The sequence below is a fragment of the Engraulis encrasicolus genome, chromosome 11 (genome assembly GCF_034702125.1).
Source record: "Engraulis encrasicolus isolate BLACKSEA-1 chromosome 11, IST_EnEncr_1.0, whole genome shotgun sequence".
NCBI classification, from domain to species: Eukaryota; Metazoa; Chordata; class Actinopteri; order Clupeiformes; family Engraulidae; genus Engraulis; species Engraulis encrasicolus.
The window spans coordinates 14,846,098-14,983,597 of NC_085867.1; the positions used below are offsets into that span (position 1 = coordinate 14,846,098).

General features: G+C 44.3%; 8 protein-coding genes across 8 annotated transcripts in view; 4 read left to right on the forward strand and 4 right to left on the reverse strand.

Moving 5' to 3' along the window:
* Positions 1–5,476, forward strand: part of LOC134457939 (substance-P receptor-like) — a 16,709-nt gene extending 11,233 nt beyond the window's left edge. Inside the window, exons 4-5 of the mRNA XM_063209984.1 lie at positions 1–135; positions 4,376–5,476. The exon at positions 1–135 is cut by the window's left edge and continues 62 nt beyond it. Coding sequence (XP_063066054.1) covers positions 1–135; positions 4,376–4,775 — 535 coding nt within the window. The 3' untranslated portion in view covers positions 4,776–5,476. The remainder of the gene's footprint in view (positions 136–4,375) is intronic.
* Positions 5,477–23,325: 17,849 nt separating this feature from the next.
* si:ch211-222n4.2 (uncharacterized protein LOC101885505 homolog) lies at positions 23,326–29,190 on the forward strand. Its single transcript, XM_063209992.1, has 6 exons — positions 23,326–24,635; positions 24,955–25,066; positions 26,476–26,737; positions 27,432–27,532; positions 27,628–27,684; positions 28,355–29,190. Exons 1-6 carry the CDS (start codon positions 24,608–24,610, stop codon positions 28,551–28,553), a joined length of 759 nt encoding a protein of 252 aa, XP_063066062.1. The 5' UTR covers positions 23,326–24,607; the 3' UTR covers positions 28,554–29,190.
* Positions 29,191–29,267: 77 nt separating this feature from the next.
* med15 (mediator complex subunit 15) lies at positions 29,268–45,671 on the reverse strand. Its single transcript, XM_063209991.1, has 18 exons — positions 45,537–45,671; positions 44,680–44,767; positions 44,527–44,578; positions 44,394–44,417; positions 43,910–44,059; positions 42,977–43,275; positions 42,269–42,649; positions 40,306–40,374; positions 39,094–39,198; positions 36,293–36,414; positions 35,760–35,893; positions 34,794–34,928; positions 34,220–34,283; positions 32,861–32,927; positions 32,256–32,416; positions 31,179–31,345; positions 30,898–30,996; positions 29,268–30,507 (listed from the first exon to the last, which is right to left on the reverse strand). Exons 1-18 carry the CDS (start codon positions 45,602–45,604, stop codon positions 30,371–30,373), a joined length of 2,322 nt encoding a protein of 773 aa, XP_063066061.1. The 5' UTR covers positions 45,605–45,671; the 3' UTR covers positions 29,268–30,370.
* Positions 45,672–47,401: 1,730 nt separating this feature from the next.
* Positions 47,402–58,237, forward strand: crkl (v-crk avian sarcoma virus CT10 oncogene homolog-like). The gene is made up of 3 exons (XM_063209993.1): positions 47,402–48,527; positions 50,023–50,503; positions 57,845–58,237. The coding sequence occupies exons 1-3, from the start codon at positions 48,217–48,219 to the stop codon at positions 57,977–57,979; spliced, it is 927 nt and encodes a 308-aa protein (XP_063066063.1). The 5' UTR covers positions 47,402–48,216; the 3' UTR covers positions 57,980–58,237.
* Positions 58,238–77,387: 19,150 nt separating this feature from the next.
* Positions 77,388–83,878, reverse strand: LOC134458683 (T-box-containing protein TBX6L-like). The gene is made up of 10 exons (XM_063211113.1): positions 83,863–83,878; positions 83,126–83,282; positions 82,495–82,597; positions 81,394–81,558; positions 80,305–80,451; positions 79,816–79,886; positions 79,607–79,698; positions 79,119–79,326; positions 77,780–77,895; positions 77,388–77,668 (listed from the first exon to the last, which is right to left on the reverse strand). Exons 1-10 carry the CDS (start codon positions 83,876–83,878, stop codon positions 77,388–77,390), a joined length of 1,356 nt encoding a protein of 451 aa, XP_063067183.1.
* Positions 83,879–94,630: 10,752 nt separating this feature from the next.
* pgam2 (phosphoglycerate mutase 2 (muscle)) lies at positions 94,631–102,834 on the reverse strand. Its single transcript, XM_063209994.1, has 3 exons — positions 102,296–102,834; positions 100,917–101,097; positions 94,631–95,331 (listed from the first exon to the last, which is right to left on the reverse strand). The coding sequence occupies exons 1-3, from the start codon at positions 102,710–102,712 to the stop codon at positions 95,162–95,164; spliced, it is 768 nt and encodes a 255-aa protein (XP_063066064.1). The 5' UTR covers positions 102,713–102,834; the 3' UTR covers positions 94,631–95,161.
* A 6,994-nt stretch (positions 102,835–109,828) lies between these two features.
* On the forward strand, positions 109,829–113,714 carry nefla (neurofilament light chain a). The gene is made up of 4 exons (XM_063209996.1): positions 109,829–111,076; positions 111,644–111,768; positions 112,034–112,497; positions 112,794–113,714. The coding sequence occupies exons 1-4, from the start codon at positions 110,021–110,023 to the stop codon at positions 113,333–113,335; spliced, it is 2,187 nt and encodes a 728-aa protein (XP_063066066.1). The 5' UTR covers positions 109,829–110,020; the 3' UTR covers positions 113,336–113,714.
* Positions 113,715–120,007: 6,293 nt separating this feature from the next.
* Positions 120,008–125,555, reverse strand: nefma (neurofilament medium chain a). Its single transcript, XM_063209995.1, has 3 exons — positions 124,420–125,555; positions 123,046–123,170; positions 120,008–122,731 (listed from the first exon to the last, which is right to left on the reverse strand). The coding sequence occupies exons 1-3, from the start codon at positions 125,455–125,457 to the stop codon at positions 121,120–121,122; spliced, it is 2,775 nt and encodes a 924-aa protein (XP_063066065.1). The 5' UTR covers positions 125,458–125,555; the 3' UTR covers positions 120,008–121,119.
* Between the last annotated feature and the right edge of the window lie 11,945 nt (positions 125,556–137,500).

The window sequence follows — 137,500 nt, forward strand, 5'->3', positions numbered from 1 at the left end:
CTACTTCCTGCTCTACCACCTGTATCCACAGGTGTTGGAGGAGCCCTACATCCAGCAGGTCTACCTGGCCATCATGTGGCTAGCCATGAGCTCCACCATGTACAACCCCATCATCTACTGCCTGCTCAACGACAGGTACAGTATGCACATATTACGGATGTCAACTAGCCATGGCCTACTGGTTAGGGAGGTGGTCTTAAGATCAGAGGGTTGCTGGTTTGAATCCCAACCTTACCTCTCCCTAGACCTCCATCCAAGGCTGAAGTGCCCTTGAACAAGGCAGCTAAACCTACTTCAGGGACTGTAACCAATACCCTGTTAGTCACTTTGGATAAAAGCGTCAGCTACTGTAAGTGTAACATAATATAATATTAAGGATGCTAACTAGCAGAGCTTTGCGGTAAAACGTTGGTAAACCTCCCTTCTGAAGCCTCATACAGATGCTCTAGTGCTGATCTACGAGCCTAGATCAACACTGATCCAGTGCTTTTCGTATTTAAATAGTTTCCTTGGAAGTAATGGACTTCAAACAGTGCATATGCAAGTCGGTCTGTTGACAGGACACCGTTTTGGTGTTTGGAGTGTTAGCATGTGTCTATTGGCCTTGTTAGTACAGTTGTAGGATTATTTTAACGTGGTTCAGTCACAGCAACTCGACACAGCACAGACTGGAGTTCTATTTCTAAGTTGCAGTGTGGATTTTAAGAGGGCTCCTCGCACAGACCCTGTGCACACAAATCTTCTGCTGCTTCCTGGGTGTAGAATCTCTTTCAGTCTGAACTGAATTGAAGGTATTGTAGCAATTTGGAAAATGTCATGAAACACATGCGGTAGTCGTCCCTCATATGTGCCTTATCCTGAGCGCACATTGTGAAAACCTCTTTTAATTACAGCTATTAATTAAAATCCCTGCAGATATTTAATTAAAAATCACCTGGTTTGGAGAATATACAATACACACACACTGTAGGACCTTCCCTCTACGTACATACTGTAGGACCTTCCCTCTGTGAAGCCCTTTGTTGTTGTCCTCTGACTAAATGAGGTTGAACTTTGGTGCAGAGAGGTGGACTGTACTGAGAATGACTAGGCATATACGTAGGTGAGCAAAATAACAATGCCTGGATCACACTAGAACAGAAAAAGGACGTTTGTTATGTCTAATTAACCTAGTGTTGCAAGGGCCTATCCACATTGAAGGTTTCTTTGTCAGTAAGTACAGCCTTTCTGGGTATTATTGTTGTCAGAGCAGAGGAAGAGCGCAATGCTGCTACTTTACGGTTTCACCACCTGTTTTTTAGCGTGCTGACGTTGCAGCACTAGGCCTTCATGAGAGGCTCTGATAATGCCTGAGTGCCGAAACGTCAGCACGCCAAAAAATAAAGTGGTAAAACTGTCAAGTAGTAGTGTTGCGCTTTTCTTCTCACAACTGAAGAGTATGTTTATTTAACCCGACAGTGTGTTCAATATGGACATATTTAAGCAAGAGGCTGAGCATGTTTTTTTGTTGCAACACAAAATCATGTTGTATAGGTGGTTATATTGAATGGCCATGTGGGTGTAGCATTTTATATCATTATGTAACATTTGTGGTGTTTTTTTTCTCTTATTGTTTATAAAAAAAAATGTTTCATATAAACAACAAATATGAGCCATCATATTAACACATTCCAGCTCTGGTAAATTTCAAGAAAGGACCACTAGATGAAAGAAATCCTACATTTTCATCCTTCAATAGAATGTAAGGAGTAGCATAGAGAGTAGTCCAGTGGCGCATACTGAAATATTTTATATTATACTATATTGAAGTCTGTCTGGTCCTTGCTGATGCAGTGCAGATATGGACGATCCTGTATTTTTCTTTGTGCATATTTCTTTGGGCCCAAGGCCATAACCATTGCCTCATAGTAGTGCACAAGAATAATAATGAGAACATTGTATCATTAATTAAACATAAATATTTGCACGATGCCATTAATACACAAGATCAGCCATGCAGAAAATAATCTCTAAATAAACAACTACAATAAATTAGTTGAATAAAGAAACTAAACGAGTTTGTTTCACACCAGAAACTGTGTGTGTGTGTGTGTGTGTGTGTGTGCGTGTGCGCGTGTGTGTACCATCTAACACCCTTTTTTATCACTGTAAAGTATGATTTGTGTTAGTGGGTGTGTAAATGGGGTAGCTGGGCGTGTCAGTGTATATACATCTATTTTACAAATTGAATTTCGTAAAATGATCGTGTGTGTGTGCGTCCCTGCGTGTGTGTATGCGTGTGTGTTGTAAACCATCTGTTGGCGTTTGGCTGACCCCTGCTCTGACCTGGCTTGTAATATTGATTGTCTGTAATTGGTTGGCGGTGATGATTAATATGCGGGGGCCTGGTGAGGTTGTGGGCCCATCAAAGACGTTGGGGACCTCATTTGGCTTCACATTAATAATGCAGTGGACACTGCCATTGCACAGCAAATGGGCCCATCTGTACGCAGGTGTGTGTGTGTGTGCGTGTGTATGTGTGCATATGTGTGTGTGTGTGTACGTGCAGGGAAACAGGGATGACTATTCATACCAGACACCGATCCAATGCTGCTTAGGTATAAAACGTATGAAAGTGTCTGATTGCCACTTAGTCTGACTTATGACAGTAATGGATGCTGAGTGACTGCTGAATTCATTAAAGGACAAGTGCACTGTTTTGAACAGTAAGCCCCTTTTCTGAGTTGTCTGTAATGTTCGGGAGTCCCCCTCACCATTTTTTGATGTTTGCTGCGGTCTCCATTATTTGGCTAATTTGGATTTTGCTTTAGAATGGCCGTCTATGAGCATGTCCAGATATGTTCTTAAAATGTACGTTTTGTTAAAAAACAAAGTTTGGTAGAAGCGTAATGAAATTTGGCATGCTTAATTTAACACCTGCATTCTATTCTCCGCTCAACTGTCATTCGTCTGAATTCAGCGCGAAAAGATAGGCACGCCTATTTAAACAACTGCATCTCATTCTCCACTCTGCTGTCACTGAAATTTGGAATGCCCCTTAATTAACTATACAGCATTTATTCTCTGCTCACCTGTCTCCAGTCAGAAATGTTCTCGCTCACACCCACCACCTCCCTGTTCGCCTCCCTTCTACCACTGTTCGGTCGATTCGTCAGGCGTCTTGTCTTATCCTCTCCAGTTTACCTTGCTCCATTGCTCTCTGACCATCATCGGCAGGGAGTGTTGGCTCAGACCTCACACATACAGTATCTGTGAGCGCAGATATTGCCTGAGCTCTCAGTGGCGCACCGTACTCCCAAGCTCGAGAATGTTTACTGCATAGACATTTCTCAGCCGCAGAAGTACATCAGCACCACGGCCAGCGATCTTGCCCAATATGGCACGTAATTTATCTCAGCTTTTCAAGTGCAATGGTCCACGCAGACCCCGTGAAGCACTTTGATGATCAGTCCACAGCGTGGAAAGCCGCTCTCCTGCGAGAGCCGGACGATCATGAGAAGTCCGTCCTCCAGCGAGAACAAAGATGTATGCATACATGTTTTATCCAAATTTCAGATAGTGAACTAATGAAATCACCCTAAACATTTCTTTTCAAAAGTATGCCTCTCACCAAATAGTTAGGGGTGTTCACTGGCATTCCCTAACAAGTTTGAAAGCTAAATAATGCAGTTATGTTTTATTTGACATTTTGTGAATGAAAAAAGAGCAACATGCTACATAAAACGTGTACAAAATGTGTTATGGAATACTAGTGAATACCCATACACTTGCTGAGTTGCTCGTTCCTGAAAACTAATGTTTAGGGTGGTTTTAAGAACAGATGTGGACATGCCCATAGACAGCCATTCTAAAGCCAGTTGATACAAAATCCAAATTTGCCAAATAACAGAGACAGACAGAAAACCTCTTAACTCTACCCTTTAACATTCATTTGCCAGTAGCTTTGTAAGCTTTTAAAAAAATGAATATTCTGTACAGCTGTCTTTATTTTCGTGTCCAGCTGTAGCCTAATGTTTGGGAATTGGCAGATTTAAATCCCACTGCCTCATGCATGGCTGCAGTGCCCTTGACAAAGGCATGTACAGTAATTACACATTTCTCCATGCGCCAATCAATACCCTATACCTAAACTAACTTATTTTATGTTAATTATTTTGGATAAATGCATCATCTACCTGTATTGTATGTAATAATTTAATACATGGTCTATCCAAAAAAGTCGCCACCTAAAAAAGATCACACACACTCATATAATTGATTTTGGCATACATTTGCTGTGTCATTGTTTTGATAAGCCTCAGAAATTTCACAAGATTTATTTCCATCCAGTGTACCTTTGACCATCTTACGTAACACCCTCCCTCCCTCCCACCAGGTTCCGTGCAGGGTTCCAGCAGGCGTTCTACTGGTGCCCCTTCGTTCCGGAAGGCTCCTACAAGAGCCTGGAACTCAAGACCACCCGCTTCCTGCAGACCCAGGTCAGCATGTATCGCGTCAGTCGCATGGACACCACCGTCTCCACCGTGCTGCCCTGCGGGAGCCCAGACAGCGCCGGCCCGGATCCGTACCAGGCCAGGGACGTGGAGGACGAGGAGGAGGAACTGGGTTCCATGGACCAGCACACCACATTTGACTTCACCCCCAACGGGTCTACTCACGACAGCCATCACAAGAACAGCCCACCTCCTTCCCCCACCACCACCACCTGGACCAGAGAAGACTTCCTTTCAGGCCCCAAAGAGGACCATGCTGGTGCCGGCGGTTACCATATCTGATTTTAACTGGCATGTTGGAATGGTGGATGATTAGAGCGCACCAGAACGAAACAGTTGGTAAACCGAGTAATTGATTTCTTTCCTAAATGTGAACCCTGACAACATACATAGAGACGTCAACAGGTTAATCTGGGGTGACATGCAGTAAAATACAAAACAATACCACACATGAATGGTCGGTCACTGGTAAGCAATTTGGTGGCCAGCTTAACTGCTGCGGGAACCGTCACTTGGCACCGTTCTGGACGGCCAGAAAACAGCTTGAGAGACCCAGAGGAAGAATATAAGTAATGTGTGGGCAGAGCAGATGGAAAGGGGGACTTCTGCTGTATACACAGGAACAAACACATGAAGCCTGCTAGAGAGCTATTGTTTTGGACTCTTCCTCCAGAGATTTTACAGGTTGCCAAAACTCTCATTCACTTTGCCATTCAGACTTGAAGACGTGGGAGATGGCATTGACCAAGTACATGTGAGGGGGAAGCTTTGGGAAATGAGCCTAATCTGAGTTCTGGTGTTTGGGCTTAGGTTTGTAGATACAGTAGTCAACTGCATAGCATTGGCAAGCAATGATGGCCTTTCCCCCAAATGACTGAAGACAGTGTCAGCAATGCAGGCCATCTCTGTGTTTGCTGATGAGTCGTCCTCTTAGGACAAGTTCCAGTGAACAACTACACTCCCAGGGAAGCCATCAGGGGAGGGGGACAAAGGGGTCGGTTGTCCCAGGCCCAGGGAGACGGGACCCAAAATTGTGTTTTTATTACATTGTATGTATTAGAAGGGGGGCCCGTTCAGATGACTGTCCTGAGCACAGCAAAAGCTGTCAGCGGCCACCCTGACCACCCCCACCACTACTTTCACCCATGGGCGTAATTTTAGGGGGGGATGGTGGGGACATGTCCATACCACTTTTGAGATAAAACTAGCTTGTCCCCACCACCTTTTCACAAATATAATGCAAAAACAGCAATTTGCCATTGAAATGTCCCCACCACTTTTCGAGTCAAACCTACACCTTTGCTTTCACCCACCCCAATCCCGCACCCTCAGACTGGGCGCTTACAGCCAGGGACACACAGGGCGCCAACTGGTGCCCTCGTCCATCAAGGGGAACTGGCCGCCCCTTTGTTTGGTTTGGAAGTCCGATCTTGCCCGCACCCATAGCAACAGAGCTCATCTGTCCATCAAAGCTGTCGGCAGGGGCGACGGAACGCTGTGGCGCGGACAGTCCCACCTGTTGCCGCAGATTAGCCCAAATCACAGGGGACCCGGGGGGCGGGAGACGTAGGGGGACGCGGGAGGGGATGTGGAGGAACAGGAGGTGGGATTGACCCACACAGTGTTGTCACTACCAGGCGCCTCCGGACCACGCACACACAGACACGTAGACACATATGTAACGCACTCACACACACACTCAAACCAACGGACAGACAAATGCAAAGACATACAAAAGACACACATGCATAGTCATACACACACACATACGCACACACACACACACACACACACACACACACACACACACAAAGACACACAAAGACATACAAAGAATCACACAGACACAGCCCCAGATTGTCCAGTCACAGCATTCAAAGCACAGATGCTGTATGCACACACCAAGAAACATACTGTACCTATGGGCAGGCACACGCATTCAAATACAGACAGGAACAGACACAGGGCACACAAACATACACAAGCACATTTGTGTGTCTGCATGCACGCGCACACACACACACACACAGACACACACATGCGCACGCACACACACACACGCACGCACGCACGGACACACACACACACACACACTGGTCGGCGTGTCTGTTGTCTCCTGAAACATAAACAGACACTCTATCCCCGGTACAGTGGGGCCAAGGTCTCCACCAAAATAACCTCTCCTCTAATCCAGCTTGCATAAGCATGCTCGCCTTCTCTCCACCAACTCCACCACTCTCTATGGATGGAGTTAGTTGGGCAACAGTGGACTTTTTCATTTGTTTTTAATGACCTTTTGTGTAAATACTGTAAAGATCTTCACTTTGTCTGCTTGTTGGGCATGTATACCTCTGTGTGTGTGTGTGTGTGTGTGTGTGTGTGTGTGTGTGTGTGTGTGTGTGTGTGTGTGTGTGTGTGTGTGTGTGTGTGTGCGTGCGTGCGTGCACGTGCGTGCATTTTCTTCTCTGAGAGAGAGATTGAGAGAGAGATATACAGTATCTTTGTATGAAACAACATGGACCATGGAGACATACTGTATAGTATGACTGCTTGCATTGGACTCCATTATTGCATGTTTGAGTGCACTGGATATTTGCATTTGTGTAAATGTCTCCCTGTGTTTGTATTTGCCTTCCTCTTGTGCTCTGGTATTGACAAGTCCCCAACACGCAGGAACACGCAGACACACACACAAGCGCGCGTGCACACACACACACACACACACACACACGCACACACACACGCACACACACACACTTTCCCGGCAGCCGATGATACAATAGTACCCTGTGTGGCAGTCATCCAGCAAACTCCAAAAACCTTGCACACACACGCACACACTCGGAAGAATGCACGCTATCCAATCCCCTAATACCACAGAGTGTTCCTTCCCTTAGCACCAAGTGATGTTGCGCACACGTTTGACGCACAGAAGACACTTAGAGAAAGGGGGGTGGGGGGCGTAGTGATGTAAGTATTAACAAGTGCAAACATGGTAAAGATGACCTGAGTTGGGATGTACAGTATAATTGAGAGCCAACTGTGTGTGTGTGGGTGTGTGTGTGTGTGTGTGGGTGTGTGTGTGTGTGCGCGCGCGCGTGTGTGTGAGAGACAGAAACAGAGAGAGAGAGAGAGAGAGAGTAAATATGCAGAGCTGACAGTAGACTTTTTGGTGCTAAATAAATAACCTGTAGCGTGTAGTATTTAATTCCCCATTACTCGTCATGTGAGCGTTCCAATGCATTGGCAATGTTTTCTCAATTTCTACATCATTCAGGATTTTTGCAAGTCGATACTGTAGCTATGCAATTTACATCATAAAGTAGTAGTCTGTGCATCTACTTCAAAAAGCATTTGGTTTCCTCTTGCTGATGCATATTTCAGAGAATATAAATACTACATCTTGCTTCTATGACTTCCCTTGTATTGGGCCTGCATAGTTTATTGCACTTTCAGACACTTTTGCCAGTTATAGGCCCTTAGCTGTAGGCGCTTTTGGTGAATTATCTTGTCAGGGCATACCTGTACTGTATATTCTTACCCTGTTCTGTGGAAAAAAGAAGAAACCAGAAATCCTGAAATAACATCATGTCAGTTTGGCTGTCACATGTCTGACAATAAGGCAAATCACATCACCAGGCATTGACAAGGGACCGTGAAAGATAGCTTTCAGGTCATTGTGGCCAAATGGCCAATCATTCATCGCAGAGTTGAATTGCAAGAACTAAAGCATTATTGTCACTTTCAGAGATTCATTTCTCCATCTGTTGAAGGAAATGTAACAGCAACAGGAGCCACACCTGCTACACCTGACAGGTTTAAATTAGATTACTGTAGAAAGCCCTTGTTTCCACAACCCATCAAACGCGAGCAAATAGAGCATAACATGAAAGCATGCAGACACAGGGCAGGATAACCCGGAGGCCTGGGACAATCTAAAGAAAACATATATTTTTAAGTATGAATACAGCAAAAGTATGTATCAAGGATCTTGGCCTAAAATCTGGTGGCCTACGTGCCCACCTACAGTAATTGGCTGAGGTGCATGCTTCACTGAGAATGTGACTGTAGAGACAGACAGCAAGACACAGTCAGTGGTGTGTGTGTGTGTGTGTGTGTGTGTGTGTGTGTGTGTACGTGCACGCATGCGTATGAGTGAGGGACACAGAAGGTATTTATAGTCTTTCTCAGCTCAACAACAGCTGTTAGGTAGCCAGCGAATGGCCTCTCCTGGTCTGGCAGACAGCTTTGATGATATTCCCCATGCCACTAGAGCGTCTCTGCCACCACCTATGGCACAGTGTTGCCATCACCACTAGAGCACATAGTAGACTAGATCACGACGCCAGCACAGTGTCAGGTAACACAATATTTTAACAGGGCTTTAATTACAGTGTACTCTAAGGCTGTAACGATATTGCATCGAACCGAGGTATCGCGGTACGCAGACCCACGAACCCCTATCGCGAAACTGCCTCGCAGAATCGCGATGCGCCCTTTAAAAGTTGTTACCAAAGTTCTTCCCTAACAAAATCTCTGTTGTTACCCCTCAGTCTAGAAAACAGCAGCTTAAATGCAAATGTTTGCATATGCGCTTAAAAAAGACAAGTAGAAAAGGGGCGCACATGTGCGAGTAACACTTCCATTCATCCCTCTCTTATAAAATGTTCCGTCCAACCAGCACGTGCATTTGTTATTATCAATTGCCTGAGCAACCTCCGCGAGACGAAACACTTGGAAACGTCGGAAGGTAAAGCACAGAAATAAACAACAGACCCAAGAAGGCTTTATCAAACGTGTGAAGGTGTTAAGATTCATGCATGCGCCGATGCTGTTGAGTGGAGATAGACGTTGAGCAGAGAGAGAGAAAGAGAGCGAGAGAGCGAGATGCTCCGCCTGCCCAAATTCATAAACCACGCGACGCTCTATCAGGGAAGTGTCTGAAGTCGGGCGAACGTTGAGGTCGATGTGGATATTAATAGGCAGCGTTATTCTTCCCCACATTGACCGCCTGCCTAGCGAAAACATGCTCCATTTCAGCCTGCATCCATTCCCGCTCTTGACAAAATGTCAAATCACAAAACCAAACAAAGGACAACGTGCCTGTTGCATGAGGACATAGGCTAACTGAGTTTCGAGTTTTGTTTGTATAAGCGTGCGTGCGCTGCTGCACGATCAAAAAAGTTTAAAAAATATTAAACATCAAAATTAAGTGTTGCATTTTTGTAAGTAACTTTACACAACATGTTTCCTGACGAAATATGACCAGTGTTGTTTCAGTTAATGTTTGGATATTAATTGGATAATGTTTGATAATGTGAGACAGTTGTTAGACTAATAGGCTACCTACCTGTAGGCAGGTAGGCCTAAATGCAAAAAGAAATCATATATATAGCCTATATAGGCCTATAATTTATTTTCTTCTTTTTTTCCTTTAAAAATAAAATAAAATCGTGGGGCATATCGAACCGTGGGTCATATATCGTGATACAAACCGAATCGTGGGTTGGGTGTATCGTTACAGCCTTAGTGTACTCACTCATTAGGTACAGTGGAATAACTAGTGGAATAACATGTCAGTGCAACTGTAGTGCATGTTATTACATCGTACTCACAATGTGCATGTTTGTGTATCTCCATACCAAAGGTGCCTTGGGCAAGGTATTTGCCATTATGGTACGTAGATACATAAAATATATGATGTAATAATAACATCTACTACAGTTGTGCTTACATGTTATTACACCAGTGATGCCATTGTACCTAATGAGTAAGTACACTGTAATGCCATGGAACCTTTAACGCCCCATTACAATGAAGTGTGACCCAGTGTCACCACCACCAGCCACATAACCCAGAAAGATGGGTTAGTTTCTCTAGCCTGGTCCTGACCATCCCATAATACTACCATTTCATTTTGTATTCATGGTCTGGAGGTTGTTTGATCTGACGCTGTAATTTTCGGAAAAATCAGGATAAGTTGTTGAACAAACATCTCTGACGTCTATCTTTGGCGATGTAGGACCGTTTAACAGACATGTCTGACAGAACATCCTACCCTAGGATAAAATTACAACGTAGGACCGTTTGTCAGAACACCGTCCAAATCCTGCCGCTCAACATCGCTCCACAGAAAACAGGTACCAGACGGAGCCAAGTCTCTTGGCGGAAATACAAGGATGGTGTGCGAGGCTATAGTTTCTCCATCTGAGGAAGAAGTAACGCTAGCAATAGCAGAGACATTTGGCTTTCTCTTGACTGAAGGATAAGCCTGCAAATCAATTATTAAGATGTTTACAACTTACTAGGGGTTAGCTTGGCTGAGTTACTGCGTAACCAAACCACCTTTTTTTGGAATACGCCACAGCACAGTCACCATCATTATGGAACATAGACCATCATATTGGCACACAGACCACCACACCATCTGCTGTCTGGCTGCCACATTCATACACAAAACCCATCAGCCAGTTGTACCCACACTGAGCCCCTACAATGTGATATGATTATTCAAGTTGTGTGTGTGTGTTTTGTGTGCATGTGAGTGTGTGCACAGGGTGTAGAGGGGTTGTGTGTCTATGCATGCATGATTGTGTGGGTGCATGTGTGTGTGCGCGCAGGTGTGTTTGTGTCTGTGTGTGCGTGTGGGTGTGTTTGTGTGTTATGTTTGTGTGTATGTGAAGCTTTCAGTACCTGATTCCTTCCCCACCATACAAATCACCTCCAAACCCCCTCCTTATAAATAAAGAACTAGCTCTGTAGAGGCGTGCATGTGTGTGTGAGAGCGAGACGGGGGGATGGTGTCATCAGAAGAAGCCAGAACTTTGGCACATCCACTAAGTATCTTCAAAGCAGAGTTTTCGGTGTAGATCTTGGTGTGTGTATGTGTGCATGTGCGTGTGTGTGTGTTTACATGCTTCATGCATGTTGGGTCTCATATCAAGTAGTTTCTTGAGTTCTTGAGTCTTCTAGTTTAGGTCATCATCAAAGACAGCATTGAACATGATGGATAAACCGCAGATGAAAAATGTATTCTCCTTTTCAGTGTGTGTGCGTGCGTGCGTGCACTTGCAAAGCAAATAGGGATCAAAGACTAAATGTAACATGGGAATGCGAGAATTTTGTTGAAGATATGGGGTCCACACTCTATTTTTTTTATCTTGGAAAATTATTCATTTATTTGATTGATTGGTATTGTTTGTTTTTTGTTTTGACTGAGAAAAGCTGTAATAATTTCACAAATATGTATATAATATAATACATTTATTTTTATTCAATATTTATTTTACATACAGTGTGTGTTGAAGTACAGTACACAATGTGAGTCTCTATGTTCACCTCAATAATGAAACTCAATTAATTACCTTTCGTAGATTACCTACCTATCATAGATTTGATTATGTCAATTATGAAAATATTTGATCAGTAAAAAATACCTTCTCCTATCAGTTAATAAGTTCTCCATTTCATGGTCAAAGTGAATGATACTGTTTATTACCTGAAGTGGATGGTAGATATAACACTGAATAGATTTAAACTCAATAAAATAATATATATGGAGGTCATTGCGCAGTGTCATTCTTATTAGTGCCTTGTGTGAAGAACTGAAATAAAAAATATAACTTAATCATTTGACATCTGCTTTATCACTAACTACCGTTTCAAAGGGGAATTCGTGGTTTTGAAGTGGATGTGTGTGTGTGTGTGTGTGTGTGTGTGTGTGTGTGTGTGTGTGTGTGTGTGTGTGTGTGTGTGTATGGGGGATTGGGGGTGATGTGATGTTGATCTTGGGCTGGACTACGACCAACAAAAAGGCCAGGGCATTTTTGTGTGCCCCCCACCTAAATTGTGTAGCAGTCTCTAAGAAAATACAAAAAACGCAATGGAATCGGACCTTGCAGCCTGTTGGCCTACCAAGAAATGGCCTGTATGATGCCCTGGGACTGGGTGATGGTTGTCGAAAGGATTGGACTCTATAAAGCCTGTTTACAGGCATTGATCAATAGCAAACATATCAGAGTCTAGCCTTCTCAGATCATAGGCCGAAGTGGTGGTCAAGAATAAACACTGAAAAAGTAAAGTAAACAAGAGCTATCTGAGATGGTAATCTGGTCTAGTGTTCAATGCTATATGCAGAATGTTGTGTGCGTATGTTTGCCAAAGAATGTGCAGTATGTATGATTCAGAGTGCCAAAGTGTGTGTATGTTTGTGTGTGTGTATGTTTTCCATAGAGTGTATGTATGACTCATGCCCCCTGCATAAGACTTCTTGTTGCAATTACAGATGAATCGTGACACATCTGTGTGAATGGCACAAGTATGTGAACGACACGTGGATGTCAGTCTCACTAATGGTGAGCAGTAGGCTTAATACAACCTGGAATGTGCAGCTTGTTGTCAGCTTTGAGTTGAGAAACCCCATGCTGGGGGCATGCACATGTTAAGAAAACGGTATGTCAATATTTCCAAGTAAATGTATATATGCTGTAAATACAACGCTGTGGGAGAATTACTCTAACTAGTTAATACATCAAAAAGTAGGTGTAAAATTCTGCAGGTAGCCAGTGCAGTAATTTCAATGACTTATACAAATAGTTACACAATATTCAGCAAAATTAAGTCTAATTAAATGAGAGCAAAATAACACTATTTGTTGGACCAAATGTTATCTAAAAAAGAGTTAATTTTAGAGTTAGCGTTTAGCTTTATTTAATAGTGCAGCAAGGAAAGTACTTTCAATGAAAGTTGTATCAACCCCTGTCAATCAGGACATACTTAACTGCTCAGCAAGATAAGAAACAAGAAAAAAATAAATCAATATCTGAGAACATTTGTGGGAGAACCCTTTTCCAAAAACGCATTACGACACCTTTTTGGCACGGATTATTGCAGACTAGGCATTTTTCCCCTCAAGATAATACAGCATCACTATTCATAACATTCCAACGCCGCCACGGTAACAAAAGAGCCCGGACCCGTATCAGGCCGTGATTTGGCAGATATCCATCCCATAATACCAAAATTGGAGTCCCTCCACGGCAACCCTTTTCCAGCCTGTCGATCTCATGACTGAAAGAGATGAATCTCTGGTTCCAATATATGAGGCCCTATTTAGCGATGCCTCTCTCTTGGCATTCTGTGCCTACAGCTGGGGCGCACATATTTCAGTCATTTCCAAATCCAATTTGCTCAGAGGTAAGAGGGTCAAAGCAGTGACGCCTGGAAGTAGACACCCCAAAGTTTTGCTGAAGCACTGTATATATTCAGTGCAGATATTCGGTGCAGATACATACCTGTACGTATATTGACCTCGAAAACTTCTATTAGAGAAAGGGAGGTAAAAGAAGTCGTTGAGCGACATGTTGTCAAAGCTTCTGTTCTTTTTCATTCCTGACTGATGTTGAAGCTTCACTGGAGCTCTCCTCCCTTAAATACAAATCTGAGCATACACACACTCGCTCTCTCTGTCACTCATTCACTCATTCACTCACTCACGACACACACACACACACACACACAAATGAGATGCATACCACATATATTGGTGTGCAAGCATTCTCAATCCTATAACAACAGCAAAACACACTCTTTGATGGATACCATATACCGACATGCCCAGATATGTACAGTTAGGGCCAGAAATATTTGGACAGCAACACAATTATCATCCTTTTCCACTCTATACCCCCAGTACAATGGATTTGAAATAAAACAAACAAGCTGTGCATTAACTTTAGACTCTCAGCGTTAATGTGAGGGTGTTAAAATCCATATCGCACAAACAGGAATGAAATCGCAACGTTTTTTGTGTGTGTTGCCCACTTTTCAAGGGATCAAAAGTAATTGGACAGTAGGCTTTTCAGCTATTTTCCAGTCAGATGTGTGTTATTCCCTTACTACACCATCACCAAGATGTCAATACAAGGTCTTGGAGTTAATTTGAAGTGTTCCATTTGCATTTCCATATATTTTTACGGAATATCCATGAGATCCAAAGTCCACCTGTCACCATCAGTAATGTAAGCCATCATAAGGTTGAAAAAAACAAACAAAACAAACCCATTTGAGAGATGGGGAAACATTGAATACGACTAATTCAAGAGTTCAGAATGTTGGAAAAAAAGTAACACCAAATTACCTGGCAGACATGGAAGACACATGCTATGGATGACAGACAATATTCTGTATCTGGTGAACAAAAACCCATCTCCCAACAGTCGGCCAGATGTAGAACAGTGTCCAGGTGAAGGGTGGATAGGATAGGATAGGATAGGATGAGCCTTTATTGTCTCTTCTAGAGAGAAATTTGGTATGGGCACAGAGAGTCTAAGCGTTTACACAGAACACATATCAACACATTAGACAAACACAAAAAACACACTTAACATGCAGGACTGAACCACAAAACATGTAAACATGTAGCCTACATCCAAACATGCACATATACACACAATTATATCATACCATGACTCTTTCAAACCCCCCCCCCCCCCCCCCCCACACACACACAGACACACTCACACACACACCCACACACACACTCCCCAATTCAATAGACCTAGAACATTTACACAAAAAATAATCCTGAGTATACAACCTTAGCAGCTTGGAACTAGAAAGACCCAGATCCCCCCCCCCCCNCCACACACACACACATACAAACCTACCTACTATTGAGCAATCTAATAGACCAAGGAACCACTGAAAATTTAAACCTGTTTGTCTTGCAATTAGGTAGCCTATATCTTCTACCTGATGGTAACAGATGATATTCACCATGCAAGATATGCTCCTGGTCCTCTGCGATTGTCTGTCCCTGCCTCATCACTGATTCATCAAATAAAACCTGAAGTGATGTGGGAGGGGGCATGCCCATAATTTTCCCTGCTCTTTTTATGAGGGTTTGTAGTTGGGCCTTCAATTTAACAGACAAGTTCCCAAACCATACTGTGATGCCATATCTAATAATGGATTCAATTGATGCTCTGTAAAAAGCCATCATTATGTCTTTGTCGATCCCAAACACTCTCAGCCTTCTCAAAAAATGAAGACGCTGACTGATCCTTGAACATAAAAACTCAACCTGCTGGCCCCATTTTAGGTCAGAGTCAAATAAAACACCTAGGTATTTGAATGTGGCTACTTGTTCCACCGCCTCCCCATTCAATGTCACTACAGTATGATTTCCTATGGATTTTGGGTCAAAGATTATTTCTTTTGTTTTAGTCGCATTTAAGACCAGTTTATTAGAGTCACACCACCTCACCACCCTGTCTATTTCTTCCTGATAGCCAGAGATATCAGAGTCCTGCATTAAAAGACTCAGAATTGCTGTGTCGTCTGAGAACTTAATTATAAAATTATTTCGATGGTAATTTCTACATTCGTTAGTATACAAAGTAAACAATAACGGGGAACTTACACAACCTTGTGGGACTCCAATATTGATAGTCAAGGAGTCTGATAGTGTGGAGTTAAGCCTTACTTGCTGTGTCCTCCTAGTAAGGAAGGCCTCATACCATTTAATCATTGCTGGGTTTACCTCCATTCGTTTTAATGTGTCTAACAAAAAAGTTGGTATAATGGTATTAAAAGCAGAACTAAAATCCATAAAAAGCAATCTGGCATAGGCCTTGCTGTTTTCCAAGTGCTTCAGAATAAGATGGGATGTCGTGCATAAAGCGTCCCCAGTACTTCTCCTATCTTTGTATGCGAATTGGTAGGGATCAAGTAGATTTTGGACTTGTGGTCTTAATTTACTCAACATTACACGTTCAAAGGATTTCATTATTACTGAAGTTAGCGCTACTGGTCTAAAATCATTGTTTTCTCTTGGGCAGGGTTTTTTAGGGACAGGAATTATTATAGATCTTTTCCACTCAGTGGGTATGGTGTGTGTATCAACAGAGAGCTGAAACACCGGGCACCAAGCTGCCGAAAGTTCCCAAGCAAAATTGTGTAAAATTAGTGGGGGTATCCTGTCTGGTCCACTAGCTTTCCTAATGTGCAAGGCCTTAAAAGCTTTTATTACAGAAGGTGTGTCTATGACAATTCTATCATCAACACCACAGACCACGTTTACTGGCAGGCCCCCGTCCCCCCCAGTGTCAAATCTTTTATAAAAAATATTGGATACATGTCCAAGGCAACAATCAAGAAAAAGATCAAGAACATTGAGGAACACTTCACCATAGGAAATACAGAGGGTTTACTAAAGGATGTAAATTATTGATTGCATCAGAAATAGCAATACCAGATTTGGCTTTGCCAAACAACGTCTTAAAAAGATTGTATAGGTCTTGAGCTACATCCTATGGACAGAGGAGACAAAAATCATCTTGTACAAGGGTAATGGGAAGAAAGGAGTATAGAGAAGGGAAGGAACTGCTCATGATTCAAAGCATACCACCCAATCAGTGAATCATGGTGGTGGTAGTGTCATGGTGTGGGCATGCATATCTGTCAATACTATTTTCCCCTTGTATTTATTGATGATGAGGACTTCCGACAAAAGCCACAGGATGAATTCTGAAGATTTTCAGGCTATATTATCATGTCATATTAATCCTAATGGTTCTGAACTCATTGGACAATGCTTCACGGTGCAGATGGACAATGACCCAAAGCTTCATCTGAAAGCCACTGAGCCATTTCTACCCCAAAAAAGTGGAATATTATTCAATGGCCCAGTCAATCACCTCACCTGAGTACGGTTGAGCAAGCATTTCACTTGCTGGAGGCAAAACTGAAGGGAAAATACCGTAAGAATAAGCAGGAACTGAAGACTGTTGCAATATAGAGCTCACCATAGCATCACCAGAGATGAAACCCAGTGTCTATTGACGTCTATGGATTGCAAATTACAGGCTGTAACTGACTGGAAAGTATTTGCAACCAAATAATTAAAAATTGAAATTTTGATGTCTAAATACTAGACTGTCCAATTACTTTTGGTCCCTTAAAATGGGGTGGCACTGATAGAAAATGTCATAATTCCTTCACAGTTCACTCGATTTGGACGCAAACACCCCCATATTAAAGCTGAAAGTCTGCTGTTAATGCACATCTCGTTTGTTTCATTTCAAATCCATTGGGATGGTGTACAGCACCAAAAAGATGAAAATTGTGCAGATGTCCAAATATTTATGGCCCTAACTGTATTTCTGCAAATCAGTTAGAGTAGAAATCATGATGTGGGTTTAGATTGCTCTTAGTCTAAGAAAAGGTGTATCAGTTATTCACTTTACCAATACAGCTCCAGGCCTTTTTATTAGAATACCATGAAAAAGTTGATATATTTCCATAATTCCTTCCATAATGTTAAACTGTCATGGATTGTAGATTCATGGCCCAGTTTTTTAACTATTCCAATCATTAATTTTTTTCTTTTTATATACGTTGGCCTTCCAGCTCTAAAAACCCATGAATTGGGGAATTCGCATTATTAGAATATTGTTATAAAATCACTTTTTTCTTCATCAAAATTTGGGTCATATTAAATCAGTTGAAATTTGGTACTTTCTACCTAACATGCAATGGTCAATACTTGGTTAGGACATTCTCTGTCTTCATAATGGCCATGATGAGTTTAACATTGAAGTCAATGGCAAAAACAGTGCATGGGAGTTATGGAAGCCCAGATATCCTTGATGCTTTGCTGTCAGCTGTTCTTGTTTGTTGACCTGGTGCCCCACACTTCCCTCTTCAATATACCCGAAGATTTCCGCGCCACGTTTTGGTGTTAACTCACCAGTTTAGTTCTAACTCAACAGAAATAAAACCCCATTCATTTTCAATGGGGTTCCATTTCTGGTTATTTAGAATTAAACTGGTTAGTTAGCGCCAAAACGTGGCATGGAAATCTACAGGGTATATTGAAGAGTGAAGTGTGGGGTACCAGGTCAACAAACAAGAACAGCTGACAGCAAAGCATCAAGGATATCTGGGCTTCCATAACTCCCATGCACTGTTTTTGCCATTGACTTCAATGTTAAACGCATCATGGCCATTATGAAGACAGAGAATGTCCTAACCAAGTATTGACCATTGCATGTTATGTAGAAAGTACCAAATTTCAACTGATTTAATGTGACCCGAATTTTGATGAAGAAAAAAGTGATTTTATAACAATATTCTAATAATGCGAATTCCCCAATTCATGGGTTTTTTGAGCTGGAAGGCCAACGTATATAAAAAGAAAAAAATTAATGATTGGAATAGTTAAAAAACTGGGCCATGAATCTACAATCCATGACAGTTTAACATTATTGATGGAATTATGGAAATAAATCAACTTTTTCATGGTATTCTAATAAAAAGGCCTGGAGCTATATATACATACTTGTGCTTGTGTATATACATAAGTGCTTAAGAATTATTGTTGATAAGACATTACCATTATTTTTAATATACCTATATACAGTGTGTGTATATACTCACTGGCCACTTTATTAGGCACATCTGTCCAACTGCTCTTTGGCGCAAATTTCCAATCAGCCAATTACATGATAGCAACTCACTGCATTTAGGCATGTCGACATGGTGAAGATGATCGGCTGCTGTTCATACTTAGCATCAGAATGGGGAAGAAAGTGGATTTAAGTTACTTTAAAGGTGGCATGGTTGTTACTGCCAGACGAGCTGGTCTGATTATTTCAGAAACTTCTAATCTACTGGGCACAACATGCACAACAATTTCTAGGATTTGAAAAAAAAATTGTGAGTGAAAATGCCTTGTTAATGTCAGTGATCAGAGGAGACTGGCCAGTCGGGATTGAGCTAACAAAAAGGCAACAGTAACTCAAGTAACCACTTGGAAAAATGTCTGTTCTGATGAGCCTCAAATTCTGCTGCAACACTGGGATGGTAGGGTCAGAATTTGTGATCAACAACATGAAAACGTGGATCTATCCTTCCTTGCATCAATGGCAGGCTGATGGTGAAATGGTGTGGTGGATAATTTCTTGGTACCTTAGTACCAATTGAGCATTGTTTCAACGCCACAGCCAGTCAGAGTGTTGTTACAGGCAGTTAAGGCAGTTCTGAAGGCAAAAGGGGGTCAAACTTTACTGTAACTGCACTTTTAAAGGGGCACAAGGTAGGGTGACGTCATTTGCGCGGCGGTGCCCGTGGCATGCCTGTCTCAAAATCTACAGCGTAATGAAAAAATGCTGTTCAAACAAACTCGCTGTGAGACTGCTTTTCATCACCGAATGCCAGCAGTTGATACAAATCTGAGTACAGTATGTAAAGCAATGTTTCAAATGAAAAGTGTTTCTCTCGACACTCGTTCAGTCCGACGCTGTCAAAAGTTGCATGTGGGGTTTTCTGACAGCGGACCGTGGAAGTGGTCGCGATAGCAATCGCTCACTTACTAATGACTCGCATAAGCATAGGCTGACTCGGGACCGTGATTAATTAAACTTTTAATCCTACCTGGAGCCCCTTTAACCCTCGTGAAAAAAACTCCACTGCAGCTACTGTATGTACAGGCCTTATTTTAATGATAAAATTGAATCGACTTACTTAGTTCCCTTGAACATTTCCAAACGCTATATGAATTGATTCAAAGGTTTATCACACTAACACATCTGCAGTACTAATGGGGTCACACTACTAACAGAACAGCACAAGGTACATGCAAATGGACCTGTCCACTTGTAGTGTCTAAATCTTTGGAGTGTGCTGTGCCGTGTCACAGAGAACGCAAGAGAGAGAGAGAGAGAGAGAGAGAGAGAGAGAGAGATACAGTAGCAGTAGCTGTACATACAGTTATAGTGAACAGATATACAGTACGTACTATATACAGATATAGATATACAGGTAGACGTAATAAATATAGAAGGACCGGGGACAAACATAGTATGATTGGGCCATGCACCCATTGACATGAAGGATGGAAAACAACTTGACAGTGTATGCGTGCAGAGGTAAACATTGCCTGCAGCAGCACCAGACCTATTTTTGCACAGCCGGGGAGGGAGCCCTGCAAACGGTACCCACCAACACTACTGTAATGGGCACCGGTACAGATGGAAGTCAAGTAAAGAACATTACTGCACAGATACAAATGTCAAATGTCAAATGTGGACACTTCATGGGACATCTTAGAATTTGGCACAGCTTCACTATAGGCACCAAAACAAATAAAGTGTGGTTAAAAACAAAAATAGACAAATGTGTGTGTGTGTGTGTGTGTGTGTGTGTGTGTGTGTGTGTGTGTGTGTGTGTGTGTGTGTGTGTGTGTGTGTGTGTGTGCACGCCCACATGTGTGTCTGGGTGTGTGAGTGTGTGTGTGTGTGTGTGTGTGTGTGTGTGTGTGTGTGTGTGTGTGTGTGTGTGCACTGCAATAAAACATTGTGCCACTCATAACCACAGAACATTCTTTACATTACATGAGACTTAGCGGATGTTCCTTTCCCAAACTAGTTACGACATTCACTCCATGGGGCCACTATAATTGCTTTGGTACAGTTCCTCCACAGCACAGCAGCCAGGGGTGCTGGCAGTGGTGGAGACAAAGGGACAGTTGTCCCGGGCCTGGGAGAGAGGGGCCCCAGAATTGGATGCTCATTTCATTGGGGGGGCCCTTTCAGACGACTTTATCCTGGGCCCAGCCAAAGCTGTCAGTGGCCCTGACAACAGACGCCATATACAGTGGAAGATAGTGGACAGAGGTGATAAGAAGCTGCCCTTTGATGAGCCTGGCTCTCCCTATATCTCTCTCAGTGTTTCCCTCCGAACATTTGTTGGTCAAGGTGGGTGGGTGTTCGCAAGTATAACCAGAGACATTTGAGTGAAAGGAATGGAAACACTAATATGTTGTTCCCAGTTTCATATGAAATACGCTATGAACCCCCACAAAAAAACCCTACAAAAGCAAATAAATTCACAATCTAACTTTTTTTTTCAGGAGACATAGTGAAGATGATGGGAGAGTTTGATGTCAGGATGGCTGTCTTAAAGGTAGAAGAATATGCCGTTTTGTCTGTTTATTTAAAAACGTATGCTGCCCATTCACAAATATGATCTTTTAAAGAACATTTACTAAGTAATAAACTAATATTTACAGGTCAGAGGATCAGATGCATGTATGAAAACATTTCCAAGTCATACTTAGAAATTGATGGTGGTGATAAATGTGTATAGGCCTACATGAAAAAGGATAACACTTGTAAATGTGCAACATAAATTCTGGAAATAAACTACTAGCTAACAACACACTCCGCCTATATCTCTCTCAGTAAAGGCTTCTTTCTCTGTGTTGTGTGCCAACCCACACACTGGGCCTGCAGTGGACTAGACTAGAGAATATCGTCATGGCAGCACAAGATGAAAGCCTTCCCTTAACACGTTGGCAAGTAAACAAAGACACTTTTGTTCTTTTGTTGTTTCTGGTGGAGGTGGATGTTTTTACCTCCCTCATTTTTTGTGCCATTTACATGATTTCTGAAGCTTTGAAACGGTCCTTTTTTCTCGTGATTGGTGTACCTGCCACAAGCCATGTCTCATCCCTCACTGCTGTCTGGCTACCTTAAGAGGAGCAGTACAGAGGTGCAGAGAAAACAAGAGTATGTGCACTGGCACAAAATGGAAACCTAAATGAAGGGATCCATGGTAACAAAAGACCTGCCATCATCCAGACGCTCAGCATGCTGCACACAGCCTTCAGCTTCAGGGTCTCTGTGTTATTGTCAGAGAGTGGGAACAGGGGTGCACATCCGAGAGAGAGAGAGAGAGAGAGAGAGAGAGAGAGAGAGAGAGAGAGAGAGAGAGAGAGACTACTGTGAATGAGTGAATTAAGTAGGCTGCAGTGCGTAGGATGGGAAGTTGGGACAACTTTAGGGTCGGGCACTGACTACGGACCCTTATAATTTTAATAATTACCAAATCTCTTCAGTTTCAAGGAGGCCAATAATTGAGACTAAATTAAACTTTAGACTTTGAGGAATGAGAGTCTTCACAAATGTGTTTGAATGTCGAGATACTATAGGCTGTATATGGATGATATGCTTAAAGGGACATTTGTGAGATTTTTAGTTGTTTATTTCCAGAATTCATGCTGCCCATTCACTAATGTTACCTTTTTCATGAATACTTACCACCAGCATCAAATTCTAAGTATTCATTATGACTGGGAAAATTGCACTTTTCATACATGAAAAGGGGGATCTACTCCATGGACCGCCATTTTGAATGTCCAAAAATAGCCATTTGTAGCTGCAAAAATTACTGTACTTGGACCATACTAGAAAATATTTGTTTATTACTTAGTAAACTTTCATGTAAAGATCAAATTTGGCAATAGGCAGCCCAGTTTCAATGAGCAGCATAGTTGCAGTACCTTTTTTGACCATTTCCTGCACAGTGTCCCTTTAATTTTATATGTCAATATTGTGTCAATTCACCCAGCAGCCATAGCCACTATACAGTATGTGGCCATGGTGCTCTAATAACTTGGACGTGCGCGCCATCTGCTGGTCGCCCTGTGGTCCTCTCTGGTGCAGGTTGTCATGTCCTATCCTCAGGAAGACTGGCTGTAGTTCACCTGCCAATGAGTAACGTCAAGTTCTAGATTAAAAGTATATCTGCTTATTCTGGGTGTAAATAATGGGGATAATAGGCTTAAATGCATGTCCAGGGGATAGACTGCGATAAAGCTTTTTTTTGTTGAGAGCCACTTACAGTCAATTTGTATAGCCTACGCAAAGTGCGCGTTTGTTTTTGTCTATTGAGCAGTAACAACGATCCAGTTACCTAAATAAACAATGGATGAATGTGTGGACAATGAATGAAAACAATAACGTGGCGGCGGGGTTCACATTGAGGCATGGTCAGCTTGAATGTCAGCCGCCTTGGCAACATCAGAAACTCCCATTGTTGACTTTTCAACTGAACCCACCCAAGGTGACTTGGTAAAATGTAGCCTCTCCCCATGCATGTTGATTGACAAGTCAGACACTTTACTCTGACAAGACGTTTTGGATGCATGCATGGAAAAGACTTGTTCAAGTGATATTTCTGTAACGTGGTATTATTGACCATGATACTCATATGAAGTAGGTGCTTACCGACAGGGAAAGTTCTCTCGAGTGGAGTTCGAGAAATGCGTGCCAAGGTGGGCTTGGAGATGCTACAGCCGGGACCACTGCCCTAGTCACGGGACTGGGCGCGCCGTGCGCTAGAGTTACCATCATCACCCCCAACAGGTCTCAAGGGCAGGTGCCAATTTATATAGCAAAGATTCGGTACTTCAGTCGGATGGATCATTCTCGACTCACGGAAATGAAAGCGGCATCTCTGGAAAGGGACATTCAGTTCTTACATCAACAACATAGGCACACCCTCGACGATCTGCATGTCGAAATTGATAACCTTAAACGTCAAAACAAAGGTACGACACTTTCAATGATTTGTCAAGAAGCGATATGGTGGGCGTAAAGTGAGGAGAAAAAGAACTTAGTTGACTTGCCATGGAAGACGACGATTAAGGCGCGTGCGTCTTTGAAGTCGGTCACGCGCGCTCTCAGCAGCAGCTAGCCATTTAACTGTAATTTGGTGTAAGTGAAAGTTTTGCAATTGATTCATCAACTACTGCTTTAAGTGATTATAAGTAACTGTAAGTAATCTCAATTCCTCTTACATTCTTAATGGCGGTTCCCAATGTCCAATGTGAAGTGAGGATGAGATGGACGTTGATTGAAGTGACACTTTATATTGGCCGGTCAGGAAGGGTTGCCTGGTGACGAGCACTTGTGCTGAAGGAAAGAAACGACGGATGAATGCCGCCAATTGTGTCTCGAGGCCCCCATGTAAAGCACAGTGGGTGGCAAAACTGTGTATCACTTTACAGGACTGACCAGCGCTCCCTCAGTGTAGCGTCTGCTTTCAGATCCATCAGGAGATTTTTTCAATCCAGTTTAAAAGAAGCAAAAGGATTATCTTCCTCTTCCTGATGAAGCATTAATAGGCATACACGACACCGTTGTTCAGCAAGAGTGCTTTTACAAGAGATTAAATGCTGCGTTGCGGTTTTATATACAGCCACAATGAGATAGGCCCCTATCATCTCCCCTGTTACTAACGGCGACCTAGAACTGCACTTCAAGCTGACCATGGAGCCATTGAAGTCATGCAGAAAAGGTAAGTGATGACGCATTCCCCTTGTCAGACTATTATTCCCGGCATTTTAATCGCTGTCTCAGACAGTAGCCTACAGAAGCCTATTTACAGCTCGTCATGAAGAATAATTCATAGCCTATAACTGAGTTGAAGGTCAGTGGAGCGGCCACTTCAACGTGTAGTTCATTGGCACCTTTTACAGTATGTCTCTGTGACATTAGGGGTATGAATTTAATTTTCATTAACTACATAATAATTGACATCCGTTCCAAATTGTAGGCTAGTACTGAACATCTCAGTAATCATAATAATGGGATAGTGTTGGTGATTCCATCCACAGGCTCAAGCTACAGAACTCCAAGGCCTCAGCCAGAGGGCCAGAGATTCCTGCCAGAGAGGGGAGTCATTCTGGAGCATGATCCCAATGTTCCGCAGGACAAGATGGGTCTAAGGTAACAGTATGGAACATGTGTTCACTGCAGACGTGTGAACTGTAGCTTATACGCCCAGTGTTTCACTAATTATTTCCATGGCTCACCTGGTGCAGGTCGGCTCTAAAAGCTACAATACTATTCCCCTATTTGTGGCATTCACCTACTTGATCAGCTGAATACAATGAACACAGGTCTTTAGGAGAGAACCGAGCAGAACAGAATGCATTATATTGTCACTATTCACGAGTACATTTAAATACATCAAAAGCAATACAAAAATACATACTGCCAGGTTGGACGATATTTCTAAGTTTTGGGAAAATCTGGAGCCAGACCCCATGATGAAATAGTCTGACTTTGACCATGAGTTCAGTAGCCTCTTTGTGCAGATGGTCCCGTTCACTCATTGCTGAAAAAAGTCAACTACATCATAACAACACTGCTATGATGACATTACCGAGAGCTTTAAGTAACAGAGTAAGACTTGGTAGTTACAACTTTGGTGCCAGTAAAGTTGTAACATAGGCTCTGCACAAAGGGGTTAATCACATGTAACACTCTGCTGCAGACGCATCTGTTGTTATCCAAGTGTACCAAAAGCAGGGTTTAAATTTGGCCAAAGCCCTTCAAAGCGTCTGCCTCCTCACCTTGAAATCCATCCGGCCGGACCTGGGCCGCCTCTCCTAGAGTATTTATAGCAATACAATGGCGTGAGATATTGATCATTGTGAGTAAGGTAGGCCTACGGCTCCCACTCCTTACAGAAGCCAGTTTCACCACAAGACAGGGATAAAACTACAAGGACGGTGCCATATAGTACAAAATACCACAAGATTGCATCATATAAGGCATTGCAATATACACACACCTTATCTGAAAACAAATTATACAGTTTTTTGAACTATAGTGGTGTGCTCCCTAATTTCATTAAGTCATATTTTAAACATGAAAACGTGCACCAACTGAAGCATGAACTGAACAGTCTGAGTGTATGCAGACAAAATGTTAGGTCTAATAAGAACGCAACGTTTCGACCGTCAGGTCTTCATCAGCAGTTTGCCTGATGAAGACCTGAGGGTCAAAACGTTGCGCTCTTATTATTAAATTCACCACAGAAGTCAAGCAGTGCTGCAGACTTGATTTACTCTACTTGGATTTAAATCCTGCTCAGTGTCTTGTATCCTCCACTACGTAGGGTATATGTATAAGGTTTTTTTTTATTCAGACATCAGGCGGTACAACCACACCTAATGACAATTACTTAATAACGGGTAATTAATGTACTGCAATGAACATGCTTCTTAGATAATACACTAAAAACAAAAAAATATCATTTAATCCATACACTAGTAGTGGCATTAGCTGTGTTTGCACCACCCCTGATGTGTGCTACTACTAAAACTCCATCATCCTTTCCTTACTCTTAGTGGTCCACCAGGGAATCCAGTTGGTCCCAGTGCCGCAAGTGCTGCTGAAGGCCCCAGCCTATCCAAGCAGCAGCAGCAGCAGCAGCAGCCACAGCAGCAGGGCAGTGGGTCTCAGCAGCAGCTGATGGGGGGGCTGATCACCTCGCTGCAGCCCCTGATGATCCACTGCAGCCCCCAGCAGCCGCCTCGGCCCCCCACCCTGCAGGAGTGCGAGGTCATCATACGCCAGCTGTACAACGCCAACAGTCTGCAGTCCCAGGAGGTCGGTGCACTCACTGTCACACTGCTGAAAACACATACCGGTAACCTGGCTCTCGACAGACATTATTCTAACATTATACCCCTGACCTGGGCTACCTTGAGTCATCTGGGCTCAGCATAGTTCAAAATTTGTTGCGCAATTTGTAATTGTAGTGCATATTTACATGAAAGGTCAGATCAAAATTTCATGTTGAATATTCCCTTGTCAGTGGGTGTGAGCTTTTTTTTATTATAGTCTTCTCAAAAATCCCCAGTCTCGCATCTGAATTAATTGGAAAATACACTCAATGCCTCAACTGTCTATAATTACACTTGCAAGGATGATTCTCCTCCGCCCTGACTTTAATTCCATCAACTTTGTGGAACTGCTGCACAATTTGCTGTGTGCATTTTTGAACGAGCACTGTGCAAAACGTATATTCAAATACTACATTTCTTAGTTATTACTGGTAGTTTTCTCTCAAATGTGTTCTAGAATGCACAGGACTCTTTAGTCCGAGATGGTGGGAAGGCAGACACTAGAACATCTGTGCCTTAGTAGTTTTAATCAAAGATTCTAGAGCACCATACACTCTTAGATCTAGAATCTTTGGATTTTAATGTTGCCTTCACTCAGCACTTCCACAGCACAGCTCGTTTTACTGCACGCTCGTAACCCTGTTGTTCACGTTCTTTGGTCTGCGGCCCATCCTTAGATTATGCACATCAAAGCTGTACTGAGGGATATCATCTTCAGTAAGAAGATCTCGCCAGAGAATTACATCATAACCAAGGCCTACCTGGGCAGTGGCGACAGGTATCGTAGCCTAACCACCAACAGCAGTTTCATTACGCTATTCTGTTGTTTCTTTATGAAACGGGCAGGACTCATTTCAACATCTCTTTCAACAGAGCGGTGGACACATCAAGGTTTCCAAATCTACCTCTGCGTCAACTACCAAAGAGAATGTAAGCAATATGTACTACTGACGCTGTATTTTTCCATTGTGTCTAGAATGCCTTGTGCGGATTTTCCAAAGAAACGACTGTTTCATGTAAATGTCATCGTTCGACATAAGACAAAAATGATCCAGCCAGGTTAAGAGGGTCAAAGACGTCCAAAAAGGAACTGTCATTCAGTGTAACAAATACCTTCTGCTGACTGTAACTGTAAGAAACATGTCTCTTTTTATTTTATTTTTTTCCCAGTGAATTCATGAAAGCCTCGGCTGTCATCCATTCACTTGAAACAATTTAAAAATCATGTTTTTTTACAGTCAGCAGAAGGTATCCGTTACACTGAATGACAGTTCCTTTTTGGACGTCTTTGACCCAAGACCACTATATACGGTTCTGCCAGTATAGAGTGATAAGCTGCACAGTAGCTGTAATACCAGCCACAACCAGGTCACACACATTAGAGAAGCAAGCAGTGTACACAACTTCTACACAAGCGTGTACACACAATCAGTGGACACAACATCTTTTGACATTGAAACAGCTGAAGAGCTGAAACAAGTTTGATATTATCTATGTGTAATATGAATGTTGTACCAGCACACACAGTCTCACCCACTCTCATTCTCTGTCTCTCTCACACACGCACACCCTCACTCTCTCTCTCTCACATGCTGGGTAGAGTTTCCCAGGTGAGCCTGGCGAAGAGGGTGATCCTGCCCGCCCTGAGGCAGAGCCAGGGCATGAGCATTGCAGAGCGGCAGCGGCGCGTGCAGGCCACCAGGGCCCATCTAAAGAGGAGCGTCCTCCATAAAGATACCACCCAGAGACAGCCACCTGCGCCTTCAAAGCACCTCTACCACAACTTCAACACTGGCTAAACTCAATAGGCCAACTAGGGGTATCTGGTTCAGTAGTAACATTGACATTGACACAAGTTAACATTGATATAGTGGCAAATCATCTAATATAGTGTGTCTCAACGGGGGCATTCAGTACAGCCCCCCCAGGGAGAGTTGAGAAGGAATCAACTGAGTGGGGGCTGGGCTTATGGGTTACCATTGGAGGGCATTAGTCTATTTTATTTTTCAATACTAAGGGGGGCATTGGCAGGCCTATGATGAGGACAAGGGGGCATTGGGAGGCTTATGATGAGGTCAAGGGGGTGTTTGTTCAAAAAAGGTAGAGAACCACTGATCTAAGAGATAAGCCTGGAGACCTAATTTTCTTAAGTAAATTACACACGTGGGCCACCTACTAGCATGTTTACCACTCTGTGTAGGTTAACATGTTCAGCCACCAGGGCCCATCGGAAGACCATGAGACCACAAGAAAGCACCCAGAAGACACCCACGCCTTCTAAACACTCCTATCACAACTTCAACTCTTGCATTCACCTCATTTCTGAACCGCTTCATCTGTAAATTATTTATTAATCGCGTTTAAGAATTTTGACATTTCAATTATTTATAAATGATACTATTTTCAGTATTCATCATGGTATTCATCATATTAAAATTAATTTATTGCTATTAAAATAACTGTAACCTGTAATGTGATGAACGTGAATAAAGAAGAGAAAAAACAACAACAGCTGTTTAACATAAGCATATTTATTTGCTCAAATAAAAAAAACAGGAAACAAATAAAATATTTTTACACTCTAAACTTTACACAGCAAAAATGGAAGAAAAGAATAATGCACATGTTTCTTATAACTCACAATCCCCTTGTGAATTTCATCTCCAGGTGAATTTCATCTCTCATCTTTCCTATAGGACTGAATAGACAGGGGCAGCTCGTTGTTTATCATCAGTTAGTTAGACCAAGACGATGTGTGTCATAGTTCAGTGTGTTCCCAGTGACACCAAATCCTTGCCAAAAGTGGTATGTGATGCTAAAAAGGTATGCTTGTTCATGATCGGAGACTGAAGCATTTAAGATGAACCAAACTTTGAGTTATTGATGGCACATCTTAAAAGAGATATTTGATTGTTATCCTTGTTATCTTGACGAGATAGGCTTGAGTCAGATTTCAGTGTGATCAGAGTGAAATCAAATCCTATTCCTTAGCAAAGACTAGAACTGAGGCCCAATGTGAAAAAGTAGAACTTTTCTTACAGCCAATGTCAGACAGACAGTGAGTCCTTCCAGATAAGCTTAGCCTTGACATATTGATGGAACGTCTGAGATATTTCACAGGGGAAACTTCTTCCACTTCCACAGCACAGTGTAGATAAGGATTAAGTGATCTTGATGCATCATTATACTGTAATTGATCATAAAATACTGTGAGATGTTTAATGGATGTAGGGCTGCAATGGATGAATGATGTCACTTTCCCGCAGCCACCTGGGGACGTGCTGAGGTGTATGAAGTAGAAGTACTATTAGAAGTACTATTAGAGATGCAGTTACAACATTAGTAGTACGATATTACCAGTTTGCAACTATAATAGCATGCTAGTAATGTTGTAATTACATCTTGTGACAGTATGGTGAATTCAGGTAAATTGGGCCACATAGGGCCATTCGCTTATACTGTATGCAAAAAAAAAGTGGCCCAATTGACCTGAATTCATCATACTTGTACTTTATACACCTCTGGGGTCAGGTGTTGGGGCTTTCTACAGTGCAGAGACACATGCCTAGCCCGTCTGCAGGTGTGTGTCCGGCCGCGTTGGGGTTTGTGGTGTTTCTCAGGCCACAGTTAGACAGGCCTGCCGCACGCTCTGTGCCCACGTGTTGAGCACCTCCGTCACTGAGTGTTTGTCTGGGAGCTGCAGGAGTTTGGAGGTCATGTGCTTGTGGACCTTCTGCAGGAAGTTGTTGGCTCCTGGAAAACAGCACAACAGAAAACAAAACAAACAAGAAGTAAGTGTGAAGAACCTTTCCCATAATGCAGTAATTTCAGGATTTTTTTAGTTTTTGACCATTTAAGGAGTGATCCACGTGGCCTAGCACACTTAATTAATAACAATGCAGTCTGGTTCTAGCCTTTTGTAAATGAGTGGTAAATGTTAAGTTAATATTTTACTTTTGATAAAATCTTGAACATACTACTAGTAGATATATTATGAAGCCTTAATAAAAAAGTGTGTAAATAATAAAAACATTTATTCATCATTAGTTTACAACGATTATTTACTACGTCTTTATAATGCTTTTTTTTTACATCCATTATTATTAAGTGTTAACGAAAGTAACACATCAAGAAAGCGCTTACCATACTGATTTGTGTCCTCTGCCCAGTGTGGGCTCTGATCGGGGTAATCTGCTGGGATGCTGAGCTGCAGTGGGGGTACACTTGGGAGGTTCTTGTCATCTAGGATCACCACAATTTCAAACAGGACATTATTAGCACTTGACTTTATTAGAAAGAAGACTGGTATGACAGAAATACACTACACACACAAAAGAGGAAACATTTGTGAATGGGAAACATGAAATCTGGAAATAAACTACTAAAACGATTACAGAGTGCACCTTTAGACGTAGTAAACTCACCTAGTTTGCAGACCAGATGCACAGTGCCGTTGTTGCTGCAGAAGGCCGGGTCGAGGTTGACCAGGAATTTGGAGTTGAGGCGAGCCACCTCGCCCTGCAGGATGTTGGGAATGGTCTGGCGCTCGTCATCCTCATACTTCCGCTTCCGCGAGGAGATCGCAGGCCCCCTACAAGGGAAAGAGAGGTGGTCTTAATATAAACAAACTTTTAAGAGGTGAATACAGTAAAGTTGTGATAGGCCACCGCTCATCTGTTTATAAGGTGCAGGATTCGGTAGAAATTTCTGTATAAAAAGGAGACAATCCGCGCACTTCAGGTCTTCTTTTGTGCAAAGAAGCTTTACTTGACTTGCAAGTTTTCGGTCCTTACCAACCTTTCTTAAGGACTGAAAGCTTGCAAGTCAAGTAAAGCTTCTTTGCACAAAAAAAGACCTGAAGTAAGAGGTGAATACAAAAAATGTAGAGCGTGTTGAAAAAAGTAAATGGACTGCATTTATATAGCGCTTTTACACTATTTCGAGCACTCAAAGCGCTTTATATGTATGCCTCATATTTACCTACCTCACATTCACACACTGGTGGCCAAGCTTCCACACAAGGTACCACCAGGAGTCAAGTCAAGTGTACTTTATTGTCAAAAATCTATGTAACAGGGTTAGCACAGAAGTTTGAAATTGTGTTTGACCAGTCTCCAATGAAGCAATTAGGGGTTAAGTATCTTGCTGAAGGACACCTTGATGGCGGTCAGGAGTAGTGGGGCTTGAACCTGGAACCTTCATCGCCGCAACATGACATGTCAGATGTTCAAAAAGGCAGGGCTGAACCAAAAAAAGCCTGGGTACTTTTGTACAGCCCTCTCTGAATTGTGGGCCAGTCTATAAGAAAACCATCAACACTGGCTCCAAAGGACGGGTCTGCCCACCGGGAAATGTCCTGTATGCCAGATTGCCAGCCCAGGCCAGGCCAAAGGTGAGTTACATTGTCTCAACACATTCATTTTACATTTTTATTAAAATGAGAGGGAAGAGGTAGCAGTACTTTTTTCCCCAACCATGCGACTGAGATCAACAGTACGTACGTGATTGGTGGCCCATGGATTGCGGTCATGGCTGGGGCGAAGGTGCGATACAGGGAGTGGTTGAAGACGGGGGAGCGGATGTTGGCAAGGACGGCGTCGAGTAGGGGTTGGCAGATGTACTGCTTTTTGGTGCTGGGTACTGGAGGAGGGGGAGGTGTAGGCTGCAAAATAAAGACACACAAAAGAAGAAGGTCATCAGCAGATCAGTCAAACAGTCTCCTACCAACAGGCAGACCAACTTGTCTGATAGACACAGTAGTGTAGTGCATACAACAGAAATCCACACTCTTTTTCTAGTATGAAGTCCGTGTACTTCTCGTTCTCATACAATATTATATTGCATATACACTTTGTTTATGAGGTCCAGTATGCAGCAGAATGGTTGCCTGGTTAACACTAGACATAATCACAAGTGAGATTTTTCAGATCGAAATGATTGTGTAGAACTAAAGGCAGTATGGGAATTCCCAGGCTAGCAGAATGGAGTACCAGCACTTCTCTATTTTAGCCTTGAGAGTACATGGACTTTTTAATGGTGTACCAATGTATAATACTGCATTTTAACTTTATTGTCTTTTAAGGAAAGTACAGACACTTCTCCTTACCACAGCCATGTCATTCTTCAGCTTCTCCAGGGCTATCTCACACTTCTGTAACGTCTTCAGTGGACACCTGGAAAAAAATAAGTGCAAAGTAAACCCACTAAAGAAAAGCACTACTCTATTTTTATTGACACAAATGTAGCCAAGAAGTTGTTGCACTAATTCAGGGGTGTAAAAAGTACAAGTAAAAGTAAATTCATGGTGTAAGTATAACACTAGCATGTGATATTACATAGCTGTTACACCATTTACTCCATTTAACCCATTGTGTCCTGGAAGCACAGATACGCTGCATTCAGGATTTTGAGATTTGAGTTATTAAAAATGTGGGTAAGTTAGAGCTGAATGAACACATTCTTAGGCATAACGAGGGTCCTAGCTTTTAAATGTAACTCATATAATGTTTGTATGTGCTTCGGAGGCTGAGATATGTAGGATTTAATAGGCAGAAAGCACCCTTTCCCAAAAAGGGCTTAGGACAAAATGGGTTAATTGTACCAAATGAGGAGCCCTATCTCTGTCATTTCGTGAAGTATTCACGAAAAAAATAACTAATTTTCGTGGTGCATTCACGTTATTGCCCGTTTTTCGTGGTTGGGCAACGAAACGCTGCCTATTCATTTGAATTGCCCCACTGCTGCTATGGTTATCCAAGCGTCTGCATGGGCGGGGAGGGGGTGCTGACAGAACACTGCTGATACACTCGGGACTCACTAATTCGACGAGCTTTCGGTACTTACGCCGAATGTCATACGACCCTAAACCTAAACCTAACCCTAATCTTAACCCTAACCTTAACCCTTACCCTAAACCTAACCCTAAATTGCTTGTTTGAAATGTTTGATTACCATGTGACGGTACCGAAAGGGCGTCAAACTAGTGGGTCGCTAGGCAGCAGTCGGGCAATTCAAATGAATAGGCAGCGTTTTGTTGCCCAACCACGAAAAACGGGCAATAACGTGAATGCACCACGAAAATTAAAGTTATTTTTTTCGTGAATACTTCACGAAATGAAAGAGATACGGTTGAAATGAGACTGTGTTGTTACTGAAAAACACTAAAAAGCTAACAAGATCCAAGCAATGCTGAGTCAGCTGATCACAAGACAAGTTCAAAGGTCTACTGGTAACTCAGATAAGTTACCTGTGTTGGAAGGAAACCATGTTTCTTTTTTTAATTCTTACTTTTGACACATCTGCACTAATTGTCCTGGTTCAAGCGCCAGTTGTAAATAACATACTCCTTGTGTCCTTCTAGCGAAAGGGCACACACAGAGGCTCCTCAAACAGTGCAGGTTCAAGCATTTGTGTGCGAGAAAACTGCTCAAATTTAACAGTGTAAATAACTTGACAGCAGTTTCACCTGGTGTTGGGGTCTGTCAGGATGTTCAGCAGACTCTTCATCTTGCTCAGGTCCTTCTTACGGTCTGTGGAGACAGGACACAAGCAACGTCACTCACTACACCATTTACAAACACTGCACTCAATTAGTACTAGAATTGAAAATATGAAATATTACAGTATACGTATTAAACATAATTAGACGGTAAATCTAAAAGCACCCAAGCGATAGGATAAGTTCTATGTATGTCTGCTGTTGCCCAGTCTTGCACTTTATATGTCTGTATGGGTATTGTATGGGTATTGTATAGGTACTCTAGGTGGAATGTATGCTTACTCTCTATGTCTAATTGTCTATGTCTAATTGTCTATGTCCACACCTAAATTCTATGTCTATGTCTGCATGGGAAGTAAGAAACGTCATTTCAAATTGTTTGTATGACCAGCAGTACATGTAAAGAAATTGACAATAACGCCGACTTGACTTGACTTGATATTTAGCACACAACATCAACTTGAGGAGGAAAATGTTTGGGCAGGGTTGACTGAACCTATTTTTTTTCCATGGGCCCCCACAATTGTCACTCTGGACTCACCTTCATTCTTGTCGATCTTGTTGATCATTCTGCGTAGTGGCTCGATGTATTTGGAGAGCTGCTTGAGTTTGTCCATGTACAGCTGGTCCTCCGTCTGGTTGGCCCCCGCCGGACTCATGACGGAGTTGGGGTTACCTGGAATGGTCAACGATGATTTATGGATTGTTGACAGTTATTTACCAGTTCAGCAGCTATAGCTATATCATGGCCAATACAGATAAAAAAATATTCATATGACAGTTACAAAACCCACAACCATATAAATAAATTGATTAAATAAGCTTTTTTAACATCAATATTTTGTACATACTAAAAAGTTGCTGCTTTGCCGAGTTGCTGCCTTTTCATTCTCAGTGCAGAGCAAGCTAAAATCTGCTTAATAGATGCTTAAAAGGGGTACCCCAAATGATCAACAACTCAATGAACTTTATTGAACAGGAACAACAACAGGCTTCAGACAACAATCCTGCTAAACCGTGCTCTGATGAAGGCCAGATGCTTAAAACCGGATGGTATCTTAAAGTCTGTATTCCCCAATGTAAAATAGAAGGTTTTCAAATAACTCTACTGCCTTGACTCAGGGGCGAGAGCTTTGGATTCAGTTAATCAGTGTATGAATAGCAAGATGCACCCCTTCTACCTGAAGAACAGACCATTTTTCCTTTTGCCATTGAACCTCCTGCTCTTTTTGTGGAAAAAACAGTATTTAACATAGTTAAGCAATATATTAATCTAACTATTGTTGCGATATTTGTACTGATGTTACACCTAGCCCTGACAGCTTGGCGAAGCTTCACGTATTCAAGCCTGGCCATTGTCTCCAGTCCTGCAGGTGGAGCTGTGGGCTGACTCGAACAGGAAACATCTGTAGGCTAATGGGTTGGGCTATTAAAGAGGCACCTCTGTTCTGTGTTATTGTTACTGTTTGTCAAGAAATTCTCTGAATTCTCTCTAGTGTTCCCTTACCTGGGGTGTTGAGGGTCGGGGATGGCACTTGGCCGGGGTATCCTTGAGGCGTTCTGCCGGGCACGGGGCTTTGGGAGGGCTGTGGAGAGGGGCTGGGCTGGAAACCACCGGGAGACGGCGTTGGACCTTGGCTACTGCAAGGGGGAAAACAAGATTGAATGAAAGAGGATGAGGTTTTTCATTTATTCATTCATTTTACTATTTGCATACAATCTTTTTCTCCTTCAGTCCTGTGCGATTTTGGAGGTGGCATTTGCCATTTCACCAAGTTAAATACTATAGTTTCCTTGAAAGGTTCTTCAATTAACCCACTAAGGCACAGCCCCGGTTATAAATTTGCTGTCACCAGAATGGCCATGACCAAGTTGTACTGTATTACTAAAAGGCCCAGTGTAATGTCGTATTGGTGTAGTGCTATGATTGTCAAGTTTTTCCAAAGACTATTACAGCATTCCACCGGTGGAACGGCGTGCATTATGGGGCTGCAACATGTTGTCATTTATTCATTCAATTCATCCATCCATCCATCGTACCTGACAGAGTTGGGCTGTGATGTGGGGGGCTGTGGCGAGGGCTGGGGCTGAGGGGGTGGTGGCATGGGCTGTGGCGTCGGCACCTGCACCGGGGACGCTGCTGACATCATCTGCGGCTGGGCCTATGGTGGCGTTGGAGAGGACAAGGCCGTTAAGAAATGACTGCTCAACTGCTCAAATGTTAGGTCCAATTGGAATGGACAAAGACGGTGCAGTGCGCTACAGCTGGCGTGTATGACAGGGTTCTAACACAATATGACACGAATAAGACAAGTCAAGGAATCTGAGATGTACTTAGTGCTATGGATAGCAAACACAAGCGATATGGAGTGCTGCCTTGGGCAACGGAAAATGTGCTAAAGGGCACTTCAGCCCCTGGATTGCCCCTGGATACAAGTGACTTATAAGACATGAGTAAAGGGCCCACTAGGACCTTATTACGATTAGATCAATAATGGTGCCTAATTGTCAGTGAACAAGAATTTTGGGCGGAATTCTCCCGTCTCCACTTAAGTCGGTTTTACGCACGCACATTTTACGCGGTCTTATCTTGCGCGTATTCTCCCCTCTGGAACGTCGCCACACCCCTCGCGCTTAACTCAGAAAAACAGTGCGTAGCCCAACATAGGCGTGATATATGCTAAATGGGGGGATGAGTCTCCGCCAAGTTCATCAGTTGTGGCTACAAAGAAACTATGGAGCATGGATTTTCAGAGCAACCATGTGAAAACCTCGGCAGTCCATTGAGATCCAACACTGAACTTTAACTTTGAATTTAAAACCACGTGCCAGAAGTCCTCGTGCAAAAGCATCTCAACATCTAACCTCAGCTCATTTTCACAATCACAAGGCGAGTAGTGGAGGTGAGATAATGAGATGGAAACGCAATGTGTACCTTTGGCGGGAACTCAGCTGAGCGTTTTGGTGCGCAACAGGTTGATTGAAATAATAAACATGATTAAACAGTTTGGCGTGTTGCCTGGACAATTCCGGAAATCAAAAAGTGATTTAAAATGCTGATCATTCCCACAGTTAAACAAACACATAGTATTTGCTGACTTTTAAAAGTGTTTCTTCGCTTCTCTGTACAGCAACGTGACATTAAAATAATTGGAAATATGTGGATCTCAGCTGTCCGTGTGCATACACTTAGGCTACATGCATGCTGAAGAATGAACAAGGAAATCGATCGTCATGAAAAAACGGAGACTTTATATTCTGTCGCAGACATGGGAATTAATTGGACATGGACATGCAATGCCAAGCCAGGACTTAAACGTGCAGCTGATGGGGTGTAATAGAGACCAGAAGCGAAATGCCAAAGACATGCTCTGATATGTAGGCCTACCTTTTTACGTTTAGCTGTAATGACAGTCAGGAAATATTTTCTGCCTTACAAAAACAGATAGGACAACCTGTAGCCTACCTCAGTATGTGGTGGTTTTGTATGTCGGGCATAAGTTCAGAAAGTTTAATAGGTTACATGCACATATGCACGAGTTCCAATAAATCACAAAAGTGGAGGAGTTGCAATAAAAACCCTTTACTTAACGTCGTGGCTACAACATAGTAAAAATGGTGAAGGTTGTTTTTGAATAGGCATACTTTGGGTGGCTGTTAGGACGACTGGAACAGCGGTCTTTAGTCTGACGTGCCTTGTCAATTTAGCCTACTTGTGCATGGTGCAACGAGGTGTTTTTGGTTTTGGTTACCGTCCGTGGAGACAACATGATGATCCTCATACTGATTAATTAATTACCTGCTTTTGTTTGTAAGTTCACCGATATGAGAACATGCTCTGGGCAGCTGGTCATATTTTGTCACAATTAATGTAGGATGTTTATGTAGTGGAACTGTGAATGAATTTCGATTTGAACTCACGCTGACGGTAAGGAACATCAACAAAGCATACCGTGTAACATGTTCAAAATGCGAGCCAAGCGAGCATCAAATGCAATATTACATTTTACCTCATAGTGGCGCTTGACCTTACTACAGCCCTTTGATGCGCGTAAAGGCAAACGCGCGTAAGTGCACGGGAGAATACGCTTAGGATTCATTTACATGCGAAACTCCCTGATTTTGGCCTGGCCCCACCCAAAGTGCGCAACTGGTAAAATCGTGCGTAAACCCCGCTTAATCACAGACTTGAGTAACCGCGGAGGCGATATTGCGCGCTTTTTATTACTTAAGCGGGTGGGAGAATTCCGCCCTAAGTCAATACATGCCTAACAAATGATTTACTTTACTTAACACCTATACAGACAGTTTGGCATGTATTAGAGGCCAACACGTGAACTTTATAATAAAGTGTTATGGCTCGTTCTTCTGTAGCCGGTAAAGTCAAGTTAGTTCTCACAACATCCGCTGTGAATAGCTTCTATTGCAACAGTTGGGGGCAATACAAATGTCTGAGAACATGAATCTTTAATAAACTCACACTACACCGCACTACGTACTCCGAGTTTGTGTTTTGGGACCCCAATATGATTAGCCGTTCTATTGCACTTTCTTGAGGCGGAGGTTGGGATTTTTTTGAGTCCTGACCACAAAAGAATGAGCCAATACCATGTAATGCAATATTGAAGTATTTTTTGAGGGGGGGCTTCGCAGCCTTTATTCGTTTTTATGAGCTAGGACAGTGAAGATGGTGCCAAGAAGCGAGTTGGGAGAGAGAGATGGGGAAGGGTCAGCACAGGACCCGAGCCAGAGTCAAACTCGGGTCGGCCGGGTAGCAGAAGAGTACCCCACAGTTAGTGCCACGGTAGGGCCATGAAATGTAACGTAATGTAATGAGGTACCTGTGGCATCTGCTGAGCTGCTATCTGTGCGGCTGCCGCCGGGGGGATGGCGGGAGCAGGGGCCCGGGGCATCCTCTGCATCTGCATCCCACCACGCGGCATCATCTAACCATGGATGGAGGACAACAGGGGGGCACACACACACCAAAGGCAGTGTCACAAGGCAAATCAAACACAGCAGAAATGAGAAAATGTTCTCATTCGCACATTAACACACACACGCACACAAACACACACACACACAAACAAACAGCTCTGCTGAAATATCACTGCAGACTAATATCCAGCCTGTATACAGAAAACACACTTGGAGAAATGGCATCAAAAGCAAGAAAAAACATATACATGTTTTAGTCCTTTAAGAAACTTGTGAAAATTTGATACAGTGTACAAATGAGAGAAAAAAGTAAGGCGGTTCTCAAAGTTGTTTACGGGTGTCTGTGTAGGCCCTGCTATTCTCAGTTTCGTTCTGACTTAACTGGTGTGCACAGCGACTGAGTGCCTTTTATTTTCTCAGTAGCAACATTACAGTGACAGTAGGGTGTAATGATTAGGTTCTTATGAGTAAGGCCTGTCATGATAGGAATTTCAAGGGAACTGTATCAAATCAACTAGTCCTTTAAAAGCCAGTGACAGGACTTGCAAATGCAAAAAAATTCATTATTATCTCCCATGCAAGGCTGCGTAGTGCAATACCATGCATGACGCCAGCAATGCTCAAATTTACACATATAGCCAGAAAAAACATTGCAGCGTTTCCCAACTTGTTAGGTACAGTACATCTTCCAGGTGTTGGGACTACGGTTGCGACGTACATTCCAAAATGGCTCTTCACTTATTTGCATGACGTTTGTTTTTAAGCTTTCCATCGCGTACGAATGGACGTTTTGTGAATACAAACCTACAGACCATGCCTTCATGCTTCAGATCAAATTATATCGTGAAATTGTTTACATTGGAATTTTGAAGTGCATCCCTGAGTGTCTTGAAGCCAGGGTTTTTTTCACCATCAGAAAGAGAAGAACGGACATCCTCACCCATCCACACCAAGACCAACTGTGGAATTGCACTTTAAGCCACAAGATCCATTGAAGTACACAGAAACCAATGACTGATCGACTGCAATGCTTTGGGCATCCATTATCTTTCTATTGTGGTGTGTGGGTGTGTGTGTGTGTACATTGACCAATGTATTGGCCCATAGGGTCTTACCTGACCAGCTAGCTGTGCCTGCGCTTGAGCTTGCTGGACTTGCTGTGCCTGGGCCAATGCTCTGGCTTGCTGAAGTTCAAAAACAGACATGCAGACAACACAGTCACACAGTCTCACACACACACACACACACACACACACACACACACACACACACACACACACACACACACACACACACACACACACACACACACACACACACACACACACACACACACACACACACACACACACACACACACACACAGGAGCGCACGCACGCACACACACACAAAAGGAGGGTGTAAGCAGCCAAGTGTAAGCAGCCAAGTTTACTTTCCAGGTCATGGTAAAACCGGTGGTTTAGTGGTGAAAAAAGACTTCCTGGAAAACACTTGAGTTTGTAATGACGGTGTAAATTCATGCATACTACAGGTTGTTAACACCCGCCTGTAGTTTTATGTGGTTCAGTCACACAAATAATGTCTATATTTATATATGAACAGCTATGTAGGAGAATTTTCTTGGTACTCACCTAAACATGAATACCAAGAAACTACAGTAGGTTCATACTGTACAATATGCCGTTACTAGGTAAACACCAAATGGAACACATACAGTGTAAGGCACCTGGATCAAAGAAAAGTCAGGTAAAATGTGTATTTAAAAAATCACGTCTTAACCCTACAACACCACACAGAAGCAAACTAAGAAAAGGGATGGCAAAAGCATGCATACGAAGCTTCTTATAGCTATTTTCTCTGTTGAGAGAGACCCAGGCCCGGTTTCGAGTTGAAACCCAGGCCCACGAGGTACCTAAGGTGTGCTCTGACCGAAGCAGTTTCCCATTGGAAACCAACTAAGTTGCTAACTCAGAAACAATTTTGTCAAGAAATGCACTCCTTACTTGTCCATCCTCTACTAACAAGGCCAAAGCACTACAACATTCCCTGTTAACATGCCTGAAGCACACTACGATATTTAAAATGCAAGCAATGGGCGGTCGTCTACTACAAAGCACAAAGCACTCTAAGATGTTTACAACCCCTATTATCGGTCAGTACATCCGACTATTCCAGTGTCCGGCAGCCTGGATTCAGAAGCTACAGTCCATTGTCACAAACTCCAAAGGCCCCTTTCTTGCCTGTCCAAATGACCCTTTTTTGCATGCATACGGAAACTTACAACCCCCGTTTTTTTTTAAATGGTAGTTGTTTTTCCCGCTTCACTTCAAAAATGGAACTTGTCGAACACCACAGTGAAAAAGACTAATAAGGCAATTGGACGTGTAAAGCCAGGTCATTTAGAGTATGTGGCACTGGAATGCACTTTCTGAATCCAGATTGCCAGTCACTGTCCATCCTCTACTAACAAGCAGAATGCACTAGTGATGGTCAAGATGGCAGACTAAACCAGTGATGGGCAGCTTGGATTCTGGAGTTATAATCCAGTGCTACATATTCCAAAATGGTGTGGCTTCACCAGTTGAGAGAAAGCAACTGGACAGGTTAAAAAAAATGGTCATTTGGAAAATATGGTGCTGGATTTTAGTTTCTTAATGCAGGACAGGTAAAATGGAGAGGCAAACCATGTCACATGGAATATGTGACGCTGCATTATGTCATTCTGAAAGCAGATTGCCAATCACGCTCCATCCTCGACTAAGAAGCTTGAAGCACTCTATGGTGTTTACAACCCTAGTGAGGCACTCCGTCATACTCCTCCATCCTCTACCAACAAGCACAAAGCGCTTTCTAATGTCTACAGAGAAGATACTCACATCAGACTACGCCATTCTCTCCTAAAATGCATGAAGCAATTTATAATGTTTACAATGCACATGATGGGCAGTATATCAGACTATCCAAGCCTCTAATAACAAGTTTAAAACCCTAGCAATGATCAGTGCATAACCGTTAGACTATTACCAACTATTACATTACATTATATTACTAACAAGCTCAAAGCACTCTAGTTTTACCTGCAGCCTAAGCTGCTGCTGCTGCTGTTGCTGCTGCTGCTGCTGCAGGCTGAGCGTGTTGATAGGCTGGTGCTGCCCGGGGGGCATCTGGCCTGGCAGAGACTGGGACACCATGGGCTGCTGCTGGGAGTGGGGGGGCATTTGGGTTGGCTGGGGCTGCGGGAGCTGAGCTTGCTGCTGCTGCTGCTGTTGTTGTTGCTGTTGCTGCTGCTGCTGTTGTACCATCTGCTGTATGGACTGGGCCTGAGCTTGGGCTGCCTGGGCCTGGGCTGCCTGAGCCTGGGCTTGGGCTTGCGCTTGGGCTTGAGCCTGTGCCTGGGCCTGCGCCTGGGCCAAGTGGATCTGGAGCTGCTGCTGCTGGAGCCTGGACTGCGACTGCAACTGCAACAGAAAAACGAGATAGTAATGAATTAAAAAATGTTGCCCTTCGAGCCATCAGAAATGCACAAACTTGTAATTGTGTATATGTGTATATTGTATATGGATGTCTGAGGATGTTTATGTGTCCATGTGTGTAAATGGTGTCTACATGTATTGTAAATGAGATGTGTAGCACAAAGATCTAGGTAATGCCGAACCGGATAGAACTGACTGTCTGGTGGGAAAACAAATATATAAAATATCCCTATGGGACAATAAAGAATCTAATCTAATCTGAATTTGCTCCAAAATGGAGGGCCCTCATTTGCCCTCCCCCGATTGTCTTGCCTGGTTTTGCTGTTGCTGCTGCTGGGTCTGTGCCTGCTGCTGCTGGTTTTGATGCTGCTGGAGCTGGTGGTGCTGCTGCTGTTGCTGCTGTTGCTGCTGCTGCTGCTGTTGTTGTTGTTGCAGCTGCTGCAGCTTGAGTTGCTGTTGAACCTGGAACTGCTGCTGCTGCTGCTGCTGTTGCTGTTGCTGCTGCTGCGCTGCCTGGAACTGCTGGAACTGGATGGCCTGCTGCTGTTGCTGCTGTTGTTGCTGCTGAACGGCCATCTGCTGCTGCATCTGCTGGAGCTGCGCAGGCCCTCCTAGTGCCGTAACGCCGGGGACACATGGAGGCCAAACACACGAAGCAAACAAGAGGCAAAAGTCAGTGTTCCATGGGGGGGCATTGATAAGATTACAAGAGAATGGAGGGAGTGTGAGAAGCAGAGAGTGGGCATGACAGAGGGCAGAGGTGGGAAGGGGCAGGGTGGTACAAACTAAGCATACAGAAACTGTGCAATTTTTACATTTGTACATTTGAGTTGGACAAAATGCAATGCAATATTTCTTGTAGAAAACACACATGTGGACCTTCCCTCCATGAATCCAAGTGTGCAGTTTTTCATAATATCAACAGAAAGTGTGCCTAGACAGTGTAGCCATATATGATTGTGACACGACAGCTGTGGGAAATTACGGTAACAATGAATTTCACGGTGTCTTTTTCAGTGTAACTACATGTGCCAACATGTAATACTATAACATGTACTTACAATGTGTATGTGCACACACATAAACCTAACTCCGAGGTACAAGTACGTAATGTTACATGTCATTGCATGCTTTATTACACTGTACCTAACTCATGCAGCAGGAACAGCAAAATTAAGCGCAAACGATATTACACATCTTCAAACTCAAATAATAACATCAATAATAAAGATAGCACAATCTTACGGGGCTGTTGGTTTCCTGCTTGCATGGCATGCTGGCCCATCTGCATCTGACCCATCGCCCCCATCTGCCCCATAGGGGCTCCTGGTGGCCTGGGACCCATGCCAATACCTGGGCCCCCACCGGTAAGGGTCTGAAGAGCATTCATGGGGTCTGAAGGGAAACACATAAAGAGAAATAAATAAATACAAATCACACACCGGCAGAGTATTCCAAGAACCTGTCTCAGTAGTAAACAAGGGAATTTAAGCCTTGAGCCAGTGATAAATCATCCAATAGAAGAGCTTAGAGACGAGTCTCCCTTTTTTCAACTAATTGACACCTGCGGGCTATCTATTACGAGGTATAGGCTACTTAACTTAGCCAGGTTAACTTTGCCAGGTTAAAGACTTAACCATTTTCTTGGAATACTCCCCAGTTGTATGTTAAGCACCAGCATTGCCAAGCTCAATTCCAGAAACTCAATTGGAGAAAGCTTTTCTCTTACCTGGGCCACCTTGTTGCTTCTTATCTACAATTAAAAAAAGAAAGACAAAACATATACAGACATGGGTTTCTAAATCATCTTAAAATCTTAACTACATGGCAATTATTGCACGAGATTTGGAGAAAATACTTACGAAAGTCCCGAAAGTGGATTATGAGTCTTGCTACTAGTGACAAATACTCCTCCTGTTTACAAACAAAAAACAAATTGAATACTGTTGTTACAAAATCCATTATTTCACTGCAAATGCACTGATGCATGTAGAGAAGTATACGTTTCCACTCACTCTTGTTTTTGCCTTCATGTACACATGATTCTCCATTTCTTGGCTGCTCTTGGCATGCGGGGTCCCAGCTTTTCGCATAGCATCCTCACTGCAAACATCACAAAAATAATGCAGAGGTTACACTGGGATTTACAGTTTTGTCAATGCTACTTTAGAGATGGCGATGGCTATGTGGAGTCAATGATAATATATCCGTACAGCCTTATATTAGTTTCTTCACAAAAACTTTACGACTGATCCATACTGACACATCTGTAAGTACAGACAACACACCCCAGACCGCCACTGTGGAACTCCCTTTCATACGTATGTAGCTTTGTTAGGGATGCAGGTAGCACGGAAACTGCCCCCCGAAACCGCTTATGTCGCAATGGCGACCTCTTGGGTTAACGAGACTGTTAATTATTTGCCGTTTTCAACAATCGTGAGGAAGCATAACGTTTACCACGACAGAACAGACCACAAACAAGACTGCGCAGCAAACTAGCTGGCTAGTTAGCTTTGCTAGCGATAGCTCGTTGATCGGTTACAGCCGTTTACTGACACGACTTCTGACTAAACTTTAAACATTGGACACTGAAAACCCGGGGGAAAATGTATACATGTGGATGCAATGAGCATCATTCATGAGACTCCACAGTACCCACAGGCACAACAGTAACCAAACTACCGGTATACCTTCTACGTGTCAACGAACCCGTTGTCGATACCTGCCCCGACATTTGAACCGGGGATCTCCAATAGGCCTGAAGTTGTCTGGGCTGCGATTTGGTAAACTGCCTCTCAAACATACCTGTACTGCGGTTAGCTTCCAGTCAGTCTACATGCTGTCAAATTCAGAAGTTAAAACAACTTACATTTGAGCGACAACTTTCTGGCGGAATCCTTGACTCCTCCAATCACTGTCTGGTCCTGGAACATCCATGCCTGATAAAGAATTATGAACCCGTGCAAACAACTGGCTAGCACGAGCAGCTCAACTAGCACATGAATGTCTGTATTTTGACTGACGTCAGAGGGAACTTCCGGTACGAAGATACATTGTAATCATTGGTTGTCTTCTCTCATTCATTGTCGCATAAAAATACATTGTAGCACAATGTGCATTCTAATTGTAGTCTCTTGTACATTGCATAACAATGAATTGACACAAGTAGATACATCTATTAGCCTACTCAGTTTAGAGAAAAGACTGTGTTTAAGGTAGCAATTATTATTATTATTACATTATGATTATGATGATTATGATGATATTATGATTATAATATTATTATTATTATTATTATTATTATTATTATTTATTTGTTCTTATTCTTTTATTCTTCTTCTTCTTCTTATTCTTCTTCTTCTTATTATTATTATTATCATAACTTACAGGACTCTGTTCATACAGTTATTTGGGTCTAGTTTTTCTTTTCTTTTTACGTTCAGAGGTCCCTCCAGTTCCTCCTTACAATGCTCATTGGAGCATCAGTGGTTAGGTTTTGTTGATTAAACAGAACAGGAACAAAGTAAACGTCTAGTTCAAGTAGCCTATTTGACAGCTCTAACAGAGTGACACCTCTGAGAAGCTTCCTTCCGCCTTGCTCGGAATTGCCTTCACAGATCAATCTGTTTCCTGCTCGAACTAGAAATTACTCAGCACCTAAGGAGACTGGTTTCAACCCATTGCCAATTACACTTGGTTACTGCAGCAGCAAATTCATAGTTACTGCAGTCGAATGCCATGTAGACAGAATGGAGAGAGAAATGTCCATAATACAGTAGGCTATATTTTAATAAAGCAATTTTACAAAATACTTTGTAGACTGAGTCCATTGATTTTGGTGCAACAACATCAAATCAGATGGCAACTGCCTGGCAAGGTTTAGCAAGTGAGACACTGAGATGGATGCAGATATATTAACATTCAAGACAGAAATGCAGTGATGAGGTGAATGGGCACTGTGCCAAGCCCTTCATAGGGCATTGTAAGCACGTCTAATCTCAAAGGAGAAGTAGTTCAATGAAGGTCTTTGTCAATGTTCAACTGCCTCTTTCACAGAGATGTAGACCTATAAGTAGAAGTACTGTTACTGATGTAATTCAAACACTAACTAGTGCAAATATAATATCGAACTACTACTCTTTCAGGGCTTACATGAGTGGTCATTCAGAATCCTCAAATTCATTTCCTCTTGGCAATTTACAAGGAATTTATGATTTTTAAGTAAATACAGGCTATCCTGGTTGTTAAGCTACAATGTGATGTGATTCACTGTACACAATTCTGTAGGCTATGAAAGGCTGTGTAAGTTATGAATTGACCTATAATTGTTCAGAACCATGTTTTTTTTTGTCTGAAATTGGTCTGATATGATATGACAATGATCTTGACAATGACCTTATCTGAATCTGTTTTTATTATTTATTTATTTTTTATTATTATTTTTAGATTTGGTATGTACTAACATGTGCACTTTATACATCACATTCTGCCTGACACAATGAAAACATAAAAAAAGACCAGGTTTCCTCAAAGAAGATATTGATGAGCTATCGATGCAGACCACACAGGCAACTAATGTAATACTAATAACCTAGTTACAGTATATTTGGAACCACGTGATAAAGGAACATTATAATAAAATTGTGGTTTTCCCCAAGTTTGAGCCACTGATGTGAGGTTTGAGCAACACCCTCAAGGCGTCAATGACGTGCAGGCAGACTGGGTGCGCGCAGACCCGCCCTCGGACGCCATTTCTCAGTAACGCACTCGGCTGGAGGATAGGAGCTGAATACTAATAAGAGGAACGGTTAAAAAATATCTAAAGATCTCAAGCAGACACACTGAAGTAAACGACAACTGGAGGTGTGGACACCAAGATTCGGTTCTGGTTAGGATGCCGACCTGAAGCGCATTCACATGATAGTGAATGTATTTTTTGTCTGAAGACGTGTTGCAGGCCGCCATTTTTGTTACTGCCTCAAAAGTCTGTCTGGAGTCAAAAAGGGGTTAGCGCAAATATCACGGATCTCTGCATTGGACGCAGAAAGAAGAAGGTCTGATGAAACAATCTTGTCCGAAAGCGGCAGACTTTATGAGCGTTGCATCGACATGTAGACCAGCTTGCGATTGTAAGTAGCGAGGCGACCTTTTCCGTAGTGAAAACTGACAGACTGAATATAGCTATATTGTTTCATAAGCTAGCTAATGTTACTTTTTCGGAAGAGGGAACGGAAAGGGGAACCTTTATGGGTTATTGTTGCACGAAGCCTCTTTACACTCGGCTGACTAACTGGTGATTCCTACTTCAAGAACAAACCTTGCCCCATTCGCGAGCGCTATAAACCAACACAATGCATCAAAGTTGGCTCATGCTAGTCCCAGCCTGTCTGTGAGACGTCAGGTTGCGATTCCAGTGTTCTGGAGAAAGCAGTCTGTTCGTCTGGATTACAGTGAACGTGTTATAGAATCCAGTTACATTTGTTATTTATTGTTCATTAGTAGATTGTATCTTAGTGGTTGTTTTGGGAGTTAATTTATATCATTTAAACATGTCATCTGCAAGGTTCGATTCCTCTGACCGTTCTAGCTGGTATTTTGGGCCGGTTTCGCGGCAGGAGGCACAAAATAGGTTACAAGGACAGAGGCACGGAATGTTTTTAGTCCGAGATTCATCCACATGCCCCGGTGACTATGTGCTGTCGGTATCGGAAAACTCCAAAGTGTCGCACTATATCATAAATTCTTTACCAAGCAAGAGGTTTAAAATCGGAGACCAGGAGTTCGAACATCTCCCTGCGCTTCTGGAGTTCTACAAGATCCATTACTTGGACACAACTACTTTGATAGAACCTGCACCCAGGTAAGATTGACAACGTTTGGTTGGGTTGTCGGGGCGCCTTTCCGCCTTTCATGTTCAACTGCTTTTCTTCCGCTTTCCATGCATCAATGGGCGCTGAAATATTTCTGACACACCTCCATAAACGACATATGCTTGCAAAGAACAGTCATGTGGGTTTCCTCTAAGGAACTATGAAAAACAAATGTCTCGAAAGAACATTATGTTAATATTTCAAAATCGTTCTCATGCCCAATTAACTATTCTGCTGAGATGATTCACAAGTGACGGCGATTTCGTAAATTGCTTGCTTGTTGAACCCTTTTCTCTGTCGCAAGTGTAGAGAGCCAAGGCTGAAGTCCTCAGCCAGCCAGGTGATGTATGAGGGTTGCATAAGACCTGTGATTTTACCCAATAGAATTGCCTTTCGGTTGGGGGCTGTCACTGGTGGAATGCCCATGAACTCTGCATGCAGGGCTCAGAAAGTCACTCTTGTCAAATTCTCATTGATTAACCCAACCCACCACCTTCCCCACCCCACCCCCTCATTGCACCCACTGTCATGACCTTCAATCAGCAGATGATTTCAGGCTTATGGAAAACGTTAGATGGTGCAGCTGTTGCGTAATGGTTATAGGGAGTCTGGTCTTGAGATTGGAAGGGTTGCTGGTTCGAATCCCATATCACCGCTGAAGTGCCCTTATTGAGCAATTAACATAACCCCACATAGTTCCAAGGACTGTAAGCCAATACCCTTAGTCGCTTTAACTTGACTTGACTTGAAATCGTCAAGTAAGTAATATACAGATGCATTGTTGTATATGCCGCCTTCTTTAGAAGATAAGCAACTGAACCTCTTTTCGTGACTTGAAGACTATGATCAAGCTGAAAGACCAAAGTACTTCAGGCTACAAAATGAAGTCCAGCCGTCTACAACGGATCTTTGGTTTAAGTCAAGATGACCTGGATTCATGTGAATCCATAATGGAACACTTGATGTCCTGTTCAGCCTTTTGGTGTGTTAGGTCTCGGGCCTCACCGTTTTGAAACACCTTGTTGGCCTAATGGTAAAGGAGGTGGGTTTAGATCAGAGGGTGGCATGTTCAAATCCTACCCTTCCACTCTTTACTGTATCCATGGCTGAGGTGCCTTTGAGCAAGGTACCCTAACCCTGATAGTGCTCCACGGACTGTAACCCATACCCTGTAACTAACTTGGTCGCTTCGGATAAAAGCGGCAGCTAAGTGTAATGCAATGAAACAAACTGTATTTCCTAGGTTTCTCACACTGTCAGCAAATATGTTGTTTTGCTGCTACCTGCAAGCTCATTTGTGTAATTGATGTTCATTCAAGCATCTTTACTGCTGAGCAAATATGGCGGCAATCGAATTGAGCCATTCACCCCAATAGACAGACATGTACTATGTACTAGTGTTTGTATGTATGCATGCTGGACACCTTTCATTTCTTCCGGGATTAGTAAACGCTATTCTATTCTGCTCTGCTGTACTGTCGTCAGGCTTCACCACACGGTGCTGAGCGGCGGGCCCGGCGGCCTCCCTGGCGGCGAGGAGAACGTGGAGTACGTGCGGACGCTGTACGACTTCACGGGCAGCGACGCCGAGGACCTGCCCTTCAAGAAGGGCGAGATCCTCATCATCCTGGACAAGCCGGAGGAGCAGTGGTGGAGCGCCAAGAGCAAGGAGGGCCGCGTGGGCATGATCCCCGTGCCCTACGTGGAGAAGCTGATGCGGGGCGGCCCTGGCGGCGGGCAGCCGGGAGTCGGCGGCGGGCTGGCGGGCTCGCGCAACTCCAACAGCTATGGCATCCCCGAGCCGGCGCACGCCTACGCACAGCCCCAGACGCCCTCGCCGCTGCCCCCCGGCACTCCGGGCGCCGTCATCACCCCGCTACCCAACATGCAGAACGGGCCCGTCATGGCCAAGGCCATACAGAAGCGCGTGCCCTGTGCCTACGACAAGACCGCCCTGGCACTGGAGGTGAGATGGGGCTCGCTCTCTTATCGGCTCTCTGTTTGTCTCTCTCTCCTTCTCTCTCTCTCTCTCTCTCTGTTCTTTTCCCCCTCTTTTCTTATTTTTTTCTGACAGCTCTGGCATTGGAGGTGAGAGTGGCTCACTCCCTATTTATCCATCTCTCTCTCTCTCTCTCTCTCTCTCTCTCTCTCTCTCTCTCTCTGTTCTTCTTTCTCCCCATCATCTTTCTGTCTCTTTCTCTCATTCCCTCTGCCTGACTTCACTGGCGCTGAAGGTGAGACTGAGAGAGTCTCTCTCTCTCTCTCTCTCTCTCTCTCTCTCTCTCTCTGACCGCCCTGGCACTGGAGGTGAGACAGGTCTCGCTCTCTCCATCTGTCTCCTTTTCTCCCCCTGTCTCTCTCTTGCCCTCTCTGCCACTGGAGGTGAGAGCTCTCAATCCCATTCCTTCTTTCGCTCTGTCTCCCTCTCTCTTGTGGTGTCCAAACACACCTTGGTGGTAAGGCTCACTGTCTTTCTCTTTCTCTCCATTCCTCTCTCACTCTCTCTCTTTTTATCTCTGTATTTTCCTCCTCTCTGTGTCCTTTCTCCTCATCTTTCTCTCATTCCATCTCATTACCTCTCTTGCTCTCTTTCTGACAACCACAGCACTAGATGTGCGAGGGCACACTAACATTTGGAAACGTTAGTCTTAGCGCTTGCCTAATAAAACAAGTTAATTTCCACATCTGAAGATGCTCCGGTGATTTCTTTCTTCCCCTGCATTTACCAAGTCCTTTCCCGAGACGCACCAGATTGTGAAGTGCAGGAGCGCGGAGGATATCTCTCTTTGCTACGGCACACTAACATTCTTTCTCTTTCTCTCTCTCTTGGCATTAAGGTTCACTATCTTCTCTCTCCCTTATTCTCTCTGTCTATCTCCTGCTCTCTGACTGCCCTGACCCTTGAGGTAATGGGTCACTCTCCTCCTTCCTCCCCTCATTTCCCTCTCCCTCGATCTGTCACTCTGTCTTCCTTTTTCATAATTCAAACTCTCTGCATATCTCCCTCTCCTGATCTGTGCTTCCTTCTGTCATTTGTGTAAGAGCTCTCTACCAAAGTCTGTCTCCCCTTCTACCTTTTTGTGTCTCTCGGTCTCCTCATCTTTCCCTCTCTTAATCTCGCCTTTCTCCCATTTGTGTCTGAAGAGATAGCTCTCTCTCTCTCTCTCTCTCTCTCTCTCTCTCTCTCTCTCTCTCTCTCTCTCTCTCTCTCTCTCTCTCTCTCTCTCTCTCTCTGCCTCTGCTTCATACTTATTTATCCTGCTCTCTCAGATATGAGTGGTCTTTTCATATCTCTCTCTCTCTCTCTCTCTCTCTCTCTCTCTCTCTCTCTCTCTCTCTCTCTCTCTCTCTCTCTCTGCCTCTGCTTCATACTTATTTATCCTGCTCTCTCAGATATGAGTGGTCTTTTCATCTCTCTCTCTCTCTCTCTCTCTCTCTCTCTCTCTCTCTCTCTCTCTCTCTCTCTCCTTCTAATGCACCCTTCACCCGCAGCACATGCGTTATATTGCAGTCACGTTAACACTTGCACTCCTGTCAGTTCTGTCTCCCTGTGACTGACTTAATTGCTTTTGCTGATGGTCAGGGAGTTGTATTTCCTCGGAGACATACGGAGCCCTAGCTGAGTTGAGCAGAGCTGGAGCTGGAGCGGGAGCGGAGTAGAGCGAGTGATTAATTTGACAGGGGGCATGAATGTTTGATGGACGCGTGTTCATGGCAGCAGAGGGCTGATGGCTGAGAAATGAAAATGTGGGTCAGAGTGCAGAGTGGCCTCGTTTGATTTGATAAGCTCTGATTTGGGCTCCGTGAGCGGGGCCTTTTTAGACTAGGGCATAGCCACACACGCACACACACACACACACGCACACACACACACACACACACGTGCACATGGCTTTTTGAAGGGGGAGAGCAGGACGGGCAGTGGTAGAGCTTTAAAACCATCTGTCTCTGTTGACTTTAAGTCGGGGACATGTTGAGTTGTCGGCCCATCCATGTGGAGTGGAAACGGGGGAAAAAAGTAGTTTGGTTGTGGCGGCACAAACACTCACCATCAAGTGTGTGTGTGTGTGCGCGCGCGCGCACCATGGTGCATGAGTTTGTCCATCTGTGCACAAAGCTCCTCTACTGTGCCTTTCACGTGCTCTGGGAAGTGGATATTATCCAGTCTCTTCAACACATATATAACACATTTTTCTACGAGTTGTCCTGTGGAAAATTCCACAAGTGGGGGGTTCATGTGTCCTTCCCATGCCAGCATTTGGTATTGACCATAATTCGTAGAGCAGATAAAAGCACCATAACTCCAGGACGAGGTTCAAGATTAATTTGTGATGTGACGGTGTTGTCATCAGTGAGGACATAACAGTGGTGTGCCACCACCCCTCCCTTTTTAAAAAAGATGCATCCAGCTTTTAGGTTAAGCAAAGTTGTCTCAGTTTAACCCTCCTAAACAAGTGTTCAATCCTGAGATTATACCGCTGTCGACTGTTTTGATGGGATCTGGTACACTTGAGTTTGTAAGTCCCCTGGCTACATACAATTGATACTACTTGTACAGGGCTTGACATTAACTTTTTCACCCACCGGCCACTGTGGCTAGTGGTTTTCCCAAGTCACTAGCCATTCAGGTACTCCACTAGACACAGATTTTATATAAAAAAAAAATTCTTTATCATGTACGTCTAACCTCAGAAGATGAGGTGCTAAAGCAAGATGAGTGTATAACTTTCTATATCAAGCAAATACAAACTGAGTTACTGAGCTTTTTCTTGAACTTAAATACAGTCAATTGATACACAAGGGGCAAACAACAGAATATAGGCTACTTTGATACATGTCATACCAAGGAATAGGCTGCCAGTCAAATTGGCTAGTGACACTGAAAGTATTACCAGCCACAGCCAAGTTTTACCAGCATTTGGCTGGTTGGCTGGTGCTAGTATCAAGCCCTGTACTTGTAGTAGCTGCTGCTGGAAAGACTGCAATTATCTTTTTTTTTCAAGGCTGTTTGTATTCCAAGTTAATGAGTGGGGAAAAAAGAGAAGGAAGAGGAGGGTGAGTGGGATTAAGGGACTTGAATTGCTACACTAACACAGTTAGGCCGTCTTAATACCTTTGGATTATCACATCAGGTATTGTGGGCAAATTAGATTTCAGTTCAGGGAGTGGGGGGGAAATGTCGGTTTAATCATGCAGTGATACTGTGTTGATTGAAGAAGCGTGTCTCAATTTTCTATTCGGCTCTTGCAACTTTGTACACTCTCCATCGCTGTGCTCACTGGCGGCATGTTAAAATGTAGAATAAACTTAGATCTCGGTAGACAGATTCCTCTCGGTACACACTCTTGCATGCACATAGCATTTTCAGGCCGACCAGAATGGTGCACGTACCTGCACGGCCAGAATGGTGCCCGCACCAGTTGCCTTCAGAACTTACGTGCTTACCTGCGAAACACCCGCATTCATACCGGGCTCTGAACCTTTCCGTGTGTGACAATTCGTTACCCGGACGGACCTGCTGACGTCTATGTTGTTGCAGAGAAAAAAGTTTTCAGTTTGCGAACATGGCGAACGTCCCTACAGACAGCCATGAACATACAGGCACACAGACATGCCGTCATGTATACAGTGTAAGTGTACCATGAGAGCCATCATCCTCCACAGCCTCCTTGAATACACCACACACCGTGTGTGTGTGTGTGTGTGTGTGTGTGTGTGTGTGTGTGTGTGTGTGTGTGTGTGTGTGTGTGTGTGATGTGCACACTCTTGTCGACCACATTGCGGTAGCATCTGTGGTGACATGCAGGGTAGCAGGAAGGATGAGGGGAGCACAGTGAGCCTGGTCCGAGATGCTACTCGGGTATCTCTCTCTCTCTCTTTCTCTCTCTCTCTCTCTCTCTCTCTCTCTCTCTCTCTCTCTCTCTCTCTCTCTCTCTCTTTCTCTCTCTCTCTCTCTCTCTCTGCTACCAAACTGAGGCAGCCATTGCTAGCTAGCTATAGCCTCTGCCATTGCTCAAGTCCGCTCTTGAGACATCCATGTGCGTGAGGTGGCGGAGGGACTTTCCTCACAGTCTTACTCAGACCCACACACACACTCACACACACACTCGCTACGCCTGACTAATCATCGGCAGGCTGCCTGCTGGGCCGGGCATCCTTCTGTAACATAAGTGTTTGTGAGTGTGGGTGAGGGGGTGGGTGGTGTTGGTGTGGGTGCTGCTTTTGCATAATGTGTCTTCTCCTCTTCTTGTTCTGGGGTGCATTTCTCAAAATGATAGTTGTTAGCCAGTTAGCAACGTGGGTAGTTGTCAATGGGAAATTGCATTGCAAACAACAAAGTAGCTAACGTAGTTAGCAATGATGGCTTTGAGAATTGCCCCCCTGTACACCTGTGTCGGTTGCCAACTTGGGTAGGTGGGTGGTGTTGGTTGGATGGGTTGCTTTTGCATAGTATGACTTCTCATTCTCTCCTTGTTCATATGTGTACTATCACCAGGGCTCTAAATGAACACCTGCCAACCGGCCAAATGCTGGTGAAAACTTACTACCCACTTTGACCCATGAGTGAGAGTGCTTTTGGCTTGTAAGATAAACATCTACCAGCCATTTTGACAGGTGTTGAAGAAAGTTTATTTAGAGACCTCCCTGATTGTCACACAAGTACAGCTGTGTTAGTCACAGAGATATTGACTTGGTTCGTTTCTTGAATAAATGTACTATTTTCGTCTGATGCACACTTCTGCACAAGATGCTCTTGATGCCTACCAAAACATTCTCTCTGTCTGAACTCTCCAATGCCTCTGCAGGTCACTGTAGCACTGCTTTGAAATGGTCAGCTAAAAGTTTGAAATGAGTATCGTCAATTTGCTTCCTTATACATATAAGCTCACCGTTCATGCATGTGTGATCACACAGGGATGCGTGCAAGGCGTGCGTGCGTGCGTGCGTGCGTGCGTGTGTGTTTTCATCCACACAATAGTTCTGAAAGGGGACTGTGTTGTTGCCATGGCCCCTTGTGCCAGCGTGCAAACCATTATGTCCCCACTCTCTGGCATGGTGACCTGGCTCAGAGAGAGAGAGAGAGAGACGGACAGAGAGACAGAGACTGAGACACACACATGCAAAGACATGACAGCGAGAGACAGACACACAGAGCGAGAGCGAGAGAGATGGAGAGAGAGAGGGAGGGACGCAGACAGACACAGACAGAAAGACAGACAGACAGTAGCAGCAGCTCTATTTTTGCGTGTGCAGGAAGGTGATGCCTGCTTGCGGTTTAGGGTTCAGGACTGTCCCTCGTGGCCCCCCCCCTTCACTCCCGCTGCACACCCACTGGAATGCCATGGCCATAAATCAAACCGTCCGGTCCTATCCCGTCTGTCGGTCTGCCTGCCTGCCTGCCTGAACGAACACACACACACACACACACACATCCTATCCTGTCTGCCTGAGCACACACACACACACACACACACACACACACACACACACACACACACACACACACACACACACGCACACACACACACACACAGGGCCCATGACCACATGCACATACACATGCATGGCACAGCACAACACATTGTTCACCATCTCTGTGTGACTATGTGAAAGAGGACACCTTTCAGAAGCCAGTGGATTAGAAAGCTGTTGTACGAACCATCACCAGTTATGTTTAATTTCCTTTTGAGCGTGATGCTGGTCCGCTGTCACAAAGTAAACCAAACCCTAGTAGTTACAGATGGACGATCTTATTTAGCATTGCACAGCTAGAGTCAGACAAAAAGATGAAAGAGTAAAGCCTAAGCATCTGGTATTTCCGAAAGGCAAGTGGCGTGTGTTTGTTTCTTCCTCCGTGTATGTTAATCATTTAAAAGCTATAGCCTACCAGCTGGGGGTGTGTGTGTGTGTGTGTGTGTGTGTGTGTGTGTGTGTGTGTGTGTGTGTGTGTGTGTGTGTGTGTGTGTGTGTGTGTGTGTGTGTGTGTGTGTGTGTGTGTGTGTGTGTGTGTGTGTGTGTGTGTGTGTGTGTGTGTGTGTGTGTGTGTGTGTGTGTGTGTGTGTGTGTGTGTGTGTGAGTCTGCCTTCCATGACTTTTTTGCAATTGTGAAAGCAGTGGCCTACAGAATGAGTGTTGAAAAATGTGATGGTCAACGGACTCTGAATGGAAACCCCTCAGCTTCAGTAGTGATGTGCAAGAGCTGTGCTGTATTTTATTATAACGCAGTACTGATGATGATGATGATGATGATGGTGATCTTATGGCATTTGCGGCCCAATTGTGAGCGATGGGGGTGGGGAGAAACAGCTTGCCTGTGTCCTTAAAACCTAATTTTCTTCCTTTCTCTCTCTCTCGCGCACGCTCTCTCTCTCTCTCTCTCTCTCTCTCTCTCTCTCTCTCTCTCTCTCTCTCTCTCTCTCTCTCTCTCTCTCTCTCTCTCTCTCTTTCCATTTCTCTCTCTCTCTCTCTCTCTCTCTCTCTCTTTCCATTTTTCTCTCTCTCTCTCTCTCTCTCTCTCTCTCTCTTTCCATTTTTCTCTCTCTCTCTCTCTCTCTCTCTCTCTCTCTCTCTCTCTCTCTCTCTCTCTCTCTCTCTCCATTTTTCTCTCACTCACTCACTCTTTCTATAATCCATGATTGGATTCCGTACTCACCTACTGTGGCGTTTGTATCTGTATTTTCACGGTGTGCGCATATTGCCGTTAGTCTACTACAATATGGAGCCGACCTTCACCGCTTGACAGATTAGGGTCACTCGCGTCAGAGCTTTAGATTGCCCGAGGTCGGACATGCCTTCTCATTTCCAAGAAGTATTTGAATGACTTATGGTACATCACACCACACCACACACCTGGTTATTCAACATTTCTGTAAAAGATGGAGATGACTGACTACTGATTTTTTGGTTTGAGTGACGCACATTTGTTTAATATAACTTAAGCTGACTTGGTTTATTAAATGGTCATAATAACTCACTCACTCACTCACTCACTCACTCACACACAGACACTTCTTCCCCTACCATCTCTACTTTGCCCCTCTCTCTCTCCCCCCCTCTCTATCTCTCTCTCTCTCACTCACTCTTTCTGTAATCCTTGATTGGATTCCAGACTCACCTTTTGTGGCATTATTATCTGTTTTTTAATAGAGTTTTTTTGGTAATGTTTCTAATCTCTCTGTCTATCTCTTTCTCTCTCTCTCTCTCTCTCTCTCTCTCTCTCTCTCTCTCTCCCTCTCCCTCTCCCTCTCTCTCTCTTTCTCTCTCTCTCTCTCTCTCTCTCTCTCTCTCTCTCTCTCTCTCTCTCCAGGTGGGGGACATTGTGAAGGTGACTCGGATGAACATCAGTGGGCAGTGGGAGGGCGAGGTGAACGGCCGGCGGGGTCTTTTCCCTTTCACCCACGTCAAATTGTTGGACGCCCAGAATCCAGACGAGAGCGAATGACATGGAAGCACCCTCAGCTCTCCTTCTCTTGTTCTCTCTCTCTCTCTCTCTCAGCTCTCCAGCCTGCCCTGCCTTTCAGCCACCCGCCGCGTACCTTTGCTCCCTCCCTTCCTCTTCGCCCTCGTCCATCCTCATTACTCAGCCCACATCCCCAGAACATTGTATTGACGCCACCCAGACCCCCCAAGCCCACCCCAATTCTCTTCGCTACCTGCAGGGCTCTCTCTCTCTCTCTATCGATCTCTCTCTCTCTCCATTGCTCTCACACTCTCTCTCTCTCTCCCTCTCTCTCCCTCTCTCCCTCCCTCCCTCCAGAGAAATGCAAAAGCGTTGTGTGGCTTCTGATTGTTTACAGCCATTTCCGTACGGTTCCTAACTCATTTCCTCATTGCCAACATTGGTTACAGTATTTTTGTTGTTTGTTTTTGGTCTGATGTATGTGTTGGCTCTTTTTTTGTTGTTTTTTTTGTTTTGTTGCATTTTTTGTCCTAAAAAGTGTCTGGATATTTCAAAGGGCCTCAACGTCCGTGTGTGTGTTCTGTTAGACATTGAGATGGCGTTGGCACGTCTTGTGCACTCTTCAAACACTCATAGTGCCCCCATCATCATCTTCACCTCTTCATCTCCTTATTACCTCTCCCTTCCTCCCCTTCTCCCCTCCAGAGAAATCATGACTTATCAAATTGACTCAAAGCATGGACTTGGGTCATCCATGGGCCTCAAAACGGTATGGGTGTCGGCTCATTCCATGGATTAACAAGAACGATGAAAGGCGGATGAAAAGAGACAGAAAGAAGGGAAGGAAGAACATATTTTTTGCTTAGTCAGTTGTCAGCAAAGAAGCAGATTCTGCACTTGCTGTTGCTGCTGCTGCAGCTTGCCCTCCCCTGTTCGACTCGGGAGGCCATCTTGCCAAGCCCTGTAACTGTGCCCAGGCTGTCCTAATCATTGACATTGTATATTATTAACTCCACACAGGAAAAAAAACTAGCTGCCTGCTGCATCAAGGGGGAGAGACAACAAGCTCAAGTGGGAAGCGAGTGAGTGAGTGAGTGAATGAGTGCGTGTGAGGTAGTCTTTGCGAAAGAGGAAATAGCGCTGCGCTTTGTGGGGAGGTGGAAGAAGACAAAGACATTTTGCTGGGAAGTTGTGCTGATTCTCGTGTCCTGCTTTTAGTGGAGTTTGTGTGCTAAACCTGTTTGGTCTGCCAATTGTAGCCTTGTTTTTTTGTTTCGTTAATGATTATTTTCGTTATGATTATTTTATTTTGTGCCATAACACACAGCCGGTCAAATCACACGTGTACTGATCAGCTGGATTGGATTATTCATATGCACCTTTTTGTTTTAAGGGCTTGTGATTTATACAGTGTAAGAAAGAAGAGGGGAGAAAAGCAGCCAAATTTTAGCCCTAGTAGTTCTCGTTCATTGGCCGAGACAAGCAAAGATGATATCCGGGGACAGTCATCTGTACACTGCACCACAGCAACACCAGGTTCCATACCTTCATCTCAAAGATCAGCGACGTCTCAACATGCAATCCGTCGCCCTTCTCTATCGTGACTTTTTAAGACGGCAAATGTGGGTCGTGCTTCTGATATCTTCTCCCTTTACGAGCCCGGACGATTCCCCTTCCACCCCCCTCCCCTCCACCCTCACATCAGGTCTGAGGTCTGGAGCGGACACGCATTGCGTTGCCATGCCTCCTCTCGCGGTGCCAGAGAGTACGCTGTAGCTGTCTGCACAGGCTAGCTGTTGTGACAGAACAAGACAGACGCAGTGCCGCCAAGAGTTCACTCTGTTACTTTTTATTTTTGGCTAATATGTTAGACATGACACCACTGTGCAAATAATGAGGTTTTTTGTTTTGTTTTGACTCTGTGTAGTCATATTTACTTTTGTTGTTTTGTCTGTCATTTTTGTCCTTCAGCCCGCTTTCCTTGTTTGTTTGAAATAATAAAAACAAAAACAGTTGTTTTTAAAGAAAAGGAACAGAAAAAAGTGTTGAGCGAAGGTGAATTTCTGTGTGGGGTGAAGCAAAACATAAATGGGATGGTGACAAGAACAGGGGTGAAAAATACGAATAAAACAAAAAAAAGGGGATTCCAAAGCCTGCTGGTGGCCTCTGTGCATGACCTCCTTGGCTTGGGGTTGGAGCCGTTCTCCCTTCCTGGCCTGGGAAAGACTTTGGGGTTGATTGCACCTCTCCTCTCCCCTCCCCTCGTGGCCTGCTAAAGGGGTTGTGGTTGCGAACCACCACTTCCTCGTCAGTGATGGGGTTGGAGTTGAATCCCCTCTCCCCTACTGGCTCGTGAAAGGGTTGGAGTTGACTCATCTGTCTTCATAGATCCAGTCTGCACGGCTGGTCCACCCACCCAGAATGAGAGGGCGGAGTATGCAGAGGGGTAAAAGAGCAGTCTTGAATGAATGGCAGGGGTTAGCAGAGAGACTGCAGAAGTCATTTACCGTCGATAAAATACTCTGTAAAGAAACGTCCAGACGACAAGATGTTTGCTTTGTTGATGTACAATGAATGCGTCGGTAAGCACCCTACAGAACTTAGTGAATGTTTGTCCATAGCAATTTCTCCATACTGTTTACCATTTGGGATGCATCTCTTACGTACCATAGCTGGCACTTCTGTGACGACATCGCTGCCTGCAGACGTTTGAATGGGGGAAATAACCAGTTCAAACACATTATAACCTCTGCATTGGTTTTCCGTTGCTAAAATGGAAAGAAAATGACCTATGTTGTATTTGGATGCATTGTTATTTGTAACAATTATAAATGAGTGTTGATATTTCTCTGCGAACAGGTGCAATTCACTGCCATTCATTAGAGACTAGTTTTCCCCTCCACATACTCCTCCACCCTATCATTTTGGGTGGGCGGACAAGACATGGCAACTGGATGTATTGCCCACAAAGGTGTTGGGGTTACATCCCACCCTCTTCTTGGCCTGTGAAGGGGTTGGGTTTGTGTCCCCGCTCCCCTCCCAGGTTGTGAAGGGGTTGGGTTTGTGTCCCCGCACCCCTCCCAGGTTGTGAAGGGATTGGGGTTGACTTCATTCTCCCCTGCTGGACTGTGAAGGTGTTGGGGTTGAGTCCCGTCTTCTTCTCCTGGCCAAATGCTGCTTTGTGACGTTTCTTTCCTTTCTGACATGACCTGGAACTGTATCTTTCCTCCATCTCCTGGAATCAGTCCTTATATGTACTACGCTGTGGCACCCAACCATCCCAACATACCTCCATTTCCTTCTTTTTTTCTTCTGTCTCATTAAGCAATACACAGGTTTTATTCTCTGTTTAACTTAATTTGTAAAACCAACCGCTGCGTTTAGGTTGCCCTGCCTCTCCCCCCAAATGGCATTAACAGTATTACTGTGCTTTGGGTCTCTCTTCTCTTTCTTTCTAGACAAGCCTTTCCATTTGATCTTGCCCTTTTAGTTCGAAAGGAAAAAAAATTGTGCCTTTTTATGTTTTCTTATACCATTGTGTTAATAATTCTCATGGTTAACACCCGTGCTGATATAACGCATAATGTACAGAACGAGTAAATAAAATTTACATCTACTTCTCTTAAGTGGCTCTGGCTTGCTTCCTGTTTAAACTTGATCTTATCTTATCACTGCATGCTGCCTGCTTCTCTCTCCAGTTTGCACATTTACAAGTGGCCGCGCACAGTCATTAGTTGGCCCCTAAAGCTGTGTGTGTGTCTGTGTGTGTGTGAAGGGCCGTTGACAGCTTTGACCAGGCCCAGGACACAGTCATTTGAAAAGACCCCCACTCATACATACGATGTAACGAGAACCCAATTCTAGACACCCTCTCTCACTGGTTACAGGACCCATCCACGCCCCTGTCAGCTTCCGTGTCTGTGTGTGTGAATGTGTGTTTGGTTTGAGTCATGCGGAGATGAGATCTGGAACAGGGGAAGGCTGTCGAGTCCCTTGATGCATCTCCAGTAGCCCAAGTCGGTACGGAGACGGAGCCCAGGAGATAGGAAGGCAATTAACGAGTCTTAATGAAGTGCTAATAAAAGCACAAATCACATGCGCGGAACACGACCCAGACACAGATACTTCATCTTCTCAAGGTTATGTAGCTTATCTGGATGTTTTTATAAGCTGGAATTGAGTTGGGGTCTGCGAAGGCTTTGCTATGTGTTCTAAAAAGCAAGATGGGTACCAAAATCAAAGTCAACCTAGATATTAATGTCCATCTTACTTTGTGCATCATCATGAAATGTTTTTTTTTTAACTTCTAAACTAAGAAATGAGGACAAATCACACAAATACCATCCTACTAGCCTTTGCTCTTGATTAAAAACTGAGATCTACATATGTAGCCCCAACCTGAATTGGAGTGGCCATTTTGTGGGACGATCTGAAAAGGTTGTGTAGTTGTGGTGGTGGTGTGTGTCACTGTCGCTTTGCCCTCCGCTGTTCTTGTGCCCAGCTCTTTTGGCATGGCAACAAGACGAACAGCCTGTCCCCCATACCTCTAGAGAGAAAACTCTGACTAGCAACTGGAGCCTAGAAAAAGCAATGTGCCCACTCACTATGTTGGCAGACAGTGCCTTCTCCTCCCTGCGAGTTGGTTTACAAATACCTTCATCCGTAGGCCTGCCGACGGTGGGCAAATAGGTAGGGTATGTTGTCCCTGGCCCAAGGGGAGAGAGAGGGGGCCCAGAATTGGGTTCTCATGACATCGTATGTTATGAGAATGGGGGTGGCCTTACAGATGTTTTAGCCCTAGGTCCAATCACAGCTGCCAGCGGCCCTGTTTGCAGGCATGCTGGATTTGCATACTCTAAATGCTCAAGCTTACAGATACAGTAATACTGAAACCACTCCTGTCCATGTTACTGGTAAACAAGGAAGGACTACCGCAAGAGGGAACTGAAATGCCTTCTGCAAATCTGCCCAGACTAGGATGTGGTGGCTTTACAGTGAAATTGCTTTGCATAAAACAATTTGGTGTGTAAGAGAAATGCCACTCTATATAAATGTACCTTGGGAATAAATGGGTCACTGTCTTTGTGACTTAAAGGGGTATGCCACTATTTTGGGGCTTAATACAGTTAAAATCGTTGGCTGGGGTTTATAAAGGTGGTAAAGTGTCTTATTTTTCATGTTAAGCATTGTCTTGCTTTAAGACAAGTTAAAAGAGGGAGCATGTCGCTAAGCTATTGAAAGTCAATGGATCCTTATAGCATGCATGCTACACGGATCCATTGACTTTAAGCCCCAAAATAGTGGCATACCCCTTTAAGTCACAAAGACAGTGACCCATTTATTCCCAAGGTACATTTATATAGAGTGGCATTTCTCTTACACACCAAATTGTTTTATTTTAACTGTATTAAGCCCCAAAATAGTGGCATACCCCTTTAAAGATGCTGGACGGTGTGATGGACAATTTAGGACCCTCTGGAAGCAACACCACTTTATCTAAGTAGTTTTGCCAGTGGTGAAGCAGAATTGCCAGTTTATCTACAGAGAAACAGTCCATCCCTCCAAATGTAGTGCCGTTACGGGCCATGGAGGGTGGCAAAGTGAATTGAAAGGTGTTCAGGGCTGGCCTGGGACTACAAACCGGCCCCTGCATTTTTGGCATAGACCAGCCCCTCACTACTACAATTATGATGGACTCAGTCCGCCCCTCACCCCCACCCCCATACTAGAATTATGATGGACTCAGTCCACCCCTCACCCCCACCCCCATACTACAATTATGATGGACTCAGTCCACCCCTCACCCCCACCCCCATACTGCAATTATGATGGCCTCAGTCCACCCCTCACCCCCACACCCATACTGCAATTATGATGGCCTCAGTCCACCCCCCCCCCACCCCCATACGACAATTATGATGGACTCAGTCCACCCCTCACCCCCACCCCCATACGACAATTATGATGGACTCAGTCCACCCCTCACCCCCACCCATACTGCAATTATGATGGCCTCAGTCCACCCCTCACCCCCACACCCATACTGCAATTATGATGGCCTCAGTCCACCCCTCACCCCCACCCCCATACTGCAATTATGATGGGCTCAGTCCACCCCTCACCCCCACCCCCATACTGCAATTATGATGGACTCAGTCCACCCCTCACCCCCACCCCCATATTACAACCCATACTACAATTATGATGGACTCAGTCCACCCCTCACCCCCACCCCCATATTACAACCCATACTACAATTATGATGGACTCAGTCCGCCCCTCACCCCCACCCCCATACTAGAATTATGATGGGCTCAGTCCACCCCTCACCCCCACCCCCATACTACAATTATGATGGACTCAGTCCACCCCTCACCCCCACCCCCATACTACAATTATGATGGACTCAGTCCACCCCTCACCCCCACCCCCATATTACAACCCATACTACAATTATGATGGACTCAGTTCACTGTACATTCAGGATGCACTGTTGGGCTGCCCCATCTACATTGTAGGCTGCTCTCCAAGGTAAAAAAATGAAACAAAAGACAAATGCATCGGCCCCTGATGACAGTTGCCCCACCGGGAAAATGCCCTGTATGTCAGATTACCAGTCTAGGCTTGAAGGTGTTCACAATAAGCTCCCGCAGGAACCCGAGAAATGATTTATGGAACAATGTTTTTGTGGGATTTAAAAACTACTTTTCTTCCAGCACTACAGTAATGTTAAGTAAACTTGAAGCTTTCCTTTGTCAATATCTCATCAGAATGGCTTCATAACAATGAAAAACACATTCTGGAATACTCCAGTCAAAGCCCTGACCAAAAAACAATTGAGATAATATGGCATGAACTCAAGAAAGCTATTCACTCCAGACATCCCAGAAACCTTGCTGAAGTGGGGCAGTTTTGTAAAGAAGAAGGAGACAAGATACATCCAGATTGTTTTGTTAATCTGATCTGCAACTACAGGACACTTCTGGTTAAGGTTATTGCGGCAAACAGGGTTAAAACCTATTGAATGCAAGGGTGTACTTACTTATGCCTTGCTGTCCTGTGAATGTTTATATCTTATGGCCAATAAAAATATGACAACATGTAAATGTTTGGGTGGAATTAGTTAAAGCAGACGCTGATTGTTCCTTCCTGTGATCAGACCATGTTTTATGACCAATTTTGCCAAAAATGTACGAAATTTCAAAGGGTGTACAAACTTTTTCCTATGCATTATCATCATCATCATCATCATCATCATCATCATCATCATCATCATCATCATCATCATCATCTAACAACAGTGTGTGTGTGTGTGTGTGTGTGTGTGTGTGTGTGTGTGTGTGTGTGTGTGTGTGTCTGTACAGGGTGCCCCGACTTTAAATCATAAAGTACTTAAAGTAGGTGTTTACTAAATACTGTGTCGTTTTGAAAGTGTTTCAGAATTTAAAGACATAATTTCATTGTTTTGTCATCATCTATTCTCAAACTGACATCCACTCTGGTGCAGGTGCTGCTGGCATCGTATAGGCCTACCACACACTATTCTATTGGTGCAGGTGCTGCTGGCATCGTATATGCCACGCACTATTCTATTGGTGCAGGTGCTGCTGGCATCGTATAGGCCTACCACACACTATTCTATTGGTGCAGGTGCTGCTGGCATCGTATATGCCACGCACTATTCTATTGGAAATGTTATCATCCACTCTGGTGCAGGTACTGCTGGCATTGTATAGGCCTACCACACACTATTCTATTGGAAATGTTATCATCCACTCTGGTGCAGGTACTGCTGGCATTGTATAGGCCTACCACACACTATTCTATTGGAAATGTTATGCATTCATTTGTAATGGCTGCATTCACTTTCAGTGACTGTTGCTGGTCTCATAGGGTTGACCTTAGATGTCATTTTGACAATAGGCAGTGACAGAACAGTAAATAGTTGTCTGCAAATTCTATTACACTTTGAAAACTAAATGATTTGTAATGCACACAGTACTTTGCAGTGGTTAAATGTGTATGCATTTTGGGGATGCCTTGTATATTTCTGTGTGTGTGTATGTGTATGGGGTGTGTTCGTGTGTGATGTCAGTAATGTTTTACACGTGTATGTTATTTGTATGTCTTCAGGTTCAAAGTGAAGCCTGGCGTTAGGGTGACAGGAATGCAAGTTGGTCTGCTTATCAGGGACAAAGCCCAGCAGCAAGTATTCCCTTTCCTTTGCAGATCTCCAGTATGGTACATGGTGGTGGAGGAAAGGGTCATCATGCAGCTCACAAGGGATGTGCCAACTGGCTAGTTGAAAGTGAAAGCGAAAGTGAAAGCCCATTGGGAAACTCCAACTCCCATTGTCATTGTCATTGTGACACAGCACTCCACAGCACACACAACGAAATTGCATTTATGCCTCACCCGTGCAAGGGGGCAGCCCTCAGTGGCGCCCCATGGGGAGCAGTGCGGTGGGACGGTACCATGTTCAGGGTACCTCAGTCATGGAGGAGGATGGGGGAGAGCACTGGTTGATTACTCCCCCCACCAACCTGGCGGGTCGGGAGTCGAACCGGCAACCTCTGGGATGCAAGTCTGACGCCCTAACCGCTCACCCATGACTGCCCCCTAATAAAGGACCCGGGCCGGGAATCGAACCCGGGTCAGCCGCATGGCAGTCGAGTGACCTACCAGATGGCCACGACAGGGCAAGATGTGAAGAAAAAAAGACTGTGAAAGAGTTTTTTTGTGTGTTCACAAAACATTGACTGCTGACTACACAATGTTTTGGATTTGGACTACACCATGTACTCTGTTCAGTGACATCACACTGTGCTACATTACATAATGTTTTGCGATTGGTCATCATTCATGTACTCTTTTTAATGACATTACACTGCATTACATTACACAATGTTTTGGGTTTGGACTATGTCATGTACTCTTTTCACCTCACACTACACGTATTAGTTACTTTTATCTAAAGCAATTCACTTATTTGCATATTGAGTATTGGTTATATAGTCCCTGGAGTAATGTTTCAATTAGATAGCTTGCCCAAGGGCCCTTAAGTCATGGATGAGAGTACTGATGTGTATGGTAACAGATACAAACCCAATTGCAAGATTAACTCCCTAACCATCAGACCACAGTACAATGCAAATCTTTCTCCCTCCCTCAGTCTTTCTTCCCAAAACATCATGTCTCACCCCAACCCCAATTTCTTCCTCCCTTGCCCTGTTTGGCTAGTGGTTTGGTTGTGAACGTTGGTGTCAATCATCTGCGTATGAAGAGTTCAGATGCAAAAACCCCTAAGTGCCTTTTCAGAAAATAATCTTAATTCATTTTTATTTAATACAAAGCTATCAAAATTGCATATTTTTTATTTTATTCATGTAATATAACTATTTATATGTATTATCAAGTACATGAATGTAAACCAAACCAACAACGGAATTCTGTAAAAATATAGAAGTGCAGGTCTTCAGAAATGGAGTTAGGGGGTTTTGCATCTGAACCCTTCATATGTACTAACATGTGGCAAATTGAATATAATTAGTCAACCTGTTTGTGAAAGTTCTTTCTTGAACTGGGCACTCTGCCTCTGCTCAATCTGTACCTCAGACAAATCTCAATTTACCCAGAACTGAAGATGGACACATGGTTGTTTGTTTTAAGCAACATCAAAAACTCAGGGTTTAATTTCTTGGTGGGGTATACCGTAATTCATCTTGGAAAAGGTACCTATGTACTTTTTTCCCCTAAATGTGTTATGGATAAATGAAAGTCTTCAGTGTGTGCACTAAGCAAGTTGAAATAAATTTGAAATTTAACTTGACATGATGTCTATCATTGTAGGATTTAGAAAGCTCAGGAAACTCCAACTCCAACTCCCATTGTCATTGTGACACAGCACTCCACACAAGTGTTCACTGCACACAACGAAATTGCATTTTATGCCTCACCCGTGCAAGGGGGCAGCCCCCAATGGCACCCCAAGGGAGCAGTGTGCCGGGACAGTACCATGCTCAGGGTACCTCAGTCATGGAGGAGGATGGGGGAGAGCACTGATTAATGACTCCCCCCACCAACCTGGTGGTTCGGGAGTCGAACCGGCAACCTTAAGGCTTCAATTCTGACGCCCTTACCCATGACTGCCCATATAACCACTAATCAAATTTGAATTGTAATTGTACAAGATTTGTAATTGATTTTTTTTTTCAACTCACACTGTTAATTACTGATGACGATGGGTATGAAGTTAAATCAATTTTGATGACTAAGAACACTATGTTGAGACAACAACAACAGCATAGCTGGATCAACTTTCTAGACTTTGATTTCTGAGTTGACATAAAAATAAGCCTCAAGTTGAGTTAACTTACAAACTACAAGATTAACACAGCATACAAGCTGATTTATTGGTTAATGTCAACATTGTTTTACATTGTTTTACATGGGCAGTCATGGGTGAGCGGTTAGGGCGTCAGACTTGCATCCCAGAGGTTGCCGGTTCGACTCCCGACCCGCCAGGTTGGTGGGGGGAGTAATCAACCAGTACTCTCCCCCATCCTCCTCCATGACTGAGGTACCCTGAGCATGGTACCGTCCCACCGCACTGCTCCCCATGGGGCGCCACTGAGGGCTGCCCCCTTGCACGGGTGAGGCATAAATGCAATTTCGTTGTGTGCAGTGTGCAGTGTTCACTTGTGTGCTGTGGAGTGCTGTGTCACAATGACAATGGGAGTTGGAGTTTCCCAATGGGCTTTCACTTTCACTTTCATAATCACATTTCTCTCACACTCAGTTTTGGTGCTCAGTGAGTACTCACAGTCTCAAATCTTCTCTATTTCTCACACTTCAATACAAAGGCAGCATTATGGTGAAAACAACATGTTTATTTTCCATAAAAGAAACAGGTGACCTGCAAGATATTCAGACACACAATACAAAAACGTAAAAGGTCAACTCATTTTCACACAATACACAGTGCCCATCCATTCACCACAGTTCAAGAATTAGACCTATAGCCTCAAATTACACTAGGCCTGTATGCATGATGACACATAATGTAATGCGTTTATATTAATTATCATGCTCATATCCTGATATCTTGATTTAATTCCGTATTTGTCCGTATATGTGCTTTTTCACTGTTTTACTCGCTTGTGTAATGAGACAAGACCAAAAAACTCACACTCCAGTTTCTCTAGTTGCAGAGGCAATGAATGATAAGATCTATAACAGCCCACCACCCCACTACCACCGCCTCATAAAGTGAAACACAGGATGGGGAACCAAATGGCAGCGAAGGAGACCTAGGGGTCTGAGTGCCCCATCAAAAGAATACCCAGCATGGGACAATCAAGGCTTGCCATTTGTCGCTCGGGAACGCGTTCCCCTCTGCTTTCCTATCAGAGAGAGTCTTTTTTTTCTGATCATCTACACAGAGTATCTTGTGGGTGTTTTTTTTTTTTAGATGGTTTTTTCGTCTTTTATGACTTTATTCGACAGGACAGTTTGAGAGGTGAACAGGAAGCGAATGGGGAGAGAGACAGGGAGGGGTTGGCAAACGAGCCAGGCCGGGAATCAAACCCGGGTCGGCTGCATGGCAGACGAGTGCCCTACCGATTGGCCATGGCAAGGCCTCTTGTGTGTGTTTTCACATTGCATTTTTTAATGCAACTATTGCTTCCATTTTGAATGCTAATGGTTCATTTTTTGAAGAGCATGCATTCCATACATATTACATCCAGAATATTTGTGTGCACCCTGTATGTCTGTCTGTTTTCTGGTTATATTGTATATATGGATTATGGCTGTCATAACTTATATTTTACTGTATCCTACAGTCACAAGTAAAAGACATGACGAGCAGTCTTTTAGTTTATGCAAAATGAGATTTGCTGACACAAAGGTTTGGTGCAAGTGCAAGGATGTAGTTTTGAAAACCATTTCTGAAAACCAGCTATGCATACATCCAAGAAGTAACCTGTAGGCCTACTATGTAGTTAATCATTCATAAGGCGGGTATAAACCAGGCCAATGTAATATGTATCTAAGCGGAAACTATAGCAAAGGGGAAGTGTTCTCTCTCTCTCTCTCTCTCTCTCTCTCTCTCTCTCTCTCTCTCTCTCTCTCTCTCTCTCTCTCTCTCTCTCTCTCTCTCTCTCTCTCTCTCTCGCCCCCCCCCCCTTTCCCACTCTAGCTCTCTCTCTTGCTCAGACTTTGTGTGCCATCTGAATGACTGTACACATGCCCATGAGTGCTTTCTGAAATGATACATGTACACTGTATGTACTAGGTATAGGCTGCTAACCGATTAAATGAATGGAGTCATATAGCCTGGTCGAGGCATTGTTTACTGTACGCCAGTGCTGCTAGATATTGAAAACATGCGGCAGTGGGGCAGCCATATTGTTTCCAGGCCATTAGTGGAGATGCCCCCACAGGCTAGTGTCAAATGGGAGATTCAGAAAAAAAATCTAGTAGTGGCAAGTATCTCCCCTCGGGTCAAAAGTTCAACTGATGCATTTTTTTTGGTCATGGGTAGCCTGTGTGGCTTGTTGTGGAGAAACCCTTGCCATGGGATGAAATTTGTGTGTGCTACAGTACACAGTGTGTCTCCTAGCTCTTGCATGTACTTTTGCGCAAGAGCTGACACTTCCGAAGTTCATTGTGAGAATGGGGAAGTGGAGTGGAGTGCTTGTCTTCAGTTGTCTTGTTTTGTTCAGTGACATTACCAGTGTCTTTATGAATGAATGTGGAGCCAGTATTCGAGCAGTGGTGCCTGCAAAACCCAAAACTAATCCTAACCCTAAAAAAAAGGGGTTCCACGCGCTTCTGTTTTTACATCTGGTGCATCAACGGGAGGGAGGCAGGTAATCTTGAACGAAGAGAAGACACCGGAGCAGCTCAGATGGGATGCTTTTTCTTTTTAATTCAAGTGCACAACACGTTAGGGACTAACGTTTCGATGGCAAGCCATCTTCATCAGAGTCCATGAACCATCCTGGACTCTGATGAAGATGGCTTGCCATCGAAACGTTAGTCCCTAACATGTTGTGCACTTGAATTAAAAAGAAAAAGCATCCCATCTGAGCTGCTCCGGTGTCTTCTCCTCGTTCAAGATAATCCTAAACCTAATTCTAGTCTTACCCCTAAATTTTAGTCCTAAGAACCGTTTTACTGTAATATACTCAGTGCTTGAAGTGGAAAAAAGAGGTGCAGGAACCCTAATTGTCCGAAAATACCATCCAAAAAGAAGTGTAGGAACCATGATTTTCGGACTGTCTCATCAGTACCAAATCAGTACAAGTCACATTTTTGAAGGCCTATTGCCTGCACGCATTTTGAAAAACTTGTTTTAAACTTAAAAAATGTGGCGCACAAGATAAGTTCTGCCGGAACTCTGATGATGAAAATAACAAGGACGGGGAAGTGGGTTCCCCTGAGCCCCCCATACTTCAAGCACTGAATATACTCAAATTATCATGCCATTTGGGTGGTATTTGGAATATGTTGAAATATGTTTTTTTACTTATTTTTTTTATTTTGTAAACAAACTATGCCCCCCATTTGAATAGCCAGGGTCTAGGAGAGGGTTGAACGAAAAAATCTGCCTTTGTCAGGAATTGACAAGTCAAATCAAGGGTAACATGAGCAATAAAACTGCATTCTTAAATTGGCAAGAATATTATTTTAGAGGCACCAAAGATCCCAGTAGTATGACAACCACTCTGTTTACATCAATCCGATTTCCATCTCATCCAATATCTGTTCGACATCTTGTCTCTCTCGTCTCTCTGCCTCTCATCCTGCCTGTCCGTGTCTATCATCCCCAGAGAAGACTCTTGATTTTCTCCTTCAGTGACTTGCCCATGCGCCGCATTAAAGCACAATCATGAATGACTCTATTTATAGGCTGTTTCCATTAGTTATGCTCAGGTGCCCCCATGGCACCATTTGGTCGCACTAGGTCTTACTGAAGGAGCTTTTTAATTGGCTCCGTCTGGTACTGAGTAGAGTTGATTGGCTGAATACAGGGGCGTAGCAACACATTTTGGGACCTATGTACAATAAGCCCCAGTGGACCCACCCAGCCATACAATATCTTCATAAATTGGGCTGTGTGTGGACCCCTATGGGGCCCTGGTGACTCAGTCACAGTTTACCCCCCTGAACGACACCCCTGGCTGAATACGAATATAGTGCTCAGGAACATACTGTAATGTAGTCATTACCACTCTACCATCACTCCAAGTGTTGTTAATTCACATGTTAATCGCTTGTCAAAATGGTCCTCAGTTCAGTTTTACACAATGAAGAGTGAAGCATAAAACCCTCACAAGCATAAATGGAGGAAAGTGAGGCAGTCCCTTCACACACATCCAATGTAACACATTCTCATATTCAGGTGGATTTTTTCATTTATTCGTTCATTCATTTACTGATATTTATTCATTTATTTATTTATTAGGGACTTATAAGCCTTTATTGGACAAGGCAGTTTAAGTTGGTGACAGGATGTGAGTGGGAGAGAGATGGGGGAGTGATTGGGAACCGACCTCGGGTTGGAATCGAACCCGACTCCCCGGCATAACAGTGTGGTGCCTCAGTCGTCTGATCCCCAATCATCCAAGGCCAGTTAGGTGCATTTTAGTTTTGTTAGGAATGTCAATGCTCCCAGAACAGACAGAGTCCTCAGGAAGCTTGTGCAGTGTGTACCGTCACATCTCCTACGGCAGCAACCATCTCCTCCCTCAGACGTTACAGTTGTCATGTCTTGACACATGATGACCCACCGCTGAGTTTGGGACTCTCCTCTCCTCTCCTCCTTTCCCACGGCATCACTCTCCTCTCCTCTCCTCCTCTCCCACTGCATCACTCTCCTCTCCTCTCCTCTCCTCTCCTCTCCTCTCCTCCCACTGCATCCCTCTCCTCTCCTCTCAACTCCTCTCCCATGGTAACCATCCTCTCCTCTCCTCTCCTCTCCTCTCCTCTCCTCTCCTCTCCTCTCCTCTCCTCTCCTCTCCTCTCAGCTCTCACCCACTGCACCCAGCCTTGTGTGCCAGAGTGCCCACCATTAAACATTTACAGCACAGACGCTGCAGCCTTCTGCCAGGGGAAGCAGGCCAGGCCACGGGCCCTCGCTCACTCGTTTGCTCATATGCGCACTGATCCACCCACCCACCCATCCTCCAACCATCCATGCAATTCTTACTTATGGTGTTCTTATGCTACAATGTTGGTGAAGTGCATTGAACTGTCTCTATGTAAGAAATGTGCTGTACAAATAAACTTTTATTACTGTCCCCTCCACGACTCTCAGTGTTGCCAGGTAGAAAATGCAGAGAATTTTTGCGAGGTTTTTGTAGGAAATTATTGTGCACGAACCAAATGGTTGTTTAAGGCAACTGCATGAAAACTCCGAAATTATCATACATCGTGTTTTTTATCATACAGAGGACAACATTATGGTACACATCATAATAATTATTGTACATCTGGCAACACAGATGACTTTGGGATCTGAGTCAGGTGTGAAGCTGCAGGGAGTGAAGATACAGTAGATATGGAGGAATGAGAGTGGAGGGGGTGGAGGTGGAGGAATGAGCGTGGAGGTGATGGAAGTGGAGGTCACACAGAGGAAATACTCAGAAGAGGAGGAGGAGGAGGATGAAAGTGACCAGTGACCCTCGTCATCGCTTTTGCTTCTTTCATTCCTCAGCCCACTGGTGCAAGCCTGCACCTGAGTCATCGCCTGTGTCGTGTCCTCCCTCCTCAGTCCTCCCCGTCCTCTCTCCCTGTTTTATTTCTATCCCTCTCTTCTTTCCCTTCCTCCCTCCCTCCCGCTCCTCTCCATCCCCCTCTCCCTCACTGCCCACCATCACCAGCTGTCTGACTCATCTGTCTTTTAACACTCCATTTCTCTCTTTTCATTTCTGCCTCGTTCTGTAGCATATTTATATCTCTCAATGTACAGCATCTCAGCAGGCTCTTTTTCTGTGTCTATCTCTCACCATCATACACATCTCTCTGATTCTTTCAAATAATCTGTTATGCACTGTTTCATTTCCTCCCTTGTGTCCTCCCCAATGCTGTTCCTAAAATGTAAAAAAACTTCTTTACTGAAATACTGCACATTTTTATTCAGTCATTTGTTTTGTTCCATTCTAAACCACACTTTAAATCTTTTAAATTCTAAAAGCAGGCATTTCCCTTTCCTGCATTGTGTCTAATTTTTTTGTATTCCTTCAAGTCATGCTACTTTTACTAAGCGGTATGGTACATTAAGTCAAGTTATTAAGTTATTTTGGTCCATAGTATTCTTAGCTTCCACCAGAGACTCGCCAGGTTGACTGTAGACCAGTGATTCTCAAACTGTTGGCCGAGGCCCAGTGGTGGGCCCTGAGGGTATTACAAGTGAGCCATGAAATATTTTTCAAAAAATCTAAATGATATTGTGTGTGTGTTGGTGTTGAATATTTATTTAAGTTCTATTGTTATACAGTGCCCTCCATAATTATTGGCACCCCTGGTTGAGATGTGTTTTTTAGCTTCCAATTATTTTATTTTTTTTCTAAATAATATGGGACCTTAATGGAAAAAAAGAGAAAAATCCAACCTTCAATACAAGTGCATTTATTCAGTGGGGAAAAAATCCCACATAAAGAAATAATTATTTGACATCAAATAATGTGTGTCACAATTATTAGCACCCCTGGTGTTAATATTTTGTACAACCCCCTTTTGCCAACAAAACAGCACCTAATCTTCTCCTATAATGTTTCACAAGATGGGAAAAGACAGAAAGAGGGATCTTCAGCCATTCCTCTTCGCAGAATCTCTCTAAATCATCCAGAGACCTGGGTCCTCTCCTCTGTACTCTCCTCTTCAGCTCACCCCACAGATTCTCAATGGGGTTGAGGTCAGGGGACTGAGATGGCCATGGGAGGAGCTTGATTTTGTGTCTGGTGAACCATTTCTGTGTAGATTTGGCCATATGTTTAGGGTCATTGTCTTGCTGAAAGACCCAGTGACGACCCAGCTTCAGCTTTCGGGCAGAGGGCAACAGATTTTGATTTAAAATGTCCTGGTATTTCAAAGCATTCATGATGCCATGCACCCTAACAAGGTTCCCAGGGCCTTTGGAAGCGAAACAGCCCCACAGCATCACTGACCCACCCCCATACTTCACAGTGGGTATGAGGTGCTTTTCAGCATGCGCATCTTTAGTGGTACGCCAGACCCACTTAGAGTGTTTGTTGCCAAAAAGCTCAATCTTGGTCTCATCTGACCAAAGCACACGGTCCCAGTTGAAGCCCCAATACCGCTTGGCGAACTCCAGACGCTTGCGTTTATGATTGTGAGTGAGGAAAGGTTTTCTCCGTGCATGCCTCCCAAACAGCTTGTTGGCGTGTAGACAGCGCCTGATGGTTGATTTGGAGACTTTGTGACCCCAGGATGCTACCATTTGTTGTAATTCTGTAACAGTGAGCTTTGGAGATCTTTTGATTTCTCTTACCATCCTCCTCACTGTGCGTGGTGGCAAAATAAACTTGGGTCCTCGTCCAGGCTTGTTTACCACTGTTCCAGTTGTTTTGAACTTCTTAATTATTCCTCTCACAGTGGATATGGGCAGCTGCAGTTGATTGGCAATCTTCTTGTAGCCTCTGCCTGACCTGTGAAGGTCGACGCACATCTGCCTCACTTGTATGCTGTGTTCCTTTGTCTTTCCCATGTTTAAGAGTGGATAAGAGAAATGGCCTCGGTGTCACGTCATATTTATACCCCAGGGAAACAGGAAGTGATGAATTACTAATTAAATGTTCCTACATACTCTGGTAAACTTTGTAAACTACTGTAGAAATGACAGAAATGCTTCAATTATATTTATTTCCTGGGAATTGTTAAGGGTGCCAATAATTGTGGAACAGGTGATTTAATGAAAAATAATTATTTTTTAGTCAGGGATTTTTTTATTTTCTTACAATTCATTTGAGTTGAAGGCTACATTTTCCTACAATTTTCAGTGTGACAGTATTCTTCTGCAATAAACACTGAATTTATTTTAAGGCTTTTAACACATCTCAACCAGGGGTGCCAATAATTATGGAGGGCACTGTATGTATTGATATATTTTGGCCTATTGTTTTGTGTCAGAGGTGGGCCTTGAACATTTGTGCACAGTTCAAGTGGGCCCCACGATGTAAAAAGGTTGGGAACCCCTGCTTGTGGACTATGGTCTGGGAGGCCCAATACACAAGGGCGGGGGTAAACTTGACTGGCGTGGTGACGTGACGTGGTGGTGGCGGGGGCCATTACCATTTGGGGAGATTGGTCTGGTCTGGTCTGGTGGGCCTCCTCATCACAGTCATTGCCACAAGTAGGACACACTCACAATTACCCCCCAAAGAGAGGCCTGACTCCGGAGCCCTATTTAGGATCTAACACCAGAGTCCTAATTACTACGACAGGGCAGGGACAATTCACACTCAGATAAACATTTGCAACACACACACACACACACACACACACACACACACACACACACACACACACACACACACACACACACACACACACACACACACACACACACACACACACACACACACACACACAGAGTTATTCTCTCTCTCTCTCTCTCTCTCTCTCTCTCTCTCTCTCTCTCTCTCTCTCTCTCTCTCTCTCTCACACACACACACACACACACACACACACACACACACACACACACACACACACACACACACACACACACACACACACACACACACACACACACACACACACACACACACACACACACACACACACACACAGAGTTTTTAGGTCATGAAATCAAGTTTCTCTTTTATTATTGAACCATGTTCTTCACACAGAGGAAGTTTGAGTGCAAGCATTCATTAACAATGCAAAATGTCAGTAGGTTCTTTTTCACACGAATTGTATCGGTTGTCATGATTCATCTTTACATTTTAAAATTTAAAAAGGTTTTTTCCAAGTTGAAGTCAAATTACATCATCTCGCTTCATTCAAAAATATATCTTCTATCACACAACATGTAACACATGCAAACGGTATTTGCACGTGCACTCACACACGCAATCTCAAACAAGTGTCTACTGCTGCAAAAAGTACATAGAAGCAAAAAAAAGCTTCCTGTTAGCAGCACTGTTCCATCTCTGCATTTCTGTGCAAAAGAACACATACTGTGTATGTAAGTCTCTAAGCATCAAGCTATGAGCCGGTTCTTCTAAGTCAAAAATCTAGTCATTGTCCTTGCGATTTTTCCAAGTAGTGTGCTGGTTCCATACAGCCTGGTGTCATTCTCCTTTGTTCTCAGTCACCTTTATCACATTTCGATAAAGCTGATCGAGATGCTACCTCAAACCATCTCGAGGACATCTGAGTCCATATGCTTCATCCCACAGTGTGATCTCTTCCAGCTCCCTCACCAACAAGAGTACGAAAACAGCGGATACTGGCTCCATTCCGTCATGTTTCCATGGTGACGACCAGGATGAGGAGGTACGCCGTGTTCCATCACCAGGCGATGTGGGTGATGGTTGTAGGTAGGGGCTGTGGAGCTAGAGGCGGTGGCGGTTGTTGGGGGGTATTGTGTGGTGGGGATGCCCCCGCCGCTCCACTGTCCACACGGCTGCTCCGGGTAGTGGCTGTACACTGCTGGGGGGACTAGGCCGGGCTTGCCCTTGCTGCTGCTGGGGGCCAGTGCTGAGAGCTGGCTGGGGGGCACGAGGCTGTCCAGGCCGTGAGGTCGGCCCCCATGTGGCACCCCCATGCTGAGGGACATGTGGTGGTGGTGGTGGTGGGGGCGGCTGCTACTGCTGCTGCTGCTGAGCTCCCGGTCGGGAACAGTGGCCACGTCGACTGAGGAGTCGTAGTGGTGCCGACCCAGGCCTGAGTCCGAAGGAGATGGCAGCTGTCTGTAATCATGAGATCTACGAAGAGGGGACATTGGGAAAAGTTTAAAAAAATATATATTTTGAATTTCACATCAATGAATGAGTACAGTATTAACAACAAGTGAGCAACTGAAAACTGCAGTGTTAGCATGATTTTCAAGTTGATTCAGTGGCTGTGGTACATGCTTGAAATCAGGTAAAACAAATACATCTGCAAACCGTAATAGGAGTAGCAGCAAGGTGGGCACTGGGCAGCATTGATAAGACAATGGGGAATGGAGTTGGGAACATTGGTTGGGACACGTTACAGTAAGTACCCAGAACTTGATAGGGGGCCATCGACACATTTGATGGTAGAGGGCCCAAAATACGTAACCCAGAAGAAATGGTCTGGCTAGTTGATTAGAGGTGTAAATGGACTGTTGGGTGGAGGTCCACGGTGGTTTTCTTTCAAACGGGCCTATGTCTGTTAAGTGCTCTCTGAATACATAGATGGAGCTGATGAACGTGTGGATGGATGGATGAATGGATAGATGGATGGATGGATGGATGGATGGATGGATGGATGGATGGATGGATGGATGGATGGATGGATGGATGTGTAGCCACATAGATGACCAGATTGATCATATTCAGGTTACTTTATTGGTAACCGTAGATAATCTGTGTTTGCAGTTCAAGACAGAGCTGGGTGTCCCTATGTAAACTAAATACACATAGTTCATGTGCATGTACACGAGATCTAAGACAAACAATATGAACAGGTCATAATGCCCGGGAGGATGGATATGTAAATGGATGGATGAGCTGAACGTTGGCCATTCATCAAGTCTTAAACATGTCAGGTAAAGAATAACACTTTTACATGTCTAAAACAAAGAAAATCTCAAGATTTGATTTCACAGTTAGACACCATGAACATTATACGTACAACTGTGTCGGTCATTCCTACCAGAAAGAAGTATAAGTTGCCTGCAATAATGGCTAGGTGGATGGATGTGTGAATGGATAGATGCATTATTTGTTGGTCATTCCTAGCCTGATTATCATCGACTTTCAAATCTCTTCCAAGACTTGTTCTGACCAAGAGCATAACAATTAACATTTCCCAAACAGCATGGTTGACCTGCCTCCCTTGGTTTGCTACTGGTTGTTTACTACCCGACGAAGTGTAAGGAGTTCCCGATTTTTCTGGAGCTCAGACACAATATTTCTATTGCTCCTGACCTGACTAGAAGGCCTGGCTAGGTCATTCCTACCTGAAGGAAGTGTAAGTTGCCTGTCCTGGCACCATCTGCTCGGAGCTGCTGAAGTCCATGATGGCGTCCCCGTGCAGGCTGTGGCAGGGCTCCTGCTCCGAGTCCCAGGGGGACATGTGCTCGTCCTGGGGGCCCGGGGGACCCTGCTTCAGGCCCATGGGCACCTCGTCATCGTCTCTCTGGGGGTCATAGGGCAGGCGAGGGAAGTCTGCAAGAGGTGGATGAAAGAGATGAAATGAAATGAAATGATTGAGATGAAATAATACATTTTTAAAAGAATGCATATTATTTGTTGAGGCTTGTGTTTGCTGCATAGTTTGAATTTCATGGCAGTCAAAGCTACAAGAAATGAATTCAAGATGTGCAAATGACACTGCTAATAGGATTGACCGATACTTGAAATTCACATTCTATTTATCTATCTTACTTTTACACCATAAGAGGTATTGACTTGGGCTGTTTGTAAGGGGTAGGGGTGGGATCCATACCTTCACATCTTTGATATTCTGGCTCTTTCTCCTCCGTTTTCAGCTTCTTGGCTGCATTCTCTGGACAGGTTTGACCTTTATGTGATCGGAATCTGAGAATGGAAAAGAAAAAAAATGCAAAAACTGTAAATGCCTTTTCTATGGGCAGCACATGGAGACATAGGTACATTTTACCATAGGTCAGTCTTTGAATTCATTACGGCTCTCACCTTTTTCCATGGGTTCCCTCTTCTCTGAATCCTTTGGCAAAGGGGTTATGGTCAATCTTCAGTTTCGTGATCTGAAAATAGATGCAATGGAGGAAAAAACAATGACAATCATTCTTCCTTTTTTACAGAAATAGACATGCTGTACAGAAGTGTTGTTCACTCATTCATTGTTCAATGTTCTTTACAATGTCCATCCCCTTGTGTAAGTCAGTTAGAGCAAGCATTTCCTCTATGATTCACACATGTTTATGAACCTAGTGTGTGTGTGTGTGTGTGTGTGTGTGTGTGTGTGTGTGTGTGTGTGTGTGAGAGAGAGAGAGAGAGATAATAACTGTGTGTGTGTGTGTGTGTGTGTGTGTGTGTGTGTGTGTGTGTGTGTGTGTGTGTGTGTGTGTGTGTGTGTGTGTGTGTGTGTGTGTGTGTGTGTGTGTGTGTGTGTGTGTGTGGATGTGCGTGTGCGTGCGAGCGTGTGTGTCTGCAGTGGCTAACCTTGCTATTCTGGTAGGCCGTGACGGCCGTGAAGCAGGTCTCTGTGAAGGCGAAGGTCTGGAAGGGGCCCCAGCGAACGCTGTACAGGTCGTCTGCCTGGACCACGTGGAAGCGCGGCTGGTACCGATGCATGGAGTGCAAAATAATCTGTGACAAAAAAAAAACAGCAAGAAAAGCAACAAATGATTATATGAAAAGTTTGCTCCCAAAAATATAGAGAAAAAAGAACAGTATCCCGTGTGCAGTGTTTAATGAACTTTAAATATTGATCAAGTTTTCCTGCCTACACCTGCACCAGGACAACTGAAGGGTTGTGCACAAGGGTTGTATTCATGTCTTTAATACTATTCTGCAGCCTTCTGTGAAGGTGAAAGTGAAAGCCCATTGGGAAACTCCAACTCCCATTGTCATTGTGACACAGTACTCCACAGCACATAAGTGAACACTGCACACTGCACACAACAAAATTGCATTTATGCCTCACCCGTGCAAGGGGGCAGCCCTCAGTGGCACCCCATGGGGAGCAGTGCAGTGGGACGGTACCATGCTCAGGGTACCTCAGTCATGGAGGAGGATGGGGGAGAGCACTGGTTGATTACTCCCCCCACCAACCTGGCGGGTCGGGAGTCGAACCGGCAACCTCTGGGATGCAAGTCTGACGCCCTAACCGCTCACCCATGACTTCTTTTGTCTGAATACATCTAGCGCTCCATATGACAGTGTTTAAAAAAGCATGTGACTGCACTGTCATTATATCCAATAGAGAACCATCTGAATGTGCATATGAAAGTGCTGACCCTTGCGGGATCAGGCCATGCTGCATCATCTGCTAACACCATAAGCTCCACTACAATAAACAACAATAAAAGCTTAGAGGAATTATTCCAAGGGATTATAATCAAGAGCCCATTGTACATTTACGTTGTACATACAGTGTACAAACAGTGACTTCTTTATGTATAGACAGTAAAATACAATGTTAATTCAACACTGCGATTTGATTTAACACCTTCTAGTGTATTTAGACACAGGGTACTTGAATTAACACTGCGTTTTGCTACTGTGTGTGGATATGCCAAAGGGACGTACATGGCCGTGGGGGTCCAGGGTGTTGTTGGTGAGCTTGAGTTTGAGCAGGGAGATGGACTGCTTCATCCAGTGGCTTCCTGGCGCAGGGGAGTCCGGGTGCACGTACGTCCGACACGGAGGCTGAGGCTCTGCCTTACCCGCCACCTCCCATTGCTCCTTATTCCACTGTAGATGGAGGGAGGGAGAGAGAGAGAGAGAGAGAGCGAGAGAGAGAGAGAGAGAGAGAGAGAGAGAGAGAGAGAGAGAGAGAGAGAGAGAGAGAGAGAGAGAGAGAGATGTAGTGTGTAAGAGAGAGAGGGGGAGAGATTAAGTTATTAAGTTTTCATAGCGTGATCATTTCATGTGCCTATAACTGTTTTAGATCCATGTCCACAAGCCTCTCTTCCCTGTCTGTATCTCCCCATGGGTGAATCTCTTTTATCTCTTTCCTTTCAGTCTGTATCTCTGCTTTTGGGCTGCAACATATGGCCAAAATTCAACTGTCTGCAGTGGGCTGGGCAGGCCAAGTGAAGTGATCTACAGTGATCTTTTCCCAGCAGTAGTTGCTGTTGTATGGGGAGGGGAGGGGTTAGCATATGGGGGTTGTGTGTGTGATAAAGTCCCCTGGCAGAAAAACAGGAAGTGATAATTGCCTTTGATATGCATTGTCTGTCTGCCTAGTCAGCTCGGAGGAAAGGGGGAGAGGGGGGTGGGGTACTCCAAGGGAAGACTGTCTTTAACGATGACCCCCCCCTCCAAAAGTTTCGTCCTGTTCTGAGGCTATCCTTGGTCCAAATAACTTTAACCTTTAACTTCTTTAAATCTAAGAACATTCTCAATTTTAAAAACAATATCTCAAAAAAATATGAGGAAAGTCAAAATGACCCTTGTGGCTTAGCAGGTTGCCGATTGCCGAATGGAGACAGTCTTAAATTATGAGACCCCAATTTTTCCCCCAATTCTGATCTTTGCTCCGTGATCTTTTAAAAATACCGTAGTGATTGTAAAATTTCTGTAGAAATTTTAAAAGCGTATACCGGCAACTGAATATTCCCAAATGTTCAAAAATATCTGAAAAAAAACAAGTGTGAAGAAAGTGAGCTTGCGTAGGTTGTGGCTTACCTTATACCTGTAGCTGTCTACTGGGACCATGTCCACCATGATGACGTAGTGAGCGTAGGGAGACAGCCCTGACACACTGATGTTGCAGTGAGGAAACATTCTCCTGAAATCGCATGAAAAGACATTGATTTTATGAATGGATGGAAGTCACCAAAATCACCACTGCTTGCATACAGACAATACACAGAACACAAAATGCCTTTCAGTGTCAGCCTCAGTCCACCACCTCGCTACTACACCACACTGCTTCTTTCCTCATTCTTTTGAAGAGAGTAAAAGGACACAACATTTGTCTTGCTTATGTAGAGGAACCTCTTTCATTTGAGGGGCCACAAATTTTTATGAAGTCCTCCAAGGGCCGTTCTATGAACACAAACTAGGATTTCGCCCAATATAGGCTTTACCGTAAGTGCAGGAGGAAATCCTGGTTTGTGTTTATAGTATGGTCATTGGGGGACTTTAAAAATTGAAAGTTGACGTGGCCCCTAGAATGAAAAGGGTACCTCGCCTCTGCTCTTTAGTGTATTTGGACACAGAGCACTAGAAGCATTGAATTAACCCTGCATTTTTGTTCTTTTTTAAAAAGTAGTATTCCGTCATTCCTTGTCTTTTTCCTTTCTGCCTTCCTCACCTGCCGGCCTTGGTGATGATCATCTCTGTCCCCAGGTTATGGAAGGAGCTCCAGAGGTCAGAGTTCTCCAGGGTCATCCTGATGCTGCCCTGCTGATAAGCCTCAGCTGCTGCAGCTGACGACGAGGAGGAGGCCATGCTGGACGAGTGCTTCAGGTCTGGATGAAGACCGCCAGAGAATAGAGCAGGAGAGAAGTAAATGACACATGCCCGCAACACTGTTAATGCTCCCAGTTGTTTAATGGCAATGGTGATAGAGTAGAAGAGAACATGATATGACATGTAATAATAACCTAAAGGTAGTTAAAACATGACATGTTCAAAAGTAAAGTAATGCAGATTAGTGTCTTACACGTGTCAATAGTACAGAGTAAAAACATGGAGTTCAGCATCTAACCAGGGGTGCATTTCTCGAAAGTGTAGCATAGAAAACATCAAAGTAGCTAACATAGTTAGCAACTATGGTTTCGAGAAATGCACCCCCGAAGTGCAAATAGCAAGAGTACAGCATGTGAAGATAGCAACAATCTTAAAACGAATGCGCTTCTGAAAAGCTTAGTAATTCTAATGTCTAGTTTTTGTAGTGATAGTGTGTAGTTTTACACCAAATAAGTACCACCCAAGTGTGGGTATTCATCAGCTCTCAACATGAAAATCCCACCTTGAATAAGTTAGGTCAAGACAGGCAACCTTAAAGATTGGAAACAGATCAAATTAAATAAATAAATGGTAACTTACCAGTGATGTACTGCATTCCCTCGAGTACAGATGTCACAGCTGCTCAAGGTTCTTCTTGTTGTCTGTAGATCTCCAGTTGGTGTTGGAGTTTTTCTTTTAACAAAAGGGGTTCAGGTTCAACTGCTAGTCCATTGGCCTGGTGCAACAAAAAAATCAGTTTTCTCCTTGCAATCTAGCAATCTTGAGGCTGTCCTTGCCAGCTACTCCTTCCTAAAAGGAAAAAAAGGCCAGAGGTGGCTCCACACCAAAGGCTGCCTGGAAGGAGTCTGGAACTTCAGTGCTGAGGAATGAAGGTGAGGATAAAATGTGGGTTTGTAGGTGGGGTCTGTGACCTCACAGGGGTGGGATGGGGTGTGTTTGAAAGTGAGAGGAACCATGACTCCCATAAGCACCCCTTTGAAGTGGCCCGTTGACACCCCCTCCTTCCCTACCCTTTTTTTTTTTTTTGGCTGTTGGTAGGAGGGGGTGGGTGGGGGTTACTGTCTGCCGAACAGTTGCATGTAATTATTGGATGGAGAATGGATGGTAGAGGGCTTCTGTGCTTTCTCTCATGCAGAATTGCCTTTATTATTAGCATTGTACAGTTGCAATAACCAAGCCCTACCAATGACTCCAAACAGCAAATCCACAGAAGAGTAAGATAAAAGTGTGAAAGTGTTAAGTTCAAAGAGAGCAGACCAATTAAGGCAGTTTACACAAATAAGTGGACAGGAAAGGCCTAATGCTCACTAGTGGGTTTTCTTTTTTTCACCAGAAGAATTGTGCTTGCTGTTCATGTGTCATTCACAAAAGACAAAGAACATTTTGGCACAAGGTCTTTTTTTAAATCAGGGACAATGATTTTAGAGCAGATTTTTTTTCGTTTGCTCAATTTGCATGCTATTCATGGCCAGGCTTTGTGATAACATGATCCATGTATGTCCAGCAGAACATGAAAGTAATAATTAAACTGCTGGTAGACACAATTTACTGGTACACAACAAAACCATATTTCTCAATATATTACATGATAATACATAGTATAGTAATATTTCATATTATAGGCTATATGCCAATCATTCTATAATAATAATATATTAGATTGTGTATATGAAGGTGCAAATGACAATAACTGTAGTACTTTCATATATGCTATATTGAACAGTGGGCTACGTTTAAGTAGCCCTAATATATTGCAAATATACAGTAGCCGAAGTGTTCATTCATCACCATATAATAATCATATATCATCATAGTCATTTATCTTGGGGGGAAGCCTTACCAAGATCTGTCTGATATTAAAAGAAGGAGCTACCTATAGGCCTATACAGTATGACATTTAAGTCCAGTTGACCTCTCTTGAGGGAAGTGCTTTCATGAAAACCTATTTTACGCTCTGGTGGAGAGACACACAGGATTATTTTTCCAATGCCAACAACAAGCATTCAACCTTCATCTAAATCCACCTTTATGTTAACCCATGATTGCATTATTCCTGCACAAATCTCATACCATAACCTCTGGCAATATGTGCACAGATTTTTTTTTTTTTTACTGTAAGAGGAAGTACAGTAGTTACTCTCCACAGCCATTAGGGCCTCCTCCTCCTCCTCCTCCTCCTCCTCCTCCTCCTCCCCTGTGTCTTGTTTGTTTAGAATGGCCCATAGCCCGAGGCCAGTCCTCTCTCCCTTGGCCTGTGTGTGTGTATTGGAGGACACGTCTGTGTGTCTAGCCTTGACAATGGATGAGAAGGTGCCCTTTAATCTGGTCCTTGCTGCCAGGGCTACATCAGTGTTTCCCAACCTTTTTTGTCCTGTGTACCCCCTAAGCAATTTTGTCACATGATGAGTACCCCTTCACTCATGCTCTATATCTGTCCCTATATCCCAATGTGACTACACTCCATATATTTGTTATTATTACATTTTTCCAAGTACCCCCTGAGGTGTGCTCGCGTACCCCTAGTGGTACACGTACCCCTGGTTGGGAAACACTGGGCTAGAGGACAGAAGGGTCTCTCTCCCTCTCTTTCTTTCTTTCTTTCTCTCTCTCTCTCTCTCTCTCTCTCTCTCTCTCTCTCTCTCTCTCTCTCTCTTTCTCTGGGGGGCAGCAGTTAGCAGCCTGTTATAGGTAGCTCCATACATCAGTAGGGGGGCAGAGATAGGTCCTCTGATCTGCGATGCCCCCCACCAGAGGTGAGCCATTTGGGGATGCTCTGATCCCCTAATGGGGCACTGTGGGTCTGGAGCACCATGTCTCTCCCCGCCATAGAGATGCTAAGTGCACAGATAGGCCGACCATGAGGGGACGTTCACACAGACGCAGCATATCCTCTCCACCGTTACGCTGCTATCAGGCCTACAAACACACAGCCATTGCCTACTTGTTTGGAGCATTTTATCTGTATACATTGTATACATTCTTTACATTTACATGTATGTATACAGTACATGTTTGTGGTTTGAAGAGTATAGCTTCAACATGGGCAGTTTTGCAACCCTGTGATATACTATTTCTTTGTAAGTGTCTTTAATGTAGGTATTCCCTTCCGATCCTCACAGAAAAAAAAGTGGTAGACATTGTCCCTCATCACCTGTGCTCTGTTAGGTTTGCTTAGGTTGTATAAGTAGATTTCTTATGTCTCCTGTTATAGGTTTGGCCTGCTGAGATCTAAAACAAATGTGTGTTTTTCTACATATTGCACTCTGCACTTTGCTTGGCAGCGTGTATCTGTATCATCTTGATGTTAAATCTCTGCCAGACAGTCTCTGATCTGTGTAGACGTATCTAGGCCACAAATGTCCATCTTTATATTTAACTGCTGAGCAGAACATCATGTCCTAGTCAGATTCATTCATTCATTACATGCAGACATCAGTCATACTATGTGTGGACATTTTGAACAAATACAGTAAGCTTACACATGTATTGTAGCTTTTATTAGTTCCATACCATTGGAACTTGGTACTCGTCATTGAGAAGATTTATTTAGAATCTTTAGTAATAGGTTGTGACACATTATTTGTTATTTCCATTCTGGTAACAGAACATTTACAACAGGGGCCTCATTTTATGCACACGTTTATGCTGTGTCCTTTCATGTCTTTGTCTTTTCCCATGACATGGCTTAGGTATTCTAAAATACAGACTCCTAATTTCGTAGACAGGCGTCCCCCTTTTGGGTATCCTCTCTAGTGAACAAGCTAGTATCACTTCTGCTATCTTCAGTCTGCTAACCTCAACCAACGTGGTTTCATTTTCTGATGATCAAACTAATAATAATAAAGTTACAAGAACACACGATGACAAGGAAACACACACACACACACGCACGCACGCACTCACGCACGCACGCACACATGCACGCACACACACACACACAGCCATTCACCCAAAGACTTTCAGTGCACATGTTGCTCAGAGCGCATTGTTTGTCATTCCCTCAAAACCGTTTCTTTTTTCCATTAACACTGCAACCTCTTGCAGCCGTATAACCCTTATAATGCTGAGGGAGTCATTTCTATCAATAGGAACATGGATGAATGAATGGTGGAACGTTGTGGGGGAAAAACACTGTCAATCTTTCCACTCATGTGATGTCTTCCTCTTTACCAGAAACTTTTGTGACTTTCACCTCAAAGGCGCTCGGTGATGATGTCACTGGTTTCCTAACTTGTCGTCTATATCCTATATTCTGGCCAGCATGTGAGTCTATGTGTGCGTTCCAATATGCACACTGCCGTCCTCCACTTGTGCTTGTGGCCTCGCATTTTGTTGACACCCCGCCTCTGTGGAGAAAACAATAAAGTTTCCCCACTGTCAGCCTAGCTACAACAATTTTTGGGGGACTATTCTTCATTCACCATCCCGATTGCATATGAGAAAATTACATTAGAATTGTGCTTTTGCAAGTTACTGAATTCATTTTCTGTCGTCAGTGATGTCATCATGAGGTCACAAGCAGGCAAGTGAGCAAGGGAGGACGGAAGTCGGCATTTTGGAATACACCCATTATATCTTATCAGTTGAATCTCAGAGGGGAATCTATCTTAATTTAAATATATGTCAGGGTAGTTGGCCCAGTTGTGTGTGCGTGTGTGGTGTGTGTGTGCGTGCGTGCCTGCGTGTGTGTGTGTGTGTGTGTGTGCATGTGCATGGGCGTGTGCGTGTGCATGTGGATGAATGACTGAATTAATTATTTTATTTGACATTCTCAGTTCCAATATACCAAATAAATACACAATTAAGTTCCATGTAAGCCGCACCACATACTTAAATGAGTGAGTGTGTGTATGTGAGGAAGACAGAGAGACAAGTACAAACGCAACCCAGGGCATGCACCAACACCACCCCCTCCCTGCCTAGCCTGCTAAAGAGTTGGAATCTGGTTTTCGCCTGCAGTGGGAATCCTCACTCTGATTGAGCCCCAATAACTCACAAGAGGAGAGAAACACCTTTGTAAACTCACTACTACAGAACGCAAGCTTTTGTTGAAACTGTTGCCTCTTCCAAACTGGACTTTTGAATTTTAGCAAGCAGGGCCATTTTTTTTTACACCGGTTTAGCTTAACAATGTTATGCCCAGTATGTCCATATTTTAGGCCTGTATGGCATTGTTGAATAAAATGAACATAAAAGATACAAATGGAAAAGGTGAAATCCTTCTTTGCGCATGAAGGGCACATGCTGGCACTGCCATGTCCCTGTTGAAGTCTTTGTGACTTCTTTGCACATAAATAGTCAAGCACATTTATGGTGATAGTGGCGTGTCATGTGTAACATTATGAACATACATTATGCATTAGCGGTGAGCAGTGCAAGCCCTCCTCACGCGCAGGTGCGCGAGGTCTACATGTCGACATGTTTGTACAGGTGTAGTAGGCTAGTAGGTCTACATTCCTTCCAGAACGGGCGCGAAATGAATGAGCGGGAGCAACGTCCGTGGCTATATATCTATCTGATGCTGTTCGCCTCTGACCTTCAACCCACAATATAGCCTACAGATGACATCCATTCGTCACGTCACATGTTTCACACCTGAGGATGTCTATCGCCTGCATAGCAAAGGTGAGCTTACGCTTACATACGGGCCTGCACACGCATGGATCATAGCCTACATGTCACGGTTATGTAAATAAGCTGATTTCAACATAAACAGCAACGTTTTTTTTATTTGTAACTTTGTTTAGGGGAACTAGGCCTACACCGGGAACTGTTGATGTGGAGATTGGAGAAGAACCCGAATTCTTCTTATAAGGTAGGCCTATATCGTTTTTATGTTTAAGCACAGTGCACAGATGTGAGAGTTTATTAAAGTTACCTTTACTTTATGCTGCCCAGGATAACTTTTCGTCACAACCACAATGGAAGCACTTCGTTGGTGTGGTGCTACAGCTTCAAGATGTATGTTCAGACATCCGAACACGCGCCCACGCGCATCAACCACACTCAAACACATGAGCTTGTCAATGTCAACACAAGAGAGAGAGCTCTCCCTAGCGGTGTGAAACATAAACACAGACAGAAGCACAGCACAACTATCCGTTGGCTGATTTCAAGAGCAGTATGAAAAGTAAACTTACAAACTTAATTCAGAACGCACAATTAAGAGACACATTCCTATTATGTGGTGATGATGTTGCTGCAGTGATAGCCTAATGTTTCCTCATGGCGATTCAAGCGAGGGCACAACTATTGTCTTGTCTGAACCTTATTTCAACAACAGATGGCAGTGTTGACTCATAGGCTACTGGTGAGTATGTCGGATAGGATACGATAAAAGTGATGTATATTTTTAATCATACTTCCCGGAAAAAAAACAATATAACTTTGTGTCATATTATCGTTTTGTTATTAATAGTTTGGCCTACACGTACAACAGTTAATGCTATTACAATTTCAGCTATAGTTGCAACAGTACTTGCACTTACCTTTGGCTGTAGCAGTAGTCAGGGAGCATTTTCACCAAAATAAAGTCCCGTGGGATTTTTTTGATGAAAGCAAGCCACCCATTCAGATGTCTCAAGGGCACACCAAATAACAATAAAAAACATGTTGGCAGTCTGAAATATGGTGCTGGCCAGCATGGTGGACCACACATAGAAACTGTATCCTTGCCGCATATTTCCGGCTATACCGCAACCTAAAATGTATTTGTTTGGTCATTTTCTTTCCCGTTTCATCCATATTCAGCTTCAGTAACTCCAAGTATATGAAATAATAATGGTTACATGTCACTATTCAGACATTAGCACCCAATTGTCGGAGTAGCAGCATTTTCATTAAAAAAAAAAAACCATACCACTACTCCGACATTTTTTATTTCCATTGTCGGAATAGGGGCATGATACTATATAGTTTTGAAACATGCCGCTTTTCCGACATGAATAATTGTAATGTGCTCATGCGAAAATGTGCCCAAATCAAAACGATTCCTAACCCTAACCGTCAGTACAGGTGGATATGCTTTTTGCTGCTCAAGCGTAAATGTGCCTAACCCTAAAACTATGCCTAACCTTAACCGTCAGTAAAGTCATGTGTTTATTACAGTGTGCCCAATCCTTAACTATTCCTAACCTTAACCGTCAGTAAGGGCATGTGTTTATGTGTGCGTAACCCTAAACATCAGTAAGCGTACATGTGCCTAACAATGAACCAATGTCAAGTCAAGTCAAGTCAAGTTGGTTTATTGTCAATTTCTTTACATGCACTGGTCTTACAAAGAATTTGAAATTACATTTCTTGCTTTCCCATGCAGACATAGACTAATCTAGGTAAGGACATAGACAGTATAGACATAGACAGTACTCATACATGGACATAAGACAGTATGGACATACAGTGCTCATACAGACATTTAAAGTGCAAGACTGGACAACAGAAGACTTGTAGAGAATATACATTAAGAGGAGGTATTTTGTTGTGCTTTTTTATTAAAGTCCTTTGTAGCGTTCTGACATAGTAATAGCAATAGTAATAGTAGCATTTGAAGAAAAATAAATATTAAAAAAGGTCTATCAAGTACACCAGCAACAGTGCGTGTGTGTGTGTGTTTAGTGCAGGTAGAAAGTGCGGTGTGCGTCTGTGTGTGTGTGTGTGTATGTGTTTGTTTGTGTCTGTGCGTGCGTTTGCCCATATGTGTGTGTGTGTGTGTGTGTGTGTGTGTGTGTGTGTGTGTGTGTGTGTGTGTGTGTGTATGATTTGTGTGTCAGTGTGTGTATGTTTGGGTTAGTTGCAGAAAGTGCAGTGTGCTTGTGTGTGTGTGTGTGTGTGTGTGTGTGTGTGTGTGTGTGTGTGTGCGTGTGCGTGCGTGTGTGTGTGCATGTTTTGAGTTAGTGCAGGTTGAAACTTCAGTCACAGATGTAGTAGTGCAGGTGGAATGTTCAGTCGCAGATATGGTGGTGGGGATGGGGGGGGGGTTGTCAGTGGCCTGGCTGGCTAGAGGCTGACAGTGGAGGGAGAGTGGGTTGAGTGTTCAGTATCTTGATTGCTTGGTGCATCGAGCTGCTCGCAAGCCTGGTGGTACGGGAACGGAGGCGCCTGTACCTCTTTCCAGAGGGCAGGAGGCTGAACAGTTTGTGTGCTGGGTGGCTTGTGTCTTTGATGATCATCAGTGCTTTCCGGGTGAGGCGTGCGGTGTAAATGTCCTGCAGGGAGGGGAGTGATACTCCAATGATCTTCTTCGCTGTGTTCACAACACGCTGGAGTGTCTTCCTGTTTTTCTCCGTGCAGCTTCCTCCCCACACTGTGATGCAGCTGGACACAACGCTCTCTATGGTTCCTCTGTAGAATGTTATCATGATGGAGGGTGTAGCACTTGCCTTCTTTAGTTTGCGCAAGAAGTAGATGAACAATGAACCACTGACAGGTTAGGTTTAGGAATGCGTTTTTATGTTTAGGCACAGTTCCACTTGTTTATAGGTTGGTGTACACACATTTTCCACTTACAGGTTAGGTCTAGGAATGAGTTTGGTTTAGGCACAGTTCAACCTCGACGTGCGAAGGTGTGTGTGTGTGTGTGTGTGTGTGTGTGTGTGTGTGTGTGTGTGTGTGTGTGTGTGTGTGTGTGTGTGGCCTAGTCAGGCCTAGACTGAACATTGAACATTGTCTAGTCTAACATTTATAATATACATTGTGAATTGGAGTTCATTGTGATTTTCAGTTGATTTAGTCTACAAACATAAGATGATGCCTTTATTTCTATGCCGAGTCAATAAACGTATTCATTCCAGAAAAGATTACTGTTATCAGACCACTACTTCAGTTATCAGACTTTTCAGCAAAGAATAGCATAATAAACAAATCATTATTTTCACCATTTATTACTAGCTTGCATAATTAACCCCTTCGCATTCCGACAGATTTGCCTGAAAACGCCTCTCCAAATTGAAATGGTTGCTGTATCCCAACCCTTTGTGCTATTGAGATGAAAACACCCATTTTGGAAAGCAGACACCCTCTAGTTTTGTGATCTATTGTCAGTTTCACTGTAAAGGGTTCTGCTGAAAACTGGGAACTCTTTATTCATTTTTCTGGGAAGTTTTTGTCATTTGTCAGAAAAAAATATATACATAGACATTAAATAGTCCTTTTACTGTAATGTATCAGGTTATAGACATAATGGAACAAAGGCCACAAGTCTGAACAACTTGTATTTCAAATTTGAAAACAAAATATCAAAAATTGTGTTTTCTACACCATTTTATATGTGGGTATGCCTAGGCGTTTTTGCAAAGTCCTATTTTTGGAGACCAAAATGTTGTTATTTTCTTATATGCTTCACAATTTTTCCCAGCACAATATTTCAGACTGCCAACATGTTTTTTATTGTTATTTGGGGTGTCCTTGAGACAGTTGGATGGGTGGCTTGCTTTCATCAAAAAAATCCCACGGGACTTTTTAGGCTCCTTGACTAGAGGTACCCTAAACCAGAAGCTGGTTTTTAGTGCTGTGTCATTCTGCAGACAATACTGCAAAGGAGGTTTTTGGAGCAAGAGGCAGAAGGGGAATAAACCTTCCTGCTTAAGCATTATTTCTATCACCAGTAAAACACAATTTTGTCACATGCAAAACAGTTGTGCACTCCACTCAACTCTTCTATAATTCTTTGCTGATACTTTCTTTGTTCAGACAGTTTGAATCGTCTCTGTGGCTCCAATGTTTTGTTACACAGTTTTGGCAGACACAATGCATCATGAATTTATATTTTTATGTGCTTATAAGTTTTTATAAGTTTAAAATGAGAGATTGTAACCATATTTACAGTATTTTAGGTCAATAAGAAATAGAAACTGTGGTTAATGTGGTGTCATCTTGTTATAGTTAGTGTATCTATCAACCTCCTTTGTTGTCTGTATAACCTTCTAATTCCCGTAAAGTGCTTTAAATTAGACCTTGTCTTTGAGATCGATGCCAGGTATTTGTGACATTTCCATTGCCAAAGTGGATCTGACATTGTCTCTGTCCCTTGCTCCAATCAGATTTTCAACAAAGGCACACAAACACAAACACACACGTGGATGCGCGTGCGCACAGACACGCGCGCGCACACACACGTGCGCGCGCACAGACACACACACACACACACACACACACACACACACACACACACACACGCTTTGAGACTCTCTCTCTCTCTCTCTCTCTCTCTCTCTCTCTCTCTCTTTCTCTCTGTCACACACACACACACACACGCACACACACACACACACACACACACACACACACACACACACACACACACACACACACACACACACACACACACCTGTCCTTTGGTGTGTGAAGAAATAGAGCGGGTGCTAAACGTGGCACTGGCCTGCTGCCAGTCTGGGGGGGGGGGGGGGGGGAGCAGAGGGGGCAGAGGGAGAGGAGAGGGCAGAGGAGTGTGTAGGCCAGGAGGGAGGGAGAGAGAGAAGGGAGGAGGAGGGAGGGAGGGAGGGAGAGAGGGAGAGGAGGGAGGAGGAGGGAGTGCAGGGAGGGAGGGAGAGAAGAGAGGAGGAGGGAGTGCAGGGAGGGAGGGAGAGAGGGGGAGGAGGGAGTGCAGGGAGGGAGGGAGAGAAGAGAGGAGGAGGGAGTGCAGGGAGGGAGAGAGAGAAGGGAGGAGGAGGGAGTGAAGGGAGGGAGGGAGAGAGGGGGAGGAGGGAGGGTAGGGTGAGGGAGAGAGAAAATGGAAGGAGGGGGCAGGAGGAGGGAAGGGAAGGGTGAAGGGAGTCTGATGAGCCTATACCCCGCATCAGAGGACCATCGCCAAAATAAACTTACTGACCCCTCTTTCTCTCTCTCTCTCTCTCTCTCTCTCTCTCTCTCTCTCTCTCTCTCTCTCTCTCTCTCTCTCTCTCTCTCTCTCTCTCTCTCTCTCTCTCTCGTGCTGCTGTGCCCTCTTGCAGTGCTTGCAGAGTGCCCACACATTGTGCTGAAATTACCAAATCTGTACACAGGGGAGGAGGAGGAGGAGATGAGGAGGATGGAGTGAAGAGAGAGAAATGGAGAGAAAGAAAGAGAGAGATGGTGAGGAAGTGAGGGATGATGAGAGGAGAGAGAAGAGGAGAGGGATGATGATGAGCAATATGAGAAGGAGGAGAGGAGGAAGGAAGAGATGGAGGCAGAGGACAGACAGAGAGACAGACGGAGGACAAGTGCAGGGGTTGAATGAGTGCAGATGGGGAAACCCTGCCAAGAGACAGATAGATAGATAGATAGATAGACATATAGATAGGTAGATAGATAGGTAGATAGATAGATAGCCATGCAACCAGAGATTAGAAAAGAGAAACATGAAAAAAAGAAATACACAAAATGATGGTCACTTTATTCTGCTGTGTCAGAGTGATTTGCTTCAACATAACTCGCATACCAAGGTTGAGTAGAACATGTGTGTGTTGTGTTGTGTTGTGGTGGTGGTGGTGTGTATGTGTATGTGTATTTGTGTTGTGTTGTGGTGTGCGTGAATGTGCTTAAGAAAAGTGTCTTCATCAACCAGTGGCAATGTTGCTCGTTGCTTGTTGCCGAGTGATGGAAATAGCTACCTCCTCAAAGTGCATGTAAACACACATTTTGTCCTTTATCGTAGAAAAAACACCTCAGTTACAGTTTAAAGGCTAAGTTTAGCCTTAAAACACCACCAGAGGTGAAAAAAGAAAAACAAAGAAAAAGAAATAAAAACAAAAAATGGAAATAAAGTGGTGAACAGAGTGATGATGGTTTGTTGGGGTCTTGGTGTGGAAACAAGGTGGTGAACAGAAGTACAGTATGGTTTGGTGTGGGGTTTGTTGGTGTTAGTCTCTTTCACGACGATCGTCTCATTCTTTATGTTCCTGCTTTACTTCTTGGCCTTGCCCTGTGCGGCCACGGCCTCCATGGCCTTCTTGACGGTCTCCTCGTCGCCCAGGAATGCCATGGGCTTGATGGGCTTCAGGTTGGCGTCCAGCTCGTACACAATGGGGATGCCAGTGGGCAGGTTCAACTCCATGATGGCGGCGTCAGACATGCCTGTGGTGAGGAGGAGACGCAGGAAAAGCATTTTGAGGACAGAGCTGGGCTCATTAAGTTGCGTTATAATACATGGCATTACGAGGCATTACATTACATTACATTGGGTATTGGTTACAGGGCTAGGTAGTTTACTCAAGGGCACTCCAACAGACTTGTATAAAGTAGAAGTAAAAGTAATAATAATAATAATAATACATACAGTTAGGGCCATAAATATTTGGACATCTGCACAATTTTCATCTATTTGGCGCTGTACACCATCTCAATGGATTTGAGATTAAACAAATGAGATGTACATTAACAGCAGACTTTCAGCTTTAATATGAGGGTGTTTGCGTCCAAATCGGGTGAACTGTGAGGGAATTATGACATTTTCTACCAGTGCCTCCCAATTTTTAAGGGACCAAAAGTAATTGGACAGTCTAGTATTTATACATCAGACGTTCAATTTTTAATTATTTGGTTGCAAATACTTTCCAGTCAGTTACAGCCTGTAATTTGCAATCCATAGACATCAATAGACACTGGGTTTTATCCCTGGTGATGCTATAGTGAGCTTTCTATTACAACAGTCTTCAGTTCCTGCTTATTCTAAAGGGCCGTACACACACGTCGCTGCTAGTTACTCGCTCAGCGGATGAAGTCAATAGAATGTCTACGTGTTCCAGCGAGTCTCGCTGGCGAGTAGGCGAGGAGAGTACAAGCGATGCGATGTGGGCGGGTTCCGAGATAAACTTATTTTATCTTCGAGCGACGCGAGTTAAGCGAGTAACCAATTGGAATGCAGAATACAGATTATTGACAGGTGACGTTGCCCCTGTGGTGTTCTGACCACCCAACTTCTGCACGCCATCACACTTTGGTTAAAAGTGTTGAGGAAAATATATTACTGTGTACACCATCAAAGGCTCATATGCATGGTTGTGCACAGCACACGATCAACGTTAAACAGCGTAGGCCTACATTTTGTTTCGTACGGACGTTATTGGCGCGGACAGCGGGAACCATGACAACCAGTAAACAAAATCACCCAGAGCGAGTGGCAAGTAGGCGAGTGAGCAAGTAGCGAGTAAATAGCAGCGACGTGTGTGTACGGCCCTTTAGGGTATTTTCCCTTCAGTTTGGCCTCCAGCAAGTGAAATGCTTGCTCAATGGTACTCAGGTGAGGTGATTGACTGGGCCATTGCATAATATTCCACTTTTTTGGGGTAGAAATGGCTTAGTGGCTTTCCCATGAAGCTTTGGGTCATTGTCCATCTGCACTGTGAAGCATTGTCCAATGAGGTCAGAACCATTAGGTTTAATATGACATGATAATATAGCCTGAAAATCTTCAGAATTCATCTTGTGGCTTTTGTCGGTAGTCCTCATCATCAATAAATACAAGGGGAAAATAGTATTGACAGATATGCATGCCCATACCATGACACTGCCACCACCATGATTCACTGATTGGGTGGTATGCTTTGAATCATGAGCAGTTCCTTTCCTTCTCTATACTCTTTTCTTCCCATTACTCTTGTACACAATTATTTTTGTCTCCTCTGTCCAAAGGATGTAGCTCAAGACCTATAAAGTCTTTTTTAGACGTTGTTTGGCAAAGCCGAATCTGGTATTGCTATTTCTGATGCAATCAATTATTTACATCTTTTAGTGTACCCTCTGTATTTCCTATGGTGAAGTGTTCCTGAATGTTCTTGATCTTTTTCTTGATTGTTGCCTTGGACATGTATCCACCGTCCTCTTGGACACTGTTCTACATCTGGCCAACTGCTGGGAGATGGGTTTTTGTTCACCACATACAGAATAATGTCTGTCATTCACAGCATTTGCTTTCCATGTCTGCCAGGTAATTTGGTGTTGCTCTGAAATGTCTTTTTTCCAATATTCTGAACTCTTGAATTGATCACATTCAATGTTTCCCCATCTCTCAAATGGGTTTCTTTTGATTTTTTTTCAACCTTATGATGGCTTGCATCACTGATAGTGACAGGTGGACTTAGGATCTCATGGAGATTCCGTAAAAATATATGGAAATGCAAATGAAACACTTTAAATTAACTCTAGGACCTTTTGTTGACATCTTGGTGATGGTGTAGTAAGGGAATAACACACATCTGACTGGAGAATATCTGAGCAGCCTACTGTCCAATTACTTTTGATCCCTTGAAAAGTGGGCACCACACACAAAAAACGTTGCTATTTCTTTCCTGTTAATGCGATTTGGATTTTAACACCCTCACATTAACGCTAAGAGTCTACAGTTAATGCACATCTTGTTTGTTTTATTTCAAATTCATTGTGGTGGGGTATAGGGTGGAAAAGGATGAGAATTGTGTTGCTGTCCAAATATTTCTGGCCCTAACTGTACATACATTTCATATAGCACTTTTCATGTAATTAAAACAATAGCGATATGATATTACATAGTTGCAACAATGTAATCATACTACTAGTGTTGTAATTACATCCGTCTCAGTATTTCTGCTTCTTCTTTATCTCTGCATTTCAGCTATGGATGACGGTATTGGAGAGCCCCCAGATTCTTCCTACTCGTGTGGGATTTGAACCTGCAACCTTTCCAATCACTGTGCCATGACTGTGAAGACACAGCAACCTCCATGTGGCTCATGTGATGGAGAGTGAGAACATTAAGAAGGCTTTTGGGTAACACTTCATTTTAATGGTTCACTATTACAGTGGATCTACCACATTAGGTACAGGATAATAACCAGTGTAGCAATATTTAATACCATATAATACCAGTGTAATACCATGTACCAATTTTTTACTTACATCTAGGGTTAGGGTTAGGGTTGGTACATGGTATTACACTGGTGTTGAATATTGTTACACTGGTTATTACCCTGTGCCGCTAGTAATAGTGAACCATTAAAATATGGTGTTACCGCTTTTGAGATGAAATTGTGTTGGTTGAGCAGCCAATGGTTTATTATTTGGTCTAAAAGTTCTTAGTTTGGTCAGAGCACACGTGCGGTAACCTGGAGTTTGAAGTTGGGTGGGGCTAGTTCCCGTTGTGGCATGCTTACGGATTATTTAAAAAGGAATGGGCATTCTGAGGAGTAGGCTTATCCACACAGTTTGGGTTAAATTGGAGTTGCACTTCCTTCAAGCTACTCTTTCACAGATGACTTAAGATGTATTATGTATTTATGAATTGAAGAGAAAATCCGAAGTGCTCAGGGAATTGTTCAGAAAAAATCTTGAAGGTGCTCTTTGGTGTTGGGGAAAAAACAATATCTTGTCAAAAAAAGGGAGTCCAAGGCACTCTTCTTGTGGAAAAATATTAAAAAGCCTTTATTGAAACATGGCTAAAGTTTTAAAACATGGGAGCAGAGACCCACGCGTTTCGGCGCAAGCCTTCTTCAGGCTTGCGCCGAAACGCGTGGGTCTCTGCTCCCATGTATTATGTATTTGTTGTAGTCTGGCTGTCCCAGGCACTAAGCTTCCCTATGGAGCTTAATCTGACAGTCCTCCCACGGACAGAAAGCCACTGGACCGTTGTATTATTTTGTTAAATAGAGAGGCATCGCACTCTCCATGTCTCCATGATGACACAGACTTGAATGCAGCAGTAGGCTATAGCAGTGTTTCCCAACCTTTTTTGTCTCGCGTACCCCCTAAGCCTCTTAGTTGTGCCATGAGTACCCCCTAATTCATGTTCTATATCACTTTCTCTGTCCTGATGTGACTGCTCCATACATTTGTTATAATAATAACATTTTTCCAAGTACCCCCTGCAGTGTCCTCACGTACCCCTAGTGGTACACGTACCCCTGGTTGGGAAACACTGGGCTATTGTATAGTAAGCTGAACTACATCTCCAGTCTCTCTCCAGTCTTCAAGTGGGACAGCTTTGGTTAGTGGTTGAGGAGATGGTGTTGGGGTAGGTGGGTGACAAGCTTGAATACTATATCAGTTGTAGGGATTTAGGTGTGGCGGTCAAAAACTAGCCCTCTCCCTCATCTTCAACCATACAGTACCTCGAGCAAAAACAACACTGCGCCAGGGAATGTTCCTGAGTCTAAATTACTGTAAGTCACTTTAGGAAAAGAATGTGACTGAGACAAAAAAAAGGCCAGGGATTTTTTTTTCATGGGCCAATCTAAAATCCAGTCTGTTAGAATGACAATGCAACAGACCCAACCACATCAGCCCGTAGCCTGTAATAATAATAGCCTGTATGCCAGATTACCAGTCCAGGACTGCCACTGTACAGTATGTGGTGTAATGTAAAGCAATAATGTCATGGAGTCTGTCCAGAACTTTTATCATGACCCCTGTGACCTTTTCTGCCCTTTTCTCCAGGTTCCTCGAGCAAGGTCACTTCTCCTGGAGGTCAACTCAGTAAGCCTACCCAGTGCAAGGAAACGCAGTACAGAAAGGTTATGACTGTAACAGGACACTTTAGCCCCTTTAGCCTTTACCTCTCGAGGACTGCACTGCATGGGACTAGCTAGCAGCAGCCAGGACAGTCTGAGGGCTATTTATAAACACATTTTGGTATCTTCACAGGCGTATGGTCACACATGGTGCTAGCTTAGCTATCTGGGCTACTGTAACAGTATGTGCTTTGGCACATGCCTGCATACAATCATGTGTGTGTGTGTGTGTGTGTGTGTGTGTGTGTGTGTGTGTGTGTGTGTGTGTGTGTGTGTGTGTGGTCAAGTTATCCTTCTCAGCTTACAGTGAGCGATAAGGTCAGCAGCACTGCTGTTCCGATTACATAATAGCGGCTGTACTGTACTGTAGTGTATTGTAGGTGTTTTAGTAGGAGCGGTTCTCAGCACTGCCACAATGTGTGTGTGTGTGTGTGTGTGTGTGTGTGTGTGTGTGTGTGTGTGTGTGTGTGTGTGTGTGTGTGTGTGTGCAAAGATCCAATATATACACTGTAATGAGGACCCAATTTTAGGTCCCTTCTCTCCCTGGGCCCTTTGTCCCCCCTTTCGGCTTCCCTGTGTGTGTGTGTGTGTGTGTGTGTGTGTGTGTGTGTGTGTGTGTGTGTGTGTGTGTGTGTGTGTGTGTGTGTGTGTGTGTGTGTGTGTGTGAGTGTGTGTGTGTGATGTGTGTGTGTGCAAAGATCCAATACATACACTGTAATGAGGACCCAATTTTAGGTCCCTTCTCTCCCTGGGCCCTTTGTCCCCCCTTTCGACTTCCCTGTGTGTGTGTGTGTGTGTGTGTGTGTGTGTGTGTGTGTGTGTGTGTGTGTGTGTGTGTGTGTGTGTGTGTGTGTGTGTGTGTGTGTGTGTGTGTGTGTGTGTGTGTGTGTCTGACAGCTGCTGTAATGAAAACAAAGAGACCAGATGCTAAGCTAAACTATCTGCAGGGAGCAGAGACTGCAGGCTGTTTCACAACACCTGGTTGAGTGGTTGGAAAGTACATTAGCTAATTTGTGTCCTGCTTTTGCTTTCATGGTTTGTTTTTTTGTTTTGCTTGCTGACTTGTTTGGTTATTTATTTATTCGTTTGTTGTCTGTTTGTCTGTCTGTCTATTTATCTATCCTGCACAATTGATAAGCTGCTGAGTTTCCAGACTGAGTTCCCGACTTCCTCACTCACCTTCCAAGTGCTTGACGATGCCACGCAGACTGTTGCCGTGGGCTGCGATGATGACGTTCTTGCCGGCTTTGATCTCGGGAGCGATGACGTCGTTCCAGTAGGGCAGGGCGCGTGCGATGGTGTCCTTCAGGCTCTCGCATGTGGGCAGCTCACCAGCCTTCAGGCCCTTGTAGCGCCTCGACTGGTAGGATGACAGTATTGCACCGTCAGTGACATAACACGTAGCTCGTAACGTACAAGCTCAAGTCTAACAGAAGACTATCAACAATCAGGCTGTTTAGATAGAGTACAGTCGCGTTCGAGTGACAGCTATCGCACATTGACAATTTACATACTTTGTTTTAACTTGAGTTTAATATTGCCCAATGAAAAATGTTCCTACTTTCTTCTTACAAAATAAGGATTAGTTGAGCTGATTGTGGGACTCACTGAATGTAAGATAGTGCAATTTGCTTTTGAGAATAGAATAGAGTAGAGATATCCTGCAGCCAATTAATTTTCATCATTACCAAGCTAGTCTTTTGTCTTCCCTCATGAAATCTTTTCCCATCTAACTTTGATGATGATCTTGTGGTAGAGGGATGATGCCTAATAGGGCTGGGCGGTTCTGAAAAAAAGTCGTATCTTGGTGAAAATCAATATCACTTAATATCATTTAATAAGCAGCGATTTTCCCCCACATCTCAATGTTTCTGAAGATAAGACTGACATTTAATTCAAAAATGAGAAAAAATCCTTTTCCATTTCTATTCTAATCACTTTTTTGGAATAAAAAACGTTATCACAGTTTTTTAACGGTATACCGCCCAGCCCTAATGCCTAATATGTACTTTGTTTTATCAATCTCCCCTAATGAAAAACATTCCAAGCTAGTCTTCTCTCCTCTTCTCATGCCAAACCTCACCTCACTTGTGGTAGGGTTGGTCCCAAATATCCATTGGGCATGGGCATGCATGGTTACATTACATTACTCTTAGCTGATGCTTTTATTCAGAGTGATTGACAGATCTTACAAGGTATTGGCTGCAGTCCCTGGAGCAATGTCGGCATAGTTGCCTTGCTCAAGAGATTGGTAAGGGTGGGGATTGAACCTGCAACCCTGTGATTTACAGTCCAACTCCCTAACCATTACACCACATCTGCATGTTAATCTTCAGTACTGAGAACTGTCCCGAGCTGCTTTTCCCCATCTCACCTTGCTGATAAGCTTCTGGTAGGGGTGGTCCTACTCCCTAATACGCAAGAGGCATACTTAATCTTGATGGCAATGGTGGTCCTTAGTTTGTCATAGCCTTTTGATATCCAGCTACCATTACACGCCTTATTCCTCATTTCCAATTCTAGTTTCTCTGCTCTCCTCTCCTGACTCCAAAGCTCACCTCGCTGATGATCTTGTGGTAGGCATGGTCCTTGTCCATGGGTGGTGGGGGGATGTCGAAGGAGCGCCTCCAGATCTTGACCTGCTCCTCTCCGTGCTTCTCGGCGGTCTCTGCCTTGTTGAGGCCGGTCAGGCCGCCGTAGTGGCGCTCGTTGAGGCGCCAGGTGCGGTGCACGGGCAGCCACATCTGGTCGGTGCCCTCCATGATGGTCCACAGGGTCTTGACGGCGCGCTTCAGCACGGAGGTGTGGCAGACGTCGAACTTCATGCCAGCCTCCTTGATGGCGAGGGCGCCGCGCTTGGCCTCCTCCACGCCCTTCTCGCTCAGGTCGGCGTCGAACCAGCCGCAGAAGCGGTTCTCCTGGTTCCAGGCGCTCTCGCCGTGACGCACGATAACCAGACGATGTGCAGCAGCCATTTTGGTTTTAGGTTTGTTTTTTTGGTTTCTGTACTACCTTGTACTACCACAAGCCTTTTAGACCCTGTGAACGTGCTCCCCTGCACACACTATCGCAGACCACTCTGACAAGCAGTGAGAACCCGGCGTAGGACACAGACTCTTTTTATAGCACAGTGGAATGTGGGCCTGTCCAGATGCCTGGTACTTCATGCTCTCCACCAATAGGAGTCAAGCAGGACTTGATGGGCAGTAGGTTCAGCCAATGAGAAACTGCCTGTGGAGAGCTGGTAGCACATGCCGTGGCTGGGAAGGGCAAGGGTCAGGGATAGAATGAAAATAGCAACTTGACTTTTAAACTGCCAGGAGGTGGAATAAAAGTGTAAAGATCAGAGTTGGAAGCTGAAGGTCTGTCTCTGTGTACCAGACTCTCTTGAACAGCACTTTGCCACATATTTGTACACACTTTTCAATAAAACAGGAGGAACTGAGCTAGTGTTTCTCATAGCCTGCTGTGGTCTTGTGGTCCTCCAGAAATCGAAGAGCAAGTGGTGGTGTTAAAATGGTTGTGATGTTCCTCGAGGTTCCTCTGCCATGCAGAGTGTGTGTTACCTGTGCCATTCAGGGCGTGATTAAATATCAAATATGTGATCTTCATGCCATTTCCTAGTAAGGGTTGTGATGACGTTAAGGTGCATGCTTTTGCATAAGTGTGTTAACCTCAGATGGAGGGAGTGGCCTGCAGGGTTTTTAAGGGGGGCAATGATCCTCACTCTGGCCAAACACTGGTCAATGGGCCATTTTCACATGACGTCAGACTGACACTTTCAAACACTGAACATTTCAATGCATTCGAAGCAGGTTAAGTTGTATCTGGTGGCATAGACATAGACATAAACATAAACATACATATAGTACATGCCATTTTTGTCTGCCTAAAACCAGGTGTCATTTATAGCTGCTTCGCTTTAAAACAGGACCCATCTGACGTCATGTTGATAAGGGTTAATAATACCCAAACCCTGTCGTCACATCATGTCTGTGTCTGTGTCTGTGTCTGTGAGTGAGAGGCCAGAATGTAGTAGCAGTGGTATCTGTCTATGCAAATGATTATGGGTTAAAAAGATAATAATTTTGGGGGGCTTTATGCCTTTTATTTGACAGGACGGTGAAAGTAATGACAGGAAGTGAGTGGGGAGAGAGAGATGGGGAAGGGTCTGGAAAAAAGGACCCGGGCTGGCAATGAGATCCAGGTCGGCCGCATAGCAGAGTGCCCGACCATTTAAGCCACGGTAGGGCCAAATGATTATGGTTAAAGGTAGATCCAATTATTGCCATCATCAGCTATTCGTGTGTGTGTGTGTGTGTGTGTGTGTAGTGTGTCTGTGTGCGTGTGCGCGCATGTGTGTGTGTGTGTGTGTGTGTGTATGCCTGTGTGTGTATGCCTGTGTGTGTGTGTGTGTGTGTGTGTGTGTGTGTGTGCGTGCGTGCGTGCGTGTGTGTGTGTGCGTGCTAGCGTGCTAGCGTGTGCCTGTGTGTGTGTGTGCGTGGGTGCGTGTGCCTGTGTGTGTATGCGTGCGTGCGTGTGCCTGTGTGTGTGTGTGTGTGTGCCTGCATGCGTGTGTGTGTGAAATAAACTGCAGTTGGCCTACAACGTGTAGTGTCAGAGGAGCATGGGTTTTCCAAGCTGCTTTTTAGCAGGCTGTGGTGTGGGTGAGAGCCCAGGGGAAGTAGTGTTGTTGAGAATGTGGGAATGTGGTGTAGAGCGAGACTTTAATTACCCGTACAGTGTGGACAGTGTGGCACCAGGAGGATGTTGGAGCTCAAATGGAATCCCACCACCAACAGCACTATAAAAAAGGTGCAGTGCTAATTTAACACTAATAGAATATTGAATAGCTCTTTTCCAAAATTAGTTATATCCATTTTATAGAATGTTGGGTAATTGACATTTTTGTATTGGGCATTCCATTGAATTGCATTGCAAAATGCATTTTATAGAGGTTTAAAAAGTATGTTCTCAAACATTTGAAAGGCAAGAATTCACACATAGACCATAGGACTTCTTATCTGTCAATTCCAATATTAAAATGCAAAAAGTCAAAAATGGTGGATATAGCGTTTTGGAAAAGAGCTCTTCTTGTATATAGTCCCAATTGATTAAGTGTTAATTCAAGTCTTTGAAGATTGAACATTTAGAGCAGGGATGGGGAACCTTTTTCATTCGAAGGGCCACTTCAAATTCCTCCAAGGGCCGTAAACGGCCCTCCAGACATAGGTTCCCCACCCCTGATCTAGAGAGCTGGATTTAACCCATTGACGCCTAAGGCACCTGCAAAAAGGGTGCTGAATGCCTGACCCCTTTTTAAGAGAAGCTGACCTCAGCCTATAAAAACCTAAATATCTCAGCCTCTGAAGCACATAAAAACATGCAATAAGAAGGCATTTAAAAGCTAAGACCCTCATCTGTCATTAGAATGTGTTCATTCATCTCAAACAAACAAAGATTTTTGATAAAGTTGTCTCAAATCTCATGAGCCTGAATGTTGCGTAATGACGCTCAAGGCGCCAGAGCCAATGTTGCGCAACGCAACATCAGGCATCAATGGGTTAACACTGTTGTAGAGCATAGTACATAGCCCGCAGAGTTATCTTGACATTCAAAGTCAAATGGGAAGGTAAGGTAACTTTATTTGTACCCGAAGGTAGATTTGGTTGCAGGCAAAAGTAGCAAAAGCTTACACAGACAACAAAGTACTGACACACAAAAAACTTGCACCAACAGCCCAATACTAATGACAGTGACAAAGGACAATAACAAAACAAAACAAGGACAACAAAAACAAAAACATGACAGACAGCAGACAAGTGCTCCAAAGCAGGATATGAAGAAGAATGATAAACAATACATATATAAATATGTATATAAAAACAGGGGAAAACCTTAAAATGTTGGACCATATATTCGCAGAATCGTGTTGCATTAATATTGCATCGCTTTTTTTTTCTTCTGCAGATGGCATTTCACTGAGAGCAGATCTTCGTCATTGCAGACAGATCCACACTAACTGATTGATATATTCAGGCGAGACGCAGATACTTTATCCCACACACACGACTGCAGGACAGTCCAATCAACTTGCGACGTCTGGGGATCTCGCAGATGCCAGAATGGCCTGGCTGTGTAGAGAAATATTGCGGAGTTCTGCAGAGGAGAAAGAGGTTGCCAATTACATTACAACAAAGCATGACTCAGCGTGCCTGGCTAGCTGAAGGCATTGCTCCACTGCCAAATGGTTAAGTTAATTTAATCATCCATTCTGAGCTGGGAATAGGCACAGGAAAGTACAGTCAAGTCGAGAAGTCATTTTTGTGATTGAAAAGTTTACAGATTGTAGAGGTTGAATGTATAGATTCAATAAACCAGAGCATCAGTCCATGACCACAAACATTAAGATACTGCTACACACACACACACGCACGCAAGCACACACGCACACAGCCATTCACTCCAAGATTTTCAGTGCATATGTTGTTCAGAACATATTGTTTGCCACTCCCTCAAAGCCGTATTTTTACACACACACACACACACACACACACACACACACACACACACACACACACACACACACACACACACACACACACACACACACACACACAATCAGCTATCACAGGGATTCACCACTTTTATTGACAAATTGAGTTGTTGATATGGGTCACCTACTACAACTACATTGCACACACGAACGCACGCATGCACACACACACACACACGCACTCACTCAATAACTAGTTACCAACCAAGATTGAGATTTGGCTTTGGTTTCCACAAATGCTGTCATCTCGGACACTGCTGAATACAGCATCCATCAGAGAAGTAAACAACCTTTCTGCAGCCAAATCAGGGTGTTATGAATGATGTGAAAACAAGTTATTCAGCATTGAGACCTCAAGCTACAAACCCCAACTCCGATGAAGTTGGGACGTTTGGTAAACAGTGAATAAAATCAAAATGCTATCATTTTCAAAACATTCAATCTATTCATTAGATGGAGAATAGTGAAAAGACAACATATTAAGTGTTAAAACCGAGAACAAATATTGTTTTGGGGGACATATGTACTCATTTCTAATTTGATAAATCCAACACGTCTCAAAAGAGTTGGGACGGGGACAATAAATGGCAGCAAATGTCGAGGAAGACTAAAAACAAAACAAAAGACAACACTTAACAGTTAAATACATTAATCGATGAGATGATTTTATATAAAAAACAGTGTTAATTCCTATCTTGGACATGATTTCACCAGCTTAAATGGTGGGTGTATTCCTTATCATGTTTTGCAATGTTTTCCTTTCTGTAGTGCTTACAGTGTGACAGGTCTTGACCAAAAAGCCACCATTTTATCACCTGCTGGTCCTTATGATGGAGCCAAACTGTTAAAACATAGTAGAGAATGCAATTTGACCTTACTATGTGGCAGTAATCGAAGATCTCCCTTCAAAATATAATGCATGAGTGGCTTTTCATGCTGTTTAAAACCCATTTATACCATTCAGCACTGTATTTAACTCTATAGATGAGTGAGAACATCTTAACCAATGCACTACTGCACCCGCATGCCATCATGGAGGCTGACTTTTGAAGCTAGCACTAACACAAGTTGGATGGTCCATTTTTACTGTAGCACAGGATGTGCAATGCTCTATTATTGTCAAAAAGAATGGACTTCTACAACTTCTGCTGACTTCTGTAAGCAAAGGACAGTTTCCCATGTCTTCTGGGTTTATTTCAAGTGAGCTCAGGTGCTTAGGAGAATGTTACACCCCTGTATCATTTTCATGCATTAAGCATTCTTAATATGGTCCATTTTCAATAGCTCTAATTCCTGGAGTGCTAGAGTGAGACTACAGCCAATATATTTCATGATGTCATGAACCTATACAATGATTTTATTAACAAAAATATGTCTTATATACACTTAATCGTGGTAAATCAAAGGGAATTCAAAAATGTATGTAATAACTATGGTAATTATTCCCTTTGCATCTTTAATTCTGAGTGACTCAGCCTCTCTGTGATGATCTTATACCTGGACACCTACTTTGTCCGTCAGTACAATTCATTTTGAAATGTTCTTCTTTGTTGTTTTATCTTATTTGGATGTTTACTAAATTTCACTGATCCCCGTCCCAACTCTTTTGAGACGTGTTGGATTTATCAAATTAGAAATGAGTACATATGTCCCCCAAAACAATATTTTTTCTCGGTTTTAACACTTAATATGTTGTCTTTTCACTATTCTCCATCTAATGAATAGATTGAATGTTTTGAAAATGATAGCACTTTGATTTTATTCACTGTTTACCAAACGTCCCAACTTCATCGGAGTTGGGGTTTGTATAATATATTATTTCTCTCTATTGTCACTCAAAATATCAATTATTTTATTTAGAGGCAGGAAGAAAAAATAAGCAGAACTTGGTGTTTAATTCAAATAGTTCAGAGTTCATCTCATTGAATTGAATTTTATTGAATTTGTTTTGACCTTCATGAATGTTTGCCAGAGGTTATGGTGCAATCCAATATTACTTCATGAATGCCCATAAACACACAGACACGCACGCACGCACACACACACACACACACACACACACACACACACACACACACACACACACACACACACACACACACACACACACACACACACACACACACACAAAGAGAGAAAGAAAAAAGTTTCTTATTGCTACTTTGTAAAAAATTATAATACATCAGGAAAAAGCCTTAAGATAAAAATATTTATTTATAAATTACAGGTACAATGTCTTTGCAAGTTGTACGTTGCTCTACATTAACATGGTGAAACACACTGACTGGCCTATAGGGATTTTTTCACAGGGATGCTTTATTTATTTTATTTCTTAGTTAAACCATTTGGAACTTTTTTGTATTTATTGGTAAATGTGTTGCGTTTTTGTACAATATGTTTATTGCATTCTCCCCCCAAAATATGTGGTGTTAGCAGTTAGCATATGGTTGAGAACAGCACACACAGGGTACGAGCCTAAGCTCCATACTCAGTTGGTAATAGATATGCCAAGTCATTGTAGCGCTTGCACAGGGATTTGCACTGGCCATTCAGAGACAGCATCAGCATTCTGCAACAACCCCCCTCCCTCCTCCCTTCCCTCCTTCTCTCTCTCTCTGTCCTCCCCCTCCCTCCCTTTCTCCCTCTTGTGTCCCCTCCATCCCTTACCCTTTGGCGGAAGTGCAGATCAGCTCCACAAGACTGTTGACCAGTAAGTCTGGTTCTACACTATTATGGGATGACTGTGCTAAACAAACAAAGCAACATCATACTGATACAAAACACACAAGGGATGCAACTGAGAACAGATAATGCTGCAGTCATGCATTTGCAGTCAATAACAAATGCATTGCATGCATATAATAAATAGTTAAATATGCTCATACACAACCATACTTGAACGCATACATACATATGCGTATGATAAGCGGTTTTGTTGCAATATCCTGCTGTATAGAGGACTGTAATTCAGTAATGCACCACTCTCCTATCAGAGGCAGAGAAGTGTGCCACTGGACTGTAGGTTATCCAAGGTCTCTGTGTGATGCACCCAAATCTACCAGCAGAGGGAGTGATGCTGCATTGTTAGACAGACATACAGTACACAACCATCCCTGTCCTCAAATGACACACACATGCACTGAGATACCTTAGATCCTGTTCCGCCGGTTATCACCACTGCCTCACATCAGTGGAGGTAGTATTGGAATGAATAGAAGATTTTAAAAGAATTGTTTATTGTTTATTTGTCTAGTCGTGTATGAAAGGCTTTATTATTAGTGACCTTGGGCGTGAAGCGCTTCCACTGAATGTAGAGGAGAGAAGTGGACTGCAAATCTCTTCAAGGCAGAGATGATGCTGCTCTTTCTTCTTTAGATTGTAAGTCCGCTGCGCCTATTTTCCTCTCTAACTCCATCCCTCGCTCTTTACAGCCCTACCTCCCTCCCTCCTTGTCTCGCTCTCTCTCTCTCTCATGCTCTCTCTTCTCGTCTCTTCTCTTCATATTGATCCCGCAGAGTCAGGTTTTTGGAGAAGGGAGGTGGCGGCTGCGTCAGAGCTCCGGCAGCCCCCCTATAAAAGCCGAGGCGTCTGCAGCAGAAGGGCAGAGCTGAGCAGTGCTCCTGGAGGAACAACCAGAAGCAAGAGGCCGAGAGAAGAGAAGAGATCCCGAGCTCCACACCAGCACAGCACAGCACAGCAGCAACACAACCCCCCCCCAACCGCCACCATGAGTTTCGACCCCTACTTCTCCTCCTCTTACAAGAGGTGGTACACCGAGAGCAGCCCGCGCCCAGCCCAGAGGACGCGCTCCTCCACCCGAGTGATGTACTCCACCCACGGCGGCCCCACCGCCCTCTCCTCCTCCTCCGCCGGCTCCCGTCACCACCACCACTACATGTCCCCCAGCCGCATCTCCTCCCACCTGATGTCCTCCGGCCCCATGGACCTGGACCTGAGCCAGGCCACCAACATCAGCTCCGAGTTCCGCGTGGTGCGCACGCAGGAGAAGGCCCAGCTGCAGGAGCTCAACGACCGCTTCGCCGGCTTCATTGAGCGCGTGCACGAGCTGGAGCAGCAGAACCGCACGCTGGAGGCCGAGCTGATGCTCCTGCGCCAGAGGCACGCCGAGCCCTCGCGCCTGCGCTCCCTCTACGAGCAGGAGGTGCGCCGTCTGCGCGATGCCGCCGAGGAGGCCCGGCTGGAGCGTCAGGCTGCCCTGTCGGCCCGCGAGCACGCCGAGGAGGCGCTGCAGAACCTGCAGGCCCACTACGAGCAGGAGGCGGCGGGCCGCGAGGAGGCCGAGGGCAAGCTGCTGGAGGCCCGCAAGGGAGCGGACGAGGCCGCCCTGCAGAGGGCCGAGCTGGAGAAGCAGGTGGAGACCCTGGTGGACGAGCTGGCCTTCCTGAAGCGCCTCCACGAGGGCGAGGTGAGCGAGCTCCAGGTGCAGGTGCAGTACGGCGCCCAGATGGCCGTGGAGACGGAACAGGCCAAGCCGGACCTGTCGAGCGCGCTGCGGGACATCCGGGCGCAGTACGAGCGGCTGGCGGCGCGCAACATGCAGGCGGCCGAGGAGTGGTTCCGCAGCAAGGTGGGCTCGCTGACCGAGACGGTGGCGCAGCACAGCGACGCCGTGCGCAGCTCCAAGGACGAGGCCGGCGAGTACCGGCGGCAGCTGCAGGCCCGCATCCTGGAGATCGACGCATGCCGCGGCCTCAACGAGTCGCTGGAGAAGCAGCTGCATGAGATGGAGGACAAGCAGAGCGGCGAGATTGGCGCCATGCAGGTCAGTGCTGGTACTGCAGGTAGTGGTGTGAAAAATGTTTTCAAATCACCCTTATGGTGAATGATGGTACTGCAGGTAGTGGTATAAAATTGGCACGTCTTCAAATCGACAGGTCAGGAGTGGTAATGCACAAAAGGGTGTAGTGGTGGTCACATGAAATTGGGAAAGGAGGGTAGAGGTGAGATATAAATGATATATTTTCAAATCCCACTAGGGTCAATAACGGCATGAAATGACATATTAAAGTGATATAAAATTGGCACATGTCCATGTATTTTCAAATCTCTCTATTTTCTGTAGTGGCACTGCAGGGAGTGGGTAGTTTGACATAACATAGCGCGTTTTCAATTTCCTCCATTCAGTACTTCAGTGATGCTGCAGACATTCTTCTCCAACATCTAAGACTTTACATACAGGCAGAACGTTGTCAGTATATTATCGATGTTGTTTTGTATACTAAATTCCAATCTTCATCCATGGTGTCTAAATATTCCAATGTTCCTCTATGCACAGTATCATATGTATGATGTCTGTGTCTTGCTACTTCCCTTGTTTTCCTGTCTGCAGGACACAATAGGGCAGCTGGAGGATGAGCTGAGGGCCACTAAGGGCGAGATGGCTCGCTACCTAAAAGAATACCAGGACCTCCTCAATGTCAAAATGGCTCTCGACATTGAGATTGCAGCATACAGGTACTGTACTTGCTCTGATTAACTACAGCACAATAACACAGTAACACTTACTGTAGACTGTGAAAATCAAAGCGCATATTTAATTCCCATTAAAATTCAAGAGTCAGATAGATTGTCATGATGCATGGTTGTAAATTCAAATACAGATTAAATCCAAATGTTCACATGATGCCATCCACAATGACAGTCTAATCCAAAACAACTGTTACGCCCACCTCAGCTAAATTCCCATGATGCATCTGTCTCATGTCTCTTCCCTCCACAGAAAACTCCTGGAGGGGGAGGAGTCTCGCTTCAACGTGGGCATGTCGGTGTCCAGCGTGTACTCCCACAGCCTGTCGGCCGGACCCGTCTTCTCTCGGCCTCTCTTCTCCAGCCTGAGCTCTGGCGCCCCCTACCTGCTCAGCTCTCGCCTCGTCAGCTCCTCCTACTCCTCCGCCGACGAGGTCATCGCCGCCGCCCAAGCCGCCCGGGCCGAGGCCTGCCCCGCCAAGGAGGAGGAGGAAGAGGAGGCAGAGGAGGAGGAAGAGAAGGAAGAGGAGGAAGAGAAGGAGGAGGAAGGAGGAGATGAGGAAGAGAAGGAGGAAGAAGAGGAGGGAGGAGATGATGAGGAGAAGGGAGAGGAGGATGAAGAAGAGAAAGGAGAAGGAGAAGGAGAGGCAGAAGGAGAGGAAGCTGAAGGAGAGGCCGAGGCTGAAGCAGAAGCAGAAGCAGAAGCTGAGGCTGAAGGTCAGTCTGATCAACTTCCTGGTCCTCTTCAGAAGTGTTTCGGAGTTAATAACGAATAACATCCTAGCTTGGATTATTATAACATAAAGTAAAATGCAATCTTACAGTGTGTTGTATGAAATAAGTAATCTTCTAAATATTGTATATTGATATTGTGTATGATAAACCATTATTGGTATTTTCTATGCATCCATACATGAAAGGAGGTTGACAACATGGTTTTGTAGACAAAACTGTTGAATCTGTTCATACAATTACCAACAACACTTAAACATATTTTTTGTCTGTCTTTCCAGGAGGCGACGATGCTGAGGAAAAGAAGGATGAAGATGCTGGAGAGGAGGAAGAGGAGGCAAAAGAGGGAGAAAAAGAAGCCGCAGAGGAGGAAGGAGACGCTAAGGAAAGCGTAGAGGAGAAGGGGGAAGTGGAAGGAGAGGAAGCGGAAGAGAGCACTGACGCCAAGGAGGAGGAGAAAGAGGAGGAGGCCGCCGAGGCAGAGGAGGAGCAGAAAGAGGAGCCTGCCAAGAAGGAGAAAGGAGAGAAGAAGGAAGCTGCCAAAGAGGAAGTGAAGGAGACGAAAGCCGAGCCAAAAGAGGAGAAGAAAGCCGAGGTGAAGGAAGAGAAGCCAAAAGAGGACAAGAAGAAGGCTGATGACAAGGCGGAAAGCAAGCCAGCCGCCAAGGACGAGGGCGAGAAGGCCAAACCGGCCCCCAAAGAAGCCCCCAAACAGGAGGAGAAGAAGAAGGAGGAAGCCGTGAAAAAGGAGGAGAAAGAAAAGAAGGATGAGAAGAAGGATGAGAAGAAGGACGAGGGCGACAAAGCCAAGGCCAAGAAGTGAAGCGAGGCACAGATCGCTGACCACTTCCAACCCTGACTACACATAACGTTAATAAACCAGTTTCTGTATACCTGACAAACGAGTTGAGGAACAACATGTAAAACCTCTGCAAATGTGCTTGCAATTCTGGTGCTTCAAAACCAACACAATAGCCTATTTTTCAGTGCAGTTCTGTATATCAAGGCACAGTCAAGTACGTACAATAAGGTCAACAGCAGATCACAATGTGAGTGTTAGATCCTGTATTTTTCTGGGCCCAAAAGCTGGCCCTTTGAGTTTATGACACACATGATTGTGAACCAGCTCTACAGAAACAGAACCTGTCTTCAGAATGCTACACACAATATGACTGCTCATGCAATAAAATCATACCTGAACAACAACAGTCTTCTGCTTGTCATGGTTTTTATTCTCCTTCACTGGCAGTTGTTTGTCTGAATGAGTTGTGGTGGTAATAAAGAAGTAATGTTATCTTCATCATACAATTAAGATGTAAACACTAAATACTAAAGAAAACACTAAATACTAAATAAACACTAAATACCGAACAAAACACTTCTATAAAAGCAACTTTAAAAGATCACCATCCATTCGTCTGAAGGATTTCATGTTTAAAACCTAATGACTAATAATAACAGCACACAAATAACTTAAAAATGTTACCTTCACTGTTCCCCACATGCACAATATTTTAAATTGGCTATTAAGGCTTATTTCATAAAATGTTATTTGATCCCAAACAATCACATTGACAAGTCCTAATGACTAATAATAACAGCACACAAATAACAACTTTTAAAAATGTTACCTTCACTGTTTCCCACATGCACAATATTTTAAATAGGTTATCAAGGCTAATTTCATAATCTTGTATTTGATCCCAAACAATCACTCTGATAAGTAGGGCAGGCACAGGGGCTACCGCATTGTGCTGTAGGCCGGATGTACTGGGGCAGAACAATTCTGTCTGGTCCTAAGAGAGCAGGGGGGCAGGAAAATAGGCCAGACCAAAAAAAAAAAAAAAGGTGTGAAGATGAAGCTTCTTAAATAAAGATCTGCTAAATCAGCGTCTTGCATTTTTTTTCAGTCCACGTGTGGTCATTTATGGTTTAAATGATTCACTTTGTACAATGTGTTTAGGCTTTAGGCCTGAGGTCAGGCATTTTTAGGCTGGTATCCCCACAGACACCCATAAACATTAGTTGACATGCATGGTTTCGTCTAAGGATCATCAGCATCAATAAGTGTACAATGGACCTTCTGACCCATTCCATTGGTTTGGTCAATAGAATCTGCTAACAATGTGTATGTGCAATGGTCCTACAATGGGCACACCTACCACCTATGGGTGCAAACGCCATTACACGCTGAAGAAGGGCTCTGCCCGAAACGTTTGTGGGCGAATAAACAAAGAAGAAATCTGAAGAGTGCTGTCCTTCACTTCATTTATTCATTCAAGTTTTTGTGGGATTCAGCACCCAGTTAAAAGTTGTTAAGTAGCCTATTTAGGCGATAGTGTGAGCGCGTCTTCTCCACTTTTTGAATGGTCCTACAATGGCCCATCCTATTAATTCGCTCAAACAGTCATTTTTAAAGAGTTTGTGGGCTTTTATGCCTTTATTTAGGATAGGAATGAGTGGGAGAGAGATAGGGGAAGGATTGGGAAATGAACTCTATCAAACCTGGGTCCCTGGTGTAATGGTATGGCGTCTCACCCAATTGAGACACCGCACCCCTCAAACTAGCCTTGTATGGGCATAAATTGTGAACTGGAAGAAGAAACAAGAAATGAGGGAAAAAAAGAAGAAAAGGGGGATGATGATGATGATGATGATGATGATGATGATGATGATGGTGATGATGATGATGATGATGATGATGATGATGATGATTGAAATGAACTGTACGCTTTGTGAACAATTACACCAATAAACAAAGTAACAAAAAAACTACCTTCATGTAAAACATCAGTAAGGTGGTCTTGTGAGGGAGCAATAGTGAGCCCTATAGAGCGGAGCAATCTTCAAGGTCCTGTTATACTCTAAACAGTTGGTGTGCCTGGCAGTCATGCTGCCTTAAAGGCATCATTGAAGGCAAACACACAACAAAGACTGCATCAGTCATGGGTAAGCAGTTAGGGCGTCAGACTTGTAGCCCAAATGTTGCTGGTTTGACTCCCGATCCACCAGGTTGGTGGGGGAAGTCATTAACCAGTGTTCTCCCCCATCCTACTCTATGACTGAGGTACCATCCCGCTGCACTGCTCCCTTGGAGTGCCATTGGGGCTGCCCCCTTACACGGGTGAGGCATATATGCAATTTTGTTGTGTGAAGTGTGAACTTGAGTGCTGTGTCACAATGACAATGGGAGTTAGAGTTTCCCAGGTGGGCTTTCACTTCATTTTCACTTAGTATAATTATATAGTATTTTCAGCACATGGTCTTCTCAGCTACAAGGTCTGCTTTAGTAGAAGACGAAAGTCAGTGGGTGTGGACGACAGCCCAGCTGATTATAGAAGTTGTAATTTTATGAAAACTGTGGCTTCTTATGAGCCGTATACCTCATCAATTGTCTCTGGTCATGACCCAGCCATGTTTGAAAAGGAAGCAGAGATCTCAGCAAGATCATGCCAATGTTGGGAGTTATAAGACAGAATTAGGTAAAACTGCTTTCAGATTGTGCGCCGTCCTGAGTGGGATGTGTAGACAGAGACACACACACACACACACACACACACACACACACACACACACACACACACACACACACACACACACACACACACACACACACACACACACACACAGAGTATTTTGTAAAACAGTTTGGTAAAAAATGGTTTAAAAAGTGGTAAAACTGCTTTCAGATTGTGTGCGGCCCTGAGTGGGATGTGTAGACAGAGACACCACACTAAGAACCCGCACTGGACTGACGAACAGTAAGAGCCAGCAATAAGCCTTCTGTTTATGGGACAGACAAAACACACACACACACACACACACACACACACACACACACACACACACACACACACACACACACACACACACACACACACACACACACACACACACACACACACAGGGGTGCTGCTAAAAATGTTGGGCCCCATGAAAGATTCAAATTTTGGGCCCCCAAAATGACAAATTATGTTATCAGCATCTTTCCAGCGGCCCTGTGAAGCACTGGTCTGGTCCTTAGAATCTGTAACACCTTTCCCCCCCTCGTGGCACACACACACACACAGGGCAGAGTACAGAGAATAATAAAACCGCCATGGCTTCAGACAGATTCAGATACAGATTCAAACTGCGGCAAAGCCTGGGGATGTGAGGTGCATGGTGGGCTTGGCACAGATCGGCATCGGTCAATAAGCAGAAATGAAACTCTGCAGACCGCCAGCTCTCAGCTTTCACAACACTCTTGGCAATAGCGCCATTAAACTTACTGTAGAAGAGTTTCTCAAACTTTTCGTGCCATTCCCCCCTTCAGAGGAAGGGTGTCTGTCTGCGCCCCCCTTGAGCAAAATGGTTACGAAAATACAAATAAATAGGCCTTCGTGAAGTTTATTAGAGCCTAATATACACGTATATGGCCTATGATGTTCTCTAAATATTAATTAATAAATATATAATATATTGTGATTGTAAAGTGAATGTGTTGAGTTAATGGCAAAGCAGAAAAGTATTAAAAAAGAAAAACCTTCTGACTTCACGCGCCCCCCCTCCAATACCTTTGCGCCCCCCTAGGGGGGCTTCCGCCCCACTTTGAGAAATACTGCTGTAGAAGCACTGTCAGCACAAATATTATTATGTGTTCAACCACAGATGACTATGAACAAGTTAGCTGAATATTAAGAGAACAATAACACTGGAAACAGTTAAATTACTGCTGAGGAGAATGGGAGGATCCTTCCTTATAATAATGTTTAATGTGTTGGTGTCGAAAGCCAGCAATTTTAATTTGCATGATTGCTTTTCTATTTTTGAAACAGCAAACCACTTCTGTGGACTCAAAATGCCCAATATGAATCTGTAAGATTCAGTCTCCAACAACTGTTGAATTCTGATCAAGATATGACACCCAAAACCATAAAAAGTCTGTGGTGGGAGTGGGTCTCATTTTCTACTCTTAAGTCTGGCACTTAAACAGGGGTTAAAAAAAGACCCCAGTGTCTCAATGAGACTTTGCTTGTAATGGAGTCTCCTCAAACTGGTTTGGATCATCCCCTCTGAATGCACTGATCTAAATACAAGTTAGCTTATATAGGCTACTGGCAGCTGGAGCTTTTGACTCTGCAGTGACTTCTTGCTCATTGATACAGCTGGTGGATGACACTGCAGTATGCATAAGTGCATGAGCTTTTCTTTTGTGGCAGTTTGGCAACTAAGGCGTGACTTAGACATTACAATGGACTAATATATAATTACATAACATATGAACAGCTGCAGTTTCTCTACAGTGTGTTTCTCTCTCTTCTTGTAGCAAAGTGCCCAACCAAAGGGTTTCCAGAAGATTCTGCAGGCTATACTACAGTAGCGTAATACTGCGCAATGAACTCAGATGCTTACCAACACTGTGGCAAGTGATGACGTTCACTGAGTCTGCACTGCAGAATCTCTTATCCGGTCAGCAAAGTCTGCTCGACAGCTTTAACGCTACGGTAATGACCGATTGGGAAAAATATCTGCGCTTCATTCGCTTTAAATCTATTACAGACATTCACTGTGCTATAAATCAGTAAACATTTTATTAAAAAAACTGTCGGCTCGATATGAAATAAGTGCGAAATACGCGATGGTTTCAAAATGGGTGTACGCAGTTACCTCTTACACGAATCGAAATAATGCACAAGTTTATTTGCCTTTCCTTTACGTCAAAGAAGGAAGGCTAGATCCACCTTTGTTTACGTGGCTTAGACTGGGTTGTTTCTGCTTCCTTCCCAAAAATAAATGTTGTCGAGCCCCTTAAGCTGCTTAGAAACCATGCGATCAACAAAAATGCACCTTTGCAAACAGTAGTTAAAAACTGCGATAGTGACATCCTATTTTTAAACAGAGAGAGAGAGAGGTTTTCCTGGTTGGTAGGTCATTTGAGGACACGGGGGTGCTTCCAGCTGGATTCGGGGAATCGAGTTCAGCTCGGGACGTTTCGGCTACTCTCCCGAAGCTGATCAATGTGCAGCTAAAAGCACGTTCACTGGTCCATTTTTAAAATGGAAAGTGAACGCCGACCGGTCCATCTCGAATGCTTTCAAGCAACCTTGGCTGAAAATAGATGCCTTTATCATTTTTTGAAGCGCTGCAAACAGGGCTATATTTCATGACCTAATTTACATTATACAGGTGAGATTGAATTGTGTAACGTGATTTACCACTTTTACTCTCCAAATGCGTATTCCCAAAACGAGTTGTGGGTTTATCACATTGAGGGTCATCAGCAGGGACAGGGCCGGATGAAGAAGACCGGGGCCCCCTAGGCTGCTGGTTGCTTTAGGGCCCCACTCGAGGTGAAATTTCGAGACAAATTTACATAGACATAGTCAGACTTACAAACCAGGAATTATGGATTACTTTTCTCCCAACGGTGGAGTGGAGTATTAACAAGATTTAGACATTATATTTGTCACAACAGATGCATTTTTCAATGTCTATCACAGTTCTGCCATTTTTTATTTACTTTTGGCCAATCGGGGCCCCCTGGCAGGCGGGGGCCCTTAGGCTGCCGCCATATTTAGCCTGTGCATTTATCCGTCCCTGAGCAGGGGCGTAGCAGCAAATTTTGGGCCCTATGTACAACCAGCTCCATGGACCCCCCAGCCATGTGTGTATGTCTTCATAAATCTGACTGTTTGTGGGCCTCCTACATGGGGCTCAGTCACACTTTACCCCCCTGCACGACACTCCTGCTCATCAGAATTGTTACAGACTGCTTTATTGAAACTTACACAAGGTGGACAGCATGATGATCAAGGTATCTCATAATCTTGCAGATATACACACCATTTAGCTTACTTCAGAACATGTCAATTCTTTCAATGTTAAAATCTAATGTTTAGGCATCCATGGTCTAATCTATAGAGATTTGGACTTTAGGTCAGCGGGTCGCAGGTTCGAGTCTGAAGTGCCATGGATGGAAGTGCCTAACCCAACACTCCTCCTCCTGTTGAGCACGTTAGCAGAGTAGTAGACTGGATTAATTTATTTCGATAAAAGCATCAGCTTTGTGATGTAATGTAATAATTTAATCCTGTATAATCAATCTGCCCTAGGAGGACCCCATTATACTGTCAGAGCTTGATTTGCTGCTATACATATGTGCACACTGTAATATATGTTTCAAAAAGTCATGGGTAAGCTGTTGGAGTGTCAGACTTGTAGCCCAAAGGTTGCTGGTTCGACTCCCGACCCGCCAGGGGGAGACTTATTAAGTGCTCTCCTCCATCCTCCTCCATGACTGAGGTATCCTGAGCATGGTACCGTCCTGCCGCACTGCTCCCTTGGGGTGCCCTTGGGGGCTGCCCCCTTGCACGGGTGAGGCATAAAAGGATTTTTTTTGTGTGCAGTGTGCACTTGTGTGCTGTGGAGTGCTGTGTCACAATGACAATGGGAGTTTCTCAGGTGGGCTTTCAGAAAGAATATATTTAGTACCAAGAAAGACTGGAGACCAAAAGCCTTTTGATATGACATTTATTGAGCAAATGCTGCTGAGAAATTCATCATGATGGACATGGGATTGCAAACAGTAGCACCTCATTTTAATATTCAGTATTTAAATTCAAGTCCTGTCTAGGCATACAAGAATGTATGTGTGCGCATTGTCATGTTTTGTTTTTTGTTTTGTTGTTTTTTTCTTACTGTCATAGCACTGGTTAGGTAAACATAATAGACAACAGTAAAAAGCATGTTTAAGGCTAGGAGTTTCTTAGTTGCTGTAGGTATTGTATATGTATGGTCATGGGTTTGTCTTTCCGATGTCGTTCTCTTCAGTAAAAGTGTTATGTTGTTGGTTTTTTAATATTTGGCTCAGTTGTTGTCCTCCTGTGATTTGTAAGGCTACTTCAGTTTTATATATATATACCTACACGGTCCCTGCTCACGTTAAACCATATAAACATCATTTGAACTTCAAGTACTTTTTATTATGTCACTGATCATCACACTCACCACCGAAACTTTTTCAGTAGACACACCACATATTCCTGGGTCATTCATCCGCGCATTGACACAAACACACACATTGCACACATTTTCACGCACTGACTTGTAAATCCATCCCCACCCCCCTCCCAAGTGATGGGAGACTGTTCTCCTTCTCTCCTGTGCTAGCATGCAGAGACCACAAATACCCCCTTTCCCCACTTCCCATGTATTGCACAGAGAAAAGAAAGGAAAAGTAAACGTAAAGGAAGGGGAAAAGGTACAGAGACATTCATAACCCAGACACAAGCCCTTCTCCATCTGCAGCTAAGCCCACGGAAAGCTCTGTCAACATGCATGTTTTTGAGGATTGTTACGTTAAGCTTGGACGCTTGAAAATCTTATGGCTTCTCTCTACTGCTTGCTGTGTGACTTATTGATTTATTTTGATTCGAGTGGTTAGCATGAATACATTGTTCTAATTTGTTACAGAATCGTATAATGTTAGTCTTGTTTTCTGTGTGCGTGTTTGTTGTTTGTCGTTGTTTATTTTTTTGTTGATTTGCTTCATGTTGACCTTCCCTTCCCTCCTGATCTCGATGTGTTTTAGGCGTTGTCGTCGTGGTAACAGTGGTGGTTGGGTGTTTATTCGGTCTCGGTGACCTGCTTGACGGCCTGCGAGGAGTGCTTCTCCACCTTTTTCGTGGACACCAGCTTCTCCTGCACCACCTCCTCCGTCTCCTTCACCTTGGTCTCCGTGACCGTCACGGACTTGGTGACGTGCTTGGCCCCGTCCTCGCCGGTGGTGATGGTCTCCACGGTCTTGGTGATGATCACCTTCTGGCCGTCCTCCTCCTCCTTGGTGGGGCTCTCCACGCCGTTGGAGATCACGTCCTCCTGCTTCTCCTCCGCCTCCTTCTCCTTCTCCTTCTCCTTCTCTGGCTCCTTCTTGTCCTTCTCGTCTTCCTTTTCTACTTCCTTTTGCTTGGGGGACTCTGGTTCACTCTTCTTCTCCTCTTTCTCAGGTGCAGACTTGGGTGCTTCCTCCTTTGGTGCTTCGGGTTTCTTGTCCTCCTTCTTGGGGCTTGGTGCAGCCTTGGGCTCCTCTTTCTTCTTGGGGCTCTCGGGCTTTGGGGCGGCCTCTTTCGGAGCCTCAGCCTTGGGCGGCTCACTCTTCACAGCTTCGGTCTTCGGGGCCTCTTTCGTTGGGGATTCGCTTTTTGGGGATTCGCTTTTTGGGGACTCGCTCTGTGGGGACTTTTCAGGGCTCTTCTGGGGAGAGGCCTCGGTTTTGGCAGTCTTGGGGCTCTCGGTCTTTGGGGCTTCAGCTTTGGTTGCGGGGGCTTCGGATTTCTCCTCTGATTTCTTGTCGTCCTTCTTCTCTTCCTTCTTCTCTGGAGATGACTTGGCGGTCTCCTTCTCGTCACCACTGTGGGAGCCCTTGTCACTTCCTGCGTCGCCCTCTTCCTTGTCGTCACCAGCCTCTTCCTCTTCACCTCCCTCCTCCTCCTCAGCTTTTCCCTCATCCTCCTCCTCTCCACCACTCTTCTCCTCCTTCTCCTCAGCCTTCTCTTTGTCTGGAGAGGCCTTGGTGTCGGTTGCCTTGGTGCTCAGCACGGTCTCCTCCACTTCCTCCTCCTGAGCCTCATCTTCTCCACCCTCTTCTTCGTCACCCTTCTCTCCCTCTCCTCCTTCCTCCTCTCCTCCCTCTCCCTCTGCCCCCTCTTCTTCATCTCCTTCTTTCTCTCCCTCTTCACCTCCCTCTCCTTCCTCCTCGTCTCCTCCCTCCTCTTTCTCTCCACCTTCCTCTTCCTCACCTTCCTCCTCCTCACCAGCAGGGGCGCTAGCGCTCACTTTAGCTCCGCTAGAGGCCACCACCTCCTCTTCCTCAGCCTCGCCCTCCTCCCCCTCTTCGTCCTCCTTCTCCTCTCCCTCCTCTTTCTCCTCTCCTTCTCCTCCTTCTGCTTCTTCATCACCTCCTTCCTCTCCTTCATCACCCTCTCCTTCCCCCTCACCCTCTTCCTCATCCTCTCCTCCTTCATCTCCTCCGAGGGCAGCAGTCAGCTCCTCGGCTAGTTCAGCCAGGGCCTCCTCCATGTCGGCCTTCTCGTCCTCCACGCGGGTCTCCTCGATGATCTCCTCCACAAACTTGTGCTGCACTTTCAGTTTGGGGGGCTCGCTCCTGGTGAACTTGGTGGTGACGGATTGGCGGTAGGGGTAAGTGCTGAAGTGGGTCTCCTCGCCTTCCAGAAGTTTCCTGGATGGTGAAGGACAGTGGCATAACCATATTGTTTATATATTGGATTTGTCACAGTAGTAATGTGCTGTGCTATAGTAACTCATTTCATTGCTATAGCCTATAAGTATATCATTATATTATTAGATAATTCATACCAAGATCCATATCAAGTGTTTAAAAAATGTAATTATGTTTTCTGTTTTTAAGTTAAGACGTTGGAAAAAGATCCGTATCAAACAAATACCCTTGTGTTATACTCTTTTATAATCCATCAAAACATTAAGCTAAATATAATTCCTTAATGTTTAAATGTAGTGCCAGAGGCTGTTTACCTGTATGCAGCAATCTCTATGTCAAGGGCCATTTTTACATTGAGCAGATCTTGATACTCGCGCAGGTGGCGAGCCATCTCCCATTTCGTGCTCTTCAGTTCATTATCCAGTTGATTGACTGTTTCCTATGAGGCAAAAGCAGATTGTTTCTTATGTTAAGAAGAGTTATGCTTAATACCATTAAGACTATTGTGGAAGAGAGGCTAGTGAATAGCTTATATTGTGCTATTTTCAGACAAGTGATAAGAGGTCTGTGTCAGATAATCAGTCACCCCCACTGCATAGGCTACTGTAGCCTATGCACCAGGGCGTGGCTCTCACGTCTCACACGCACAGCTGCGTCACTTTTTAATTCCACACCGAACTTTTTTGGGAAAATTGCATTGCAATCCAATGCAACGAAATGCAACGCAATGTAATACAATGCAATGCAGCATATGCTGGAAACAAAAAACAAGATATTCGAAAGGAAAATCCCTGTTTGAATATTCAGTGGAGTTTAAAAAAAAAAAAACGACCAGTTGTTATTCGTTTAAAACTGTGATCCCCTGCATTTCCTCCAATATTAATTCGTTATTGGCTAAAGAAATCCCTATTCTGACGCATTCAAGCAACTTGCAGGTCAGCTGAGGACAGGAGTCGTTTTCAAGGGCAGCCAATGGCGTGTCTGGTGCTGCTCCTTGGAGCGCGTTGGGGTGATGTAAGGACGCAGCCAATTTCACACAGTGAGCTGCAGTTCTGACTCAGCAAGGAAAACACCAGGGGTGACCGGGTCTGCTCAGAATCAGAATATCTGTACTTGCAATGTTACTATATTTTACACTGGTTTGCTATTTTTAATGTTTGTAGTTGTGTGAAATGACCTAGTCATCCACCACTTGTCCGGAAAAATACAGATGCACTTCAAATGCTATTGCGCACCTGAATTTGACTGAGTGTTTAGGTGCAGCAAGTGCGTATCATCCTCAACTTTCTATAGAGGAAATATAGAGGCTACACCATAGCAGCGCTGATTAATCAAAGATATATATGCAATTAATTCATTTGAACATAGCATCCTATATTCTTTGCCCATGATATGCGTTTGTCCCATGCAGTGCATAAATTATGCTATCTTATTGTTTAGGATATAGGATGAAATATGAAGCAAGATTTTTCAGTTTGGAGAGCAAGGCTTGTACACAGCACCAAGACGTGACGCAGTTTGTTGCCTGTCTCGGTTTCTATCGAAACCTTTTTCACAACTTAGACCAGACATCACGCACTCTCCTTACAAAACCTATATAACAAAAACATGTTAACATAAAATGTTAATATATTAATATGTTGGGCTACACTTGAGCAGAGCTATTTAGTGTTGTATTGCGCACCCACCTGAAGGCTGGCCAAGTCACTGTTATGCCGGTCCTCGATGTCATTAAGTTGCCTTTCTAGGGAGTCCTTCGTGCCTCGCACCGACTCCAGCTCGATAGTCTTGGACTGCAGCTGGCGGCGGTAGTCTGCGATCTCATCCCGGGCAGATTTGATGGCATCTTTGTTCTGTTCTGCCGCCTCGTTCAGCTTGGAGAACTTGCACATGAACCAGTCCTCTACCTGCTGCAGATTTTGGGAAGAGTGCCCCTCCAGTTGCGAGCGGATCTCCCGGAGCGCTTCGGTGAGGTCGGTCTTCTGGTAGTCCCTCTTCTCCAGAGTTATCTGCGACTCCTGGACTTGGGCGAGCAACTCATTCACTTCCTCTTCGTGGTTGTTGCGAATGAAAGCGACCTCGTCCTGCAACGCCTGTGCCTTCTTCTCCAACTCTGCCTTCACTAGTGTCGAGTCTGTCATGTCCTTCTTCAGGGCGCGGATGATGGCTTCCGTCTCTTCCCTGATTCGGGCTTCATCTTCAAAGCGGTCCCTAAGCCGCTGGATGTCTTCCTCGATGTGCTCCGTGTCCAGCTGAATCTGCGCCTTCTCGTGGTGAATCTGCTCCAACATGGAGCGCAGTTCTTGCAGCTCTTGGTCGTAAACATCGCCAAGTTGAGACTGCGAGGCTTGCCTCTCTCGCAGCTCCTGGATCTCGTCTTCGATCTGCCGGTTCTGCTGCTCCAGGTAGTGCACCTTGTCAATATAAACGGCGAAGCGGTCGTTCAGCCCCTGGAGTTGCTCCTTCTCGTTGGCGCGCTTGTAGTCTCCGTTAAGAACCGCCGTTTGGCCATAGTCGACATTATCACCGGCGCTAAGCACCGTGGAGCTGTAGGCTCGGGCTACCGGCTTCCCCACACTCCTCTTATACGTGATTGTGGATCCGGGGCTTGCACGGGACCAGGACTGGGAGCGGTACCCGCTGGAGGGAGAGCCACTGGAGCGGGCGTAAGTCGTCCGGGAGTCCATCATTCTCCTACTCCCTATAGAATCCATCGGGTAGCTCATCCGGTCAGACGGGGGGTGAAGGTGCAGATGACGGGCACAGTGTGAGGTGGTGGAGGAGGCGGAGGCGAGTGGTGTGTTTATGTGTGTGCAGGTGTGGGGTGTATGGCTCTCACAGCGCCAGTGGTTCTGACGACCCGCCTTTTATATCGCAGACGCCATCGCTAACGACTACAAGCTTTTCCTTGACTGGACAATTGATCCAGGCGAGGAGGAGGAGGAGGGACCCTTCTCAGCCCCCCCTCACGTTCGGTATCAGTCGAGCAGGATGCCGGTTAAACACAGCAGCACGTGGGATGAGTCTGCATCGCTCCCATCTCAAACAAGAGCTGCAGGTGCATTGAGTTCAACAAAAGCACAAAGAATGAGGCTACACATTATGTTCTAAGCCGCGACTTTATTTGTGATTTCTCTTTTCTCTAAAATAGGGTCGCAATATGGTGTCATGTTGCTGTGAAGAGATACACAGACTGCTTAAAGACACACATGAGCATCCCAATAAATATTCCACTATGTTCACAAGTTATCCATGAATGACAGTGGAATGCCACAAAGACTCGCATTAGTTAACGCAATTTAATGAGACCAGGCTGAGTTATTCTTCATTTATTGTTTCGTTTGCCCACTTGTAACATCATTTCAACAGACAAACAAACTTCATTGTTATCGTTTGCCAACAAACGTCATTTATCGTTCGTAGTGCCTGAAACAAGCGCCCTATTCGTTTCAGCACCACGGACAGCAACCCCGATTCTGCAGCACATACAGAGCCTACAGATGCTTCCAACGTTGCAACATTGCCGCTGTACTTTTATCAAACGAAAAGTGACACTATGAAAATTATATATATATATACACACAAGGCCTACATATATTGTAAACACCAAAGCACCTTATTTGTGGAATTCCTGGACACTTTATTGGTCACTTTGTATTGGCTTCTGTGGCACTCAGCTAAGGCACATGTGACGCTGTGGACACTTTATAATTTGGTGTGTGTGTGTGTGTGTGTGTGTGTGTGTGTGTGTGTGTGTGTGTGTGTGTGTGTGTGTGTGTGTGTGAGCAAGAGCGAGAGAGAGAGAGAGAGAGAGAGAGAGAGAGAGAGAGAGAGAGAGAGAGAGAGAGAGAGAGAGAGAGAGAGAGAGAGAGAGCTGCCTTGGCTAAATGTATGTAAGAGTGAGCTATATGTGGTTCATTTATGTATAAGTATGTGTGTCATGTCTCGTGGGTAATGTCTTTTTGTATGTATGTGTGTATGCTACTTGACACCTTAATTTCCCCCGGGTATCAATAAATGATACTCTACTCTACTCTACAGGTACTCTACTCTACTCTACACTACTCCATTTCAACGAGATAATTCACATTTAGTGAATACAATAAAATCATAACAATTACATATTGCATACAAAAGGGTGATATGCTTTAACATTTAGTACTGTTATGATGATGTCATATGATTTTTTGGAATACATTTCTGGTTGGTTATAAAATACATGATAACAAGGCTGGTGGCTGTGTGAACTACAGCTTCTTTAGTCGAGATGGCGATCTGCATGTAATTGCATTTCAGTCTGGGGCACAGCACTGACAGCTACTAATCTCGTCTTTGAAATAATAAAAAAAGATAAGCAGCTTCCCTGGGAACTTTCATTAGTCTGGGCAGCACAGTCTAATGGGTTGTCCATTATAATGTGGTGATGAATAGCCTACATGCGGTGAGGTGAGGCCAGGCCTCTCTTGGTGGCGCGGAGAAAATGTTTTCTGAATTTCAAATGGATAATTTGACACAAGCTTTTCTGAGGACTGTGTGCACAGAAACCGACGGGATGGAGGCGGGGGTGGTCAGTGGGTGTGTTGTAGGCCTATGTATTGGGTGGGGGGACCCTTTCAGAGGACTTTGTCCCAGGCCTGGCCAAAGCTGTCACCAGCAGCTCTGACTGTGTGCCCCAGGAAAAAAATATAATCACGATTGTGAATACAAATGCTGCTCCATGTGCTGCAAATGTCAAGTGCATCTTGATTTCCTGGAAAAGTTGGATTTTGCGGTACCTGAGCCACATGTGGGCATTCAGTATAAATGCTGCACATTTGTGCCACCTACAGGTGTATGATTTTTGCCTTAAAGGGGCACAATGTAGGATGACGTCGTTTGCGAGGTGCCTGTGTCTCAAAATCTACACAGTCATGAAAAAATGCTGTTTAACATGAACTCGCTGTGAGAATGTTTTTCATCACGGAATGGCAGCAGTTGATACAAATATGAATGCTGTATGCAAAGAAATTTTTCGTATGAGAAGTGTTTCCCACGACACTCATTTGGACCGCTCTGTCAAAAGTTGCATTTGTGGTTTTCTGACAGCGGACCGTGGAAGCGGTCGTGAGAGTCATTGTTCACCTACTAATGACTCAAATAAGCATAGGCTGACTCCGAACAGTGATTAATAAAGCTTTTTAGAGCCCATCTGCAGTAAGAGGCTACTACTGTATATCTTTCATGTCATTGTTTTCCTCACATGACATGTACATAAACACATATTGTCATGTAAGCTAGATATCATTGTTAAAGCTCAGAATGTGCATATCCTCGGAAATGCTTGACGTATTATCTGGTGTCCTATTGCAGGATGAATGGTTCTGTTTAGAAATGTTGATTTTGCTGATGTGCTTGACAAGCTTTTGTTGTATACAGGTGTGTAGTCCCTGGTGTGTGTGTGTGTGTGTGTGTGTGTGTGTGTGTGTGTGTGTGTGTGTGTGTGTGTGTGTGTGTGTGTGTGTGTGTGTGTGTGTGTGTGTGTGTGTGTGTTATTTGTCATCACAAAGGTCGACCTTTTGTGTTCAAGGGGTTCTTTTGTACACAGGGTGCAGCGAGGTTGTCGTGGACCAGATCTACCCAAGACTGCAGCCAGTCAGCCAGCCAGTCGGTCAGTCAGCGTTATTGATGTCCAACCGGACCAACGCCTTTTTCTGCAGCTGCAATGCGATGTCATTGGAGGCTCCTTGGCTGCAAAATGTGCAGGTAATGCAGCAGCATGCACAACAGATTAGATGCACCAACCCCCGCCCCCAGGGCTGGATTGGCCATAAGGCATACAGGGCACTTGCCCGGTGGACCGCTGATTATTTTGGTCCTCCCCTCACCGTGGAGTGGTATCAACCCTCATGTCACTACACCTGACCTCTCAGAGTTAGATTTAAATGTTAATTTTGGCTGTTGTCAAAAGAATTCGTAATATATGACAAAAAATGTCTTCATTTTCTCTCTCAATACTTGGCGGACCACTCTTGACTGGAAATGCCCGACCCTGTTTTTGTCCTAGTCTAGCCCTGCCACCCACGCCCACTGCCACCGCCACCCCCCACCAGCCCCCAGTGCCTGGAGAATTGCAAAGTGCATAGACAGTCAATAGAGGAACCAATGCACCAAGAGTTTTTTTCCCCCTCATTCATTCATTCGAAATGGAATTGATGTGAACTATACAGTTTGTGCTGGTCTGTTGTGGTCACCTTCACTGGGATGCCTGCTACAGCAGAATAGACTAGATACAGCAAATTAATTCATCCCTTCCCTGGGAAATTAAATTAGACACGCTCCATTAATCAACCAGCGCATTCCGCTACCCCCCCCCCCATTATTATTTATTTATAACCTCCATCCTTCCCTCCCTCCATCCATTCCTCCATCCCTCCATCCCCTGCAGTTAGGCACCTGGGGTGGCCAGCCAGAATTCCTTTTAGAGATCAGACACACAGCAAAGTCCTCCAGTGCCAAAGGTGCTCTCTCTGGGTAATTTGTTTTTTTGTACTTTATTTCCAAAATTCATACTGCCCATTCAGAAATGTTATCTTTTTCCACAAATACTTACCACCACCATCAATTTCTGAGTATTCATTATGACTAGAAATAGCATTTTTCATATGAGCAATTTCACCCGTTAAGACACGGTGTTACACATTTGCTGTTATCTGAATGGCAATGACCGAGTCGTAGTGCATTAGCCTACTAAAGGCCCTGTGTTATGTCATAGTACGGTAGTACTATGGTAATTCACCTTTCAATGACTATGACAGCGTGCTTCAGATGGTACGGCGTGCATTAAGGGGCTACCACTGCTCCATTGACTGCGTCCTCTCCACTCAGGGCTCTTCGCTGGCGCCCCAGCTGAATCTCATTCTCATGCCGCGTGACGGCACCACACCGTGGCTCAACCATCTCCACCACCACCACATACCATACGCCCACCCACTCTCAGTTCAGTTCAGTTCTGGTTTATTTGAGTAGGGACAAATACACATCATGTAGGCTGTACAACAACCTAACAGATAAGTATCATAGCATTTGTAGCCATAGGCTAATTTCCAATGCCCGTCCCTAGAAGGGCTTTTAAAGTAAAATATAAAAAACTGTTTTTATTGTTGTTTTACACCAGGGAAACCGACAAGGGGGGGACAAAGGGGTGACTTCTCCCGGGCCCAGAGAGATTGGGTCCTCACCTCATTACATTGAATGTAGTGGTTGGGAGGCCCTTTCAGAAGGTTTTGTCCTGAGCCCAGCCAAAGCTGTTGTCAGTGCCCCTCCTCACACCATCTCTAATACCTCCAGTCACTGTGGTAGGGGGAATCAAGGCATTGAGAATGCAGGAGATATGGGGGAGAGGTCAACTCGCTCTCCTCCTTACCCATAACCCCCCTTGGGAGCCCACAGGAGAATGGCAACCTCAGCAGTTACCATGCTGGGGATGTTAAGTGAGCGCTTTTCACTCAGGATTCTGAGTGCTTGTGTGTGTGTGTGAAATCCATGCATGCACATGTGTATGTGTGTGTGGGTGAGTATGCATGTGCGTGTGTGTGCACTCGAGCGTTAATGTGCGTGTGTATACAGTACTATGTATGCATGCACGAGTGTGTGTGTGTTTGTGTGTGTGTGTGTGTGTGTGTGTGTGTGTGTGTGTGTGTGTGTGTGTGTGTGTGTGTGTGTGTGTGTGTGTGTGTGTGTGTGTGTATGCGTCTGTATGCGTGTGTGTGTGTGTGTGTATGCATATGTGCGTGTGTGTGTGTGTGTGTGTGTGTGTGTGTGTGTGTGTGTGTGTGTGTGTGTGTGTGTGTGTGTGTGTGTGTGTGTGTGTTGATGTGCGTTTGTGTTGATGTGTGTGTGTGTGTGAGACATTGCTGGACACCTTGCTGTAACCTTGAGAGCGGTCGTTTGTAATTGCCTGCAATCCTCCCCAACCCCACCAGATTGCTGGCTCACCTCTCGCTCCCAGAGTGGAGGGAGCAGCCTCATCCTCTCAACCACTACAGAGGGGGTGTAAATCATCAGTTGACTGAGAATGTTTTGGTAACACTTTATTTTAATGGTTCACTATTACAGTGGATCTACCACATTAGGTTCAGTGTAACCAGTGTAACAACATTGAATACCATGTAATACCATTGTAATACTGCCCTACAATTTCAGAACGCAGTATAATTCAAAATGGCAAACTGAGAAAAAAGGCTTTAAAGTTTCCTTTCTGGCCACGCGACTGTGTTGGAGGTGAAGTGGTGATGACACTTCCAAATAATACTTTTTTATGGTGGAAATTTATGCACACAAGAAAAAAGCAAAAAAAAAAACAATTGATTCTCATTACTTTTTAGCTGAAAAATCATTATACTGCGTTCTGTTGTGGTATTACTGTCTACACCAAAACCACGGTGTCAATGGAGAAGTGCAGTATAATTCGCATTATACTGCGTTCTTGGCTGGTACGACGTAACCTCCTAAAACCAAAAAGCGCAGTATAATCAGTTTTTATCGTTTTTTTCCGAAACAGGACCAAGTTGAACCAAAAAAATTTAACACAAGAAAAAGAAGGTATTTTAAAGCCAATTTCCGGTCTAAACCCATTTTCGACCATTTTCAAGATACTGCGTTCTGATATTGTAGGGCAGAATACCGTGTAGCAACCCTAACCCTAACCCTAATCCTAGATGTAAGTACAACATTGGTACATGGTGTTACACTGGTATTACATGGTATTAAATATTGTTACAATATTTTTATCTTAATTTTGGGGGGCTTTTGCAGATGTATTATTTTGACAGAACAATGAGAATGACAGAGACAGGAAACAAGTGTGGAGAGAGACATATAGGGAGCGATTGGGAAATGACCTCTGGTTGGAATCAAACTGTATTTAGACAGTATTTAGACAGGGCAGTGAAGAGTGGGACAGGAAATGAGTGGGAGAGAGAGACAGGGGAGGATCAGGAAATGACCCAGGTCGGGGAATCGAACCTGGGTCACCCATGTAGCAGTCTGGTGCCCAGCCGACTAAGCCACGGCAGGGCCAAGGTTGAAATCAAACTTGGAATCGTCCCAGAGTTCATGGGAGGGCAGGCACCATGCACCACCATATCCCACTGAGCCATGGCACCCCCACCTATAGGGCTTTCAGGCCGACCAGAACGGAGCCGGTGTCGGTGCTCGCACCAGTTACGTTCGGCACTAAAGTGTTTGTCTGCGAACCGCCAGTGTTCATACCGGGCTCTGAATTTTTTCCGCACGTGACTGTGTTACCCGGATGAACCTGCTGACGACCACGCTGTCGTCACGGTTCGCAGAGAAAAACCTAGTATTTTGCGGTTCGCATTGCGAACCAATTTTCCGGTTCGCGAACGCAAATATCTGTGGCGTGAACACGACGGCTGGTTCGCGATTAGGTGCGGGAACGGGCTCCAGCACGGTTCTCAGTCGGCCTGAATGCGCTACTAGTGTTTTGTTGTATTGGGATTGTGATGCCACTGAGTATAGGCTGGATAGATAGCAGCAGATACATTAGCTATGTAGCTGGTGACTAGGGCTTGCAGGTTTGGTATGTACCATTGAGCTTTACACACACATGTACGCATACAGTACACGTGTAAATGTGCACATGTGATCAAGTGATCAATGTGCACACGTGACACACACAGACACGCACGCACGAACGCATGCGCGCACACACACACACACACACACACACACACACACACACACACACACACACACACACACACACACACACACACACACAAGAACTCTGTGAAACTGTGTCCATGCCAACACTGTCATTCAGAAATGTGTCAAGGTAGGCATATATACAGTGAAAAATTGCTGACTTGAGCTGATCCTCTCTTTGACCTTTATAGTAGGCCTATATAGGTGTGTCAGAGCCCCTCTTGCGGTGTGTGTGTGTGCGCGCCTGTGTGTGTGTGTGTGTGTGTGTGTGTGTGTGTGTGTGTGTGTGTGTGTGTGTGTGTGTGTGTGTGTGTGTGTGTGTGTGTGTGTATGTGTGTGAGAGAGAGAGAATATTTGTGTGTGTGTGTGTGTGTGTGTGTGTGGTGTGTGTGTGTGTGTGTGTGTGTGTGTGTGTGTGTGTGTGTGTGTGTGTGTGTGTGTGTGTGTGTGTGTGTGTGTGCGTGTTTGCACTTGCGCTTGCGTGTATGTGTGACTACTGCTTGTTCATTTGCTTGTTTGCTTGCTGCTGCAGGATGTAGAGACAGATAGACAGTGGAGGCAGCCTAGCGATGATGAAACCCTGCCAAGAGAGGCCACTATGCAGAGCGTTCAAGTTACCGCAGCTCTCATCCTCCGCTCTAAACATATGGACAAAATATCCCATCTCAGGCCATTTCAGGTTTATTTATAGCCTGGGGGGGAGAAAGAGAGAGAGAGAGAGAGAGAGAGAGAGAGAGAGAGAGAGAGAGAGAGAGAGAGAGAGAGAGAGAGAGAGAGAGAGAGAGAGAGAGAGAGAGAGAGAGAGAGAGAGAGAGAGAGAGAGAGAGAGAGGGGTGGAGAGAATGTGTGTGTGTGTGTGTGTGTGTGTGTGTGTGTGTGTGTGTGAGAGAGAGAGAGAGAGAGAGAGAGAGATATATAGAGAGAGAGAGAGAGAGTGAATGTGTGTGTGTGTGTGTGTGTGTGTGTGTGTGTGTGTGTGTGTGTGTGTGTGTGTGTGTGTGTGTGTGTGTGAGAGAGAGAGAGTGAGAGAGAGAGAGAGAGAGAGAGAGAGAGAGAGAGAGAGAGAGAGAGAGAGAGAGAGGGAAGAGTGATGCAGCAAGACTAAGGGGAAAAGAGAGAGATGATCAAAACCACAACTTATATAAAACCCATCCTCATGTTTCCTCTGTGAAGAGCTGCGTCTCCAATCCCATGGCTCAGAAGTGTCTCTTTTTCTGCCTTTGATGGTATCTTTGATCATCTCTGGTGCTGATCTGGCTGTATTGCCTTGGGGAGGAAGTAGGAGGGGGGGCTCCGCCCTTTGCCACCCCACCATACGTCAAGCAAAGGAATGAGCAGCCATCGTCAGTGCCTTCCTGTGACGGTGCATCTCTGTCTCTCTCTTAGTCCTTCTCTCTCTCTTATGCAGTTTCACATGAAATAGGGCATGTTTTATAAAGTATTTGCAATACAATTAAGTTATATTTTCAGGCAACCTAGTGAAGATGGGGACAGTTGTAAGCGTGGCACCCTTCAATATACTTTAAGTTCAGGGGGAAATTCTGGCTTGTGTCCATAGTACGGCCCTTGGAGGACTTAATAGAATTTGAAGTGGCACCTCAAATTAAAGGGTTGCCCACCCCAGGATTAGGCTATCCGATGTGTCACTTAAGTAGTAATGCTTTAATTAACATCTTCTCTCTCTGCGATGAAAGGTCACAGTGAAGGCGCCTTATGAGTGGCAAGTGACGTGGCCGGAGAAGTTGCAAGTGGAAAAAGGAGATGTACAAACCAGGGGTGAATTTCTCAAAACCAAAGTTGCTTACTACATTAGCTACTTTGTTGTTTTCAATGCATTTTCCCATTGGCAACTACCGAAGTTGCTACAAGGCTAACAACTTCTCTTTTGAAAAACTCACCCCAGATGAGAGATGAGATCCACCCTCAAGCAGTCATCACGTTTATGTGAAGTAAAAGTGAAAGCCCAGCTGGGAAACTCCAACTCCCATTGTCATTGTGACACAGCACTCCACAGCACACAGTGCTCACTGCACACAACGAATTTGCATTTATGCTGCACCCGTGCAAGGGGCAGCCCCCAATGGCGCCCATAGGGAGCAGTGCGGCGGGACAGTACCATGCTCGGGGTACCTCAGGAGGATGGGGGATTGCACTGGTTAATTACTCCCCCCACCAACCTGGCAGGTCGGGAGTCAAACCAGCAACCTTTGGGATACAAGTCTGACGCCCTAACCGCTTACCCATGACTGCCCTATAACATCAGCCAATACAGTGGGGGAAAGGACACGTTTACGGTGGACACCTTGCCCTACAGAGAATATTATGCATGGGCAGATGTCTGTGTTCAACAGTGAAATATAACATGGACATTGAATATTATGCATAGAATGTTAACATCTATAAATAGATTTGGCAAGAATGTCAGCCTCTACTGTAATACTAAGGGTTTCTGTAACACTAAGGCAATGTACATATACTACAATACTGTGAGGAGATTTTCTACTTCAGTGTTTTCAGAGTGAGAAGTCTGCACACTTAGAATCCTTTTTGTTGTATTTTATTTTTTTATGGCAGGATAACGTTTCGACCTCAACAGTCTTCTTCAGATTCTCTACAAACACAGTCTGAGTGGTGATTAGAACATGCCTGGCAGTGGCACCCAAGGGTCTACTTCAGTGTTTCCAAAGTTATTTCTTCGGTTCATGAACATGTATAGTAAACTGGATGGAAGGCACTTTTAAAATCACTCTGCTGCTCTTCCCAGGCTATGGCATCCCGATGAGCAGAGACATGGACCCTATCGCTATTGTTCTATATGATACACACTTAAGCTTCCAACCTGGGGTCCGTTTCTTGATTCTTGTCGTTGCTAACCGTCTTAAGACCGTCTTAAGACCGTCTTACCATTCCCTTGGATTTAGTGGTGAGCGTTGCTGTCGAGAGAGAGTTGAGTCGCTCTTACGAAGGACGTTGCTACCGTCGTTAGCAAAGACGCTTTCGAGATACGAACCCCTGCACAGCAGGTGAAAACTACTGGTACAGCTTTTCTAAAGTAAGCAGTAACTTGTTGGAACATGACAGTTCTCACTGCAATCATGTGTAAAACCAACATTTCATTCAACATAATTTGTAGATACAGAACACAGTGGGACACTTTGTGAGACACTTTTGGCCAAAGACACTGAACAGCACTGCAGTCAAGTCCTGCATTTAATGGCTCAGAGGTCAGCAAGTCCAGAGGTGTGCACCCTCTTTCTGTTGTCTGAAAGGCAGTTCTACTTCCAACCAGTGGGATGACCAAAGATGAAACCTACTTAGTGTCACTTAAAGTATTGCATACACATACTCAAAGATGAAGACATCCGTTTTTTTATGCTGTAGTTTGAGTGAGCCCCCTGTACTTCTTGTTGAATTGAAAGTCTGTTGCTACAGCCAGTAGCAAGTTAAAACTTTCCCACACGGATAAGCAAATTGTGTAGGTAGTCTTAGCCAGTGCTATTGCAGTGCTGTTATGTCATCATCAGACACTAGTGATTGGGTAGAAGCAGATCAAAGTTTTAATCTTCAGCACCTTCAAGATTATACCTACTTGAAAGCAAGAGTTTTGTAGTCTAGAGAAGATGAGTATGAGCATGTATGCCATTACATGCATATACATACCGCATATTGTATGGTATTGTGTCTACTATAATGTAGATTAGCATTTAATACAATGTTTATGCTAATTAAGTTTATAGACAGGGATTACTCCAGGAAGCCTTACAGGGTGATATTAAAAGTAGGCCTAAAGTTAGAAGTGGAACACCTGAGGCAAACACCTTGAATTGAGACCACCCAGGTATGACCCATTTACTAGACAGGCAAAAACATAGCAGCACCTGCACACAGCAAATGAACGGTGTGCAGAGTTCACCCTACCCACAATGCACCACCATGACTCAGCAAAAAAGCAAAACAGGAAGAACAACATAAAACAACACATAAGGGTACGGTATAAGGTATATAAATAGCCACTGTATATATTTTTAGGACCATCTTTTTATTTATTATTTTATTCTTCCACTCTTTTAGCCCATGTTACCCGACCCTATCCCATCCACCCAAATCGTCTTCACCCACCCCCTCCAGAAAAGTCTGATAAACCCTGAAGCGAATAGCTTAAGGAAAATAGTCACGGTATCTCCAGTATAATTATGGAGGTGTTCCGATGTGATCTGCTCCCCCTCTAGTGGGCGAGGCTGGTATGTGGGGGGGTCATATGAGGTAACGCTTTTGCAGGGCGGGGGCAAATGCACCCGCTGCACCCCTGTGCCAGCATGCTGAATGAGACTTACACTGCCAGGGGGTGCTGCATAATGCATGAAGCCATAGGCAGAGGGAACCAGGAGAGGAGAGGGAGGAGAGGGAGGAGAGGAGAGGAGAGGAGAGGAGAGGAGAGGAGAGGAGAGGGAGGAGGGAGGGAGGAGAGGAGAGGAGAGGAGAGGAGAGGAGAGGAGAGAGATGGGGAGAGGAAAGGAGAGAGATGGGGAGAGGAGACACACACACACACACACACACACACACACACACACACACACACACACACACACACACACACACACACACACACACACACACACACACACACACACAGAAAATACATACAAAGTAATACAATGTTGCTTGAAGTTACTGTATGTGAATCATAGGAAAGGAGGGGGTCCCACGTTTTATTGAAGGATTTCAAGGATCCTCTAACAGTATGCTTTATTTCCTCAAGGTGTAGGAAAGACATATGCTGTGTCTCGGATGGTGCACTTGTACACCTCGGGCACTGTGTTTTAGAGCGTAATAAATTCGCCATAATGAAACACGAACATTGAAGTGCACAAGTGCACCATTCGAGGTCCAGCAACAAGCTCTCCAAACCAGGAAGAAGAGCCAGAGTACCTGATGCATCAGGTCATCCGCATCAGGGAACAGGTTTTTCAGCCTGCCCTTGTATAGTGAAGTCGGAAAACCACTTTGAACTGACTCATTCGTGCACATAATATGCAGGTTGTGTCCTGGTCAAGACATTCATCC

What these genes read in the sequence shown, in the direction of transcription:
- pgam2 (XM_063209994.1), bottom strand. Translation starts at nt 102,712, where the DNA reads ATGGCTGCTGCACATCGTCTGGTTATCGTGCGTCACGGCGAGAGCGCC. An exon ending in ACCACAAGATCATCAGCGAG is followed by an intron (nt 101,098 to 102,295) that starts GTGAGCTTTGGA and finishes TCATCCTACCAG; the next exon opens with TCGAGGCGCTACAAGGGCCT. An exon ending in CATCGTCAAGCACTTGGAAG is followed by an intron (nt 95,332 to 100,916) that starts GTGAGTGAGGAA and finishes TCCTCACCACAG; the next exon opens with GCATGTCTGACGCCGCCATC.
- crkl (XM_063209993.1), top strand. Translation starts at nt 48,217, where the DNA reads ATGTCATCTGCAAGGTTCGATTCCTCTGACCGTTCTAGCTGGTATTTT. An exon ending in TTGATAGAACCTGCACCCAG is followed by an intron (nt 48,528 to 50,022) that starts GTAAGATTGACA and finishes TACTGTCGTCAG; the next exon opens with GCTTCACCACACGGTGCTGA. An exon ending in AGACCGCCCTGGCACTGGAG is followed by an intron (nt 50,504 to 57,844) that starts GTGAGATGGGGC and finishes CTCTCTCTCCAG; the next exon opens with GTGGGGGACATTGTGAAGGT.
- si:ch211-222n4.2 (XM_063209992.1), top strand. Translation starts at nt 24,608, where the DNA reads ATGGAGCCATTGAAGTCATGCAGAAAAG. An exon ending in ATTGAAGTCATGCAGAAAAG is followed by an intron (nt 24,636 to 24,954) that starts GTAAGTGATGAC and finishes TTCCATCCACAG; the next exon opens with GCTCAAGCTACAGAACTCCA. An exon ending in CGTCAACTACCAAAGAGAAT is followed by an intron (nt 27,685 to 28,354) that starts GTAAGCAATATG and finishes CATGCTGGGTAG; the next exon opens with AGTTTCCCAGGTGAGCCTGG.
- LOC134458683 (XM_063211113.1), bottom strand. An exon ending in CGGCCTACCAGAATAGCAAG is followed by an intron (nt 79,887 to 80,304) that starts GTTAGCCACTGC and finishes ATCTATTTTCAG; the next exon opens with ATCACGAAACTGAAGATTGA. An exon ending in AGAATATCAAAGATGTGAAG is followed by an intron (nt 79,327 to 79,606) that starts GTATGGATCCCA and finishes CACCTCTTGCAG; the next exon opens with ACTTCCCTCGCCTGCCCTAT.
- nefla (XM_063209996.1), top strand. Translation starts at nt 110,021, where the DNA reads ATGAGTTTCGACCCCTACTTCTCCTCCTCTTACAAGAGGTGGTACACC. An exon ending in ATTGAGATTGCAGCATACAG is followed by an intron (nt 111,769 to 112,033) that starts GTACTGTACTTG and finishes TTCCCTCCACAG; the next exon opens with AAAACTCCTGGAGGGGGAGG. An exon ending in AGCAGAAGCTGAGGCTGAAG is followed by an intron (nt 112,498 to 112,793) that starts GTCAGTCTGATC and finishes CTGTCTTTCCAG; the next exon opens with GAGGCGACGATGCTGAGGAA.
- nefma (XM_063209995.1), bottom strand. Translation starts at nt 125,457, where the DNA reads ATGAGCTACCCGATGGATTCTATAGGGAGTAGGAGAATGATGGACTCC. An exon ending in GTGACTTGGCCAGCCTTCAG is followed by an intron (nt 123,171 to 124,419) that starts GTGGGTGCGCAA and finishes TTTGCCTCATAG; the next exon opens with GAAACAGTCAATCAACTGGA. An exon ending in ATAGAGATTGCTGCATACAG is followed by an intron (nt 122,732 to 123,045) that starts GTAAACAGCCTC and finishes TTCACCATCCAG; the next exon opens with GAAACTTCTGGAAGGCGAGG.
- med15 (XM_063209991.1), bottom strand. Translation starts at nt 45,604, where the DNA reads ATGGATGTTCCAGGACCAGACAGTGATTGGAGGAGTCAAGGATTCCGC. An exon ending in CCCGACCCTCAACACCCCAG is followed by an intron (nt 34,929 to 35,759) that starts GTAAGGGAACAC and finishes TGACCATTCCAG; the next exon opens with GTAACCCCAACTCCGTCATG. An exon ending in ATCCATGGGCCACCAATCAC is followed by an intron (nt 31,346 to 32,255) that starts GTACGTACTGTT and finishes TTTCCCTTGTAG; the next exon opens with GGGGCCTGCGATCTCCTCGC.